This window comes from Rhineura floridana, chromosome 11 (genome assembly GCF_030035675.1).
Source record: "Rhineura floridana isolate rRhiFlo1 chromosome 11, rRhiFlo1.hap2, whole genome shotgun sequence".
Lineage (NCBI taxonomy): Eukaryota > Metazoa > Chordata > Lepidosauria > Squamata > Rhineuridae > Rhineura > Rhineura floridana.
Genome location: NC_084490.1, coordinates 23,215,548 through 23,354,999, shown reverse-complemented (window position 1 = coordinate 23,354,999; position 139,452 = coordinate 23,215,548). Strand labels below are relative to the sequence as shown.

The 139,452-nt window shown below is 43.7% G+C and overlaps 8 protein-coding genes across 23 annotated transcripts; 1 reads left to right on the top strand and 7 right to left on the bottom strand.

Annotated features, from left to right (window-relative positions):
• Positions 1-4,388: 4,388 nt before the first annotated feature.
• On the bottom strand, positions 4,389-12,420 carry LOC133367047 (sulfotransferase 1C2-like). The gene is made up of 8 exons (XM_061590702.1): positions 12,252-12,420; positions 11,952-12,126; positions 11,502-11,633; positions 11,313-11,410; positions 10,021-10,147; positions 9,537-9,631; positions 6,183-6,363; positions 4,389-4,690 (listed from the first exon to the last, which is right to left on the bottom strand). The coding sequence occupies exons 2-8, from the start codon at positions 12,121-12,123 to the stop codon at positions 4,578-4,580; spliced, it is 918 nt and encodes a 305-aa protein (XP_061446686.1). The 5' UTR covers positions 12,124-12,126; positions 12,252-12,420; the 3' UTR covers positions 4,389-4,577.
• A 9,340-nt stretch (positions 12,421-21,760) lies between these two features.
• Positions 21,761-31,131, bottom strand: LOC133366205 (sulfotransferase 1C2-like). 3 transcript variants are annotated; one of them, XM_061589061.1, is made up of 8 exons: positions 30,891-31,128; positions 30,604-30,781; positions 30,384-30,512; positions 30,204-30,301; positions 28,756-28,882; positions 26,888-26,982; positions 25,563-25,743; positions 21,761-22,378 (listed from the first exon to the last, which is right to left on the bottom strand). In XM_061589061.1, the coding sequence occupies exons 2-8, from the start codon at positions 30,773-30,775 to the stop codon at positions 22,266-22,268; spliced, it is 915 nt and encodes a 304-aa protein (XP_061445045.1). In that variant the 5' UTR covers positions 30,776-30,781; positions 30,891-31,128; the 3' UTR covers positions 21,761-22,265. The 3 variants fall into 3 exon arrangements, with proteins under 3 accessions (XP_061445045.1, XP_061445046.1, XP_061445047.1); XM_061589062.1 differs by having other exon boundaries at positions 30,604-30,778; XM_061589063.1 differs by having other exon boundaries at positions 22,316-22,378; positions 25,498-25,743; positions 30,891-31,131.
• A 5,407-nt stretch (positions 31,132-36,538) lies between these two features.
• On the bottom strand, positions 36,539-41,337 carry LOC133365992 (sulfotransferase 1C1-like). 3 transcript variants are annotated; one of them, XM_061588571.1, is made up of 7 exons: positions 41,166-41,337; positions 40,885-41,013; positions 40,694-40,791; positions 40,021-40,147; positions 39,501-39,595; positions 39,110-39,290; positions 36,539-36,833 (listed from the first exon to the last, which is right to left on the bottom strand). In XM_061588571.1, exons 1-7 carry the CDS (start codon positions 41,335-41,337, stop codon positions 36,721-36,723), a joined length of 915 nt encoding a protein of 304 aa, XP_061444555.1. In that variant the 3' UTR covers positions 36,539-36,720. The 3 variants fall into 3 exon arrangements, with proteins under 3 accessions (XP_061444555.1, XP_061444557.1, XP_061444556.1); XM_061588573.1 differs by having other exon boundaries at positions 36,745-36,833; positions 39,098-39,290; XM_061588572.1 differs by lacking the exon at positions 36,539-36,833 and adding an exon at positions 36,887-36,939.
• A 1,469-nt stretch (positions 41,338-42,806) lies between these two features.
• Positions 42,807-63,154, bottom strand: LOC133365990 (sulfotransferase 1C2-like). 10 transcript variants are annotated; one of them, XM_061588559.1, is made up of 12 exons: positions 63,059-63,154; positions 62,192-62,347; positions 59,766-59,948; positions 56,553-56,735; positions 53,458-53,632; positions 53,180-53,308; positions 53,000-53,097; positions 52,515-52,641; positions 51,708-51,802; positions 47,411-47,591; positions 46,504-46,721; positions 42,807-42,892 (listed from the first exon to the last, which is right to left on the bottom strand). In XM_061588559.1, exons 5-11 carry the CDS (start codon positions 53,627-53,629, stop codon positions 46,609-46,611), a joined length of 915 nt encoding a protein of 304 aa, XP_061444543.1. In that variant the 5' UTR covers positions 53,630-53,632; positions 56,553-56,735; positions 59,766-59,948; positions 62,192-62,347; positions 63,059-63,154; the 3' UTR covers positions 42,807-42,892; positions 46,504-46,608. The 10 variants fall into 10 exon arrangements, with proteins under 10 accessions (XP_061444543.1, XP_061444544.1, XP_061444545.1 ...); XM_061588560.1 differs by having other exon boundaries at positions 56,553-56,688; XM_061588561.1 differs by having other exon boundaries at positions 59,807-59,948.
• Positions 63,155-66,207: 3,053 nt separating this feature from the next.
• On the bottom strand, positions 66,208-78,329 carry LOC133365991 (sulfotransferase 1C2-like). 2 transcript variants are annotated; one of them, XM_061588569.1, is made up of 8 exons: positions 77,789-78,329; positions 77,545-77,667; positions 77,352-77,449; positions 70,085-70,211; positions 69,125-69,219; positions 68,736-68,910; positions 67,769-67,877; positions 66,208-66,422 (listed from the first exon to the last, which is right to left on the bottom strand). In XM_061588569.1, exons 1-8 carry the CDS (start codon positions 77,958-77,960, stop codon positions 66,329-66,331), a joined length of 993 nt encoding a protein of 330 aa, XP_061444553.1. In that variant the 5' UTR covers positions 77,961-78,329; the 3' UTR covers positions 66,208-66,328. The 2 variants fall into 2 exon arrangements, with proteins under 2 accessions (XP_061444553.1, XP_061444554.1); XM_061588570.1 differs by lacking the exon at positions 66,208-66,422 and having other exon boundaries at positions 67,667-67,877; positions 77,789-78,327.
• A 5,755-nt stretch (positions 78,330-84,084) lies between these two features.
• Positions 84,085-99,924, bottom strand: LOC133366401 (sulfotransferase 1C2-like). Its single transcript, XM_061589455.1, has 7 exons — positions 99,662-99,924; positions 99,420-99,542; positions 99,223-99,320; positions 90,874-91,000; positions 89,918-90,012; positions 89,526-89,700; positions 84,085-84,377 (listed from the first exon to the last, which is right to left on the bottom strand). The coding sequence occupies exons 1-7, from the start codon at positions 99,831-99,833 to the stop codon at positions 84,265-84,267; spliced, it is 903 nt and encodes a 300-aa protein (XP_061445439.1). The 5' UTR covers positions 99,834-99,924; the 3' UTR covers positions 84,085-84,264.
• Positions 99,925-103,499: 3,575 nt separating this feature from the next.
• On the bottom strand, positions 103,500-117,885 carry LOC133366580 (sulfotransferase 1B1-like). Of its 2 annotated transcripts, XM_061589829.1 has the most exons (7): positions 117,154-117,864; positions 114,382-114,510; positions 114,191-114,288; positions 113,967-114,093; positions 113,042-113,136; positions 107,427-107,607; positions 103,500-106,978 (listed from the first exon to the last, which is right to left on the bottom strand). In XM_061589829.1, the coding sequence occupies exons 1-7, from the start codon at positions 117,332-117,334 to the stop codon at positions 106,866-106,868; spliced, it is 924 nt and encodes a 307-aa protein (XP_061445813.1). In that variant the 5' UTR covers positions 117,335-117,864; the 3' UTR covers positions 103,500-106,865. The 2 variants fall into 2 exon arrangements, with proteins under 2 accessions (XP_061445813.1, XP_061445812.1); XM_061589828.1 differs by having other exon boundaries at positions 114,191-114,510; positions 117,154-117,885.
• Positions 117,886-122,499: 4,614 nt separating this feature from the next.
• Positions 122,500-138,321, top strand: LOC133366581 (phosphatidylinositol transfer protein beta isoform-like). The gene is made up of 12 exons (XM_061589831.1): positions 122,500-122,612; positions 124,454-124,484; positions 125,340-125,485; positions 125,557-125,648; positions 126,915-126,922; positions 127,218-127,292; positions 129,161-129,244; positions 130,185-130,262; positions 131,486-131,596; positions 131,887-132,009; positions 133,871-133,952; positions 137,272-138,321. Exons 1-11 carry the CDS (start codon positions 122,593-122,595, stop codon positions 133,916-133,918), a joined length of 816 nt encoding a protein of 271 aa, XP_061445815.1. The 5' UTR covers positions 122,500-122,592; the 3' UTR covers positions 133,919-133,952; positions 137,272-138,321.
• The last annotated feature ends 1,131 nt before the right edge of the window (positions 138,322-139,452 follow it).

Below are 139,452 nucleotides of genomic sequence, written 5' to 3'. Positions count from 1 at the left end.
ACGTTCATGTAAAAAGCACAGTAAGAGGAAATAGACACGAAAGTGAAAAACTCAAACCAGGCAAGCTCAAAAATTCTCTTTCGTTTCTTATTAAATGATGTTCTCTATCCCCGAAACTGGACAAGTTAAACGTATTTGGTGTGACGGGGCTACCTTTTAAAGGCTAATTGGTTGATAGAAATTAATCTGGTGCAGTTCTCCCCATCATTCAGTTGCAGCAGTAGGGAACGGTGCACCTGTTGAATTTGCATCTTTTCAATTGTGCACCTTTTCACAGCCTAATCCTATGCAGACGTAGACAAGCCTAAGTCAACTGGTTTGGTTTCAGTGGGTTTAGCTGCACCCAACTTTGCATAAGATCAGGCAGCTACATGACGACGAAGTTTCTCTTGCGGGAGTCCATCAAGGAATCTTTGCTGTAGAAGCATATTTTCAAAGAATTCTTGGTGGACTGTTGAACCTTAATTCTATTCATATGTATGTGCGCACGTGTGAATCTGTGTGTGGTCTGTGTGTGTGAGTGAGAGATAGATCCATCTATTACAAGGTACAAAACCTCTTCCAGGAAGGGTGACTTCGCTTGTGCCTGCTTTTGGGATGGGCTCCCGCCTCAAAAGAAGCTTATTCAGATATAAATCAGTCAGAACATTTTTTTTTTTGACTGATGAAATTTCTCCCGGGCAGGGAGAAACGTAGAGATCAACCTCAAAAGCCTGTTTTTGTTGGGAGGACTGGATTTCATTAATTTATGAGATAAGGTCCAGCCAACAATGCCGGACGGACTTCCGAACAAGCTCTATCTGTTTAAGCGATACGTTTATCTTTTCTTTAAAGAGAGAGCGGACTAACAGGCAAACACCCTTCTTTCTATTATTTTTTTTACTTGGTTTAAATTGTTGCAGCAAAAGGAGATTTGTCAGATTGATCGGCTTTGGACAACTTCTGGGTGAGCTATAACTCTTCTCTGTTATTCACGAAATTAACAGCTTATCTCTGTTTCTGTTGCAAAAAGCTGTCCTGGAAGTGCATTCTAAAGATATAAACAGAAGAGGGATTTCTATTCCTGATTTCTATTCCGAGGAATATTATATTGTCTGGGACTATTCTCTTTTTGGTCTATTTTATTTTGACGAATCTGCTTCTTCACGACGCCACTAACTGTTTTGATGCTGGGAACTAAATTTGTTTTGCATTCTTGAACATAGAGAGATAAGGCAGGTTGCTCTGTTTATACTGTGATGTCATCAAGCCTGGAATATTAACCCAATTGTTGCTGAAATAAGAAGTGGTTCTTCTTTATTTTTGTTTTGCTTTGTTTTCGTGGTTTTAAAAATGGCAATCAAGAAAGTGGCTGAGAATCTGGAAGTAACTATGTTTCAGAAAATAATGGATGAGATTGAGATAACGAAACAAACCCTACGACAGGGTAGTAAGGAGCTGAAAATTGAACTGAGCAAAATGACGCAGGAGCTTAAAGAAATAGGGGATCCTGTGAGAGAGGAGAATGAGATCAGAGATGAGAAAAGAAAAAATAAAGGGAAGATACAAGCCCTGGAGATTGGAACAAATGTGGAATTGGAAAAAGATCTGGAGTTTATGGATTTTAGAAATAAAATCTACTGTTTGGAATTTAACGTTATCTCTGGAGAAATTAATGAAGATATTAGAGATAAAGTTATCAATGGCTTGGATAATCTTCTGGACTGGAATGATGTGATGGAGCTTGATATAGAGAAAATCTATGGAATTAACTGCAGCCATGTGACAATGGAAAAACTCTTAAGAGATGAGCCAGTGCATTTTATAAAAAAGAAGAACACAGATATGACTTTACAACAGTATTTCAGCAACTTATTCAGAATGGATGGCAAGAAAATATTTGGGATAGAGGAAATTCCCATCAGACTCTTATTATATGACTATGGCCACAACAGCAAGATTATTATGGAATACTGATAATGGAAGATTAGACACTGAAATTACTGGACTCAACAGGACTATTGAAGAAGGAAGATGGAACTAATAGGGATAATGGAATAATGGCTATTGAAATTATTGGACCTAACAGATTCTGATGAGATGGATTAATCGAAATGTTTATTTGGACTATGGTTATGACAATAAGATTATTATAATTATTAACGAGATGGATTAACTGACATGTTTATTTGGAGAAAAATTGATAGATATATTTCTTAAAGAATTGAAACCTCTCTTTGACTTTTTGTGGAAAGAATAAAGTAATGTTTATGAGATTTGATGATTAATTAAGATAACTACTGGAGGAAAGTGATTTTATAATATGATTTAAGAGACAGGATTGTTATATATTGTAGACCTATAACTGATTTGATATGTGACAAATGGGAAGTCAACATTTTATTTTTTTTGTTTAATCATTTTTGTTTTGTTTTGTTTTTTGTCTTTGAATGTTTTATGATTTTGTTTTCTATGTTTTATGAAAATTTGAATAAAAATTATTGTAAAAAAAAAAGGTACAAAACCTCTGTTTCAGTTCTGACAGACTGCAGTTATCAGACATGCACCTGCTGTGTCTTAAAGATAAATATGATGGTGCCCGTTTTTCATTTTCTAGGCAAGGAATAGGATTCTGGTTTCAAAAGGAAAAAGGAGTCAAGCAGCTAGTCAGTGTGAGAAGGAAGGAGACAGCAGATATATTAAAAATTGGCATTCAATACAAGTACTGAACTTGTTTTGTTTATTAATAAAGAGTTATAACAGATATCTTCTTGGAATGTAAATGCTAGACAAGTAACAGGTAATGCTTCAAGATTTAGCCAGATCTTAACCACTTCTGTTTAGAAGCAAGCATATGTAAAGGGAAACCTTGAGGGTTGGTGAGGCACCATGGAAGATCCTATATGCTCCACTGCCCGTTTACCAACCATTAACATCCTTATATTCTGATTATCTGCCCCAGGTACAACACTGTTCCTTTTTTGTCTTTTGAAACAATTTAAGGGATACTTAAAAAAGAAAAGAGAGTTGCTATTCTTTGTGTTCAGTGCTTCTCCTGGATCGCTTTAAGCTAAATCTACAAGTAGGGAGTGGGTGCAGCTTGACTGTGGCCAATGTGATGCTCTCCAGATGTCATGGGCTTCAGCTCCCATCACCCCTGACCATTGGCCATGATGGCTGGGGCTGATGGCAGTTGGAGTCCAACAACACCTGGAGGGCACTCTGTCAGCTATCCCTCCTGCGATGCATAACTAATCTACTTCTTCCCCTCATAGAGTTCCCTGGCAAGAGGGATTGATTGTTAAAGCACTCTGGGAAATGTTGCTCTGTATGGAGAAAAGGAGACACACACACCCTCAGCACTCTTAAGAAACTTCAGTTCCCAGGATTCTCTGGAGGAAGCTATAACTAGGATTGCCAGGCTGAGGGCCAGAGAATGATTCTGTATCTTTAAGAGAAGAGGAAAATTCAGCCAAGTGCAGGTGTTCTTGCAACACCATAATGGGAAAAACCACAAGGTGATTCCCCCTGCACAACTTTTTGATACAGAAGACCTCTCGGAGGCTGGGCCTGGCAACCAAGAGGTCTTCTGTATCTTTAAAAGTTGTGCAGGGGGAAGGAACAATTCCACCTTGTGGTTTTTCCCATTACAGTGTTGCAAGAACACCTGCACTTAGGAAATAGGATAGGAAAATGCAATGAAAAATGTGAGATGAACAAGTGATTAACAGGATCAACCACCCTGCAAGCAAACTGGAAGAAATGCAAGACGAATGAGCATTGTCATATAACCTCCCTGCAAACAATTCAGAAGAAATGCTCAATAAAAACCGGCCATGGTGTAACCTCTATGTAAGCTTTATGCAAGCAAATCAGGATGAATGCTCAATAAATGGGTCATCTGGCAGAGCCCCAAGTGAGTCTTTCATTAGTTGGGTTGGCAGACACTCTGTATAAGTTGTTGGAGATCTCAGCTGCGTGCACCTCTCATCCTTACCTCTCCCATCTGTGTTCCAGACAGATCATAAATCCTCCACAACCCATGACATAGTCTCACCACAGCATCACTTCTTACTTTCTCTGATTTTCCTTTCTCGGAACAGCCTTCCAACTATTAAAATATCATTTTGTTACACTGGAAACGCTCTAATTTTGTCCCTTCATGACAATATGAAGTTACTGATGCTGTGCTCCTGTGCATTTTGGGGAGCATGCTAGCTTAAGAGCCAGCTCTACCAGACAGACAGCAGCCTGTCCCCTGGCACAATGGAGTCAGTGTCGCAGTAGGAAACAATTCTGCTAGCACATTTGAGATATAATTCCTCCAATCTTTTGTGTTCTGTAAGAGCTTATTCCTTGAACATGGAGAAGTAGTCTGCCGACATAGAAACACATGTCTGAAGCCTTCATGGTAACAAAGTGAACCCGTTGGTTTATTTACTTCGCAAATGAAAAGACACACACATAGTATGAAATGGAGTGGGGGCCATGAACATAGAATTCAGTTCTTCTCTGGCTTTGTGGCTTATTTTAGTAAAGTCAGCACTCCAGGCATGTTTTGGTGAAGGTCTTGATGAGGGGAATAGACAGAGGTGCACTTATAGTTGTGTGCGGAAGTTCAGGCCGCTGCCCTGTAGTAGCCGGGCACAGACATCATCTAGCTGTTCACTTTGAGCCACCGTGAAGTGCTCCTTCCAGTTTCCTACAATGCCTGCAAGTGGGAAAACAAATCAGACAGTCTGATTTTCTCAGCTACTTTCCTGGTAGTCTGACCCAGTGCGTTTCAAACTTTCTTTATGGGGTGATTGTCCAAATCAGTTTTTCTGGTCACTTCCCGGAACTTATGCCATGCTATCAAAGAGTATCTGGTGAGTGCTGAAAGGAACCCCAGCCTGCTGAGTCTTGCTGTTATCTTTCTACAACAAGTGGGGCAGCTAGATAATTTTAGACTCTGGTAATTTAATGGAGTTACGAGGTAGGGAGCAAATGTATTGCTTCAATTAACACAGAAATAACATTTCCCCAGGGCCGGTGCCAGGCATGCCGGGTCCTTGGGCACCAGCCTGCCCTGGGCCCCGGCACACGCACGCATGCATGCCCCACCTACCTTTCTCTTGCAGTGAATGCTGGCTGCGCTGTGCGCGCATGCCTGCCATCAACCAAGATGGTGACCAAGGCTTCCCTAACGGGCTGATGCCTCCATTGCCATCTTGGTTGATGGTGGCAGGGGCATTAGCCCCCTAGGGAAGCCTCAGCTTCCATCTTGGTTGATGGCAGGCATGTGCCTGCAGTGCAGCTAGCATTTACTTAAAGGGAAAGGTTGGTGAAGTGGGTGTTGGAGGCCTGCGCAGTATTTGGGGGGGGGGTGCCTGGAAGCTCTCTCTCTTCAATCTCGGCTGAGTCAGGAGATGACGCTGCACAAATCGCGGAAGGGAGCACTACCCACCCATTCTAAGCAGGGGCCCTCCAGGGGCCCTCGGCCAGTGCCTGACCGAGCTGCCCTCTGGTGCCGGCCTACCGTTCTTCCATCGCTACCATTACTTGCTTTACAACTGCTTCTACACTAGGGATGGAACGATCTGTCAATTTCAGTTCCCTCAAGTTTCTTATTTTTCCAATCTTAAATTCAGTTCTCCACATTTCTGCAGCAGTTTGCAATTTTTTTAAAAAAAATCCTCATGAAAATTCTCCAGCATTCTAGTGTGAATTTCTCCCAATAAACACATTTTTGTAGGCAGTTTTGACTAATGTACACATTTTTGCAAGCAACTTATCATATACAGCATTTTTGTGTGTTATTTTCACTCATATATGCATTTTGATGTACACTTTCCCCTAATGTATGCATTTTTGTAAACATTGGTTGGAGTACAGCATCGCCAAATTCAGATAAATGCAAATTTTGAAGGATGGCTGTGTTTCAGTTCTCATATTGTTTTGGAAAATGCAAATTTGATTGATTCGGCTTGAAATGCGAACTGAATCGAATTTCTCGCTCATCCCTATTCTACCCTTTTTATATGTTAGATCAACAAATCAAATAAAAACCAGTTGTAAACCCCAACAGAAAGCAATATCTGTTGAACTTCTTTGCTCTGTTTGGAATGTGGCCCTATCCTGCCAATTTGCACAATTGCTCCGAACAGTCCCACAAGGCCCATCCCCAGTCAGATGTGGGCTGGAACACCGCCTCTGGTGCCCACCTTTTCTCATGAAGGGTGACACAGATTGGTCCAGGATGGAGGATGGCAAGGTGCTGTAATTAGTCATGGGGTTTGCTTTCATGCTGTCAAACCTTGTGTGCTGCACAATCTGGTTCAGAACGGATTGCGGGAGTTCTAGCCCCATAAATTGGGCTACTTTTTGGATTTCCTTGGCTGGGTCCTAGGGAGAGAAAAAGACAGTGAGGGCTCTGGCTGTGATAGGGAGGTTGGCATAAGGCACCTCAGTGCATTTAGGGGAGCTGTATGTCCTATTTGCTCAAAATGCTCAGGGAGACCTGGAGATGAGATATGAAATTGAGGAAGCATCCAAACTAGGAAATGTGGTAGTAATGGGTGACTTCAACTACCTGGACATAGACTGGCCACACATGTGTTCCAGCCACGAGAAAGAAGCAAACTTTCTAGATATTCTAAATGACTATGCCCTAGACCACTTGGTCATGGAACCAACCAGAGGGACGGCAACCCTGGACTTAATCCTCAATGGGGACCGGGACCTGGTGAGAGATGTAAGTGTTGTTGAACCGATTGGGAGCAGTGACCATAGTGCTATTAAATTAAACATACATGTAAATGGCCAATTGCTAAGAAAATCCAACACGGTCACATTTGACTTCAAAAGAGGGAACTTCACAAAAATGAGGGGATCGGTAAAAAGAAAGCTGAAAAACAAAGTCCAGAGGGTCACATCACTTAAAAATGCTGGAAAGTTGTTTAAAAACACTATATTAGAAGCGCAACTGGAGTGCATACCGCAGATCAGAAAAGGTACCGCCACGGCCAAGAAGATGCCAGCATGGTTAACGAGCAAAGTCAAGGAAGCTCTCAGAGGCAAAAAGTCTTCCTTCAGAAAATGGAAGTCTTGTTCGAATGAGGAAAATAAAAAGGAACACAAACTCTGGCAAAAGAAATGCAAGAAGACAATAAGGGATGCTAAAAAAGAATTTGAGGAGCACATTGCTAAGAACATAAAAACCAACAACAAAAAATTCTATAAATACATTCAAAGCAGGAGACCTTCTCAGGAGGCGATTGGACCCTTGGATGATAAGGGAGTCAAAGGTGTACTAAAGAACGATAAGGAGATTGCAGAGAAGCTAAATTAATTTTTGCATCTGTCTTCACAGTGGAAGATATAGGGCAGATCCCTGAACCTGAACTAACATTTGCTGGAAGAGATTCTGAGGAACTGAGACAAATAGTGGTAACGAGAGAGGAAGTTCTAGGCTTAATAGACAATATAAAAACTGACATATCACCGGGCCCAGATGGCATCCACCCGAGAGTTCTCAAAGAACTCAAATTTGAAATTGTTGGTCTGCCAACTAAAATATGTAAGTTGTCCCTCAGGTCCTCCTCCGTGCCTGAGGACTGGAAAGTGGCAAATGTAACGCCAATCTTCAAAACGGGATCCAGGGGGGATCCCGGAAATTACAGGCCAGTTAGCTTAACTTCTGTCCCTGGAAAACTGGTAGAAAGTATTATTAAAGCTAGATTAACTAAGCACATAGAAGAACAAGCCTTGCTGAAGCAGAGCCAGCATGGCTTCTGCAAGGGAAAGTCCTGTCTCAGTAACCTATTAGAATTCTTTGAGAGTGTCAACAAGCATATAGATAGAGGTGATCCAGTGGACATAGTGTACTTAGACTTTCAAAAAGCGTTTGACAAGGTACCTCACCAAAGACTTCTGAGGAAGCTTAGCAGTCATGGAATAAGAGGAGAGGTCCTCTTGTGGATAAGGAATTGGTTACGAAGCAGAAAGCAGAAAGTAGGAATAAATGGACAGTTCTCCCAATGGAGGGCTGTAGAAAGTGGAGTCCCTCAAGGATTGGTATTGGGACCTGTACTTTTCAACTTGTTCATTAATGACTTAGAGTTAGGAGTGAGCAGTCAAGTGGCCAAGTTTGCTGAAGATACTAAATTGTTCAGGGTTGTTAAACAAAAAGGAATTGCGAAGAGCTCCAAAAAGACCTCTCCAAACTGAGTGAATGGGCGGGAAAATGGCAAATGCAATTCAATATAAACAAGTGTAAAATTATGCACATTGGAGCAAAAAGTCTTAATTTGACATATACGCTCATGGGGTCTGAACTGGCAGTGACCGACCAGGAGAGAGACCTCGGGGTTGTAGTGGACAGCATGATGAAAATGTCGACCCAGTGTGCGGCAGCTGTGAAAAAGGCAAATTCCATGCTAGGGATAATTAGGAAAGGAATTGAAAATAAAACAGCCGATATCATAATGCCGTTGTATAAATCTATGGTGCGGCCACATTTGGAATACTGTGTACAGTTCTGGTCGCCTCATCTCAAAAAGGATATTATAGAGATGGAAAAGGTTCAGAAGAGGGCAACCAGAATGATCAAGGGGATGGAGCGACTCCCTTACGAGGAAAGGTTGCAGCATTTGGGGCTTTTTAGTTTAGAGAAAAGGCGGGTCAGAGGAGACATGATAGAAGTGTATAAAATTATGCATAGCATTGAGAAAGTGGATAGAGAAAGTTTTTCTCCCTCTCTCATAATGCTAGAACTTGTGGGCATTCAAAGAAGCTGAATGTTGGAAGATTCAGGACAGACAAAAGGAAGTACTTCTTTACTCAGCACATAGTTAAACTATGGAATTTGCTCTCACAAGATGCAGTAATGGCCACCAGCTTGGATGGCTTTAAAAGAAGATTAGACAAATTCATGGAGGACAGGACTATCAATGGCTACTAGCCATGATGGCTGTGCTCTGCCACCCTAGTCAGAGGCAGCATGCTTCTGAAAACCAGTTGCCGGAAGCCTCAGGAGGGGAGAGTGTTCTTGCACTCGGGTCCTGCTTGTGGGCTTCCCCAGGCACCTGGTTGGCCACTGTGAGAACAGGATGCTGGACTAGATGGGCCACTGGCCTGATCCAGCAGGCTCTTCTTATGTTCTTATGTTCTTACTTTACAGTCCTCTAGTTGAAAGACTGTCCAATCCAATTCCAGATGAAAAATAAAGAACCATAAGAAAGGAGAGCAGAGGCTTTGAAGATGCCCATCAACAATACCTGGACAGCAGACAGAGCAAGTGCACAGGTCACCTGGTCACAGTCTTCACCACAATGGTGAAATGTATTGTGTTTCTATTTAAAGTATAGTCATTGTTTATATGGTTGCATCTGTACATATATATTAGCATATTCACATTGCATTGCAGATCTGTGTTCCCATTGTTCTCTTTTTTATGATGCATTTCCTCCTTTTTTGGTTATGTGTAAGGGGTCACCCTCAGGGGCAGATTGCTCAATTGGGGCATTGTTATCAGAAAGTACCACCTTGGAGATACAGTATGTGTGGGATCTTCTCACCTCTTTCATATCTTCATAGAAGAGGTAAAGAATTGGGTGGCGGTCCTTGGCCTCCCACCAATAACGAACGTGGTCAAACCAAGAGCCCCAGGCAACTGCAGAGAGATGCATCAGCAGAAAATGAACATGGCATCCCAGTTTTACCTCACATCTTCCTCCCTCTGTCCTCCTGATGTACAGACTATAGTTTATCAGGGTAGGTAAGAAAATAGTGAAAGGCTTTGTGAATTCACATGATTGTCTCCCTCCAAGGATTTTTTTTTTTTTACGTTTGTTTTGAAAATCTCAAAACTACCCTACATCCTAATGGATCCCAGCGTTGTGGTCCAATAACCACTACCCCATTGGTGTCTCAGTAGGCCTTATTCCTCTCACATCCCCAAAGACTGCGCCTAGGGATCCTGGCCTCTTCTCCTGGACTAAACAAATATCTTCATACAGTTTCTTCTTTCCTCCAACTTCCCACCCCTTTCCCTCCACTCACTCTTCCCAGCAATGAAATTCTCCAAAAACTCATCCCAGTTTCCAGGCTCTGGCATCAACTTGCTTATGTGGTGGAAGTAGTAATAGGAGACCACATTGTCCTTGGCATTCCTGGCCACATAAATAATCTGCAGAAAGAGTGAAAAGAGGAAGAGAAACCAGAAGTCCAAGCTCCAAGCCTTTTGCTCTCTACTACCCTACCTCACAAAGAAAGGCCAGCCCAAGCCACAAGACTCTTAAATAGGGTTTTGTTTGGGTTGAAAGGTATGTGTGTGTTCATTCCTTGGCTCAATTTTGGATACTGGAAGAAGGATATGCACATAGCTATCATCAATCCTTTTTTTGCTCTCAAAAACTAGGTTATTAAAATACTGATGCACCTTAATTAACGCTCACAGCCCACATCATGTGTGGTGTGTGCAACATTTTCCATTTGTGATTTCTGCCTGCACAGCAGACAGTACAGGGTGCACTAAAAAGAACCCCCCCCCCAGTGAAGGAAAGGGAAAATGGAGGCCATCACAAACGTTCTCCCTTCCTACCTTGTCAAAAGGGGAGAGCTTTCAATTAAGCAAAAGTGAGCAGGTGCAGATTGAGAAGTAGCATTAAAAATATGTTTAAATATGATTAAATTAATTATTAAATTAATATTAAATTAAATTAAATCATAATTAAATATGATTAAAAGAGGATCAAGCTTCCTTCTCCCAGATTCAGTCCCACCCACAAAGGTTAAAGGTTAAAGATGGGGACTGGGGAGGAAGGTGGGGGAAAGAATGCCAACCCAGATAAAAGCCACTCATCAACTAAATAAGAGTGCAAGGTGGGTTCATATGGAAATTCACAATAAATGAAAATGCTGTCATAAAACAAGTCTGAGAAGTCCCAGAATAAAAAGGCAAACATAGCAGAATATCTACAGGTTGGTGAATGTGGTGTGAAACTCACAAGCAAGCAAGAAGCAGCAGCAGTGCACCGAAAAATCCCAACAACACTCTAATGTGGCTTGGGCCAGTATATTAATTCCTTTACAGGGAAAAGGAAAAAAGGCTCCATCTGTCCAGAAGCACTAGTTCTCACTAGGCCAGCCTACTACTCAAAATATTGAAGGCGAGAGGTTGTAATCATTCAGTGATAAGGGAAAGGCACTCGGCTCATGCTCGGAGGCATCCTCTCCTTTTGTGAACATCTTACATGATCATGGCTTGAGCCAGCATATTCAAACAGTAGGTCCCAATGCTGTGGATGAAGCCCTGATTCCCCATTAACCTCACCCCAGTGAATTGCCCTAACCTTGCATTTCTGTTCCCAAAAGGAAGGCGGCAGGAGCTGAACTGGGAGATGGCTCTTGAGTATGCGTGGAGAGGGCATTTTGTCTGCCTGTTCAACACCTGAAATGACAGAGGGCAACTTTCAGGCTTATGATGATAAGCCTTTCACCCTACCCTCATCCCTAAAGTTGCAGCAGTACCTCCTACTCACCGGAAGGCAAAGGTTTTATTACAGGGGGCATCTCTATGAAGGGCATCCGCTCGTAGATGGGGCTGTGATTACATTTCTCTAGGTCACCTCCATGCTGGATCATGTCCACAATTTGCTGGATCCAGGTGGTCCCTGTCAGAGAGGAAAGCCAAAGAAGAGCTATGGGGACCCAAAAGATGCACCACTTTACCCTGGCCTTGAGAGAGAGAGAGAGATGTTGGGATCCACTCTTGTCTTGGGATTGTAATTTGTTTCAAACTGTTTTTAATGCTGTATTTTAAAAGATTGTGACCCACCTGGGGATCTTATGGTGAAGAGAAGGTAATAAATCAGATTGTAATAAATAATAATAATAATCCAGCCAGTGTCAAATAATTTCCCAAGTTCCATAGTTTCCAACCGGTATCAGCCCCTCTGCTGTGCCAGCTCTCCTTATTTCTACCCATTTACCTGCTTTGGGATAAGTGCAGATGAGAAGGTCATCAGGCCGGGCTTTAAAGCCCTGGAGGAGATCCCAGTGCTTCTGCAAGTCATGGGGGAAAGGGACTCCTTCAATCTCCTCCAATGTTGCACGCTTGAAAGACATGGGGTCGAAATCTCCTGGCCGTGATTCAAGATCCATCACCTGGCAGGAAGGCAGCAAAAGGGACTGTAGTCACATAGGATCCCCTGTCCCCTAAACAGCCAGTGCCCTTTTCCTACTCCTGGTGCCCCCTCCTGGCACGGTAATAAAACACTGTGCTCACTTACTAGCTCTGCTTTTCTCTCGGACAGCCGGGCTGCCTTCCTTTCCTCTGCCTGCCTCTTGCTTCCTGAAGTTAGCTCATGACCCAGGAATTGGGTAAGGGCTGGGAATGTGTTCCTGAGTGAGCAGGGGGCGTGGCTGACGCATGGGCATCCAGCCAGGCCCTTCCTTTGAAGGAACTATAATGATCTCCTAAAGGACTAAAACTGTGTGGAGTAACACACACACCCTCTCTCACTCACTCTGTATGGGATATTGTATCAAAGGCACTGCTAGGAAACCTCATTCTCCACCCCAGATCAACTGACCTCGTAAAGTGCACAGGGAGCAAACCCAGGTGTCCTGGATGGCCCAGGTTAACCTTTGCCCCACCATATCCCATGATGCCAGGGGAAGGGCCTTTGATGGGTGACCTTTGTTCATCTTAGGGCAAGCAATGCTGCAGCCCTAGGTCATCAAAGCTGACAAATCAGTACTTCCCTGTCTAAGTGGTGGCCCTACCGTAAGGCAGAGGGAGACAGTTGTCTCAGATGGCAGGTGCTGGGGATTTAGTTCCCCCATAACAGCCATTCCTGAGTCCCCACTCCCAGCCCCTTTCTCTGGAGGCAGTGCCCCAGCAGTAGCAATACTTGCTTCTTCCTGGGATGGACTGTCTGGCTGCCTCACCTGGGTGCCGTATCTCAGTGTGTTCCAGACTGTTGGAAAGGTCCCTGACCAAGCTAGCAGAGAGAGAGCCTCCCAGGGTAGGGCATATTGTTTTAGAAATGGCAAGTTAGGTAGGTTTCCCTTTAAATGCATACTGACATTTATCCCCCCTTCCAAATTATAGGGTATGAATTGGCATTGGATCAATTTTAGTCATAATATTTGGTTATGTAAAAAAGAAGAAGAAAGGTTTTAGCAGAAGATTTGGAAATGACAATTTACCTACTAACAGCAGTCCATACGAAACAATCTTGTTGCGTGCACCCCAATCTTTGAGCAGCACGAAATTTGCAGGTGTTCCTGTGCTTAGTCAGGGTTTGGTTCCTTGGAAAGAAAGTCAGTGGAGACTGTGGTGTCTTTAGGATATATGGTTTCATTTATACATATATTCACTAATAGGCAAAAAAACGGTTTAAGAATGTACCTATAGCCCACAGATATTTCTATCAAACTTTAAAAAGCAGGGAAATTGGGCAGCTATAGTGAATGCACCAGGGGAGTAGGAGACCTGACCTGAGATATTGGACTGCCCTACAAAGTTGTCAAAATGAAAACATAATTTGGGTTGGTCTTTCACAGTCCAATCCACGAAAATTGAGAGGGTTGTTAAGCAAGCATTTCTGAGTTCAGGACTATAAGTTTTGTAAGGTTTTGTTTTGAAATGAGCTTATGGGATGCATCAGAATGGCATGGAGGTATTTTCAATTTAACATTGTGGAATGTAAAAAATCCATGCTGACTATAGTATACAGCCACTCTTGTGGCTGTATAATATACAACCTGAGCATAAAATGGAAGAGTTCTTAGCATTAACACTCCAACAGGTCTTGCTTCCCCGTTAGGCTTCTAGGGGAGCCATTGCTTTGGATTTAGCACAGAGAGTGAGGCAAGCCTCTCTGGGTCTTTCCAGGTCCCAGCTCCACATCAGACTCAAAAACACACAGACATCTCTTGGTCGGGGGGGGGGCACTACCCCAGTTGTACCAATGGCAACACATCATCTCTTGACCAAGTCTTTAGACACGTAGATTGGGTGCTTGGCAGACCCATTAACTTAACAAAGAAATTGCCTTGACCAGTACAGCAGGTTTCTCTTCTAAAAATCCATCTGTACAGATCCATAATCATAGGCTGGAAGGGGACCCAAAGACACCATCCTGACCAACTCTCCAATCCTGTAACAATGTGCTATAATAGGAAGAAATCAAGGACACCCCATTAGAAGAGTGGATTCTTAGGAGTTTGGGACTTAATATACAGAGGCAGTTGGTGGCTCCATGTCAGTGAAGCAATGCAATCTACTCCAGGTTTAAAGTCCAAACTTTCAATGAAAACACTACTGTTAATGTTGTTGTTATGTGCCTTCAGGTTGACTATGACTTATGGCGACCCTATGAATCAGTGACCTCCAAGAGCATCTGTCATGAACCACCCTGTTCAGATCTTGTAAGTTCAGGTCTGTGGCTTCCTTTATGGAATCAATCCATCTCTTGTTTGGCCTTCCTCTTTTTCTGCTCCCTGCTGTTTTTCCAAGCATTATTGTCTTTTCTATTGTCTTCTCATTATGTGTCCAAAGTATGATAATCTCAGTTTCATCAACTTACCATGTTTCCATCAATTTACCATGTTAATACAACATGGTAAAATTGTACAGTAAGGAAAAATATTGAATAGTCTTCATGGAAAAATAGAAATTATTTGTTATATATTTATATAACAGAATTTGAAAGAATATTCAACCATATACTTTATATATTTATTACTAGGAACATTTTTAATATACAGGATGATACAGTATTGTTCAGTTTGCATATTTAAATAACTAGCATTGATTCAGTATTGGATTAAGTGATATATATTATTTTGTTTTTTGGTCTTTTGTGTAGGTGCATTTCTAATTTTACACTTTTTATTTTATTAATTTGTGAATTTCGCATGATTGTTAATTTGAAAAATATGGCATGATTATGTTATGAATGAGCACTAAGAAAAACATCTAAAATAAATTAGGAATAATGGAGAGTAAATAAGAGGAAACAAACCCATTCATTTCAATGAAATTCATTTGCAAATGCAAAATATATAAAAATGATTAATAATTAAAACGATAAAGACGAACACACACACACAATTTATTTTGGCTTCCCCTTCCTTGTGGCTTGTCAAACGCAAGGAAAATGGTCATTTCAAGTATATTTTGGTGAAGCGGAGAGGCACAGTGATACGCTTATAGCTGTGTGTGAAATGTCAGGCCACTGCCTGCCAATAACCGGGCACAGATGTCATCTACCCGTCCACTTTGAACCACTGTGAAATGCTCTTTCCAGTCTCCAATGATGCCTGTAAGTGGGGGAAACAAATCAAGGGGAGGAATTCAACAGTTTAAGCATGCCTACAATTTCCTGGATCTAAGTAGTGCCTGGCATGGAGGCGGTCAGAAGAGGCATGGGGATTGTGCCTAATGTTTGGCCAGCGGCCATCTGTCTTCTCATTTCAATACCTCCCTCTAACTGCTATTCCCTTCCCCCCAAAAAAGATTTATCCTCTAGCCCCCTTTACCTGCTTTGGGATAGGTGCAGATGAGAAGGTCATCAGGCCGAGCTTTAAATTCCCATATGGCCTCCCATTTCCCCATTGTGCCATTGAGCAAAGGGACTCCTTCAACCGCCACCAGCTTGGAGCGCTTGATGGACTTGGAGTCCAAACTTTTCAGCCCTGATTCCAGATCCATCATCTGGTGGTGCAAAAACTGTATGAACAGGAGAGTATTGCTCTGCCTCCTGCCTCTAAGGGCATGGACATATTAGTGGCTTGAGACGCAGCGAGGTCATTCCTCCCCCCCCCCGCTGCATTTCAAGTTGCATTTGCATGTTGTACACATCAGAGAGGAGGCAGGGATGTCTCCATCCAACACTCATCACCTGTTTGGTTTCCTGCCCCTGTGCCCCCCCCCCCGGAACTCCTGTTTATGAAACTGTCATCTGTGCATGTGCAAAGGCTGTTACAAATGTACACACCTGGCTTAACTGTGAAGTGACCGCAGCTTAAGTTTTCCAGTTGGAGTGAAGGTGGTTTGAGGAAAAATGCATCAAAGCAGTATTTCTCAAGATACTACAGGATCGATACAGATTGTGGCTAACATTGTGTATGCTGCTTCAAAACTAGCTGTGGGAGCACACACTGGAGGCAGAGTAAATGGTGATATGTACACAGACCAAGTTGCAGGTACCCTTGCTTTGCTTCCCCTGGTGCCATCTGCTGGCAGCATAGTTAAAGGGCATGCCCACTTAACAGTTCTCACTTCGCCCTAAAGGCCTGATGTCCTTTAGTTCCTCTGCTCCATCTCTCTCCCTTCTCTTGCATCTGACGTTAGATCATGAACCAGCTGGTTGGGTGTGTTTGTGGGAAAGCAGGAGGTATGCTCTCTTGGCTGCTCTTTCTTGCACACCACAATTGGGCATGCTGCCAGGACCTTTCCCCGAGTCCAATGTATGTGATTCTTCATGGCTTTAATCTTATATGGCAATATGTGTGTCTGTGTGGTGATTGTATTAAAGTGGATGGAAGATAAATTTCAGTTGCACATCAGTTAACCCCTTAAAGCACGTTTTTACAGAGAACCCAGTTCTGCCTGAGAGTTTGACCTTTACCCCAGCGTATACCAAGATAACAAGGGCTGGGCCTTTGATCAATGACCTTTATTCAGTTTAGACTAGAGCAAGCCTGTTTACTACTAGGGTGGAAGCATTCATGATTCTGCCACCAATACAGTATAACAGTGCAATCCTAAGCATGTTTACTGAGAAGCAAGTCCTGTGATCTCCAGTGAGGCTTCCTCGCTGGTAATGGGTTAGATCTAGACAAGTAAGTGTTGTGCATACCTATTTCCATTGAAATCAATAGGGCATGTGCTCAGTCATGATTAATTTGTTCCAGTGATGGAAATGGGAGCTACATGCAACTAAGGGTAGAAACACGCTAACTGTTCTGCCAGTTCCAGTGTGTCTCTACCTCTCTCTTCTGAAAACACAGTGCTAGTCAAACCCCGTCCCTTTTTACTGTAAAACCCGGTGAGAGCAGCTTGAGTGTTGTTGTTTTAAAATTCAGCTTCAAAGAGATTTCGCAACTGTTCCCCCTCCAGGTGTGGATAATGGAAACACTTTGATATGGCAACTAGTGTGTTTACAGCCTGGCTCCAACCCAGTGTGCTTAGGTTTGCAGCCTTAACGTTGTGTTCTTGGATATCGTACAAAGGTGAAAATACACACTGTAAGAATTTTATAACAATAATCTACACAGAGATCCAAATGAAGCTACCATTCCACATTAAGTATCTAACTGGCAACCAATACCATCTTTTTTCCTAACCAGGCTCCTGTGTCTTTAATGGAGCTGCCAACTTCTACTGGCTGCTGTTCCTTCTCTGCCTGTAACAACTGGTTCCTTATTTAAAAAGGGAAAAGAGGGTAGAAACAAGGGCTGTCAACTTTTTTTCTAACTAGGTTTCTGTGTCTTTAATGGAACTGCCAACTTTCTTTTTTTTTTAAACCGGGAAAGGTTAGAAGTAAGCGTTGCCAACTTTTTTCCTACAAGGTTCTGTGTTTTTAATGGGGTTACCAACTGATATTGGCAAGGCAAGCCCCCTTGCCAGTGAATGCACAGGGTCAAGGGTTCTTGCTTTCTCCTTTACTCCATGTCTACATAGAGTCCTTGTATGTCGAAGGTTAGTTCACCTACATTCATAGGTTATCAATAGCACTCGTCTAGTGTAGGCAGAGAATAGAGAAGACCCCACTCAAGAATTCTTGAGTCTGGGAAGGTACCAGAAATTTTCTATTTGGGAGTCAGACTTCATACAGCAGAACAGTCTTTATAATATATGCTATTTATTAATATCTTGCACTCTACAACTAATAAAATGCATTCTAGGTAGCCATCGTTGCAGAAACAGAAAAACAGAAATATATATCAGCATGAAAGAAATTTCTGGATATCCATTTAACATCAAAGTATAAGACTCTGAAGGCACATCTTAGTTAAAACAAGTTATAATAGATGGTCTGAATTAAACTCTAAGTCAAATTACAGAACCAAAGGTACAAAGTACATAAAATACATGTCATTATACATCACCTATCAGATGTCATGGATGGTTCTTCTGCTTTCTTTGATCCTCCACTCCAGCAGAGCTGAGAGGTAATGAGGGCTATAAAACCTGGCATTTTATACCTTTTCTTATCAAAGAGAAGACTTGTTCCCATGGCCTTATCTGCCCTTTTGCTACATCTCATTAGGCTCTCCACCAGGTTATTAACCAGACACTTCTAGTGAGTCTTCCTTTCTCAACTAGTTAGCTTAACTTTACCATATAAGGAACTTCCTCTTAATCCATGTTGGCAATTAACGCAACACATTGGCTGTCTGCCCAGACATTTTACATTTATGTCTGTTCCAGTTGTTTTCATAGGAAAATTACAGTTTTGGTCAGGAGATGGAGGAAAAGGGGGGCAGTTTTAAACTACTCCTTTTCTGATTATTTGGCTGTTATGCATGAAGTAGACTTTATAGGCTATTTCAGCCAATCTTAAGCATATTCTAAGCAATATAAGCAGATGCAAATAATTTGAGCATATTTTATGCATATTTTAAGCCATTATCTAGGCTGGCCAACTACACAACTTTCTCTGGCTGCCACTGCTTCTCTGCCTGTTAACACTTGGTTCATTGAGTGACATTGGCAGGGGATCATGTTGGTTCCCATGGCCTGCAACAATCACCCTGATTGATTTCTGCACCTTGTACAGATGTTAAAGGCACAGGAGCAGGTGTGGCTGGGAGTTTTCAGGGAACTTAGCAAATCTGGCTTTTGAAGGTTGCAATAGACAAAAGTAAATTCAGTAGTTAAGGCACACACAGAGACCCACAGTTGGAGCCTAAAACTTCCTCCTTTCTTTTTTTGTCCTAAAGTCGCTTGTGTGCCTGCAAAAGGTGCCCATCAGAAATGCAGGTGCTGGATACCCCAGAGTTATTTTTCCTTGCCCCCATGCCTCTCAAACTTTTTTCTATTGCAAACATGTTTCACAACTCTTTTGGCCTACTTGAACTATAAACCAAGATTGGCAGGCCTGGCCTATGAATATTTTTCATATCTTTCTCATCTCCTCCCCTCCCCTCTGTCCTTCTTCATCCCTTGCAGAGCCATCCTCTGTCATATTCCAGCTGACCCCTCTCCATCTGTCACTCACTCAGCATTCCATTCATCTCTCCCTTCAGGATGTAAACTTCTCTCACAACAGGTTCATTCTGAGCTTGTGTGGACTGCGGGGAGGGGGGGGACACCGTTATAAACCCCCACTGAATAACACTGGCCATAAAAATGCCTTCTTAAAAAAACTAGAAACATTCTTCACAACTCATAGGTAATGGTGCATATTACATGTTCCCCTTGACCAAACACAGCAATTTCCTAGAAGATTTATTTATTATTGTTTTATTTTATTTGTTAAATTTATTTGCTGCCCTTCCAGAGTAGCCCAGGGTGGCAAAAACACACACACTAAAAACTACTCTAAAACATCTTAAAAACAACAAACTTTAAAACTTATTAAAACAAAGCAACTTTAAAAACATATTAAAACAAAGTATGTTATATACTAAAAAGCTTTAAAAACATCTAAAAAAGTAATTCCAACACAGATGCAGACGGGGATAAGGTCTCTTCTTAGAAGGCTTGTTCAAAGAGGAAGTTCTTTAGTAGGCACCAAAAAGATATGGTGCCTGTCTAATATTTAAGGGGATGGAATTCCAAAGGGTAGGTGCCACAACACTAAAGTTCCGCTTCCTGTGTTGTGTGGAATGGACATCCTGACAAGATGGTATCTGCAGGACGCCTTAATGAGCAGAGTCAGTGATCGACTGGGTATATAAGGGGTAAGATGATCTTTCAGGTAAACCTGCTCTTTCAGAGGGAATACAACCCCATCCAAAACAGGCAATTGACCAATTATCCACACTCAGGAACCACCAACCCACAGAGGCTCCGTCTTGCTAGGATTCAGACTCAATTTATTGGCCCTCATCCAGCCCACCACTGAGTCCAGGCACTGGTCCAGGGCTTGCACAGCTTCTCCCGATTCAGATGTTACAAAGAAATAGAGCTGTACACATCAAGCTACAGTACACATAAAGAAATATTTTCTCAAAAACTGCTCCAGGAAAGTGTACAGAAGAGAAACACACACCACCTGCCATCTATCAACTCTCTAAACTCTTTTAACACATTCAAAATAGCCATCTTTTATTCTCTGTACACCAAATTTGGCATGGGCCACCCTAAATCTACCTCTCCCATTGTGCCAAGTATCAAACCAGTTGGCATTTTCTCACTATAAGCTGAAGAGCCCTTAAAACTGGAATGTTGCCAACCTTCCATTCTTGATACCTCATCCTGCAACCAACTTCAGAAGCTGCCAACACCAGAGGTGACCACTGAGAGTAGGGTTTGCTATGTTAGTTTTGCCCGGCATAGGATCAGTTGGACCAATATTCTGGTGCAGTGTTTTATTTTCATTTTGATTGGGCGTGCTTGCTGTTCCTCCCATTCCCCTTCTTTTAAATATTCCTCTTAAATAAACGGCTGAACTGGATTTTCTGGCTGTACTGGTTTCTGTACACACTCGAAGGGCTGGGTGTCCTCCCACATGGCTTAGACTGTTTGGGCTATGCTACTGGTTGATAAACTGCCTGGGGGAGGGAGTAGGAGGGAAGCCAGACTGAAGCTGTCAAGCAGGAGACTTGGAATTTAGCTGGCTGTTCCCCTACTCCTGAGTAGACTAATAGGAAACCTGTCCCTCTTGTCCTTGAGGTCATATAAGCTGGTAGTGACAAGCAGAGAGAGAAAGAGGACAGGTCACCCATTGCTAGGGAGTCGGTGCGGGAATAGGTGTGGCTGTCCGCCACAGTGCTGTCTTGGAAATGTCTCACTGCTCAAAGGAGAGGAGAACACACAATAAAAATTTGTGGCATGGGAAGTAAAGCCTGTCTCAAGCACAAGACGTGCATGACAATGCGGGATCCATGCTTTCAAATTTGCATCTGCCCCAGGTAAACCTAGAACAGAGTGTGGATACAATTTAAAACACCCAAAGGTCATGTGGGCAGGGAATGGGCACGGTAAGATCTGTCCATTTCGGTTCTCTCAGTTCCTCATTTTTCCAGTCTTAAATTTAGTTCTCCACATTGCTGCACCAATTTGAGATTTAAAAAAAAAATCCTCATGAAAATTCTCCATTAGTTTAGTGTCAATTTCTCCTAATAAACACATTTTTGTAAGCTGTTTTGACTGGTGTACACATTTTTGCAAGCTGTTTGTCATATAATGCATTTTTGCACGTTATTTTCACTCATATATTCATTTTTTTTGCACGCTTTCCCTTAGTGTATGCATTTTTCTAAGCATTGTTTGGTTGGTGAACTGCATCACAAAATTCAAATAACTGTGAATTTCCAAAGGATGCCTGTTTCAGTTCCCATGTTTCAGAAAATGTGAATTTGATAGATTCGGCTTGAAATGCAAACTGAATTGAAATTCTCACTCTTCCCTAGCAGGGAGTGATGAACCTTCCCCCTCCTTTGCTTGGCACTCCCTTCCCCCAGTAAGGTTCACTTCTAGCATCAGAGTCCAACTGATGAAGAAAGGACTTGATAGGACAATATTTTATTTATTTATTAAATTTATACCCCACCCTTCCTCTCAGAAGGAGACCATGTGGGAACGTCGCTCAGGGGAGAGGGATCAACACACATTCTTTTCATGATCCACTGATGTTTCAGTACTGCACCTCCCCACTTTAGATCCGATTAGGGTAAACCCCTAGCAGAAGTCATTGTCAAGGATCTGTTGACCTTTAGGTTTAATTTCAGCTTCAAGCCATTTTCAGATCTCTAAAGGCTATTAATTTTACCATCACAATCTAAGTTTGTTGAGTACATGTGAGGATAAAACGGGGATATATCCTACTTTATAGCAGTTTGAGATTCTTGGAAGAAGGGCACGGCCCATATGTTACAAGTAATGTTTGAACTAGCTCTCACCATAAAAAAAAGTGGGAGGGGGGAGTAATTGTTCAGAAACATATTATTTTCATTTCACTGTACATCATTTTCAAAGGAAAAAATAATTGAAACAATACATTATTTTTTAAAAGGTCCATCCTCGCAACATGTGCTTGGATGGGCACTGATTGCAAATACAGTTTATTGTTATTAGCGCAGGTGAAAAACGGATAATCTCAATATGAGCCACAGAGGTGTGCTTATAGCTGTGTGCGGAAGGTCAGGCCACTGCCTTGTAGTAGCCGGGCACAGGTGTCATCTTGTTGTTCACTTTGAGCCACGGTGAAGTGCTCCTTCCAATCTCCTACAGTGCCTGCAGGTAAGGAAAACAATCCAGGGGAGAAAAAACATTTAACAATCCTTCAACAATATTCCTATCCTCTTTTCCTGTTATTCTTCTTACTCGGCAGATTTCAAACTTTCTGTCTTTAGAGAATCCATTCCCAAATTAAGTTAGTCTGCTCAGGAACTCCTGCACGGTTGCTTTAGAGGATTCTGGGAAGTATTCTAGGACAAACCCTTGGTTGACGTGAGGCATTCTTGGCCTCAGTGTTTCTTCCTTTGAACTAAATGCAAACGTACTGCCTTCAAGTTGATTCCGACTTATGGCGACCCTATGAATAGTGTTTTCATGAGGCTGAGCGGCAGTGACTGGCCCAAGGTCACCCAGTGAGCTTCATGTCTATGTGGGGATTCGAACCCTGGTCTCCCAGGTCATAGTCCAACACCTTAGTTTTGGTTCTCTCCATTTTTCATTTTTCCAATCTTAAATTCGGTTCTCCACATTTCTGCAACAATTTGCATTTTTTAAAATCCTCATGAAAATTCTCCAGCATTTTAAAGCAAATTTCTCCTAATAAACACATTTTTGTAGACAGTTTTGACTCAGGTAAACATTTTTGCAAGCAATGTCTCATCATATAATACATTTTTGTCAGTTATTTTCACTCTTATATTCTTTTCTATGCATTTTCCCTTACATATGCATTTTTGTAAACATTGGCTGGCGAACAGCATTGCAAAATTCAACTAAGTGCACATTTTGAAGGATGGCTGTGTTTCAATTCTCATATAGCTTCGGAAAGTGCACGTTTGATAGATTCAGCTTGAAATGTGAACAGCATCTAATTTCTCGCCTATCCTTAGTTTGAACTGAAAGCCTCTCTCTTGCTGTACATTCCAGGAGAAGATTGATAAAGGTATGCAAACTGTTCTGCAAAACCTATCTCCTGTTATTGATCTCTCCACTGAACCTATTACAAACTTCTTAGCAACACAAGAGTCATCAACTCTAAGCTACATGTCCAGTGGGCAGGGATAGGAGTTGTAACCCAGCAACATCTAGAAAGTCTCAGGTTCTCCTCCCTGTTTTAACCAAACAGATTTTTGGAGTGAGTGTCATTCCCATCTCTGCCATGAATTCACTGTTTGGCCTTGAGCCTTTCACCATCTCTCCGCTTCAGTACCTTAACTGGAAAATAGGAGTGAAATACTGGCCTACCTTACAAAGTTGTTGTAGAGGCAAACACAGTCAAGATTTTGCAGCTTAAAAGCTGCATGTAGTCCTTGTCACTCACTTATACCTGGAAGCAAATTCCTGGCAATTCCTGCGTCAGGCAGATTGTGCATTCATGGGACAGAACGGTGGGTGATAGGAGAAAGCCAGCTCTGACCATTATGGACTGTTAAGCTAACGAAAAGATGGTCAGTGAGCCCTAAGCCTCAACATTTGTTTATCGCCACTGTTCATCTTCCCAAACAGATTTTGACAAAGCTGTGAAATCTGTTTAGCAGAACTGAAAAGTGAGAAGGGTGATCTTAAGAGGTCAAGTATGTTTTTCTTTTGCTGATGTACAGAGACAGAAATATTCATGTATGAACAGTGTCCATGTAAGAATGCAACATTACAGGACTTTTACTTTCAGATAGGAGAAAGCTGGGAATCTTTCAAGAGATTTGAGTAGGAGTGTAGTTGTCTAGGGTCTCAGGGGGTCTTAGACCCCTTACTTTTTTCAGAGCAGGGTCTCAGCAAGGTCATTATGTCTCCAGCATCCTGTGAGACAATCAGCATGAAAGGGAAGTGCTTTAGTCACTGAGAAGAGACTTCTAACATGCTTCTTTGTCCTTTCCTGCTGATTGGAGCCAATCAGAGTGAAAGGAGGTGAGTTAGCCACTGAGAAGACTCTTAGCAGCTAACACACTCCTCTTTCATGCCGATTGGCTCCTAGGGATGTCTGTTGTTGTGGGAGAAAGTTTTAAAAGGATGTCATTCTTAATCCAGCAGCAAAAAGGGGGGGCATGGCTGTGGCTAACATGAAGGGTCCCTGCACTTCTGAATTTGCCGCTACATTACTGTATTTGAAAGAAATATAATGCAGATCTAGATAAAATTAGGTGACATGTAGATACCCCAGCTAAGAGGAGGGGTGCAGGTATGTGTGTGTAAAACAGTCAAAGGCAGAGAGAGCTGTGAGTTGGTTGATAGCACTAGGGATATGGGGTGTGGTAGTGTCTCTTTATGGTGAACTGCTGTAGGATAGCACAACAGCCGCCTTATGGAGTGCTCACAGCTTGCTCCACATGTATATTATAAATAAAGCAAATGTTGAAAAATAATGCTATATAGCACCATCACGCTGACATCCAAAGGAAAACAAACAGAGGCAGGATTTGCACTGGCAGGGAGGTAATGAACATGCAACAATCCTGGCTTTCAACGGACTTGATAGTAAAACCCCTTGCAGGCAAGGGTCACCTCCACTATTTTGCGGGAGAGATTCAATTGCACACCAGCAAATGTAGGTTTGGGCAATTAGAATGGATTAAAGAGCTCTGGTGCTCTGGCACAACAAGTCCACTTTAAAAAAACCCAAACATTTTGCGGTAAGGACAGTGATGGAAAAATGCACTAGAAAGTATGGGATGATAATTGATTGACGGGAAGTCATATAACCTCCCCACCCTAGCCAATCAGGATGAATGCTCAATAAAGAGCAGACATTGCCTACCTTCACACAAGCTTTGTGCAAGCAAATCAAGGTGAATGTTCAAGAAACAGGTCCTCTGGAAGTTATCACAGTTGATCTGACCTCTGTACATTAATCACACCTATTTAGCACCCTTTCTTCCCATCTGCAGCAATTCTCCTCTTCTAAAGGAAACACAGATGGTGTAACACATAATGGCACCTCTGAGCATGTACAGAGAAACTCTTCTTCACCGGTGAGCAAGTGCAGCTTTCCCACATATGCTTAAAAGAGTTAAGGGTGTTTTGCAGGGCAGCATCACAGGTCCCTTTCCAGAAACGAAGCACAGCCCATTTCTCAATCCTCCAGACTCCCAAAGTGTCTAAAGGCCATAGCTTACAATAGTCCTTCCATAACACTGCTGAACTTTATGCCCCTATTCTGAATGGGATGGAGTACTGCTCACTTTCGCGACTGCTCCTAACAGTCCCACATGCCCTCTCCCCCATCAGATGGGGCATCGGTCCCCACCTTTCCTCATGAAGGGCGATATGGCATGGTCCAGGATGCCAGAAGGCACGGTGGTGTAATTAGCCATTGGGTTTGTTTTCATGTACTCAAAATTTGTGTGTTGCACAATCTGGTCGAGAACTGATTCCAGTAGCTCTATGTCCAGGAACTGGGCTACCTTCCGGATTTCCCGGGCCGGGTCCTGGGGAGAGAGACAAGAGTTTTGATGGGAAGTGTGGTAAATCAGGTTGTATGCATCCCATTCTATCTGGTCAGGGAAATTCCAGAAAGAGGAAAACCTTATTTCAAAATCGGTGGTGGACCATTCCCATTGGGACTGATAGGGTGGAAGGCAGGGAGACTAACAGTAGGTGGAGCCAGAGCCAATGGGAGGCACAGCCAACAAATTCTAGATTTGTCCCCATCCTCTTCCCTGCTGAGTTCTACAAGGGGCAACACTGAGATTAAGAGGAGGAAACTCACAGTCATTGGGCTAATTGTAAACAAGAAGGCAGACAGGTGGGGGATGGCTAAGGGCAGATCGAAGTTGGTGGGACAGAGCCCCCTTTGCCCTTATGGACCAGCCTCCACTGAGACAGAGATTGGCCCATGCGGCTTTGGTCTAAATCTCAATGAGAAGGGGATCTCCCTTTCCCCATCCTATTTTCTCCCTCACCTACTGTCTAAAGACTTGTCCATTCCTGCCAGGATGAAGATTTTTCAGCTAATCACCTCTGCTCGTTTAAACTGCACCTCATGGGATTATTGTTACTTCAGTTTCTTCCTCAGTTTTACTACAATTAAAAGACCCAGCTGCTGTGGCTAAAAACAGTTTAAAAGCAAACACCAAACAAGAGGTTTTTTTCATACACACCCCTTATCCCTTCTTCTAGTGTAGCATCAACAGGCACTTTCGGGTTAAGAAACCAAAACCCACACTGGTTAGATTTTTTTTCCTTTCTGTACCTCTGTCAGGGGTAAACTACAGTTCCCAGGATTTTGGGGGAGAAGCCATGTGCTTTAAATGTACTTTAAATGTATGGTGTGGGTGTAATCAACCAAGAGGCTGCTGGTTTTGTGTAGACTAGCTTCAAAGCCTAAACCAAGCACCAACCAGACATTTGCCAAAACCAATAAGCAATTGTGGGATGAAATTATATTTTACATCAGGGAGGATTCTTGCTTCGCAACATTGAGACTGTTAGAAGAAACCTCACTGCACATGTTTCTTGAGCTATTAGGGCACTGCTGCCGGAAGCCCACAGCACCAGAATAATTGTTCAGAGCATTTCTAATACACAGATCCTCCCTTAGTGGAAAGTGCAACATTGGTGAATGCCTCTTACCTCTTTCATGTCTTCATAAAAGAGGTACAGAATTGGGTGACGGTTCTTAGCCTTCCACCAACCAAGAACATGGTCGGCCCATGAGCCATAGGCAACTACAAAGAGATGCAGGGAACATCATCAGGTCAATGTACAAATATTGCAACAAGTGCAATAAGATCTGCACTGGCAGTTGGAACTCCCACCATCGCCCTCCCCAGCACTTTCCTTTGGTCTCCTCTGGGGGAGAGAAGAGGGAGTGCAGGACACGCAATAATGGGCTCAAGTTGCAGGAAGCCAGATTTCGACTGGACATCAGGAAAAACTTCCTAACAGAGCCATACGACAATGGAACCAATTACCTTGAGAGGTAGTGGGCTCTCCGACACTGGAGGCATTCAAGAGGCAGCTGGACAGCCATCTGTCGGGAATGCTTTGATTTGGATTCCTGCATTGAGCAGGAGGTTGGACTTGATGGCCTTATAGGCCCCTTCCAACTCTACTATTCTATGATTCTATGAGCCAGCAGTAGGTCACCTAGCCTGGCAAGAGGAACTCTCCTCTTGAACTGTGTTTAAGGCAGACTCCTAAGGCTCCTTGGAGTTCAGCAAGACAAGCACCTGGAACTCTATTGCCTGTTAGCTTTCTTTCATTTTTGTTGTTGTTGTGTACTTACGTGTTTAAATCTAGATTGCTTCTTTTGTAATACTGGATTGATTTTCTGTTTGTTAAATTGCTGGTTTTTGTCCCATTTGAATGTATTATGTTTTGTGAACTGATTTCTTTCCCCTACCCCAATGATATGCATTTTGAATGTTTGTGGTAAGCTGCTTTGGGCACAGCTTGCTATAGACAGGTGGCATATAAATAAACTCAACCAACCCACCCACCCAAGAGAGAGAAAGTGAAACATGGCACCCAGGTCTGTGTCTGCCACTTCTCCAAAGTGTGACTGACTTTTCCCTGGCTGGAATGAAAACAGTAAAGAACTTCAAAAGGTTCATGAGCATGCCTGTCCCCAATCTTCGTAGGATTTTGCTAACTCTCCATCCCTTGGGAATCTAATTTCCTTTCCCATATTAGACTTGGTGAAGGAGACTGTCATAAATTTAGGGGCCTGATCCACTCAGCGTTCACTCCCAACTGATACTGGGGTTACAACAGCCACTTGTGCAAAAATAATGGCAATTTACTGATGACAGTTGGAATTTTGATTCAGGATAATATATACAGTGTATCCAAAGAAAAGCTCACACGCCCCTCATTTGTTACCCTGCATCCCAAAAGTGTAACAGGAAGTTGCTCCTGGGACCTGTTCCTGACAGGTAAGCAGCTCAATTCTGCCTCCAGGGTGTGAACAGAGAAATGAGCCAGACTCCCTAGGATTGTAAAATGTCTCTCCCTCCTTTCTAGGAAACTCAGAAAATGGGCATTCCCTCCAAAATAAGGGGAGCCTCAGCTTCTCAAGGGAAGTGTTCATGAACTTAGCCTGATCCTGAAGTTAGCTCATCAAAGGGAAAGTAGTGCTAGACAACAGCAAGGATTGTTTATATTCTACCTGTCTATCTGCGCACTAGCTGAGTGCAAAAAGCAGGTATGAGACATGCAAAGGCCTACACTCAATGGTGGCTGGTGGTTCCATGTCATTGCGACAGTGGAATCCGCTCTGGGTTTTAGCCTGAACTTTCAGGGGCTGTCCAAGGTGCTGAAATCTCTTCCTACATTGTCTCCCTTACATGGAGCCATCAGCCACAGCCTCCTTTCTATACATTTTAAGCTACCATGTAAGTTGCTGTGAGGGTTCAGCTAGTTCCTTGCCATCTTCCAGCTGATTTCACTATAGAAACTCCCCTAGAAGAACAAGTAGGTACCCTCTAGCCTCCACTCACCCTTCCCGGCAATGAAATTCTCCAGAAACTCTTCCCACGTTCCAGCGTTCGGAAGAAGTCGGTTCATGCGGTGGAAGTGGAAGTAGGAAACTGCATTGTCCTTGGCATTCCTGGCCACATAAATGATCTGCAGATCAAGAAAGAGCCCAGGAGTCTTAGCCATAAGCCTTTCACTCTCCGCTGCTCCAGTGTGCAAGAATCATCTCATCCCTCTAAGATTTTTTGTAGTGCTTAATTGTTTTACCGAAGAATCCTATGCATTTTGACTCAGAAACAAGTCCCATGAATTCAGTGAGAATTACCCCGCCCAGTAAGTTTGCATAAAACTGCCACCAAGTTATCTTGAAGACACAAACTCTGACCCGATCACACCACAATGAGAGAGGTGTAGAAGCTGCAGTGACTATGGTCATATCCACACCATACATTTAAAGCACATGGCTTCCCCCAGAGAATCCTGGGGATTGTTGTTTGTTAAGGATGTTAGGAATTGTAGCTCTGTGAGGGATAATCTTCCGTTCCCAGGATTCTCTGGGGGAAGCCATAACTGTTAATGTGCTTGTAATGTATGGTGTAGTTGTGACCAAAGACAAAGCCTCTTTAGAAAGTCACTTGTATTAGTTCAGTTGTGAAGTACACAATGTTTCTCCCCATCATTAATGTTCCATGCTTCACAACTGCTTCTACATTCCTGATATGTTAGAACAAGCAAGCGAATAAAAACAGGTTGCCAACCCTGATTTTAAAAGGAGAAAATATCTGGGGATCTGCAGCTTTGTATTATAAAAACTCGCTTATAGTGCATCCTATACATGTATGCACAGACGCAAGCCCATTGAGCTCAATGAGATTTTCTTCCAGCCAACCGGCTATAAGACTGAAGTCTTAAATCATAGAACCACCAAGACTACAGGAAATAAATGAGTTTGTTTCTGTTGCCCTGATGTTAAACAAATTTACTTGAGATTAAGTAGTAATAATTTGGTTGTATATTTAAAGTAAAAATAATAACATGAGCATCTGTAACCAGCCATCATACCTGACCAGCTACTCTTGAGCTACAAAATAAAGTATTTTTAAAGATAAGAAAGAAAGGAAGGAAGGAAGGAAGGAAGGAAGGCTGCTGCAGTGACGCCCATACCAGCCTATCTGCTGCCTCCATCACCTGCTGCTCTCTAGGTGGTCCCTAACTGCATCATGGGTCCCAAGGGGAGGGGCTGTAGCTTGGTGGTAGAGCATCTGCTCTGTATGCATAAGGTACCAGTTCAGTCCCCGACATCTCCAGGTAGAGCTGGGAGACACCCCTTCCTGAAACCCTGGAGAGCCACTGCCTGTCACTTCCTATGTTCCTAAAATTTAGCCAAGAAATTTAAAGAGAATTTAAAGTACAGAATCTTGGCTCCTATTTAGCTGCGTTTTCCCATTGACCTCGCCCCACCGGTCCTGACCTTGCAGTTCTGTTCCCAGAAGGAAGGCGGCAAGAGTTGCACTGGGCAATGAGATTTGACCGTCCGTGGAGAGGCCATTGCCTCTGCTTCCTCAAAGCCTGCAACACCGGAGGGCAACATTCAGCAACTCTTCACCCCTCCCTCCCCTATCATCTCCCCGAATCAATCCCTGTTACTCACCTGAGGGTAAGGGTTTTGGGGGAAACAGCTCTATGTAGGGACACCGCTGGTGGATGGGGGCCCGAGCGCATTTCTGTGGGTCCCCTCCATGCTGGATCATGTCCACAATTTCCTGCATCCATGTGGTCCCTGCCAGAAGTGAGTGGGAAAGGGTATCGGAAATCCAGACTCCAACCAATGGCCCTCAGTCTCCCTTTTTCCATTCCCATATTGTACTTACCTGCTTTGGGGTAAGTGCAAATGAGAAGGTCATCAGGACGGGCACGAAAGCCTTTTATTCTACCCCAGTTCTCTGCAGTTTCATCGGGCAAAGGGATTCCCTCAATCTCCACTAGTGTCGGGCGCTTGATGGACTTCGGGTCAAAACCTTCTTGCTCAGATTCGAGACCCATCACCTGCTAGTGAAGCAACAGGAATAATATGGCGTCATGCCCCCTTGCCGTCCCCTAAGCAGCCACTCTGCCTGCAGCACCACTTGCCGACACTGGAAGAAAAGAACCTGCCCACCTGCCAGCTTCACTCCTGTTGCAGATTCTCAAGAGTTGCTCGCTTTCGTCCCTCTGCCTCTCTCCTGCTTCCTCAAGAATCTGCACAGCACAGAAACTCTCTGGGGCGTGTCCGTTTACGACAGAGCAGGGAGTGAGGGAGAGTGCTCCTGGCTGATGCTTCTCTCACGCTAGGACTGGGCATCCAGCCAGGAGAGTTGTGGATCACAGCCAGTGGGGCCACCAGAGCAGGACTTTGTGGCAAATGCCAAGGGCCCCCGCTCAGCAGAACAAGCAGGAGGGGCCCTCAAGTGCAAGAGGGCTGGCTTACCATATTTTAAAGTAAGTGATGTAATCTAAAAAGCTCCCCCCACCTCCCTGCCGGTAAAACTCTTCCGGTTGATGTTAACATTGTGTAGCTGCGCCAATGTGTGGGATAAAGGCCCTGTGTGAAAGGCACTATCAGAGAAATCTGATCTGCACCCTGCATCATCTGGATCCTTTCAGAGAACCCAAGTGTCTTTTGGGTGATGCGGTTTGATCTTTGCTTCACCAGCAATCCTGATGCCAAATTTAGAACAAGAAACACTACAGCCCTGACTCCTATTTGCTTCTGGTACACAAACATTTAGAAGCCAGTACTGCCTGCTGAATAAAGAAACTGATTGGGAGGCAAAGTCCCCTGTGCCGCTGACATAACATCTTCTCTTGGACACCTTCCGCAGCTCTGAGGAGGAATGGGCACAGAATGTCTTGCTATGCAGGGAGGGAGACACCTCCCCCACTGCTGCCTACCTTTGCTCCTATATTACATACAGACCTGTCTCAGGATGAAAAGCAAAGTTCCCACGTCTCAGGCATCTTTCCTGCTTTATTTGGAGCTCCACCTCCCCCCTGATCACCTGCATCCACACTTATGTGTCCACACTTTTGCCCAACTCAGCAGATGTTTCTTTTTGCAGTTTTCACGAGGGTGGTCTCAGATTTGATGCCGAGAGCCTCCTAGGCTTTTAAACCAGGAGGAGTTCAACATTAATGCAGAGGCTGCTCCAGAGGGGTATCTCAGGACTCCACTGCCACCACCATGACAACCAGAAGGTCATGGGGCAGTTTGGCACCTAGCAGGCCATTAGCTGGATTTGGGGCTCTGGACCAGGCAGAATGAGAAAGGTCAGGAAGTGCAGCATCAGGGTAGACATGAGGATCAGGGAAGGGGAGTTGCTGTGGTCTATAGGGATTCTATCTCCCTCTCCAGACTTCCTGTCCACTTGAGTGGGGATCTAGAGTGTTTTGTACTTGGTCTTGGGTTATTAGGATAGATTAGGGATTCTGCTGGTTTATTCACGTTTTGCTGCCCAGCAGTTCCCTTGCTTGAACTGACGGAGATGGTTTCAGAAGTGGTGTTGAAGACTCCCCAACAATGGGGCTGTCGCAACATGTCATTGGTCCGACACATGTGGTAGGCCTCACTCTGAATCTCATTTTCTCAGCTGGACAAGAAGAAGGTGAACTGAAAGTGGGGGATATTAACATAAGTTCCTTGTCATGGTCGAATTACCTCCTGCTCATATTTAGGCTTTCAGCACCTTTTCCCCCTGCAGAGGAGAGGGACCTATTAGGATTGTCCGCCCTTAGGGGCTTATGGATCCAGACAGTTCTGGGGGATTTTCCAGCTGATAGAACTGGCCCTCCAGCTGTGGTTGATTTGTGGAATATGTAGATGACCTGGCACAATCGTCCCTGAGTGCCCTCTCCTGCTGTGTGTCCTGGCCAAGTCTGTTGGAATCAGACTCACTCGCTGGTGTATTTTTCTCCGGTATGTTTAGTGAAAAACTTTAGTTTAGAGTGCTTCATGGAACAGCTTACAGGTCACACAAGGTTCTGCATCTCTACACAGCATAAATAGGCATGATTACTCAAAGCTAAGATGCTGTTGCAGCAATTAGATCAACAGACACAAGCGGGCCTTTTCCATGTATGTGAGGAAGGTGTCACAGAATGGGAACACGAGTGCATGTGAGCACTCCTCGTAGGTGGGCAACTGGGGGCCATCTGAGCCTGCCAGTGTTGTTGTCTTCAGGTCTGGCACCTCATTGAGATTCTCCTCCCCTAGAGGAGGTGTGCAGCAGCAGCTTGAGAGAAGGGGGGTGGAGGGGAGAAGAAGGGATGGCCCTGATCAGCCAGCATCTCTTCTGTGACTGGAGCTAAAGAGGAGGAGCTGTCAAAAGTACTAAACCTTACTGCTTGCTGGTTGCAAGTTGCTAGGACCCTCCCCTTGGTCCCATTCTGTAGCTTTGTCATCTTCATCAGCATCAGCATCACTCCAGGACCACTTCTCACAGCTCATGACACTGTGTGGAGTCTGTTCAGCTCCTTGGTGTACTGTACATCAGAGCTTAGGGCAATGAAACAAGTTGGGAGACAGCTTGAACACAAGTGGAGAAAAACTCCAGGTGAATGTAATCAAACACTGGAGAGTGCTCAGGATAGAGCCTGCTCAGTGGCAGCGAAGGCAGTAAAGAAAGCACACTTTGCTGTCTCCGTTATACCCTCATTATGCTATCCAGCAGAGCTTTTCCAGGTTGTTCGGAGCCTTTTACATTCTGGCCCAAAGGAGGTGGTAGAATCAACAATGACTCGCCATGGCCTGTTTGCAAAGCATATTGAGGGTAAAATCGCTTGCATCTGCCAGGACCTTGGGTCCACAGTTATAGCGGATGAGTCCCAAGGGGTGTCCAGAGCACTGTCTTGTCCTGTTGCTTTTGACAAGGTTCAGTTAGTAAGGCTTGAGGACGTGGACAAGGTGCTTGGTTCTGTCCTGGTGAACTCTTGCTCCTTGACCCTTGCTCCTCATGGCTGGTAAAAACTAGCAGCGGAGGGCAGCCAGCTAGGCCAGGGAAGTGTTTAATGTCTCCTTGCAAGAGGGGGTGGTCCTCACCTGTTTAAAGGAGGCAATAGTAAGACCACTCCTTAAGAAACCCTCCCTGGATTCAGAAAATCTAAGTAATTGTCAACCGATTACTAATTTCCCATTTGGGGCAAGGTTCTTGAGCGTGTGGTTGTGGGCCAGATACAAGCTCTCTTGGATGAAACTGATTTTTTGATCCATTTCAATTGGGGTTTAGGCCTGGTTTGGGCATGGAAACTGCCTTGGTTGCCTTGTATTGTCCTATGTCAGGAGAGAGTCAGAGGGAATATGTCCCTGTTAATTCTCCTTGATCTCTTCTGCAGCAGCGTCACTAGCGGGAGTGCAGGGGGGTGCGGACCTCTGGTGCGCGCCCTCCCAGGGGCATGGACGAGGTGGCTGGGCTTGCGTGCGCGCGCACTCGAGGCCAGCCACCCCGTCCATGCCCCTGGGAGGGCGCACGCCGGAGGGGCACCCAGCCGGAGAAGGCCTGGGAACGCCGGCGCGCCTCCCTCGCCCTGCCGACACTGCTCCCAGTCTCGCCCACCCGCCTCCGAGGAGGAGTTGGAGCAGCCTTGCCAGGCAACAGCGCGGGGCTGGGCGGCTCTGGGTGTCACCCCCCTCATGGTGACACCCGGGTACGGGTCGCACCCTCTGCACCCCGGTACTGATGCCCCTGCTCTTCTGGTATTCTCCTGCAGTGGCTGTCCAAGTTGGAGGTGGGCGGTACTGCTTTTCAGTGGTTCCAATCCTACTTGGATGGTCATCTTCAGAGGGTGATATTTGGGGAATGTTGTTCAGCCCAGTTTGATTTTATCCCCCATGCAATTTACTTCTTGTGAAACCTCTGAGTGAGATCATCCAGAGTCTTGGAAGTACTTTGTCAACAATATGCTGATGATGCACAGCTCTACTTCTCCTTTACATCTGCAGGTGTGGCAGTGGATGTGCCAGATTGGTGTCTTGCTTCGGGAATGAACTGGATGAGAGCCAGTAAACTGAAACTTAATCCAGATAAGACTGAGGCGCTGTTAGTGGGTGATTCCCTAGACCAAATGGATGGGATGTGGCCTGCTCTGGATGGGGTTACACTCCCTCTGAAGGAGCAGGTACATAGCTTGGAGGTACTCCTGGATCCATTACTGTCACTGGAGACTCAAGTTGCTTCTGTGCCTCAGAGTGCCTTCCATCAGCTTCAACTGGTGGCCCAGCTGTGCCCCTATCTGGACAGGGATAGCCTAACTGCTATTGTTTATGCTCTGGTAACCTCTAGGTTAGATTACTGCAATGTGTTGTACGTAGGACTGTCTTTGAAGACAGTTCAGAAACTGCAGCTGGTGCAGAATTCGGCAGCCAGATGGTTGACTGGGGTAAGTCGGTCTGAACACAAATTCTGGCATGACTGCATTGGCTACCAATTAATTTCCAGGCTCAATTCAAAATGCTAGTTTGGCCTACAAATCCTTATGCAGCTCAGGACCACAATACCCAAGGACCGCCTCTCTCCATATGAACCAACCTGGACACTGCAATCATCATCAGAGCCCCTTCTTCGTGTGCACCATCCCCAGGAGGATCAGAGGGTGGCAACCCAAAAAAGGGCCTTTTCAGTAGTGGCTCCCAGCTGTGGAATCGTTACCCACAGAGGCACGCTTCGCACCATCTTTACCCATCTTTAGGCACCAGGCAAAGACCTTTCTCTTTTCCTAGGGTGTTGGCCCTTGATGAATGGGGTGTTGGCTATTGATGATCTCTTCTACCTGCCCTTTATTTGTATTGATAGTGTTTGCTTTAATGGATTTGTAATTGTCAGAAGAGTTTTTAAGTTATGTTGATGTTGTGTTTAATTTGTTAATGTAAGTCGCTTTGGGTCATCTTGGTGAGAAAAGCAACTAACAAATATTCAGAGCAGACCCATTGAAGTTAACAGACATAACTAACTTAGATTCATTAATTCAGTGGGTCTACTTTAAGTAGGACTAACATTGAACACCACCCATTATCTGTCTCTCACTGGCTTGGTAACACACCTGTACACAGTTACTGGGTTATTGGTAAGTTAAATGTTCAGAAGGAATTAGTGAGACTGAATGGGGGCAGTGGTGCAGATTTAGGAGAGCCATTAGGAGTTGGGTTTTGTTATTGTAGAGTGCGTAAGAAAATACTCCCCTATCTTTCCCTCCAGGGTCTCATAAGGGCTTCCTTTTACATGCAAGAGTTTCCTTCCAGTGGAAGAGTTCCCACTGCTTTCCAGGTTTTTGAAAGTACTCTTTATAGGGGATTTCATCATTTCAGAAAAGCCTCTGAAAAAGATTTAGATTGGCCCTTCTATGGTGCTATCAGGGCAAGACTCAGTAGAAAAAACAGGATGGCCCCAAATGCAGCAGTGGCTTACCACATTCTGAAGCAGGTAAAATAAGACATATTACAGTCTAAAGAGGTGGCTCCTGTAAGAGTCTAAATTTACCTAATTGCTCCCTCCTCTCTAGAAAGGGATACATGGGTGGCAGATTCACACACAAGGATTCCCAATAGCCTCCCACTCCATTTAGAACACCAACTTAAACCACAGTCAGATATTCAGATATCATTTAAAAACTATTGGTTTTCTCTTCCATGTTCACAGAATTATTCTGATAGTAAAACCAGTAGATGATGATCCCACGAATGATCACCCGATCTCCTTGAAATCTTATTGAAAGAAATACTTTAAAGAACTGGGTTTTCCCCCCCTCATCATCAAAATGGGTATATAACTGAGTAAACACAGTTACTTAATTTTACTGAAATTCATTTGCAAAGGAAAAGGCCAATACAAAGATACATCCAATTTTAAAAGGCCCTTACACAAAATTTGGTTTGACTGGCTCTTGCTTGTGGTTTCAAGTAACATCAACAATTGAGGCATGGCTTGATGAACATCTTGATGTATAGAACAGAGGTGTGCTTATAATTCTGTCCGGAAGAACAGGCCACTTCCCTCCAGTTCCCGGGCACAGACGTCATCCATCTGTTCGCTTTGGGCCACTGTGAAATGTTCCTTCCAGTCTCCTACGGTCCCTGAAGGTGGGGAAAACAATCCAGAAAAAAATGTTCTGCTTTGCAATTTTGAAATGCTGCATTTATTATTATGTAGTGCAGTCTGTCCCAACCTGTGGGTTACGACCTGCAAGTGAATCACAAAGCCTGTGTAAGTGGATCGTGGGCTTCATATGTAAACCCAAATATTTATTGCATTTAATCCTTAACTGGCATGATGATACCTTTAACAACTTTTTGTTTTGTTGGTACATTGTACCGGTTGCATTCAGAAAGGCTCAAGTCTTGCATTTTAACACTTGGGAACTGCTCTCTGGTGGCAGATCTGGTGACGGTTTGCCCAAAGGTGTTCACATACAAAATTGCTTTGAGTGACTATCACAGCTCACCTGTGATGCGCAGGCACTGCCTTTGGTGCCTTGCACTTGAGAGGCAAGCTGTATCAGCCACGCAAAACAACACGCTGTATGAGCACCGTGTGGCAAACCATCCATAGACCTGCTACCAGGGTTAGTTAATCGTTTAGCCAAGGGTGATTTCAAGTTTGCTTAGTCATAATTTGTCCATTACTTGCCTGCTGAAGAAATAGAGAAGTTTGAATGGGTGTGAAACTCTTTTGCAACTGATGTCATAAAGTTGTACAAAAAGAACAGCAATTCATTGAAATGTCAGTGTCATGTGACCCTCAAAGATAAATGTTTGGAACTGAAGTTATCCAAATTTTGGCTTCACGTTATCAAAATTACTCAGTTACTACTGATTATTCTGAGCTTCCTGATGGAGCAATATCTGTGTGAGGCAGATTTTTCAGCAGTGACTGCTCTAAAGATGAAATACAGTTTTTATTTATTATTACTTATTTATTAAATTTATATCCCGCCCTTCCTCCCAGTAGCAGGCTCTGTATCAGTAATTATCTGAGAAAATGCCTGATAGCTATCAAAACCCACATTGAACTACTCATTAGCAAAATGCAAGCTTAGCCATTCCACTGATACTTGCCAAAATGGACTTTATTGTGAATCAAACTATTTAAAAAATGCATAGTTTGTTATATCTGTATTTATCAACAGTGATGCAAGGGAGGGCATGTACAGTGTGTATCACTGCCTGATTGGTTGCCTCCATGGTGGTCAGTCTAGCTGTGGATATTTCATGGTCTTTTTCTGATTGGATGTTCTGGGCAATGTTGCTATGGATGCCGTGAGTATGGCTGTGCTCTGCTTAGACTGTTTTCTTTTCCTGGGGATTCCTCCTCTCCCCCGGTGGCCAGAAGGGGTTAGGATGCAGCTGTTATTTGCATGGGAGAATTGCCAGCACATCTCCCCTCTGGCCTAGATAGGGTTGCTCTGTTAGACTTTAAGTAAAAGTATAGTTTGTTTTGAAAATATTTGGTCAGAGGCTTTGCTATTCCCCCCCCCCCATGCCTATGTGTCATGCCATTCTACCCAGTATAGAGAGTAGGCTGGGTCCGGTTAAAGGGCTGTCATGTGTGTATGTATTCACGTGGTGGCAGCAGTGAGCAGTTTAGAGGAAGGAGGGGTTTGTTTTGTTGGTGTACTTGCCTCCCTTCCCATCTGGCAGTGCATGCTATAGTGAGTGCCATCACAATAAGAAAAATACCTATAAGCATGTCCAGAGAGCCTTTCCCTCTCCCTTAAGCAACTGCAGCCTTTTCACATCAACACAGAATTAAGGCTGCCTTTCAAGGAGGATGGCAGGACATCACGGGTGTGAACCCCAGCCCTTCTTTTTCTAGAAATGAAGGCCTGCCTCTAACCTCCCTTAGAGTGACAATGTCTCCTATCTTACAGAGGGCAGTCCTCTATATGAAGGAGTCCTCTCTTTGAGGTGTTGCCCAGTCGAAGGCCAATTTAAAGAGACAGAACCCTAAGAAGGGAGAGTGGAAGGGGGCCTTGAAGTTGCCCATCGAGAGTTAGCACACACGGACATCACATGCAGGTTACTGCTCCCATAGTCTTCCCCATTATGGTGAAACGTATTTTTAATGGGGAAAGTAGTAATTATATTTCAGTTTGCATCTACACATACAAATTAGCACATGCAAATTTGATGCACATCTGTGTTCTCTCTTTTGTTTGTATTAGTTGCCACCTTTGACAACTTTCTCAGTCCAAAATGACTTTGGAAGTTCCTTAAGCATATAGCTTATTGTGGACATTGCATGAACTTTCTGCCAGTCCTCAGAAGTGAATATACCTTGCTTGCTCCCCACAGTCTCACACAAGCCCCCTCTCCTATCAGATGCATGAGTAGAACCTCACCTCAGTTCCCACCTTTTCTCATGAAGGGTGACACAGCGTGGTCCAGGAGGGAGGGAGGCATTGTGCTGTAATTAGCCATCGGGTTTGCTTTCATGTTCTCAAATTTTGTGTGCTGCACAATCTGGTTCAGAACTGCTTCTTGGATATCTATTTCTAGGAACTGGGCTATTTTCTGGATTTCGCCAGCTGGGTCCTGGGGAGAGGGAGAGAGAGAGGGAGAGAGAGGTTGATGGGAAGGATGAATTCTAGCCGTGTGTGATAAGGATGCTCATTTTGATTTACGTCTTGCTTGACTAGGGCATTGCTTTCAGAAGTTTAAGAGCTCCAGAACTATTCTTTGAGAAGCAGAGTTCCTCTATAGCTGAGCTAGAGAGATGTGTGTCTGTTTGTCTAATCTGCTTACCTCTTTCATGTCTTCATAAAATAGATATAGAATTGGGTGGCGGTCCTTGGCCTCCCACCAACCACGAACATGGTCAAACCAAGAGCCCCAGGCAACTGCAAAGACAGAGAAGAAGTGGGGAGCAAATTCCATGTTGTTCAACACAGGCCTTGACAAATTGTACTCAATAGTTTGCATTTTCACAGTTGGAAAGAAAAAAGTAAAGTGCTTTGCTATGATGCATCACTCTCATGGCTAGTCTAATACTAGGGCTGACCCTATCAGCCTCTTGGTAACCCAGTAGGCTTCATTTTCCTTCCATATATAGAGACTGGATCCTGACCTTCTCTTTAAACCAGGTATGGAAAACTGGTGCCTCCAGCCCCCATTGACCCCAGCTAGTATGACCAATGGTCAGGCATGATGGGAATTGTCCAGTATCATCTGGAGGGTCACAGCTCCCCACTCTTGACTTGGGCCAAGCAGGCGCATTGATGCAGTATGATTTGTCTCTTGTTTTGCAACTGTTGTCTTTACTCACTCTTTCCATTAAGGAAATTCTCTAAATACTGATCCCAGTTTCCTGGCTCAGGCATCAACTTGTTCATTCTGTGAAAGTGGAAATAGGAGACCGCATTGTCCTTGGCATTCCTGGCCACATATATGATCTGTGGAAAGAAGAGAGAACCCAGGAATGCTGCCTCCCAGCTCTTCAGCCTCCCCTCCTCACAAGATTTCTCATCTCCTTCTCCCCACCCCCACTTTCAAGTGAAAGGTGCCGGGGTTAAAATATGTCTAGAAGCCCCAAACGCTTTGATTACGCCATCCCACCCCTCAAATGAATCAGGATCAGGGCAGATGTTGCAATTACTCAGGAAAGTCCCTCAACTACTGGTAAGAAGCAATCACTCATATTATTTCCCAGAGGAAATATGTTGCATTTATTTGTTTACCCATAAGCCATCACTACAGTACTAAAATATCAATGTAAAATAAAGTCCCAAAACATTATTTTACATATTCATCAACAGAACCAGGGATCAAATAAAACCTTTTACTCTGGACATGCTCATATATGCTCTTGCCTTTCATTATCACTTCATGTCTGCCAGGCTGGAGCCAGGAAACTGAAGCAGGTCCCAAGAGAGATCCATGTTTTACATTAACTTCCTGCCTCCCAGTGACCTCGCCCAACTTGTCCCCCTCTGACTGACCTTGCAATTCTGTTCCCAGAAGGAAGGTGGAAGCAGCTGGATTTGGAGGTGAGATTTGAGGGTGCGAGGTGAGGGCATTGCCTCTGCTACTTCCAAGCCTGAAAACACCAGAAGGCAACATTGGTATGTTCTGAGGAACTCTTTACTTCTCCCTCAGCCATCATCTCCCTCAAGCAGTGCCAGTTACTCACCTGAAGGGAGTGGTTTTGGAAGGAACAGCTCTATAAGGGGAATTCGTTGGTAGATGGGAGCCCGAGCACATTTCTTTGGGTCTCCTCCATGCTGGAGCATGTCCACAATTTCCTGGGTCCAGGTTGTCCCTGGTGGGACAGGGTTGGAGAAGAGATCTGAAAGTTAGCTCATTCTGCCAGTGGCCATCTTGTCTCCCCTGCTGTCTCATCTCTTCCCTACTACTATCCAACTTCCCCTCATTTTTATGTACTCCTCCCCTCACACACACACCCCAATTTACCTGCTTTAGGATAAGTGCAAATGAGCAGGTCATCAGGCTGGGCTTTGAAGTCCCATACAAGCCCCCAGTTCTCCACAAGCTCAATGGGAAAATGAACTCCCTCAAGCTCCACCGTCTTAGAGCGCTCAATAGACAGGGGATCCAAACTTTCTAGCCCAGCTTGGAGAGCCATCACCTGTTGTGACAGGAAGTGACCATGATTTATATTTATATAGCTGATCATTAGCAAACATTCCCTGGGTGGTTTACCACAAAATAAATTGTATCAAATGCTAGTCCTGCTCAGAGAAGACCTATGGAAACTATTGGACATAGTTTCTGAATAGTCCTAGCAGTGGATACAATAGATACTAACAATTAATAAAAGAGAGCAAAAATCATTTTTGCACAGAGCCAGCATAACATACATTTACAGCCTGGATTTAAAACACAGTTAAAATGCCTGGCTGAATGAAAAGGTTTTCTCTTGGTGTGGAAAAGACCACAAAGAAGGTGGCTGATGAAACTCTCTGGGGAGGCTATTCCATAGCGGAGGGGGTCTGGAAAGAATGTGATAACCACCCATCTCACTTACTTGGCAGGGACACCCAGAACAGGGCTTCCAAATTGGACCTTCAGGTTTGGGTAGACATATGTTGGAGGAGACTATTTTCTGGCAACCTTGTCCTAACTGTTTAGTGCTTTGTAAGGTAAAACCAGCCCTTTCATTTGGGTCAAGAAACAAGACTGGGAGCCAATGCAATGGATAAACCATTGGCATAATGTGATCAAAACATCCAGTCCCAGTTAATAAGCTTGCAGCTCCATTTTGAACTGACTGCAGTTTCCAGACTGTTTATAAAGGCAGCCCCATGTATAATGGATTGCTGCAGTTTACAATGGAGGTTACTAGAACACAGTTTTAGTTTTCCTGTTGTTGTGGAAAGTGTGACTTTAACAGATTCAGCTTCAAATGCGAACTGAATTGAATTTCTCACCCATCCCTAACAGAACATGGGTAACTGTGGCTAAGCTATCCTCATCCATTCATAGCTGGTGTATCAGCTGAAGCTGATAAAAGGCACTTTGAGGCCACAGGAGATACCTGAGCTTCTAATATCTGAGGGAAGAACCTCAGACATTAGAAGTTGCCTTTTCCTTCTCAAAAACACCAGCTCTGCTCCTGGATCAAATCTGAGGGGAAGAGTGGTTCTGGGGAGGAAAAGGCAGCCAAAACTGCCACTGACATTGGCGAAGGAAGAAGAAGGTAACTCCATCAAGCCCCTTTCTGAGAGGGTTTGAACTGTCTGAGCAAAAAACTGTGTGGCGGGAATTGTCCTCCGGGCTGGAGTATTGTCACCAGCTCTGCATTAGCTGCAACTGCTTCTTGAGCTTGCTTCGCCCTCCTCTCTCCCATCCCTTTTTCCTCATGTGTCATCACGCCTTCTTAGACTGTGAGCCTGATGGCAGGGATGGTCTTTAAACAGATTTTCATAAGCCAGTCTGAGAGCCTTTTTGGGCAAAAGGGCAGAGGATGAATGCTGTAAATAAATAAATAATGGTAATGCTGACTCTGAAACTTTCCCAAATCATAAACGTGATCCTGCAGTCCCTCTGGCGCCAGTTACTGGCATGGAAGTAAAACAGTATAACTGCACCTACCAGCTCCCCTCTCCTCTCCAATGGCCTGACGATGTCTTTTCGTTCCTCTCTGTCTCACTCCATAAAGCCACTTCTGGCCAGAATGCCTGTGTTGGGGAGAGAGAGAGGGTGTTCTCTGACTCAAGTTTCTCAGCGGCTCCCTGCCTTAAGGGATTTCATACCGGCTTTAGCTTGTTTTGCGTGTTTGAACAGTTATATCATATGACATCTGCTAACAGAGAATCTTAATTTCACCTGCATCTCACCCTACTTCCTTAAAATCCCTAAATCAATGTTTCCCAGCCTGGTGCTCTCCAGATGTTTTGGACAACAACTCCCAATGTACCTAACCTTTGGCCATGCTGGCTGAGACACATGGGAGTTGAAGTCTAAAACATTTGGAAGGCTCCAGGTTTGGGAGGCTACCTTAAATCATTTTGTTGTGTGGGGAAGCGGGGTGTCCTGGCTAACTGTAGCAATACACTCTGAACTTTGCACCACCATTATCCTGTTCTGCTAGGGGAAGTGGTAATAATTATCTGAGCCTCTTCCGTTCAAGAAATGTGCTGACTGTCAATTAGCTGCTGAGCTAAGCTATAAGTGCTGGTACTGGTATATGAAGCTCTACATAGCTTGGACCAGGATACTTAAAATATCATCCCACCCTTTATATACTCAACCAATCACTGCACTCTCCAGGAGATGGCATCCTGCAGATGCCATCTTATCAGGAGGTCCATTCTGCATGATGTAGGAATCATGCAACACCCTATCCTTTGGAACTCTCTCCTGTTGCATGTCAGACAGACATCATCGCTCTTGCCTTTTTGGCTCCTGCTGAAGACTTTTGTTTTGCAACAAGCCTGAATTGTTTTGAATTGTTTTTATTGTTGATGTTTTTACTGTGAAATCACTTCAAGGTGTTTTATAGGAAGCAATTCATAAATGGAATCAAATAAATGGGTCAGGTCAAGTCAGGTCTGAAGCTAGGCAAGGGTCCTCTCAGTGGGCCCTGCTGGCAGTAGTTTGTTTATGTTATTGGATACACTGATTAATTTCCCTTCATCAAAGGTCCCAGGGCAAGTTACATAATAATAAAACAGTAAAATGCAAAAGATACAAGTAATGGATAGCTAAAACAACAGTGTAGCCAAGGGCTCCTCCAGACAACCTGTTTATTGAGCATTCATCCTGACTGGCTTGTCCAAAGCTTACACGGAGTTCAGATTATATCCTGTCTTTATTGAGCATTTGTTCTGATTTATGTGTAGGACAGTTATATAACAATGAGCATTTGTCCTGCATTCATCTTGATCGGCTTGTGGGGTGTTTAAATGTCTTCCCTTTAATCATTCATTCATCCCACACTCCAGTGCGTTTTCCAAACTGCTAAAAGTCTGTTCTTTTTCATTTAAAAAAGTGCATTTGTTGTGCAACAGTGACAGTGTACCTTGAATCCACTTTAGTTGCACATACTAAACATACGGTATGCGCTTGCATCCCTCCTACAAAATGGTGATGGTGTGGAGGCACCCAAACAATCATTAACAGATAGGAAGATGTTGTCTCAACCCTAAGGTTAGCAGGCCTTTCCCTTGCATTGAGTCTGCCCTCTTGGGAAAGCTGCAAGCGTATAAGAGACTCCCTTTGAATAGAGCTTGTCTGAGATCCTCACCACAAAGATAAAAATAACACAGGATTGACACTAGGGATGGAAAGATGTCAATTTCAGTGCTCTCAGTTTCTCATTTTTCCAATCTTAAATTCAGTTCTGCACATTTCTGCAGCAGTTTTGCATTTTTTTAAAAAAAAAAAACCATGAAAACTCTCCAGCATTTTAGTGTGGATTTCTCCTAATGAATACTTTTTGCAGGTAGTTTTGATTAATGTTCACATTTTTGCAAGCATTTTGTCATATAGTGCATTTTAATGTTATTTCCACTCATATTCATTTTTATGCACACTTTCCCCTAACATATGCATTTTTGGAAGCGCTGGTTGACTGCATTGAAAAATTTGAATAATTATGAATTTTGAAGGATGGCTGTGGTTCAGTTCTCACATAGTTTCAGAAAGTGCAAATTTGATAAATTCTGCTTTAAATGTAAACTGAATTGGATTTCTCATCCATCCCTATTTGACATACACACTGTACCTTTAAAGCACATTCAAAAGACATTCCCCTCCTCTAAAAAAAAAAATCTGGGAACTGTAGCTTATTCCTTCCTGAGGGGGAAATGTACTGTGAATGTGCTTTAAAAATAGTATGTATGGAGCCTGGACTATCTAGGGTTTACTGAGAGACTGAACATAGAAAAAACAAACAACTTGAAGATTAGGTGGTTGCCAGTATAATAGAACTAAACGCTTGTTCCCTTCTCTCGAGATTGTAGAGTTGTGTGGCCTTATATTAAAGGTGAGTCAGCTGAATAGCATTGCACCATTATAATGAGCTGGGGAAGTGCAGTAGATTCTACAGTCTATAGTTTAAAAATGGTTGAGCTGACTGATTTGAAAATTGATAGTGAAGAAGTATGGCTGAGGATGGTCCATGCTGAATTTGGGGTAGCAAGGATAAGAAATGGCTTATTTTGAATGAGTTCAACATGCAACTTTAGGAAGTTGAGAGATGGTATGCCTTTGTCCTCTGTAGACTTTTAGTGAAAGATTTCTGTTTGTGCTGCCTCTTTTGGGAAATCGTTTGTTGTGAGATCAAAGGAAACATGCAGTATGCACCATTACCTATGACTTGTGAAACATGTTTGCAGTTAGTTTGTTTTTTAAAGGCATTTTTGTAGTCAATGTTATTCTATGGGAGTTTATAAGGGTGTTCCCTGCACATGCTCAGAATAAACCTTTTGTGAGAGGAGGTTAAATTCCGAGGGTAGGGGTGAATGGGAATGCTGAGTGAGTGACAGGCAGAGAGGGATATATGGAATATGACAGTAGGCCACATTCATACCATACATTTATTCCACTATTATTCCACTTTAAACAGTTATGGCTTCCCCTAAAGAATCCTGGGAGCTGTAGTTTGTGAAGGATGCTGAGAGTTGTTAGGAGGCAGCAATTCCTCTCACAGAGCTACAATTCTCAGAGTTTTCTGGGAATGGGAAGAGGGACTGACTGATAAACCACTTTGTTGATTATAGTTCTGTGAGGAGAATAGGAGTCTTCTTCTAACAACTCTCAGCACCCTTCACAAACTACACTTCCCAGCATTCTTTGGGGGAAACCACAACCTTTTAAAGTGGAATAATAGTGGAATAAATGTATAGTGTGAATGTGGCGTGGTCTGCAAGGGACAGAAAAGGACAATGGGGAAGGAAGGAGATGAGAAAGGTATGAAAGAAAGCATTCGCTGACCAGACTGCTCAGACTTGTTTACCAGGAGGTTAGAAGTTACAGGCATGAAAGAAGACAGGGAGGGGGGAAATCACGGGAGATGGGTAAAAACACAGAGGCATAGGGATGGGTAAAATCTCTCTGAAGCGTACAATGTCTAGATTTCTGATAGGGAGCTTTTGAAGGCAAGTCTTTGGGGGGGGGAAGAGGGTAGGGAGATTTAGGGGCTAATGGTGTAGCTTTATGTGAGCTTTAGCTGCTGAATTTTCTTTTTTTAAATCAATGGACCCAAGTTAGTCATGTCTACTAATTTCAGTGAGTCTGCTCTGGGCAGAACAAACATTGGGTGCACAACCTAACTTTAGAGGCTTACTTGTTTTTTCCTTGTGGTTTTATGGCTTATTTTATTAAATGCAGGTAACATTAACACCCGAGGCATATTTGGGAGAAAATTTCAATGGGTACTACAGAGATGCGCTTATAGTTGCATGCGGAAAATCAGGCCGCTGCTCCCCAATAACCGTGCACAGACGTCATCTAGCCGTTCACTTTGAGCCACTGTGAAATGCTCCTTCCAGTCTCCTACAGTGCCTGTAGACAGGGGAAATAATCCAGAAAAAAATCTCAACCACCCAGTTTCTTATGCTCCTTTCCTGCTATTCTAATCTTGTGTGTTCCTATCTTCATGGAGCCCTCTTCCACATTAGCTTCTCTATCTTTTCCTCAACTTCTGCCACAGAATCCCAACTGCACTGTAAAGGATTCACAGGAAGTTTTCTAGGATAAACATTTTATATCAGGCATCTTCATTGTCCTCCTTAAACTGAGATTATGATCTATCTAGAGCAAACACTCAGCACTGTCCTGCAACATCACCCTGCATGAGAAACCTGGACTGCTTCTCCATCTCAGCACTGCTGAAGCATTACTTTCCTGCAGTCAGCTGGAAGCTGATTAAAAACAGATTTTTCATATCTCAATATAGAGCTATATTATCTGTCAATGTCCAACCATATGGCCAATATCCTACTGTGGGGAGTCCCATTTGAAAATATCCCCTGCAACTTTAATTAGAAGCTTCCTCACAACAGAGATGCGGCATTACTGAACTGACCCTTAATTATCCATTCTGAAGTGGAACTTCTATTGCACTGCTGCAATTTATGTGGGTATTCTGAATGCGATAGTACACTGCTTGCTTTCACCAATGCCATAGACAGTCCCACAAGCCCCCTCTCCTCCCAGACGTGAGCTGGAACTCAGCATCTTGTCTGTCCCACCTTTTCTCATGAAGGATGACACAGTTTGGTCAAAGATGAAAGTAGGTATGGAGCTGTAATTAGTTAATGGGTTTGCTTTCATGTTCTCAAACATTGTATGCTGCACAATCTGGTTCACAGCTGGATCCGGGAGTTTTAGGCCCAGAAATTGGACTACTTTCCTGATTTCCCGAGCTGGATCCTAGGGAGAAAGACAAAAATGGTTGGGGAAGATTCTGTCTGGGATTATGCTTCTTGGCTGAATGGGATTCTGCAGTCAGAAGCTGCTTAGAACATCAGACTCATTGGTGACAAACTCACATAACAATAAACCCTTCTGGCCTATTGTGGTTTACAGTGAATGAGCATCATGCTAGTGCATGTTCCTGATCCCTCACAGTTCCTTCCTTTCTGATGTGAGTGGGATAAAGAAACAAGGAAGCCTTGGCTTCCCATTACACCTGAACCAAGGAGCGTGGTTTGTTGCTCCCTAACAAACTATGATCAGCAATCCAACATTGTCTAGAGATCATGACTTGTTAGGGAGCATCAAACCATGGTCCCTGTCCTGGAAGTAATGGGAAGCCAATACTTCCTGTTTTATTTATCCCACTTGTACCAAGGGAGGAGCAAAGTGGGGAAGTGGCAAGGCAGCATGCAATAGCACACTGCTCATTCATGCTCAGCCATGATAAGCCAGGAAGCAAACGTGGCCACTGCTTGGAGCAGTTTAGCAGCAGAGTTCCTTCGTAGCTGAAAGTACTACATATCTTAGAGGCAATGCCCAAGCATCATGCCTAACTAGATGACCTCCAAAGTGCCTTTCAACTCTGAAATTCTATTATTGCCTCTCAGGGCCAGGTAGTAGCTAATCCCTCTCCATTCCCATCCTTCACTTACCCCCCCCCCCACAATTCCTTCTTGTTGTTTTTAAAATAGGATTGATTAGTATTCTTCAGTTCAGTAATTACCAGACTTTTTCCGCCATGGACCACTTGAAAATTGCTGATTTGCCTGTCGGTTGTAGCAATTGTATTGCATTGTGCTAGATGCTGTATGACTTTTAACTGTATTTTATTGCTTCTTTTTTTCTTATATATTGTATTTTATTGTGGTTTTGTAGTAATTTTATTGTAGTATAGTTTATTCAAACTATAATTTGAATTCCCTAGAATTGAGCTGCAATGCAATAATATACCATATAAGAAATAAAAGAAGCAATTAAATGCAATTAAAAATCAAGGTGAATATTGAATGTGATGGATGTGCCGTCTCCAGTTTTCAACCACAAATCCACAGACAGGCCACAGGTCACCTGAAAGAACCATGTGGACCACAGGTGGTCCGTGGACCACCGTTTGGAAACCCCTGCTTATTTTCTTTTAGTTTATGGAAGCTCTTTATGTTTCTGGCTGCCTGGTCTGTATTCTAGCCAGACATATATGTTAATTATACATTAGTGCCCTCACAAATGACTTTTAGACATTCCCTGGGAACTAGTGTTGGCTCTTCTTTGCCCTCTGGAGCCCAGGCCAACTTTGAAGCACATTGGGATCCAATTTCACAGAACTGTACAAGATCTGTAATAATAAAAACCGGGGCTGCTGAGTTCTCTGAGTGGGATGTGTGTGCATGTGCCGAACGTTCTGTAAATTAAGTCTTCATCAAATATCTCGGGATCCAATAGCGTTGCTGAGGGGAATCAAATCAGTCCTGACTCCTGAGCCTCTTCTTGTTTGTTTCCTCTTCAGTTTCCTGCAGCAGAAGGAAGTCCTGCTGCATGGAGCTATTGGAGATGGGGCGGGGGTGGGGGGAACAGCAGGAAGGTGCACATGGCCAGAAGCCCCCTTGCTGCCTTTTGCTTCCCCCCCCCAATCTCTCCAGTGTTGCAAGAGGCTCTTGAAGAGGTTTGAAAAAACAGTAAAAGAGGTTCAAGACTCTCAGCAACATGACTGGATCCCGAGGTGCTTTTAAGACATCAGATGAAGAAGGCTGGGAGAAGGGAAATATCTTAATTTACAAAAAGCTTAGCATCCCACCCTTTTAAAAACAAACAAACAAACAAGCAAATTGCAGTTTAATACTGCAAGCTAACTGTGGAAGAGAATGATTAAATTGAGAGACAACACAAGCATACCCAGGCTATTTTCTGTCAAGCGCCACCCAATGGTGTGGATGGCAAGCAGCAGAATTATACAGCCACAAGAGTGGCTGTATACTATAGCCAGCATGGATTTTTCACATTCCGCAATGTTAAATTGTAAATACCCCAATGCCATTCTGATGCTTCCCATAAGCTCATTTCAAAACAAAACCTTACAAAACATATTGTCCTGAACTCAGAAACACTTGCTTAACAACTCTCTCAATTTTCATGGTGATACACAAAACAGTCAGAGAGAATAGAGAGTTCAAAGTCTAAAAAGAGAGGAAAAAACCCCAGAGCCCTTTTGGACTTTTTTCTGTCAGTTCTCATAATCTGTTGAAATTCATTAAAAACCAGCCATGTTCACAGAGTACCTGTTAATGACCTTGCCCCGTACTCTGACCTTCATCTTCTACAGTTTAAAAGTTAAAAAAATGTCTGGCTGATTTTTAATTAATTTAAGAAATTTTGGCTGGAACCCAATTATAACATCGGGCATGCTCAGTAAGAACCAACTGTCAGTGTTCTAAAAGCCAGACTCACAGCTGCTTGGCTTGGCTAATCAGGGGGCCACACCAGACTTTGATTTCACTTGAGACAGTCATGGCTTCCCTCAGAGAATCCTGGGAAGTGTAGTTTGTGAAGGGTGCTGAGAGGAGACTCCTGTTCCCCTGACAGAGCTCCAGTGGCCAGAGTGGTTTAACAGTCAGCCACTCTGACTGAAGGTCTGTGACGAGAACAGGGCATCTCCTAGCAACTCTCAGCACTCTTCACTAACTACACTTCCCAGAATTCTTTGAGAGAAGCCATGAGTGTCCAAAGTGAAATAAAGGCCTGGTGTGGATATGGCCAGGGGCAGCTTTGGTTTAAATTTGGGTGGGAGGCTACATGTGCCTGCTGTAAAATAAAAAGGTGGGGGAAATGTTGAAAAGCAATGATACTATTCACAGTGTTTTCCTTTTGGAAAGGAAAGGGTCTTCCCTTCTGCCCAGTGTCCACCCACCCAATCTCCTCCCCTCCCCCTCCTTTCCCTGCCCCACCCCCGGGTCAGTGTTGGACTACAACCTGGGAGACCAGGGTTCAAATCCCCACACAGCCATGAAGCTCACTGGGTGACCTTGTGCCAGTCACTAACTCTCAGCCTCAGAGGAAGGCAATGGTAAAACCACCTCTGAATACCATTTACCAAGAAAACCCTATTCAAAGGGTTGCCATAAGTCCAGTTGACTTGAAGGCAGTCCATTTACATTTTCAAACGTGATTGCACAGCAATAAATCCCATTGAACTCAAAAAGTATACAAATTATCAAACCCACCCTCCCTTCCCCTCCCTCCTATCCCCTCCCTCTTGCCCCTCCCTACCCGTCACCCTCCAATTCTTCCAAGCTACACAGCAAGTGGATTGGACTGTGAAAGACCAACCCAAATTGTGTTTGCATTTTGACAAATTTGTAGGGCAGTACAATATCTCAGAGAGGAGGTCAGGTCTCTTGCTCCTCTGGTGCACTCACTATAGCTGTCCAATTTCCCTGCTTTTTAAAGTTTGCTAGAAATATCTGTGGGCTATAGGCACATTCTTAAACAGCAAGGTTTTTTGCCTATTAGTGAATAGCAATATGGTGGGTGTGGGTGAGTAAGGGTGTAGATCCTCATATGCAATATGCTAATACAGAAAAATCAGGTCTGAATGACCTGTTTGTGAGGTAATGCCCCAGCCTCACCGCAGCCTAAGTCTAGCTTCTCACTCTCCAGAATGCTGTTTGGCCTCTTCTAACTCTGGTTATGATTGGCTCCATCGAATTTCACAAGGTCTGACAAGATCTGAACATTCTATACAGAAACATAGCTATAGGGACAGAAGCTTGCATGGACATCCTCACGCACAATATAAAATTGCCACCCCTAACTTGGTGCCGTCCAGATGTTTTGGGTTACAACTTCCATCAGCCCCAGCCACCATGGCCACTGATAAGGGAAGGTGAGAACTGAAGTCCAAAACATCTGGACCATGCCAGGTTGGGGAAGACTAATCTGTAATTTACTGTCTATTCCTTTCCCCTTGATAATAAGCTTGCCAGGTCTCCTTTGATTCTTGGGCCCAGTAAAGTGTCCCTTTCCTGCCCCATCCCATGTTTGGGCCCTGACTGGAGAGCGTGTGTGCAAATTACGTACCTCCTTCATATCTTCATAAAAGAGGTACAGAATTGAGTGGCGATTCTTGGCTTCCCACCAGCCACGAACATGATCAAACCAAGAGCCCCAGGCAACTGCAAAGAGACACAACAGCAAGAAAAAACAATTGCCACTTACACATTGCCAAAAATAAGGGAATCCACTCCCCCCCTCCAAAGAGGATAAAGGAGGACCCAGATTTGCAAAAAAAAAACCCATATTCTAATTTATATGTATCAGTGTAAATTTAGAACAAATTATTTTAATTTAAACAGAAATACAATATATCTCACAGTGACAGGGAGGATTGGGTCCCCGTGGCCTGGGTGCCTGCTCAGTCTGCTGTCCAGGTGCCAGCCATTGACGAGAGCCTTGAAAGCCCCTCCTCCTCTCCCTTCTGATTTTTTTTATTTTTAAACCAGACAAGGGGCAGATAGCCCTTCAAATAGAGGATATTTTCAAACAGAGGACTGTCTTCTGTGCAATAGGACATATGGCCACCCTACATGAGCCAGTGTGGTGTAGTGGTTAAGGTGTTGGACTACGACCTGGGAGACCAGGGTTCAAATCCCCACACAGCCATGAAGCTCACTGGGTGACCTTGGGCCAGTCACTGCCAGTTGTCCCTCTTCTCATGGGATCCTGCTAATCCCCAACCCTTGTGGGGACCAGTTGGCTTCCTCTCTCTCAAACAGCTAGAGAGAGAAAGAGAGAGCATAAGATACTGGCCGTCTTCTCTAGACCCCAAAAGTGCTCTGACGAAGATGTTCTTTTCTTGGATTTCCTGTTAGACTAGTCTCCACTCACTCTGTCCTGCAAGGAAACTCTCCAGAAACTCATCCCAGTTTCCTGTCTCTGGCATTCCCTGGTTCATACGGTGGAAATGGAAGTAGGAGACTGCATTGTCCTTTGCATTTCTGGCCACATAAATGATCTGTGGAAAGAATATTTATTTATTTATTTATTTATTTCCTGCCCTTCCTCCTAGAAGGAGCCCAGGAGAACCCAGGAGTCCTAACGCCAACACTTTCACTCACACACCTTGCTCCACCTTACGAAATTTCTTTCCCCTCCTTTATTTCTAGCAGTGTGCTTCAAGGAAAAAGGGCCCACAACCTGTCTGAAAAGCCCAGACCTGGCCAGTCCAGAATATTGAGCTCCTCACTCATTACATGCTCATAGGCACCCTTTCCTTCCATTGTCTTTCACATGGTCTAGAACTGAGCTGGAAACTGAAAGAGGCCCCAGCCACGACTCTGTCCTCCCATTGACCTCACGCTGGTTGTCCTGACCTTGCAATTCTGTTCCCAGAAGGAAGGCGGCAGCAGCTGGACCGGGAGGTGAGATTTGAGTGTGCGAGGAGAGGGCATTGCCTCTGCTTCTTCCAAGCCTGAAAACACCAGAAGGCAGTGTTCAGCCTTGTGGTGAGCTCCCTCACCCATCATTTCCCTGAAGCAGTACCTGTTACTCACCTGAGGGGATGGGTTTTGGAAAGAACAGGTCTATGAAGGGAATCCGTTGGTGGATGGGGGCCTGATCACATTTTTGTGGGTCTCCTTCATGCTGGATTACGTCCACAATTTCCTGTATCCAGGTAGTTCCTGGTGGGACGGGTTGGAGAAGAGATATAAAGATTCAATAATTCAGCCATTGTGCCCCCAGTCTCCCAGGCTGTCTATCTTCTCCCACACTGATATCTCCTCACCACTATGACAACATCCCTGCTTTCTCCTCTTCTCTCCCCATTTACCTGCTTTGGGGTAAGTGCAAATGAGGAGGTCATCAGGACGAGCTTTAAAGGCCCATAAACGCTCCCAGTTGTCTGCAGTTTCAGCAGGGAAAGGGATTCCTTCAACTTCCACCAGCTTTGAGCGCTTGATGGGCATGCATTTCATACTTTCCCACCCAGTTTTGGGATCCATCACCTAGTGGAGCAAGAAAAGAAGCAGTATGCAACAAAATGTTGCGGAGTGGCATTCTCCTGTTCGTGTTTCCATGCATGCCCCTTTCCAGGAGACACCATTCCATTCCCCATCCCCCCCTTTTTGAAGTCAGTCAATGTTCTGTTGCCACTGAGCATGCTCAGACTTTACTGCACTGTTTTGGGTTTCCCTCCTTAGTCCCCCCCCCCCATGGGCAGGGGATGGACATCTGCCACCTTTGTGGTTCCCTGAATTCTGCAGATACCATGTTGGCACTTGGTGAATGAGTTTGCTAGTATATAGGATCATTGTGCTCCCCACCCCTACAGAGCCATGCCCCTGGGTAGCCATACATCATGCCCCTGCCCCATGTTCTCCAGTGCCATCTACCGATACCCGAGCAAAGTGAAAGTCAAAGGGCATGCCTACCCGTTACCTTCACTCCCCTCTTGGATTGTGAAGGTTCCTTTCTTCCTTCTGCCTCTCTCTTGCTTTTTGCACAGCCCAAGAGCTCGGTAGGGTGTGTATTTTTCCAAGAGAGCATAGGGGTGTGTGTTCCTAGCGGAGCTTCTTTGCACGCTAGGACTAGGCATTCTGCCAGGAGTGCCTCTGAGTTCCTTGTTTGGATTTCGTAAGGGTGTGGTAATACAAATGTGCTGGCGTGCGATTATTGGCAATGATATCGTGTTACATCTGCTGTCATAGAATCCAGTTTCCACCCTACATTCTTTAACCCTCGAAAGGATGTGCCCTTGCAGAGAATCCCGGTGCCTCCCTGTTAATATAGGCTGACTTTACGTTAAAGGAGGGCCTTTTTGGTGGCTCAGAGCAAGGGACCTTATCAATGTGTTGATAAGAACAAAGTTACCACCTAATAATATGCTGCAAAAGTGTACATTCCATTTTCCTTGCTTGCTGAATTATTAAAATGGTCTCTGGCCAGATCTCTTTTATGAACATATTCTTTCTTTCACCTCTGATCAAACAGGCTTTGCAGGTTTTTACTGTTCTTTCAAAAACATCCCAACCTTTTTGACCAGAGGGAGACATTGGGACTCAAGAAATGTTTGAGTACATCGTCAGTTAGCAAGCATAATTTGTCTGGTCTCTTTGTACAAAAATGTATCACACACAACTGGTTCCCTGAGCTCCACAGTCCCTTTTGAAAAAATCAACAATCTCTTTTGGAAAAAGCTAGAAGATTGCTGTACTTAACGTTGTTTCGCTCCCTTTGTCTGAGCTCCTTACATTTCTGGCTGGGAAACATAGATAACGCAAATGCCCTTTAGACATTGTTCCATGTCTTTGGGAACTAGTGTCAGTTGTACTATGTATTGTGGAGGCTAAATGCTGATCATATTTACTACTATGTATTCTGGGGGCCTGTGTTCCATACTAGCAGCACTAGTTCCAACAGTCCCCAGAATATCAATGTCCCTACTTATTATGACATGTGTCTCCCAAATACCACCAGACCCTGTTGGCATCTTGTGCCTGTGCCCAGGAAATGCTTGAAGAAACTAACGAATTCTGGCTCATATAGTTCTTGAGAAACCACGTCCCATAGGATGATACAATTCTCTCTGTTTCTTAAACAGCAAATCATAGAATTTCCCACATAAGCAGGGTGGTTAATGACATTTTGCTGTCTGAGGCAGAGCAGCAAATGGTCCTCCCTCACACATTACTGATTCAGATGGAATTCCTGTACATGCCCTGGGACTATGTGTGAGGTTTGGCTTCACTCTAAGCACTGACAGTATAATTGTGATGAACTAGAGGACGTTCCATGGCAACACAAGACATAGAGGCCATGCTTTCTGACTCCTCCAAAAGTAGTCTTCTTGGTCCTTTCAAGAAACAGTTTCGTTCCTTGATGGGAAAGTGCAGCAAGTTGTGGTCCAAGCAGAACCAGTCAGCCCAGATTGCTGAGTATATCCGTGCGCAATATGGTGTGTATCTGAAGGTACCGAATAAGACCAGGTGGAATTCCACCTTTGATGCGTTGAAGCAACTACATGAGCTCCTGTCAACTGTGCCACTAAAAATGCATGCCATATTGGACCGCTGCTCCTTGTCCAGGATCACAGCTGCTGAGATTGAAGCGGTACAGGAATACACAGAGATTATGGAGCCACTAGCCCAGTCCCTAGATATCCTGCAACGGGAGAACAGCATGTTCATGGGGTATTTGCTACCAACGCTCTGCAATCTGGACCGCAAGTTAGAAGGACTGGAAAACAAACCTGAGAGGTACACATACTGTTTTCAGCTGCTGAGAGGTGTGCACGAAGCCCTAAGAAAGCGGTTTGCAGCTATCTGGGAGGACAAGAGGCTTCTTCTGGCAGCCTGCCTACACCCTCGCTTCAAACTAGATTGGCTGGAACCGTGTCAGGCAACCACCCATACCAACAAGTAAGAACATTAGGGAAGCCCTTTGGGTGGATTACTCCAAGAGAAATGTTGTCTCAAGGGAGGCATCAGAGGGCTTAAGGTGGTAGGCAGGGGCTGGGCCTTTTCTTCCTGGGGCTCCTCATCACAACCTTGGGTTGCTGCAGGTAATCCTTAAGGGTCTGCTGTGCTGCCCCATGAGTGTGGTGACTTGGTCACCTTCCTACCTTCCATGTCATCATCCACAGGCTCAGGCTGGACCCTGAACCAGGGGACATGACAAGCATCAGGAAATGAAGAGCAGATGATGGTTTCCTAACATATATGTGTTAACATATCCTCTCTCTTTCTTAGATACACAATGGAAGCCTTGTTGAAAGCTGAAATAAAGATGGGTGTACTTAATGAGGACAGTGATCAGTCTTCAGATAAAGACCAGGAAGGAGATGACTTAGAAGATGACTTCTTTAACTTTCTGCCCCAGGGCAAGAAGTCAGCAGTAGACACTGCTGAGGAGGAACTGGTGAGGTACCTGAGGTCTCCCAGCAGGGAAGTGTCATCACTCCATGGCTTTCCACGTGTGCTGCTGTGTTTTTTGCAGCACAACACAGGCATGCCTTCAAGCGCCGCAGTAGAACGCCTGTTCAGTACTGGTGGCAACGTAATGACTGTAAAAAGACATTCCTTGTCTGACATGCTCTTTGAGCATCTTGTTCTTTTGAGACATAACAGAAACATATTATAAAAGCATTTCAAGTGTAAAATTTGATTTCAAGAGTTGGGGTATCTTCATTGCTTGGGGGGATGTGAGATTCTGTTATGTCATTATGTTAATCTTAAGGATAAATTTTTTATTCTACTACCCCCTGTGTGTGTGTGTTTATTTTTAATATTGTTTTAGGCTTCTTAGATGTGCAGCAGCCAAGGCCAGCACCTTGTAGGAGTTTTTTTAAAAAAGTAACTGAAATGTAATTGTAGTGATTACTTTTGAGAAAAAGTAAAGTAATCAGTTACTTTCAGAGCAATTGTAATTGTAACGGTAATTACTACTTTTTTGGGCCAAGTAATTGTAACTGTAATTTATTACTTTTAAAAAGTAATCTTCCAAGCTCTGCTTGCAAATATATGCACATTAGTCAAAACTGCCCACAAACATGTCTTTACTGTATTAGGAGAAATTCATTCTAAAATGTTGGAGAACTCTCATGAGGATTTTTTTGAAAATATTTTCCAAATTGCTGCAGAAATGTGGACAACTGAATTTAAGAGTGGAAAAATGAGAAACGGAGAGAACCGAAATGGATGGATATTTCCATCCCTATACTCCAATCAGTTCCCATGCTGGCTGGGGCTGATGGGACTTGTAGTTCAACAACATCTGGAGGATGCATGTTTAGCTACCTTTGCCCTAGAGACCTGCTCAAAGGTAAAATCTCACCCCCGCCCCCAGAGAAGTAAAGAATTGTGTCATGCGTCACAAGCAATGGACTGAAAAACTGCCTTGCAGACATGGTTGATTATTGTGTAGTTCCAGGCAGTTGTGTAGTTCCATTCTAATGTGTAGTTCCATTGGCACATTTGCAAACTGGAGAAACTGTGATGGGCACCACACAAGGATTGCCACTGCACAAGCACCACAACTACATACATACTTACTCACTGGTATCCAACCCATTCAGCAATTAGGTTTGGAAAAAGGGTTTTCACTTTTTTCAGGCTAATTGGGGTGGTGGTGAGCACCGCTTTCCTGGTCTTCCAGGAGAGTACAGGTGAGAAGGCAAGAGTTAACCTTCTCTCCCCAGCTGCAATCTCCAGTTCTTGTGGAAGAAAGAGGTGGTGGTGCCATCTTAGTGCTAAAGGAGCAAGTGTAGATGCTGCCAGCATCATCAGTCCCTGCCATCTGGCAGGGGCACCACTCTGCCCTCTCTGTCTCCATGAGCCCTAGAGGTAAGCGTGCCTTCTGCTGGTGTCTGAGGAAACACTGCCCAGCACTCCCTGAGGAGGCTGGGGTAGGTAGCTGTCTTCCCTGGGCATTGAGGGCATGATCTGTCCATTGTGCTGAGAGCATTTCTGCTCTCTTCTGCTACCAGTCGTGCTCCAGACTGAGTAAGCTGTGGTGAACATGCTTAGTGCCCTTTCACTGGAGACATGGGTGCTCTGGCAGCTCTTTGAGAGGCTTCCTGTCTCCAGGATGTTGGAATGACCCTGCCCAGGCCTGCAGGCAGCTCTCAATTGAAGATCACAGTCCAAACAATGATGATGTAGGGCCACTCATTGAATTCTTTCCCTAGCAGGTCTGAAGTTTTTTCTGTAACAAGAACAGGCCACAGAATCCCTCTTTAAAGACTTCCTATGCCTTCTGTCCTTACAACAATCTCTGTAACTAGGGCTACTTGGCCTGGGCCAATCATAAACCTGCTTGACTAATCTTATCTCTACTGCTGCCCAGACATAAAGAAAGATTTTACCTTCCCATGATTGGTTTAGATTCCCATACAGTTGCGCTGCAGGCCTAGCTAATGCTCCCTTCTAGCCTCTCAAGGATACATTTTACAACCAGTTTAAGCCTCAAAATAGCATCTATTCTGTTTCATACACAATTATGAAAAATATTTACTTCATCATGGCTGGAAAGAGGTCCCATTTTGTCATAGCTATATGTTGAGATTTGCTGTCATGTTATACTCTAATATACTATTCTTTTTATGAAAACTTTAAACAAAATATGAAAAATTCTGTATCTTTAAAAGTTGTGCAAGAGGAAGGGAGAATTCCACCTTGTGGTTTTTCCCACTACAGGGTTGCAAGAACACTTGCACTTGGCTGACTTTCTCTTCTCCTAAAGATACAGAATCAGTCTCAGGCCCTGAACCTGACAACCCTACTACAATTACATTTCAGTTACTTTTTTTAAAAAATGCCTACAAAGTGTTGGCCTTGGCTGCTGCACATCTAATTGGCCTAAAACAACATTAAAAATAAACACACACATACAGAGGTAGTAGAATAATTCTTTTTATCCATAAGATAGCAATGGTGGTCTTTCCGATGGTAAGGGAGTTGGGGAGGGAGGCTGAGGCCACTACTCAGATCTTTGCACGTCAAACCAAGTGCAATTCCCCCCCCCCCAGCCAGCAAGCATAATCTCTCTCACTTAACCACCTCCCGGACCCTGCCCTGCTACCAGCTAAGGGACACTCACCCAAGCAAACATTTCCCCGAGATGCAAAAAAGTTAAAATACTGCAAATGCAGCACGGTAGCCAGAGAGGGTGGTGGAGGCCAATTTGTGTGCCAAGTGCAAACACAGTATTCACACACGCACACACACACGTTATCCTCTTTCACCTCCACAGTTCTTTATCTCCATTCTACTGCTGCCTCCTTCTCCTCCTTAATCCATGTTCTTTCCCTCCGGCTCCTTTTTCCCTCCACTCCATTCTTCACCACCACCATCCATTTTTTTAAACAATTGTTTTCTCCACTCCACCCCATCTCACTCTCCACCTCCTTTCTCGTTGCCTCCTACCCACGCACAGAGCATGAGGGAAGAGCGATGCTGCATGGAAGCCCAGTTTGAGGCACATCCTTTTCATCCACAAATCAGAGGAGCAGAAGATTTTCCCTGCTTCCCTCCCCCCCCAAGTAATGCCCCAAAGTGATGCTGGAAACATTACAATTACTCCACAAAAGTAATAAAATTACTCCTAGTTCTATTGCAATCAAAATGTAAAGGGATTACCCACTTGTTCCTCAAAAAAGTAATGAATTACAAATAATTTGTTACTTGTAATGAATTATTTCCAAACTCTGCTCATGCTAAATTAACTCTATGGAGTAACCCAGATCTGAAGATAGAGAGGCAATCCTTTTTGTGGAAGAAATGGGTAGACTGTGGGATCCACATGCTAGACCAGCTGATAGGAACACTTAAACAAAAAGACAAAAGGGGAAAGAAAAAGAAAAAATTAAAATCCTAAAAGTTCCTATTAATCACTTAAATCCATTTTACTGAGATAATTGCAAAAAAAATTGGATCTACAAGTGCTTTCGCCATTTGTTCCATTCATTGTTCTGATGCACCCCAGTCATTTTTTACAAAAATATTAAGTTTGAATGGTATACTCCAATTATATTGAATGCCTACTGAATATAGTTTTTGTAGCCAAAACATCAGGATGGATATCGTTGAACACTTGAATTTCTGTACCTTCCACTATTAATTTATTTTTAGCCCATATATTTTGCAATATTGCCTCTTTAATTTTTAAAGTAATAAATGTAATTAGTACATCATAAGATTTATTCAATTTTTAAGTTGTTTTTGTTCCTATTCTGATTGCCATTTCAGTCCCCACTGCTGCAGGACTATCAAGTTTCAGATATTCCGCCTGAATTGTTGACAAAAAGCTACTAGATCTCCTTTTTCTATTTTTTCTGGCAGGCCCCTACATTTTAAATTATGTTTCCTCAAGGCATTTTTAAATAATAGTTGTGTGCCCAAATGAACACCCAGTTCTAGCTTTTGGACACCCAGTAGACACAAATTGTCACATAAAATTTAATTACTGAACCAAGGATACAAATTCAGATTAGAAGCCACTCAAACACTGACTAGAGGTATGACATTTTAGTGGAATTGAATAGAAACAGTAGAACATAGAGGCATATTACACAATAATTCTTAGGGTTCTTACCAATCACCAGTCTTTATGACTGTACACTGTAAAGTCCAGTTCTCTGTCCTTTTTTTCATAAGAATTCTGCTACAGCAAGATGTGAGATCATAAGCAGCAGTTCACTTCCTGTGCCATTCAGCAAAACAGAGTCTTGGATTCACAGATGTGGGTGGGCAGGCTACTAAGAATTCTACTAGGCTAGTAATTTGTGTAAATGCATTTGCAAGGCTTATTCATTCCCTGTTTTGCTTTGCTTTTTAATTTGAACCACTTTCACCTCAATCAATCCAAATGTCAGGGCCTGTACATGGTAGAGAGGCTTCCACATGCAATCCATTTGAATGAAGAAAATGGACACTCAGTAACAATTCCTTTAAAAATGCCCTTATTTTTTCCTGGTTTCAAATTGTAGCTCTTGCAATTTATCTTCAAACTTGTTTAAATCTGTTTTATATAGGATTCCTTTGCCTCTTAGATCTTTAATTTCTTTTGAAGTAGCTTCTGATATTCTTTGGACTGTTTCTTGTCTTTTTTGTATTCTATTATTTTATCTTGCTTTTCTAATTATTGTTCTAATATCTTCATTTGACCTGTTATCTGTCCCAAAATTGCTCCTCTTTTACCTCTTTCTTCACAGTAGTCTTTAAATGTGGAATCTCTTTCACTCAATATTTCTAGGAATTTCTCATCCCTTCATTCTATAATCTTACCTGTTCTTACTTCAGAATTTCTCTGCTCTTCCTTTAAGAACTTCTTTAACAATATTATCAAATGGTCCTTTCTTAGTTTTAATCTCTCAGTTCCTGTTAATGTATCCAATACATTTCCAATCACATGTACTCTCTTCTTTACTATTTTCCATTTCCTTAGAATAGTTAATTATGAGACAGTCTGTTCCTTTTCTGACTTCTTTTTTCTAACTCCAGTTTCTTGTTGTAACTCATTTATTTTTGGATCCTCGTGAGTTTTCTTTAAATCCATACTAATTAAACTTTGCTTAAGATCTCAGTTTTTTAATGTATCCCCCCCTTATTTAACAAAATCTCTGTTTAACTGTTTTAAACTTCCAATTTAATTATTCATCTAAAGTCTATATACATTCAAAACAATATTTTGACATTTCCTATTTCCACATGTGGATATTATAATCTCATCAGGATTTCAAGTTCAGTTAATCAGGTTATAAATCAGAATGTAAAAACTCCAAGCATATCACTATCTTTCTTAATCTATATAAATTAATCTGTTAGCATTATTTCTTCTGCTTTTCATGGTGGAATTTCATTCATAAATTTATTTCAGAAAAAAATCATTAAGTAATGGGCTCAGGAGAATCAGGTTATTAACTATATCTCCTTTGCATCAATCAAAAATATCAATTCATCCAGGACAGTAATAATATTTTACAATTTCATCTTATGTATTTATCTCCTCTTTGTTTTTCAGTCAGTAAGATCTCTCTTTCTCTCTCTCTCTCTCTAACAAGTACTTACCTTAATGTGGCTTGACAGATCAGGATTTAGTGGATCATCTTTGGTCTCTCTGGCTGCCTCTTAGAACAGCATCCTGGACCTGGGGCTGCCCGCACAGCTCTTGTGGGCTCTGCTGCTGAGGAGATGAGTTATTCTCCCTTCTTCTCCTCTTCCCCCCTGTGGAAGACAGGCAGGGCTTTTCTGCTCCAGGCAGAGATGACGACGTGCAGTGCAAGCCTCTTGTCATGTCTCCCACCTCTCAAGTTTCTTTATTCTTTCAACCAGCAGCCTTACCAGACTGTTCATTTATGCACTCCTGATGCAATATATACCAAACTCCAATAATCAAAATGCCCAGTCCTAGTTAATAATCTTGCAGCTCTATTTTGAACTGACTGCAGTTTCCAGATCGTTTTTAAAGGCAGACCATGTACACTACAATGCTGAAGTCTAAGCAGGAGTTTACCAGAGCATGGATAACTATGGCTAAGCTATCCTCATCCAGATGTAGCTGCAGCTGGTGCGTCAGCTGAAGCTCACAAAAGTCACTTTTGTCAGGGAAGAACTGTCTGGCAGTATGAGCTGCCTTCTCCTCCTGCTTTGGACACTGTCACCCGCTCTGCTCCCAGACTGGATCTGAGGGAAAGGGTGCTTCTGGGGAGATAAAGCTGACATTGGCAAGGGAGGAGGACATTAACTCCATCAAGCCTCTTCCTGGGAGGACTCGAATTGTCATGAGCAAAAAGCTGTGTGAAAATAGCTGTCTTGTCCTCCTAGCCTGCGTGTTGTCACCAGCTCTGCTCCTGGATCCGATTGGGAGGTGGGGGGAGTGCTTCAGGGGAGGGGGTGCTCTTTCTCAAGGGTAAGACAAACAGAATAACCACTTACATTGGCTGCAACTGATTCTTGAGCTTGCTTCTTCCTCCTCCCTCCCATCCGTTTTCCTCATGTGTCATGTCTTTTTAGATTGTGAGCTGATGGCAGGAATGGTCTTTGAACAGATTTCTGTAAGCCAATCTGAGAGCCTTTTAGGCAAAAGGGCTGGGGATACATGCTGTAAATAAATATTGGTCATGCTGGCTCTAAAGCATTCCCAAATCATGAACATGATCCTGCAGTCCCTCTGGCACCATTTACTGGCATGGAAGTAAAATAGTATAACCCCACCTATCATCTCCCCTCCCCTCTCCAATGGCTTGACAACGTCCTTTCGTTCCTCTCCGTCTCACTCCATAAGGCCACTTCTGGCCAGAATGCCTGTGTCTGAGAGAGGGCGAGGCCTGTTTTCTCTTAGTTCGTTTCTCATACGCTAGTGCTGGAGATTCTTCCAGGTGCTCCCTGACTTTGTTGTGTGGATTTTATATTGGCCTAATTTTTTGTGGAAGCTAATATATATTTGAGTAGCCATATCCTATGACATCTGCTAACAGAGAGTCCTTATTCCACCCACACCCCATCCTACTTACTCAAAATTCCTAAAATAATGTTCTCCAGCCTAGTATCCTTCAGATCAGTGGTTCCCAACCTTTATGAGTATGGGAGTCCCTCTGGAACCTCAAAAGATTTTGTGACCCCCACATGTTAATTGTTGCACCTCATGCTACTACTTTGGTCATCACCACGATTTGCATGCAGGTGGAGAAACAGAGGCAGAAGAGAGAGAAAACTGCCATGCAGGAAATTAAAGCCAAATAAATATTTAATTAATTTAAACACATGGTTCACGCAAGCCTATATGCAAAATCAAAATAGGAGCAAACTTGGGCGCCGGGGAGGCAGCGAGTATGAATGGGGAGAGAGAGAAGAAAAAGAGAGATAGACATAATGTGAAGGAAGGGGCAGGGTTAGAGAGAGGAAAGGCATGTCAGGTTGTGGGTGGGGGAGAGGTTTGGTGGGTTAAAAGAAGGTAGCAAGTGAAAGGTGGCAGTGGCTGAAAGTGAAGACAGCCATGTGGGAGGGAGGGCACTTGGGACATGAGGACAGGGAGGAGGAGGGACAATTGGAGTAAAATGGGCTGTGTGTCCATTGTAAGTGCTTCCTTTTTTGGAGTGACCTGTGGTGACAGTGAGACCACAAACAAATGCACATGGTCCCACTCCTCTTCTTTCACTCATTCCCCCTCTTGTCCCCTTACACCAAAGGGAGGATGTCCCGCAGGAGGGAGAAGAAAGAAGTAGACAGTGAATGAAAGGATGGAATCTTCCTCAATCACCACCTCTTTTTCGCCACCTCCTTCTCTCCCCCTGTTTCTGAGGCAAAGAGATGAGGAGCGTCCTCCCCTTCTTTTCTCTCCCTCACCCCCCCTCCCTCACCACCACCTTCCCCTTAGCCTGGTAATGGCCTGTGTGGGGCTACAGGAAAATGCACGGAGAGGGGAAAGTGTGCTGCCGCTGCTGCATGCCTCTTTCTGCATAATTCGCACTGCAGAAGTCTGGTGGGTTGTGGGAAAACATTGCGAGAAGGCCAGAGGACCCCCCCCCTACACATACACACACCCTCCCACTCAGTACATGTTCACTGCCATATCTGTGCTCTCCTTCTGCTATTGCTGCTGCCACTGGTCCCCACAGCCAGTAGCGTAACTAGCTTTTCATGTGCCCTGCACAAGGTTTTATTTTTGGGCCCCTTAATTTTTTGGGGGGAATAATAATAATAAAACGAATACGATATAACAATTGTTTATAAATAATTTTCATTTCAGCAAATCCATTTCAGGGGCCCCTTCGTCCTGGGCCCTGTGCCCCTGTTGCACCTGCCTAGTTACGGCACTGCCCACAGCATGCAAAGGCTGGGGCTACCCTTCTCCATAAGGGGTTAACGAGCTGGGAGCTCAGGAAGAACAATCGGCAGCTGGTGTCCTTGAGGGGCGGTGTGAGGAGCGGGAATGAAAGTAGCTCACACTTGCTGAGTTTACTTCAGCTGTCCTGAAGACTTTTTAAAAATAATAATAATAATAAATAATTCCTGTCTTGGCTTTTCATGGCCTCCCAGGATGACTCCTGGCCCCTCTGGGGGTCACGGACCCCAGGTTGGGAACCACTGCTCCAGATGTTTTGGACAACAGTTCTCATTGTCCGTAACCTTTGGCCATGCTGGCTGAGGCAGATGGGAGTTGAAGTCCAAAACATCTGAAGGACTCCCGGTTGGGGAAGACTGCCTTAAATCATGTTTATTGTTTGGAGTAGCCAGGTGGCCTGGTGATCTGTTGTGATACACTCTGAAGTTTGCACTGCTGTTATCCTGCCCTGTTGGGGAAAGTGCTAATGATTAACCAGAGGCTTTTCGGTTCAGGAATTGCCCTGGCTGCCAGTCAGCTACTGAGCTAAGTTGTAGGTGCCGGTGCTGGTGTACAAAGCCCTACACAGTTTGGGACCAAGGTACCTAAAAGATCATCTCACTCCTTATATACCCAACTAATCATTGCACTCTGCAGGAGAGGGTGTTCTGCAGACCCCATCTTATCAGGTGGTCCGTTCTGCATGATGTAGGAATCATGACTTTAGCATGGCAGCGCCTGCTCTTTGGAACCCTCTCCCATTGCATTTCAGACAGGCACCATCTCTATTGCCTTTTTGGTGCCCGCTGAAGATTTTTGTTTTTCAACAAGCCTTTTAAGTGGAGATTTTTATCCCAGCCTGTCTGTGTTGGATTTGAAATTGTTTTTACATATGGATGTTCAAAATTGTTTTTATATGTGGAATTGTTTTTAATTGTTTTTTGTTGATGTTTTTACTGTGAAATCACTTCAAGATATTTTATGAGAAGTGATTCATAAATGGGATCAAATAAATAAATAAATGGGTCAGGTCAGGGCAGGTCTAAGGCTAGGGAAGGCAGATGAGGATCCTGGGCAGCTCTCAGTGGGCCCTGCTAGTGGTATCAATGGATACATTGATTACCTGCCCTTCACCAAAGGTCCCAGGACAAGTTACATCATAATAAAACAGTGAAATGCAATATATAAATAACAGATTGGTAAAACAACAGTGTAGCCAAGGACTTCTCCAGATGACCTATTTATTGAGAATTCATCCTGATTGGCTTGTCCAAAGCATACATAGAGTTTGTTCTGATTTATTTGTGGGACAGTTATACAACAATGAGCATCTGTCCTGCATTTATCCTGAATTACTTTCTGTGTTCAAGGTATTACAGTTCTTACTCTCTCCTCATAGCTCTGAGCTCAGTCGTCAAGACTCCACCTTGTGTTTTCATATAAGGCAATCCTTCGCTTCGGTTTTCTCCCTTATCGCTGCAATGATAACTAAGGTTAATGGCCCAAGCAGTGTAAAATGAGCAGCCTGTGTAATGTGTAATCATTAACTTTTTCTACTGCTTATGCTTCTTCAGTGATGCTCCACGCCACTATGCCATTCTGTTTACATTTAAACCTTTTCTCTCCTTTTATACATAAAATTAGAATGGCAACAACGTTGTGGTTATTGCTAGGTCTTCAGAGCACACATACTGATGATGGGTCTCATGAGTCAGAACCAAATATCTCTTGGCCAAGCAAAGTTATCATGGTCAGTGCAATCTCATCTGTAGCATGCAGTTGCTTCCAGTAAAGATCCCAAGAGTCCTCTTGCTAATTGCTCAAATTAACCTTTGCTAGAATAGATGTGTAAGTTATGGGTTCATGAGCATGAGTGCAAAAGGATATTCACAGATCTTCACACACCCTTGACGAGGTACCCTCTTTCTTACTCTGTGAAAGGGTGGGAAGGACAGACATAGTTTGCCACTTTCCCCCTCCCTTGTTTTTTCTCCCTTCCCCCAGATGAAGCTGTGGAGAGAGGAGCAGTGGTGTCAGATGATAGCTACTACAGGAACCTGGCTGGGCTGTGATTGAACTTCAGTCCAACTTAGTAGCAGGTCCCTGGCAGTAAGTACAGTGATAGGGTTGGTGGATGAGTGAGTGGTGATTTGGCAGCAGTGGTAATCAGCCAGGGGGGGGGGGTTGGCAGCCAGGCAGCGGTGGATGGGAAGACAAACAGCAGCTGGACACTAGTGGCAAACAGGCAGGGCTCAATCTGCTGCCCCCAGTATCCACCTGAGGCGAGAGGCCCAGTTTGCCTACTGTAAAGGCAACACTTAATTGAGTACAAGAGCTCTGTTCTAGAGGGGACCTGGGCCAGAAGTTCACTGTTCAAAAACATTGCTAGTTCTGTGCTAACCCTGCTTCTCAATAACCCTTTCCAAAGGATGACTGGAGTTCCATACTGCCCCACTCAGACTCAGTCTAATCACAGAGATGTTGCAATGGTAAAAAGGGTAAATCCTAAATATGCCCCCCGCCGGGCTTAATTGCAGGAAGGATGGGATACAAATGTTAGAAATAATGTAAGACTGGTCGTTTTCTTCATCCTCAATCTGGAAACAATACCGAGCAAATACATTCATTTTATTTCACAAACAATTCATTCAGAAATTTAAACTATTCCTTCACAAATATAAAAAGAGAGAGGGAAAATAATAAACACACACATTGTGTGGTCCTTGTTTAAGGCTTCATGACTTATTTTATTTAGTGCAAGCCAAAGCTCCAGGCAATTTTTTAAATGAAAGTCTCAATGAGGGGCATAGAGGGATGCTTACAGATGTGTGCAGAAGTTCAAGCTGCTGCCCCCCAATAACTGGGCATAGGCATCATCTAGCCGTTCACTTTGAGCCACGGTGAAGTGCTCCTTCCAGTCTCCTACAGTGCCTGCAAGTGAGGAAAACAGTCCAGGGAAAAAAACCTCCAACAATCCATGCTCTTTCCCTTCTATTCTAACCTAGTAGGTGTCAACATTCAGGCCACCCTTTCCCGCAGAACTTTGTGTACCACTTCCCTGGCACATAATCCTGGTCTGTAAAGAAAGGATTCTGTTCTGTTTGTTTGCCCTGAATAACTGAGAAAGGCTGTTGTGGCCCTAGCATAGTACTTCAGTGCCCACTATGACCTTCGATGAACTAAGAGTACTACAGTAGTCAATTGGTAGAGGTAGACAAGCCATCCACCAGAAAACTTGTCTGCCATTACTGATCTTCCCACTGGCTTCTGGTTGGCCAGTGTGGGAACAGAATGCTAGATCAGATAAGCCTTTGGCCTGACCCATCCTTATGTTCTAACTTTATCACTGGAGAACACCTGATTAGCTTCCAAGGGACATCATTTTTCCCAGGAAAATAGTATGAAAACCTCTTTTCTAACCATTAGGAGCCAGCACTGTCCAAGAGGTTGAAATCCCCCTCTGCCATAGATTCACTGCTTGGCCTTGGGCACCTCACCATCTCTCAGTTTCAATAGCCTATCTTACAGGGTTGTTATGAAAGTAAACACAATAAAGACTTTGCAGTTTAAAAGTGCTGAATGGATGATAAACAGCTGTGAATATTGACTAGGGGCAAAACAGAGGAAATCCTGGTGTTTGCATTTCCTGTTTAAATGAGATCCACCAAAAGCTTACTAATATCTGCAGACCAGGCTGCTTCTAGAGGCACAGCACTAGGTAGAAAAACCACCTGTTGCCAAAATAGTCTGATAAACCCCCTCTCCTACCAGTGTCTTTTTGTCCCCTACCTTTCCTCATGAAGGCTGATACAGAGTGGTTGCAAGAAGGCAATGTGCTGTAATTAGTCAGTGGGTTTGCTTTCATGCTCTCGAAATCTGTGTGCTCCATGATCCGGTTCAAAACTGGTTCAGGAAGTTCTTGGTCCAGAAATTGGGCTACTTTCCGAATCTCTGAGGCTGGGTCCTAAAGAGAGAAAGAGAAGGCTATTGATCAAAAGGATTCTGGTGGTTTGTGACTGGGAGGCAGCCATAAGCTCACATTTGTTTCTCGCTTACTTGTGATACTGCTTTTCAGAAGCTCACTGCCTCAAGGTGGTTGATGTGAATATTTCTTGAAGACGAGTACCTTCCTAGCTGAAATTACTATAAGGGAGGAGAGTATGTTGTCAGCTGCTCACCTCTTTCATGTCTTCATAAAAGAGATAGAGAATCTGGTGAGAGTCCTTAGCCTCCCACCAACCGCGAACATGGTCAAACCAAGAGCCCCAGGCAACTGCAAAGAGAGACAAAGGTTGGAGAGTAAACCGTGATCTATCTCATATACACTGTTCCTGGGCAAAGTATAGTCCTTTGCCTCCCACTAACCACACACACAAACCAAAAAATTAAACGAAAATGCAAAGAAAGATAAAAGGTGGAGCATTAACTCTGGTTAAGCTTGCATATACAATCCCTGGGCAAAGTACAACCTGTAACATTTCAAGGTTCAAAGGTTCACAAAGATGTCCCCCTCTTTCCAATGTTCCATTGTGACCACTAACCATGATTTTGCTTGTCATGACCCCATCTTTGCGGGATGCAGGCGCTTCAGTGTGGAAGAGGGAATTGTGCTTAGAGTCAGCCACAGATATCCTTACTAATCCAGAAGCAATAGAAGCCCATTGTCCCAGTACCTTTCCGGTCCAAGGAGGTCACGTTACCTTGCCCTGAGTATACTCCAGCTCAGAATCCATAGTGGAACTCCTTTAAATGAAGAGGTGCCTCTCACTGACGATGAAGCAATAGCTAATCAGAGGTGCAGCTCCTATCCAAGGCTCAGTCTGAGCTTGACAGGTGATGAAACAGCATTTGAGGGCAGAATGGGGCTGGCCAGGGTGCCAAGGAATCCTCAACCCTTACCCCTTTTGGGCTTCTCTTTGCCCTGCCTTGCCTACTCAAACCTGAACTTTTTGTATGTGTAAGAAGAACCACCATAGTCCTGAGACTACTACTTGGAACAGGAGGACATTGATAGCACATAGCTGCATCCCTTTCCCATATCTAGAACTTGAGCATTAGGAGTGGGTCCCACTGCTCTCTTAGCTGCACAGATGTTCAACTGTGGTCTCTCCTTTATTTCATCTTTTGTCTCTACTCACGTTTCCCTGCAAGAAACTTCTCCAGAAACTGGTCCCATGTTCCCGGTTCTGGCATCTTAAAGTTCATGCGGTGGAAGTGGAAGTAGGAAACTGCATTGTCCTTGGCGTTCCTGGCCACATAAATGATCTTCAGAAATAGATCAGAAAGAAAGGTGAACCCAGGAGTCTCAACTCCATGCATTGTGGTTTTTTTGCTTGTTTATAGAAACATTTATGTACTGCTTTTCAGGCATCAGGGTTGAGACTGTGCTGGAATCATCAAGGGGCAAGCTTTTCCACCTGCCTTACCCTGCTCTTTCTGGAGGTTGTCTTTCATCAAGAAGATGAATGTATTTGTTTTGTTGTTGTTGTTGCTTTTTAAAAATGTTAAGATTTAGTACATGGGAGCATTTCTTCATAGGAAATATACTTCTTTTAGCTTCACTTTTCATTTGCATTGTCCAATCACTTTTTCCTATTCACATAAGCAAGCATTCCTCTGGGGAGGATCAGTCTCGCTTTTTCCTAGTGGCCCCACTCTCTAATTATACATTTCCACTCCCTCTGGTTGCTAGGTGACCAAGCATGCTCAGTCTGTTCTACCAGCTGCAGTGGGTTCCTTAAAAACAACAACAGAAGTGTGAATATCTGTGTTTTTCCTGATAGGATACAGGTGAAATACAAATCTTTGTTTGAGCAGTGTTATGCTTTTGCAAACAAGTTACAGGAAAAAGAAAGTAAAGGCACCAATTGCAGCAACATAAAAAAGGCCAGCAAAATGGAGGAGAGCAACTGGAACTTGCTTGTCAGCCTACAGGAAATAAAATGAACAAAGGGAGGAGGAGATAGTGGGCATGAAAAGGGGAATAATTGATACACCCACCTAAAAGCATTGGAGCAAAGCATCTGCAAGCAATAGAGAAAGGGAGTAAAGACTTTTTTCTTCCCTTTTTGTATTATCAGTGGATTCGGTTAGTACGTATTTACAGGGGAGGAAACTGCGCGATAGCTTCTGTCTGTTGGTAATATCATGTGAACCATGCAATTTTAAAGGAGATGTGAGTAGCACCAAACACAAAGTAAACCACTGTGTAGATGAGCCCTTAGTGGTCTTACATATTTATTAAATGTATTGTTCTATTCTTACTTCTATTTTGTATTTGTGTGTATTCTTTATGAACTGCATAGAAATAAGCCAGCATAGAAATAAACCGTAACATACCTTAACATGTGTAGCAGTGGTTTTCTCCAGCTGAAACTGAGCAAAGGCATTTCTAGCCACAGAGTACACCTGGGCATCCAGGGGCATGGCCAGATTGTAAACCCATCTTTCAAAGGGAATCCAACCCCAAGCAGGCAGCACAAGCTGTAGCCTCCAACCTGGATCAACTTGTCTACTGTTACTGTATCACCAGATGCAATTCAGAGGCCTATAATTCCACAACCAACTGGCAATCCAACTACTGAGATCATCAGCTTGGCTTCCTTAGCTGCCTGCCTGGGCATAACTACCAACCACAGAGACAGAGAGAGATGAAAGTGGAACTAAACTATGTTGTAGAAATCTGTGAATATGAATGTCTATTTATGTTTTGTGCTTTGGGGGGAAAATCTGTGACCACTGTTGATGTCAGAGTAATTGCTGAAGTTTGAGGCCTTGTGTGGTTTGGTTACATCCTTACAGGCCTGTTTACCAGTAGCTGGTTGGTGACAGGTTCTGAGTGAGAGAATCACTTTTTTATTTATATCCTGAATCAAGTCAATTCATTTTGGTTTGTCTGGAAACAACAGGCTCTGATTGGCTGTAGGTTATAGTCAGTGAAGAATTAGCAGTTAACTGTCAGGGGGGCAGTTGGGAACGGTCATTTAATGAGGGAGGTGTGAGGCAAGACCAGAATAAACTGAGGTGAAAGTGGATAGTTGAGTCCTTAGGAACTCATCAAGCACATGTAAGACCCGAGTGAAACCTCATTATTCCCTTATGTACAAAAATCCCATTAATCAACCATCTTAGTGAATAGTTCATTCTGTCTCTAGTGTTGTTGCGAACACGCCAAAGGCTGTTAAACCAAGCTACCAGGATGTTTTAAAAGCATTATAAAGGAATGGGTTGAATTGAGGAACGCTTGAGTTATACTAGCTGTCAGGGGTTCTGGACCCTGAAGTATAAAAATAAAGAAGCACAAATATCAAATGTATAAAAAGGAGGACAATGCCAAAATCACTAACAGCATATTAAGGGCACATCCCTAAATTCCAAAAACGTGAACAAGAAATATATATCACAATATAACAAGACCAAAGTTTGCCATGGTGGCCATGGAATCCTGAGATGCTACAGATGGAGGCAGAGTTGGGGGGGCACTGAGGTGTGAATTGCAGAAATCCTGCAGCACAATGTGGTGCTGCAGGATAGATCACTCCAGTTTTACTTCGCCACCCACCAGATCTTGGCTGTTTTTACACTTGGAAACCTGGTAGGTATAACTGGGTCAAATTACGTTCCTTCCCCCCCCCTTTCCCACCCAACCAGATTTCCTTTACACAAGACTGGTCAGCATGCTCATCTAGGATATAATCTTGGACAAGAAAGATTTTGCCAGTTACTGACCCGGCATTAAGCAGCAGCATTTTTTAAAAATCTAGTGGGTTACTAGAACAACCAGGAATCTGTCAGCTGGATGGATAAGCTGGAAGAAGGAAAGGAAGGGTGTGGTGTCCTTTCTTCTCCAGAAGCTCATTCCATCTCCATTGCCATACCCTCCCATGCCCATCACCTTTATTTCCTCCCAAGTCCCAACAAAACACAGGGCTGACCCCAAATATTCCCCAAGCAGTAACACAGAAAATAGAGCAATCTCTGTAACAATTACTTTACCCTCTCTCTGCCGCCTCCAGACTGGTAGCATTTTGTGGGAGTGATTCAATCATATCCCAGCCAGTTATGTTGGAGCAATTAATGTAAATTAAAGTATTCTATCACCCTAGCACAGGGGTAACCAACCCATTGCCTATGGGCACCATGTCACCTGCAAAGGTGTTCAGTGGTGCCCTCAGCAGGTAACCCAAAATCTGAATTTTCATTTTAAAAAAGTAATTCTTTATCCCTCTTAGAAGGAAAGTTACAGAGCAAAACATGCAGGTACTCTTCTAAGTGATTTATGTGAAATGAGCAGCCTGGCTGCTCCTGCCTGTCAGTGTTATTAGCCAAGGAGTGAAGTCAAAGCTGTGATTGATAAGTGAGTTGTTTGGACATCAGACAGTAGGAATCCCTCGAATCCTAAAGAGCTGTCATTTTGCCCTCTGTTTTAGTCCACTTTTCCTGCTTCTATTTTTCCCCAAGTCCTTGGAATCTCCACAGTTCCCTTGTTTTTTCCCTAGTTACCAGGATACATTGCGCTGGGTTCTTCTGAGATCAGAGAGTGCTTAGAAACTATTTTCTGCAAATACTACTACATAAAGAGTGGGTCAGAGTTAAAGAATCCCCCTTCCCACCCACCAAGGCAAGTGTGAAAACTTTGCAGAGAGGCTTAGACGTCCCTACAGCTTTGCAGGAACTAAAGACCAGGGCTTATTAAAAATTCACTGTATAGTTAGCATACAGTACAATGGTATACATGCCTACTCAGAAGTAAGTCTCTTTGTGTTTAATGGCCTTACTTCCAGGTAAATGGGTACATGATGGCAGCCAAGACTCTAGTTTAATAATAATAATAATAATAAAATTTTATTTAGCAGACGCCCATCTGTCCGACTGAACGGACACTCTGGGCGACTTACAATATAAAATACAATATAAAATACAGTCTACTCATATACATAATCATCACATTATTAATATCATAACATCTCATCTGAAGACCATCTTACATTAATACAGTGTAAAACCTAACCCACCCCAGAGATCCCATAGGCCTGCCTGAAGAGCCAGGTCTTCAAGGCTCGGCGAAAAGTCAGCAGGGAGGGGGCATGCCGAAGGTCAAAGGGAAGTAAGTTCCAGAGGGTGGGGGCCACGATCGAAAAGGCCCTCTCCCTGGTCCGCACCAACCTAGCTGTCTTAGTTGGTGGGACCGAGAGAAGGTCCTGTGAGGCTGATCTTGTTTGGCGGCATATTTGGTGATACTGGAGGTGCTCCTTCAGATAAACTGGGCCGGAACCGTATAGAGTTTTAAAGGTTAAAACCAACACCTTGAATTGGGCCCGGTATACAACTGGTAACCAGTGTAATTCAATCAACACTGGGGTGATATGATCGCGGCGGCGGGTCTGCTTTATTAAGCGTGCCGCCACGTTTTGTACCAGCTGGAGTTTCCGGACCGTCTTCAAGGGTAACCCCACGTAGAGCGCATTACAGTAGTCTAATCGAGAGGAGATCAGGGCATGTATCACTCGTGGGAGCAGATGTATGGGAAGATAGGGTCGCAGCCTCTGTACTAGATGAAGTTGGTACCAAGCTGCCCGGCTCACTGCAGAAACCTGAGCCTCCATAGACAGCTGGGAGTCCAAAATGACCCCGAGACTGCGGACCTGGTCCTTCAGGGGCAAACTCACCCCATTAAATATCAGGTCAAAATCACCCAACCTTCCCTTGTCCCCCACTAGTAATACCTCAGTCTTATCGGGGTTCAGCTTCAGCCTGTTCTCTCCCATCCATCCACTTATGGACTCCAGGCACTTGGACAAGGTATCCACAGCCAACTCTGGTGAAGATTTAAATGAGAGATAGAGCTGCGTGTCATCCGCATATTGGTGACACTGCAGCCCAAAACTCCTGATGATGGCTCCCAGCGGTTTCATATAAATGTTAAATAGCATGGGAGAGAGGATAGAACCCTGTGGCACACCACAGTTGAGGGGCCAAGGGTCTGAAACCTCATCCCCCAACACTACCCGCTGATATCTACCGGAGAGATAGGAACGGAACCACTGTAAAACAGTGCCTCCAATTCCCAGTCCCTCCAGGCGACTCAACAGGATACCGTGGTCGACGGTATCGAAAGCCGCTGAGAGGTCCAGGAGGACGAGGAAGGTATGTTCTCCCCTATCCAACGCCCTCCTCATATCATCCACCAGAGCGACCAAGGCTGTTTCAGTTCCGTGTCCGGTTCTGAAGCCCGACTGGAAAGGATCTAAATAATCTGCTTCCTCCAAGTGTGTCTGTAGCTGCTTTGCCACCACACGCTCAATTACCTTGCCCAAGAACGGTAAATTGGAGACTGGGCGAAAGTTGTTTAAATCTTGGGGATCCAAGGAGGGCTTTTTCAAAATAGGTCTTATCACTGCCTCCTTGAGGGGCAATGGCATTACACCCTCCTCCAAGGATGCATTTACCATTGCCTTGATCCCATTGCCCAGTATCTCTTTACAGCTCATAACGAGCCATGAAGGGCAAGGATCAAGTAAGCAAGTGGTTGGTTTTACAGTAGAGAGCACCTTGTCCACTTCATCAGAGAGAAGAGGCTGAAACCGATCCCAGCAGACCGGATTGCAACTGGCCGCCTCTGGACCCCTACTTGTAACCATGACGTACGGAATCTTGTCCTTTAGGTACTCGATTTTATCGGCAAAGTGTTTAAAATGTGTCACAGGAGGCTTTTGCTTGTTCCATAGGTTCCTGCGCTACTGGACCGACCAGGCTTCGGACCACTTGGAACAACCTCCTGGGACAGCACTCTGCCGACGCAATAGAGGCAGCAAAGAATTGCCTCTTTGCTGCCTTTGTTGCCCGCTGGTAGGCCGCTATTGCCGCTCTAACCAGTGTCCGATCACCTTCAGTGCACAATTTCCGCCATTGGCGCTCTAGTCGTCTCACTTCCTGCCTCAGACTGCATAACCGTGGTGTATACCAGGGTGCAGTCTGAGTTCTATTCAGGAGAAGAGGACGTTTCGGTGCCACCTGGTCTATTGCCCTAGTGATCTCCCTATTCCACTCCCTCACCAGGGCTTCGACCGGGTGGCCTTCAGTTAGCTCCAGATCACCCAGCGCATTTAGGAATCCAATAGGCTCCATCATGCGTCTGGGGCGGACCATCCTAATAGGTCCTTGTTCCCTGCGGAGGGTGTGCGGCACAGAGAGATCCAATTTCACCAGGTAGTGATCTGACCATGACACAGGGCTAGAAGAAACAGTCCCCATCTTCAGATCACTTTCCTTCTCTCCCGCAACAAATACAAGGTCAATGGTATGGCCGGCTACATGGGTGGGACCCATATTACTTAGGTGCAGTTCCCATGAAGTCATGGTTTAGCCTTGTCATTGGGGAAAACAGGGTTCTTGTGTCTTTAACAGCTTATGGCAGGCAGAAATTCAACAAGTCAAGCCTTTTCTAATATGGAAATACTATTATTATTATTATTTATTAAATTTATATCCTGCCCTTCCTCCTGGTAGGAGCCCAGGGCGGCAAACAAAAACACTAAAAACACTCTAAAACATCTTAAAATCAGACTATAAAATGTATTAAAACAAAACATCTTTTAAAACATACTAAAACAAAACATCTTTTAAAAAAGATTTTAAAACATCTTAAAAAGCAATTCCAACACAGACAGAGACTAGGATTATAGGAAAATTATGGGAAAAGCTTCACCATGACTACTCCCTAATTTTGTGTTATGCCGTGCCCCCCATTGCAGCCACTTTGTATTATGCCATCTTGCCCATGGTAGCCATTTTGCAACTGGTACCCCCAACCCTCTCAAAATTTTGAAATGTGCCCTCTGGTCCCAAAAGGTTGACAACTCTTGCCCTAGCACAACAAACTCATTTTTAACAAGAAATGGACTTTTTTTGGTTGGGAAAGTGATGCGAGGAAAAGTATGGAATAGACAAATGGTTAACACGAAGATATATAAACACCCTGCAGGTACCCTGCTCACTGTCGCATAAACTTCCCTCAAATAAGTCAGAGCAGATACTCAATAAAGATTGGATATAATCTAATCAAGATGAATGCTCAATAAACAGGTTGTCTAGAGAAGCCCTGATTCCCATCTGTAAGATTCCACCATCCATTTTTCTTCCAGTAACAGGCTGCAAAGTCTGACCTGGCTAGCCCACTACTCAAGAGTTAGGATTGCTTAGTTATGAAGGAAAGGCACCATGTCCCTCTGAGCACCCTCTCACTTGTCATTTCACTTATGTTCAGAGACACTCTAATCTTTTATTATGACTTCATATTTTCCAGGGTCAAATTAGAAAATAGAAACAGAATCCAGTGCTGAACCTTGGCTCAGATCAAACTCTGCCCTCTCAGCAACCTCACCAAAGTTTCTCCCCTTTACTGACCTTACAATTCTGTTCCCAGAAGGAAGGCGGCAGGAGCTGGACCGGGAGGTGGGATTTGAGTGTCCGTGGAGAGGGCATTACCTCTGCCTCTTCCAAGCCTGAAACACCCAAAAGAAACATGCAGCCTTGAGCTGACATAAACTCTTCACCCCATTTTCAGCGATCGTCTCCCTGAAGCAGTAACCCTTCTTACGTGAACATAAGGGAGAAAACATCTCTATGAAGGGCATCCGTTTGTAGATGGGGACTTGAGCACATTTCTCAGGGTCTCCTCCATGCTGGACCATATCTACAATTTCCTGCATCCAGGTGGTCCCTGGCACAAGACAGTGAGAGACAAGTCATGAAGATCTCATAATTCAGTCAATAACTCTCAACTTCTCAACTCTACCCTCCCCATTCTAATGCCTCCACTTTTCTCTTTTATTCCCATTTACCAGCTTTGGGGTATGTGCAAATTAGAAGGTCATCAGGCCGGGCTTTAAAGGTTGATACACGACTCCATCTTTCTGCGCAGCCACTGAGTAAAGGGACTCCATCGACCTCCACCAGCTCCAAGCGCTTGGAGGGCTTACGGCCTAAACCTTCCAGCTCAGATTCAAGATTCATCAGCTGGCAGCAGTGCAAGAACAGACAGTACTGTGCCTCTCAGCAGCCAATCCACTTTCTCACTACCTCTGCACCAGTAGCTGCCGGTCAGTTTCACTTCCCTCTCAGGATTCCCAGAGTTTCTTTCTTTTCTCTCTCTTGCTTCCTGAAATGGTTTTGGGCTCTTCCAGACAACCTGTTTATTGGGCATTCATCCTAGTTTGCTTGTGGAAAGCTCTTTCCTGAGCATTTGTTCGGATTTGCTTGCTAAGTGATTATACAACAAGCATTCGCAACAGAGCTCTCAGCGCAGCTGGCTATTAATCCTCCCTCTCAAGCTCAGCATTCAGAGCAAGCACCTGGAAGCAATGACAAAGAGACAGGGGAGACATGTGATACTGGATGGAATCAGTTGTGAAAGAACAGCAAACAAGAAGGCGAAAGGAAAACAGTAAATCAGACTTAACAACAGGGCCAAGTCACTCCCTGCGTTCTAATTCAGCACGAAACAAGTAAACACTAAAATAGAGAAAGGAAGTGAATATCAATTTATTATCCCTGTGTACCATAATGAATAGAGAGAAGAAAATAAAGACGTCCCAACAATTTTGTAAGGAAAGAGTGGGTCTGAAATTTTGAAATTAGCAATTAGATATCTTGATTTATGAGGGCATCAATGGAGCAAATGTAGAAACCCAAAGGGTAATTTTTTGAATTCCCCCTTGAATGTGCTTAAATTTACAAATATGCATTTAAACCTGAACTGTAATCCTAGAAGCAGAGAGTCTAGAAGTGGGAACAGACAACTGATGTTCTCATGTAGTTTTCCAATGAGGGAGTTAAAGGTAGGCTTTAGGAAACAAGCAGTAAGGAAATTTTTGTATGAGTTCACTTTCAACCAGTACTGCAGGACAAAGTTGGTTTTACTGAAGATAGAGATTATTGATTTAATGGTTCATAATATCAGCTATGGTGGACCTTAAAGTAATAACTTTAAATGTTAAAGGTATGGATGATCCAATTAAATGTAAAAGGATAACAAATTATATTCAGGAGATGGATCCTAATTTTACTTTTCTACAAGAAACACATAAAGCAAAGCAGAAGGAAATCTTACTTCATAATAAATGGTTTGGTTAATAATAATAATAATAATAAGAAATTTAATTTATGTGTCGCCTATCTGGCCAGTGGCCACTCTAGGCGATGTACATACAATAAATATGGCAGAATACAATATAAAAATACAGTGAAATATATAAATTATAAGAGCAAACAATACATAATAGGAGGCAGTTAAAACAGAAGAATATTAAGCCTCCCCAGAAGTCCCGAAAGCCTGCTGAAAAAGCCAGGTCTTTAAGGCCTTGCGGAACATATTCAGGGAAGAGATGTGCCGAAGATCTTGTGGGAGGGAGTTCCAGAGGGTGGGGGCCGCCACTGAAAAGGCCTTCTCTCTAGTGCCCGCCAACCTAGCTGCTTTGGTTGGCGGGACTGAGAGAAGGCCTTGTGTGGCCGATCTTGTCAGGTGGCATGATTGGTGGCGTTGTAGGCGCTCCTTTAGATAAACTGGGCCGAGACCGTGTAGGGATTTAAAGGTTAAAACCAACACCTTGAATTGGACCTGGAAAACAACTGGAAGCCAGTGTAGATCGAACAACACTGGCGTGATGTGGTCCCGGCGACGACTGTTTGTGAGTAATCGAGCCGCCGCATTTTGCATAAGTTGTAGTTTCCGGACCGTTTTCAAGGGTAACCCAACGTAGAGCGCATTACAGTAATCTAATCGAGAGGTGACCAGGGCATGTACTACCAGTGGGAGCTGATGAACAGGAAGGTAGGGTTGCAGCCTACGTATAAGGTGTAGCTGGTACCAAGCTGCCCGGCTCACAGCCGAAATCTGAGCCTCCATGGACAGCTTGGAATCAAGTACAACCCCGAGGCTGCGGACCTGGTCCTTTAGGGGTAAACTCACCCCATTGAACTTCAGGTCAACGGTTCCCAACCTTCTCTTGTCCCCCACGAGCAGTACCTCAGTCTTGTCGGGGTTCAGTTTCAGCCTATTCCTTCCCATCCATCCACTCACGGACTCCAGGCACTTGGACACGGTCTCCACAGCCAACTCTGGTGAGGATTTAAATGAGAGATAGAGCTGAGTGTCATCTGCATATTGGTGACACTGCAGCCCAAATCTCCTGATGATTGCCCCCAGCGGCTTCATAGATGTTAAATAGCATGGGAGAGAGGATAGAACCCTGTGGCACACCACAATTGAGAGGCCAAGGGTCTGAAACCTCCTCCCCCAATGCCACCTGTTGGTATCTATCAGAGAGAAAGGAGCGGAACCACCGTAATACAGTGCCTCCTATTCCCAATCCCTCTAGGCGATATAAAAGGATACTGTGGTCGACAGTATCAAAAGCCACTGAGAGATCGAGGAGGACAAGGAAGGTAAATTCTCCCCTATCTAATGCCCTCCTCATATCATCTACCAGAGCGACCAAGGCTGTTTCAGTTCCGTGACCAGTCCTGAAGCCCGATTGGTATGGATCTAAGTAATCCGTTTCATCCAAGTGTGTCGACAACTGATTGGCCACCACTCACTCAATGACCTTGCCCAAGAATGGTAAATTCGAAATTTACAATATGTAGCAAGTGGTTCCTCCAAATCTAGAGGAACTGCAATAATATTTGACACCAACCTTGATTTTATGGTTTCTAAAGTTTTGAAATATAAAAATGGGCATTTTATTTTTGTTCAGGGGATATTTAAAAAAAACTAGAATATTAACAGCAGGATCAGTCTATGGCCCTAATTCAAACCAATTGAAATTTATACGTACAATGCTGGGAAAATTATTTTCATTTGCACAGGAAGAAGTAATCTTAGGAAGGGATCTTAACTGGAATGTTGGTGGAAACTTAAAGGTTGAGAAAAGGCCAGATCTGGCAGATCACTACAGAAAGAGATGTGTAAACAATTTTAATTCCTTCGCGTATTAAAGGAATGGGGGTTACATGACGTATGGAGCAAATTCCACCCTTGGGATAAAAGTTATACATTTCATTCAACCTATTATAATTCAAAAACAAGGATAGATTATATCCCAGTTTCTTCTCATATCTTACAGTAAGTTACAAACTCTGATATAGGCCAGATAAGAATAACTGATCACGTGCCAGTAAAGGTAGGACTGCGATTGCGGAATCTGAATCCTACCTCATTTTCATGGGTCTTCCACTCAGCTTTGTTAATAAACCAATTGATTAAAGATAAAATTCATCCTCCACTTTTTGGTGCATTTCTCCATCGCTTTTCCAACCATAAAAACTCTGTTCTTTTTAAGGTGGATTTGCATGGGCAACAAAGCACTTTAATCCACTGTAATTGCCCAGATATGTTTCCCAGTATACACTCGAATCCCTCCAACAAAATGACCTGAGCAGTGAAGACAGCAAGGAATGGGTGTATTTGGCTGAGACTTCTCACACACTAGGGTGGGAGTTTCTGCCAGCACCTTCAGCTGGTCACTGTATGGCTTTTAAGCCTTTGTAAGGATATCAGTAGCATAGTGGCAAATTCAGAAGTGCAGGGTCCTTTCATGATAGGCATAGCCACACACCCTCCCCTCTTTTTTGCTGCTAGGTTGAGAATGAGATCTTTGTTAATGCCTTCTCCCACGACAACAGATGATACAGAGCAAATACTTTTTTCCTTCCCTTTTCATATTGGGTTAGTACAGATTTACAGGGGGGAAACTGTGTGATAGCTTCTGTTTGCCAGTAATGTCATGTGAACCATGCAAATTAAAAGGGGATGTGAGTAACACTAAACACACACTAAACCACCATGTAGACGAGTTCTGTTGTGATGTATTCACTGCTATTCAGAAGCTGCTAGAAATAATTTGGGGGAATGGTGCCTCCATGTGGCAGTATGTCCATTATCAAAAAAGAGCATCTGATACCTGGGATAACAACAGGGTGAGAAAGATTACATACCCGAGCAGGTTAAACAATGCTGTGTGGGAGAGGGAAGGCAGAGAAACTGGCATCATAAAAATATATGGACTACTAGTTCCTGAAATGAACAGATAGGAAAAGAATCTGGTCAGAACCCAAGGAATTTGGGGAGAGGAGTTGGCAATGGAAACATAGCTCCACACTGAGTGCATAAAGTTTGTTGGATGCTCTAATAACTTCTCTCCATATCATGTTTGCAATAGAAGGAACAATTAGAGAAGAAATGTCTAAATGTTTGATGATACTCTCCAGAAAATCCATAATTGTTGTTATTAAAATGCAATTGTGTTCTGCGTACTTGTCTTTGGGAATTGTGTTCTGCCTACCCATCTGTGTTTGCTTTAAAGCTCAAAGATTTCTTATGCCTGCTGTGTGCTGCAGACCCCAGAAAGTGGAGCACTTCCTGCAGGGTAGCTAAAAAGATACAGTACTGTACAATCATTAAAAACAAGAACAGTATCAAATACCAGGGCTTTATTTTGTGCTAATCTCTTTGTGTTCTGTAACCGACCTTCTTGTAAGAATTGTACTATAGAAGACTGTATCCAGCTGTATTGTGACATTTGCAGTTGCTCTAAGCATTTGCCAGAAGACCAACTGTTGAAAATCTGTGTTTCCAAATTTAGGATATTGTAAAGGAGGAGAGGATCTTTAGGAGGTGGACAAATGGCCAGTTCTGGATGGAGTTGCAGTCTCCTGGTAGGAGCAGGTTTGTAGCTTGAAGGTACTCCTGGATCCAACTTTGTAACTTGAGGCTCAGGTGGACTCAGTGGATAGGAGTGCCTATTTCCCAATCCTGGTTCGCTAGCTACGGCCCCTTTCGGAGAGAGATGAAGTCACGGTATTCCATGATCTGATAACTTGCAGACTGGATTATTGCAACATGCTCTATGGGGGGCTGCCCTTGAAAATGACTCAAAAACTCCAACTGATCTAAAATGCAGCAGCCAGATTACTGGCTGGGGTTCCTTTTAGATCTCCTATAACACCTGTTTTAAAACAGCTGCATTGGTTGCCAGTTCTTTTCTGGGCACAAGTAAAGGTGCTCATGCTAGTGTTCAAAGCTCAAAATGACGTAGGCTCTAAAAACTGAAAGACTGCCACCTTTCCTACAGATTGGCAGAAGGGGCCCTTTTGAAAGTTCTGCTGCCCTCAGAGGTTCAAGGGGTAGTGGGCTGGGAGAGGGCATTTTCTTTGCTGGCTCCTAGATTGTGGAAATCCCTCCCTGCAGGTGTGGCTAGCACCTTTATTATATAGTTTACTCCATATGCTGAGACACACCTCTTTACCTTGTCCTTTGACACCTGAGATGTGTTTATTCAGGACCCACCCTATTCTCTCATTTGTGTTAACTGTTTTTAATATTGAATTTTAAATGGTTGTAACCACCCTAGTGAGAACGGGTAATAAGCAGATTTGATGAGGATTTCACAGAGCAGACCCGGTTGCTTAATTTGCAAATATAAAAGCAAGCAACACACTTTTTCATAGGCTACCCAGATTGAATAAGAGCTTGATATGTACCTAAGGTTATGATCTAGAATGATGCTGAATGGATAGCCTGTGCAATATGAAATAATTAATTCTTTCTACTACTTTATTACTTCTGTTAGCTTTGTACACATTGCAACCAACAATTCTGAAGATTCCTTGGAATTACTTTCTGAGTTTCTGCAATTGTCTGCACTGTAGTGTCGTTCCATACTGTACCTCTATTCGGTTTACCTTTACATCTTTTTCATCCTTTTATAAATAAAGGTTTGAATTGCAACAATGTTGTGGTTATTGCTGGCCTCTCCTTCTTTGGCACTTTAAGTGGCAGCCCTCATCACCAGTAGCACTGCCCAACACACCCATTTTCTAAAAGGTCTGTCACTTTCAGGCTGTTGTTCAGGCTGCCTTAAGCCTTTCTTTCCAGCCTCTTGAGCACTCAGATCTGTTCCGGGCTCATTCTAATCTAATCACAGAGATAATGCAAGGATAAAATGGGTAAATCCAAAATATGCACTTCCCCAGGTTAATTGGAGGAAAGGTGGGGTACTAATACGAGAAAGACAAATGTTAGAAATAATATCCTTTTCTTGACTATCAGTGTGTTGATAATAATGGACAAACACATTAATTTTAATTCACAAACAATTCATTCACCAATGAAAACAAATGAGAAAATGATAAATGTTAAAAGACACACCCACACATCCCTCTTGTGTGGTCCTTGCTTGCGATTTCATGGTTTCTTTTATTTAATGCGGGCCAAAGCTCCAGGTATGTTTTTCTTAATGAAAGTCTTGATGAGGGGCACTTATAGTTGTGTGCGGAAGGTCAGGCCACTGTCCCCCAATAACTGGGCACAGATATCATCTAGCCGTTCACTTTGAGCTACTGTGAAGTGCGCCTTCCAGTCTCCTACGGCACCTGCAAGGAAAATAGCCCAGGAAAAAACCCTTCAACAATCTATGCCTTCTACTAATCCACACCATATATTTAAATCACCTTTATAGCACTTTAACAGCCATGGCTTCCCCCAAAGAATCCTGGATAGTTTACCCTTCACACAAACAACAATTTCCAGCAACCTTAACAAGTGACAGTTCCCAGAATTCTTTGAGAGAAGCCATGTATTTTAAATGTATATTGTGGGAGCAGGTGTCAGACTTTCTATATTCAGGCAACCCTTTACCAAGAAGCTTGTCACTTCCCTGCTACATAGTACATTGAGAAAGGATTCTGGGGGCTGTTCTGGACCAAATATTGGGGTGACACGCCCTGCAGTGTTCTTTGTGACCCCCCTTGAACTAAGAGTATTACAGGAGACAGTCGGTAGAAGTGGGCAAGCTGTCCATCAGAAAACCAATCTTCTCAATGGCACCTGGTTGGTCACTATGAGAACAGCATAGCAGGCCTTTGACCTGACGCAGCAGGGGTCTCTTTAGAATATAAGGACATAACTTTATCACTGGGGAACACCTGATCAGCTTCAGACAGACATCACTTTCCCCAGAAAAACAGTTTGAAAACTTCTCTTCTAACGCATTAGGGAGCCAACACTGTCCAAGAGGTTGAAATCCTACATTGGGGAAGGGCTGTAGCTCAGTGGTAGAGCATGTTTTGCATGCAGAAGGTCCCAGGTTCAATCCCTGGCTTCTCCGGGTAGGGCTGGGAGATAATCTTGTCTGAAATCCTGGAGAGACACTGCCAGTCAGTGTAGACAGTACTGAGCTAGATGGACCAATGGTCTGACTCAGTATATAACAACTTCCTATGTTCCATCTCTAGATGGATAGATTCACTACTTGGCTTTGGGCATCTCACCACCTCTCAGTTTCAGTGACCTACCTTACAGAGTTGTTGTGAAAGCAGCACAACAAAGACTTTGCAGTTTAAAAGTGTTGCGTGAATGATAAACAGCTATGAATATTGTGGTTGTTGTTATTGTTGATGTGTCTGCGATATTGCGTGAACAGCACAGTTGCACTTTAGAGTAAGTTGGTCAAGAAACTTCACAGAGGCAATAGATCATGTTAAGAGTCCTTTACTTAGACATTAAGGCTTTAAGCGTACAAGTAGCTTCATCCCCCCCTCAGGGTAGAACTGCTCACTTCAAAAGCAAAACTCAGAGAGAACACTAACAGAACACTGTTGAAACATTTCCCAGCTGATATCTCCCTGGTTACCATGACAACATGTCTGGCCTTGGCTGTCCGTTCCCAGGCTAGCACAGACTTTACAGCTGATAACACTCCTTCTTCCCCAGACTTCTTGAAATTTTCAGACTTGATGAAAAACAACCTGTGGCAGTACGGCCTAATGGGTGAACAGTTATGTGCCTTCAAGTCGATTACGACTTATGGCGACCCTATGAATCAGTGACCTCCAAGAGCATCTGTCATGAACCACCCTGTTCAGATCTTGTAAGTTCAGGTCTGTGGCTTCCTTTATGGAATCAATCCATCTATTGTTTGGCCTTCCTCTTTTTCTGCTTACTTCTGTTTTTCCCAGCATTATTGTCTTTTCTAGTGAAATGTCTTCTCATGATGTGTCCAAAGTATGATAACCTCAGTTTCATCATTTTAGCTTCTAGTGACAGTTCTGGTTTAATCTGTTCTGACACCCAATTATTTGCCTTTTTCGCAGTCCGTGGTATGCGCAAAGCTCTCCTCCAACACCACATTTCAAATGAGTTGATTTTTCTCTTATCTGCTTTTTTCACTGTCCAACTTTCACATCCATACATAGAGATCGGGAATACCATGGTCTGAATGATCCTGACTTTAGTGTTCAGTGATGCATCTTTGCATTTGAGGACCTTTTGTAGTTCTCTCATAGCTGCCCTCCCCAGTCCTAGTCTTCTTCTGATTTCTTGACTATTGTCTCCATTTTGGTTAATAGCTGTGCCAAGGTATTGATAATCCTTGATAAGTTCAATGTCCTCATTGTCAACTTTAAAGTTACATAAATCTTCTGTTGTCATTAATTTAGTCTTCTTGACATTCAGCTGTAGTCCTGCTTTTGTGCTTTCCTCTTTAACTTTCATCAGCAATAATTTCAAATCATTACTGATTTCTGCTAGTAGTATGGTATCGTCTGCATATCTTAAATTATTGATATTTCTCTCTCCAATTTTCACACCTCCTTCATCTTGGTCCAATCCCGTTTTCCGTATGATATATTCTGCGTACAGATTAAACAAATAGGGTGATAAAATACACCCCTGTCTCACACCCTTTCCGATGGGGAACCAATCGGTTTCTCCATATTCTGTCATTAACAGTAACCTCTTGTCCGGAGTGTAGGTTGTGCATCAGGACAATCAGATGCTGTGGCACCCCCATTTCTTTTAAAGCATTCCATAGTTTTTCATGATCTACACAGTCAAAGGTTTTGCTGTAATCTATAAAGCACAGGGTGATTTTCTTCTGAAATTCCTTGCTCCGTTCCATTATCCAACATATGTTTGCAATATGTTAGGTTTTTTATATTGTTGAGATTTTAATGTTTTAATGTATTTATATGTTTTTATTCTGTACGTCGCCCAGAGTGGCTCGACAACCAGCCAGATGGGCGACTAATAAATCTAATAAATAAATAAACAATATGATATCTAGTGCCTCTTCCCTTTCTAAATCCAGCTTGGACGTCCTGGCATTTCTCGCTCCATATACAGTAAGAGCCTTTGTTGTAATCTTGAGCATGACTTTACTTGCATGGGATATTAAGGCAATAGTTTGATAATTACTGCATTCTCTGGGATCCCTTTTCTTTGGAATTGGAATATATATTGAACGCTTCCAGTCTGTGGGCCATTGTTTAGTTTTCCATATTTCTTGACAAATTTTTATCAAAATTTGGACAGATTCAGTCTCAGTAGCTTGTAGCAATTCCATTGGTATGCCATCTGTTCCTCGTGATGTTTTTCTTCCAAGTACTTTAAGAGCAGCTTTTACCTCACATTCTAAAATTTCTGGTTCTTCATCATATGGTTCCTCCATGAATGAATCTGTCATCCTGGCATCTCTTTTATAGAGTTCTTCAGTCTGTTGCTTCCATCTTCCTTTTATTTCATCTCGGTCAGTCAGTGTATTCCCCTGTTGATTATTTAACATCCCTACTCTAAGTTTAAATTTCCCTTTCATTTCTCTAATCTTTTTGAATAGGGCTCTTGTTCTTCCCTTTTTGTTGTCCTCTTCTATTTCTATACAATAACTATTGTAATAGTATTCTTTGTCCCTATGTACTAGTCGCTGTATCGTTGCATTTAGGGTTCTGACCGTGTTTTTATCGCCTTTTGCTTTTGCTTTCCTTCTCTCTTTAACCATTTTAAAAGTTTATTCAGTCATCCATTGAGGTCTTTCTCTCTTTTTACCAGAGGTATTGTCTTTTTGCATTCTTCCCTGAAAATGTCTCTGACTTCAGTCCATAGTTCTTCTGGTTCTCTGTCAACTAAGTTTAAAGCCTCAAATCTGTTCCTTATTTGATCTTTATATTCTTCTGGGATGTTATGTAAATTGTATTTTGGCGTTATGATTGCTTTGTTGTTCTTCTTTAGCTTTACTCTGATTTTCGATACGACCAGTTCATGATCTGTACCACAGTCTGCTCCTGGTCTTGTTTTTGCAGAAAGTATGGAACTTCTCCATCTTCTGTTTCCAATTATATAATCAATTTGATTCCTATATTGACCATCTGGTGATGTCCATGTGTACAGTTGTCTTTTTGGTTGCTCAAAAAATGTGTTGGCAAGAAACAAATTATTGGCTTCACAGAATTCAATAAGTCTTTCTCCTGCTTCATTTCTGTCTCCTAAGCCCCATTTCCCCACAATTCCTAGTTCTTCTCTGTTCCATTCCAGTCCCCCATGATTATCAGAACATCTTGTTTTGGTGTGTGATCAATTTCCTCCTGTACTTCTGTGTAAAATCTCTCCAATTCTTCTTCTTCTGTGTTTGCCGTTGGAGCGTAGACTTGGATGATGGTTATGTTAATAGATTTCCCGTTTAATCTCATTGATATCACTCGCTCAGACCTTGCGTTGTAGCTCCTAATTGCTTTTGGTACATCACTTCTCACTATTAAAGCAACCCCGTTTCTTCTTGATTTCTCATTTCCTGCATAAAATATTTTGTAGTTGCCTGATTGAAAATGTCCCATTCCCATCCATTTTAATTCACTCACGCCAAGTATTGTAATGTTGATATGTTCCATTTCTTGCTTTCCCTGGTTCATGCTTCTCACGTTCCATTTCCTATTGTGTGTGTTGTACAACTCTGGACTCTCCTTTTGCATCTGTGCGCATCACCCTCTGGGCTTCATTTTGGCTTTGACCCAGCTGCATCATTAGTCACAGCGCTACCCGTGCTTGTCTGTTGTTCTTCCCCAGTAGCTTGGTGAGTGCTGGGGGTCTCATCTTCCAGCACTATCTCATGTTGCATTTTGGATACTCTGTTCATAGGATTTTCATGGTAAGAGGTATTCAGAGGTGGTTTACCACTGCCTTCCTCTACTAGGGGCAAAATAGGGGGAAGCTTGGCATTCTGGTTTAAATTAAATGCAGCTTTCTCTTTCAAATCCTCCGCATTTGGCCAGATCTTCCCACTGACCCACCCATTTGGCTATTTAGGGGGTCCTTGCAGAATATTTTTGCTGCTTGGGGTGGCTCATGTCATGGTATATCGGGCTAAGATGGCATCTAGGACTGAGGTGCCTCATCATTCAGACAGAAGTTATTGGGCGGCAATGAAAGGGAAGGGAGAGGCAAACAGAGAGGTTTAGAGAGGGCCTGCTGGGAAACCTAGCAGGCCTAATGTGGTTACAGTTGCCCACTGACCAGCAAAAAACTTGATTTCTTCCTGAGTGTTTAACACAAGGCTGATCTGCCAAAATCTACAGGTGAAGCTTTGAAAGGCATGGAGCTTAGCATAATCATCTGCTAATATCTGCATATCAAGCTGCTTCTAAAGGCACAATATTAGGCAGAAAAACCATATTGCAGGCACTGTTTGATCTTTGTTGTTGCCTAAAGAGTCCCAGAAACATGCCGTCAGAGCTTATCCTTTTGCCCCCTACCTTTTCTCATGAAGGCTGACAACAAGTGGTTATAACCAGGCATCGTGCTGTAATTAGCCAGTGGGTTTGCTTTCATGCTCTTGAATTCCGTGTGCTCCATGATCCGGTTCAAAACTGGTTCAGGAAGTTCTTGGTCCAGAAATTGGGCTACTTTCCGAATCTCTGAGGCTGGGTCCTAAAGAGAGAAAGAGAAGGCTATTGATCAAAAGGATTCTGGTGGTTTGTGACTGGGAGGCAGCCATAAGCTCACCACATTTGTTTCTCGCTTACTTGTGATACTGCTTTTCAGAAGCTCACTGCATCAGGGTGGTTGATGTGAATATTTATTGAATACGAGTACCTTCCTAGCTGAAATTACTATAAGGGAGGAGAGTACGTTGTCAGCTGCTCACCTCTTTCATGTCTTCATAAAAGAGATAGAGAATCTGGTGAGAGTCCTTAGCCTCCCACCAACCGCGAACATGGTCAAACCAAGAGCCCCAGGCAACTGCAAAGAGAGACAAAGGTTGGAGAGTAAACTGTGATCTATCTCATATACACTGTTCCTGGGCAAAGTATAGTCCTTTGCCTCCCACTAACCACACACACAAACCAAAAAAATACAGGCAAATGCAAAGATAAAAGGTGGAGCATTAACTCTGGTTAAGCTTGCATATACAATCCCTGGGCAAAGTACAACCCATAACATTTCAAGGTTCAAAGGTTCACAAAGATGTCCCCCTCTTTCCAATGTTCCATTGTGACCACTAACCATGATTTTGCTTGTCATGACCCCATCTTTGCAGGATGCAGGCGCTTCAGAGTGGAAGAGGGAATTGTGCTTAGAGTCAGCCACAGATATCCTTACTAATCCAGAAGCAATAGAAGCCCATTGTCCCAGTACCTTTCCGGTCCAAGGAGGTCACGTTACCTTGCCCTGAGTATACTCCAGCTCAGAATCCATAGTGGAACTCCTTTAAATGAAGAGGTGCCTCTCACTGACGATGAAGCAATAGCTAATCAGAGGTGCAGCTCCTATCTAAGGCTCAGTCTGAGGTTGACAGGTGATGAAACAGCATTTGAGGGCAGAATGGGGCTGGCCAGGGTGCCAAGGAATCCTCAACCCTTACCCCTTTTGGGCTTCTCTTTGTGCTGCCTTGCCTACTCAAACCTGAACTTTTTGTATGTGTAAGAAGAACCACCATAGTCCTGAGACTACTACTTAGAACAGGAGGACATTGATAGCACATAGCTACATCCCCTTCCCATATCTAGAACTTGAGCATTAGGAGTGGGTCCCACTACTCTCTTAGCTGCACAGATGTTCAAATGTGGTCTCTCCTTTATTTCATCTTTTGTCTCTACTCACATTTCCCTGCAAGGAACTTCTCCAGAAACTGGTCCCATGTTCCCGGTTCTGGCATCCTATTGTTCATGCGGTGGAAGTGGAAGTAGGAAACTGCATTGTCCTTGGCGTTCCTGGCCACATAAATGATCTTCAGAAATAGATCAGAAAGAAAGGTGAACTCAGGAGTCTCGACTCCATGCATTTTGTTTTGCTTGTTTATAGAAACATTTATGTACTGCCTTTCAGCACCAAAGGGCTGCCAAGGCAGTTCACAACAATAAAAATCCAGAACAGGAACAAAATAACTAAAATTTGACATGCTTACAATACATGTGAAAGCATGTTGCAACACTGCCGACCTCAACATTAAAGAAGGGGCCAGTCTAACCTCTCTTGGGAGAGAGTTCTATAAATGGGGTGCTACTACCTAACTGGGGTGCTGCTACAAGGAAGCTATCTTACACTCCTCATTGCAGCTCTCTTGGTTATTGTAACTCTCAAGATTATTGTAATTGACAGGCAGATTAATATGAGCAGAGATGCTTGAGATAATCTAGTCCTAACCTGTCTGGGGCTTTAAAGATAATTAGCAGCCTCATACCTGACAGTGCTCAGAAATTCTAAGAAACCAAAAAAATCAGTGCAATTCTGAAATCAGTGGTTGAAATCAGTACAGTTTTGTAAGATTCAGTCCACCGTCTTTATTCAAACTGGCATCACATTGTATCCAACCCTAGAAAAATACCAGCTCTTTGAACTCAGGAATCATCATGCAAAATTTGGTTATGATATCTTAAGAGGTGTCCAGATGCATAGTGAACAAACAACTTTCCAAAATGATAGAAGATAACTGGCATTTTGAACTGGGCCTAGAAGTAAACTCAAAGCAAGTGCTGTTGAAAATGTTGTAATAAGATCTGAAAAACAAACACCAGGAAGTATACTGGCTGTTGCATTTTCAACCAGCTGCAGTTTCCAAACCTCTTGAGGGGCAGCCCCATGCAGAGTGCTCTGCCATAATCTAATCTCAACGTGACTAAGGCATCAGGGTTGAGACTGTGCTGGGATCATCAAGTGGCAAGCTTTTCCACCTGCCTTGCCCTGCTCTTTCTGGAGGTTGTCTTTCATCAAGAAGATGAATGTATTTGTTTTGTTGTTGTTGTTGCTTTTTTAAAATGTTAAGATTTAGTACATGGGAGCATTTCTTCGTAGGAAATATGCTTCTTTTAGCTTCACTTTTCATTTGCATTGTCCAATCGCTTTCCCCCATTCACATAAGCAAGAATTCCTCTGGGGAGGATTAGTCTTCCTTTTTCATAGTGGCCCCACTCTCTAATTATACATTTCCACTCCCTCTGGTTGCTAGGTGACCAAGCATGCTCAGTCTGTTCTACCAGCTGCAGTGGGTTCCTTAAAAACAACAACAGAAGTGTGAATATCTGTGTTTTTCCTGATAGGATACAGGTGAAATACAAATCTTTGTTTGAGCAGTGTTATGCTTTTGCAAACAAGTTACAGGAAAAAGAAAGTAAAGGCACCAATTGCAGCAACATAAAAAAGGCCAGCAAAATGGAGGAGAGCAACTGGAACTTGCTTGTCAGCCTACAGGAAATAAAATGAACAAAGGAAGGAGGAGATAGTGGGCATGAAAAGGGGAATAATTGACACACCCACCTACAAGCATCGGAGCAAAGCATCTGCAAGCAATAGAGAAAGGGAGTAAAGACTCCCCCCCCCTTTTCATATTATCAGTGGATTTGGTTAGTACAGATTTATAGGGGAAGAAAGTGTGCGATAGCTTCGGTTTGCTGGTAACATCATGTGAACCATGCAATTTTAAAGGAGATGTGAGTAACACCAAACACAAAGTAAACCACTGTGTAGATGAGCCCTTAGTGGTCTTACATATTTATTAAATGTATTGTTCTATTCTTACTTCTATTTTGTATTTGTGTGTATTCTTTATGAACTGCGTAGAAATAAGGCAGCATAGAAATAAACCGTAACGTACCATAACATGTGTAGCAGTGGTTTTCTCCAGCTGAAACTGAGCAAAGGCATTTCTAGCCACAGAGTACACCTGGGCATCCAGGGGCATGGCCAGATTGTAAACCCATCCTTCAAAGGGAATCCAACCCCAAGCAGGCAGCACAAGCTGTAGCCTCCAACCTGGATCAACTTGTCTACTGTTACTGTATCACCAGATGCAATTCAGAGGCCTATAATTCCACAACCAACTGGCAGTCCAACTACTGAGATCATCAGCTAGGCTTCCTTAGCTGCCTGCCTGGGCATAACTACCAACCACAGAGACAGAGAGAGACAGAGAGAGATGAAAGTGGAACTAAACTATGTTGTAGAAATCTGTGAATATGAATGTCTATTTATGTTTTGTGCTTTGGGGGAAAAATCTGTGACCACTGTTGATGTCAGAGTAATTGCTGAAGTTTGAGGCCTTGTGTGGTTACATCCTTACAGGCCTGTTTACCAGTAGCTGGTTGGTGACAGGTTCTGAGAGAGAGAATTACTTTTTTATTTATATCCTGAATCAAGTCAATTCATTTTGATTGGTCTGGAAACAACAGGCTCCGGTTGGCTGTAGGTTATAGTCGGTGAAGAATTGGCAGTTAACTGTGGGAATTGGGAAAGGTCATTTGATGAGGGAGGTGTGAGGCAAGACCAGAATAAACTGAGGTGAAAGTGGATAGTTGAGTCCTTATGAACTCATCAAGCACATGAGAGACCATCTTACCTGTAAGATCCTCTCCCTGCTTGCTGGCCTCTTTCCACCTGGCCTGGAAAGGTGGGGCCTTGACTGATTGCAGCTACAAAAGGTATCACTACCTGAAGATGCCAGAGACCACCTTGACTGTGGGGTGTTGTTTAGGGGCTTGTTTTGTTGGCATGAGGCCTAGTAGTTTTCCATCAAGTCTGAAAGTTTTGAAAGTTAAGAGGAGTTATGTCTTTGCCCAGTCTGGGAAAGGACAGTGAAGGCCGTTGTTATGGTAACCATCAAGATATAGACTGGGAAAGTTCTAACAGAGTCTGTGAGTTGTGTCCTTCTGCATCATGCCTCTGACCTGAGAGGCTGTCTTACTTTTGCTTTCGGAGAGAAATGTGCTGTAGAGCTAGAGGGGGGGGGGGGAAAACTGCTGAAAAGCCTTAATGTCTTAATAAAAGACTCTTAACATGCTCTAATGCTCTGAAGAAGTTTCTTGCTCAACTTAACTCCAACATAATGTATGCTGTTTCATGCAACAACGCACACACGCCAACAGGGGTTATGGGCCCAGATCCACAGCGCATTACACGGGAGTAAGTTGCTGGTCTGAACGGCAGACGGAGTTCCAGAGAGGGCAGCTTGATTGATTGAACCAGACGGAGGTGAGCAACATGGCTGTAAACCTGTCTGGGGGAGGCTTGCCGATGGAACGGCTTAATGAAAAGAATTATGGCAGCTGGAAGCTGAGGATGCGGGCTTTGCTGATAACAGAGGATTTATGGGACATTATAGATGAACCACCCCCGGCGGTATTGACTGCGGCCTGGAAGCGCAGAGACCAGAGGGCGCAGGCATTTATAATCTTGGCTCTATCGGATTCTCAACTGATGTGTGTGAGAGATGAGCCGTCGGCAAAACAAATGTGGGACGCGTTGCAGGATTTGTCCCAGGAATGGCAGCGGAGACAGGAGGCGAAAAGAGCCGAGTCGATGGAAGCTGTCAGGAGGCAAGAGGTGAAAAATGCCGTGCCGAAGGATTATAAACAGGAGCAGCAACAAAGGCTGAAGGCTTGTTTTGTTTGCGGAGATCGACGGCATCTACAGCGGGAATGTCCAGTCAAGCGCAACTCCAGGGACGGAGGCTTGAAGCAAGGCAGTGTGAACTTTGTTTGTAAACAGAAGTCTCAAGATTTAGGACCTGTTAATTGGCTTCTTGACAGTGGGGCAAGCCATATATTAATCAAAGACAGAAGTTTGTTTTACACTTCAGAAAAAGTGCAGGATTTTGTGCAACTTGCTGATGGATCACATAAACGGGTGGAAGCCCGTGGACTGGTGAGATTTGATAAACTTGGGATAATGTCAGATTGTTTGTTTGTTCCGGATTTGGCTCATAATATTTTATCAGTGAGCAAACTGGTGAGTTGTAATTATTCAATTTTGTTCCACAAAGACCAATGTTATATAATGAGGGGAGATCAAGTGTGTTTGCAGGGAAGCCTTAATGATTCACAGTATGTAATAGAGAGCAGTCAAGCAGGGTGTGCTGTGTTAAATGCTGAGGCACAGGTACATCAGGGCTGCGTCCATGAATGGCATCAAAGGCTGGGGCATGCAAACCTTGACACGATAAAGAAAACCCCTTTGCACAGTGAAAACATGCGTTTAAAGGATTGTGGACAGTTAATGGATTGTGATGCATGTAATAAAGCTAAAATGACTATTGCACCAATAAACCGGGAGGCTGAGAGAACCACAACAGCTCCCTACCAGCTAGTTCATGTTGATTTATCAGGGCCAATAAATGCTTCACGAGGAGGTGCGAAATTCTTCATGGTACTGGTAGATGATTTTTCAAGATTTTGTCATGTTTTTCTGTTAAAGCATAAAAGTGGAGCTGAGCAGAAGCTGAAACTGTTCATTAAGAGAATCGAAACTCAACACGGCGTCACGGTGGGGGCTATACGCTCGGACCAAGGTGGGGAATTCACAAATAAGGCATTGAGTGACTTTCTGGAGAGTAAGGGAATAAACCAGAATTTCACTGCTCCATTTAGCCCATTTTCCAATGGAACTGCTGAGAGAAAAAATAGGGTGCTTGGGGAAGCAATGAGAGCCATGCTGATGGATTGCAGTTTAGGGAATTCTTTCTGGGCAGAAGCAATTCTTTATGCGAATTATATTCACAACAGGGTGTTACACAGTGCACTTGGAATGTCTCCTTATGAGAAACTTACTGGCAGAAAGCCTAAAATAGAACACATTCAAAAATTCGGGGCAAGGTGCTGGATCCACATTCCACAGGGAAAAAGGAGGGGCAAGCTTGCGCCCAGAGCACAGCAAGGTTTTGTTTTGGGATTTCAGAATGCATATTTCAGAGTTTGGTGTCCAGAAACACAGCAGTTACTTCTGAGCAGAAGCATTAAAGTCTCAGAAAAGCCTTGGGCTCAAAGGCAGACAGTCATTCTTACAGGAACAAATGACACACAAACACGAACACAATCACAGACATTTAAGCCAAATTTTGACATTAAAGTGGAAGGTACACAAATACCTCTCAGAGATGCTTTGAATGAGCTCATTTGTGGGAAACGCAGTAGAAAGAAGAAACGCAAGGCTGAGGAAATGAAATTGGCTGATCAGGCTGTACCAAGTACAAGCAGCTCAGATGGAGGAGCTGAGAGGGCAGAAGTTCCAGCTTTAAGACGCTCTACAAGAGCAAATTTAGGCAAGCCGCCTGAAAGATTTACCGTGGGATTAATAACAAGTCCTGGAATGAATAAAGTTGTAGATATGGATGCTGAGACACTTTATTTGACATGTGTTCAACCAAAGTTTGAGTGAATAAAGTTTTGAACTGTACTGAGATGTAATTTTGAACTGTACTGAGATGTAATTTTGAACTGTACTGAACTGAAAATGTATGATGCAATGTACTGAAATGTATTGCAAGAGGTATTGTAGAAATGTATTACTGTATGACTATGTATTGTTGAGATTTCTTTGTAATTGACAGACATGATGAGAAAAAGGGGGGCTTGTTGGCATGAGGCCTAGTAGTTTTCCATCAAGTCTGAAAGTTTTGAAAGTTAAGAGGAGTTATGTCTTTGCCCAGTCTGGGAACGGACAGTGAAGGCCGTTGTTATGGTAACCATCAAGATATAGACTGGGAAAGTTCTAATAGAGTCTGTGAGTTGTGTCCTTCTGCATCATGCCTCTGACCTGAGAGTCTGTCTTACTTTTGCTTTCGGAGAGAAATGTGCTGTAGAGCTAGAGGGGGGGGAAACTGCTGAAAAGCCTTAATGTCTTAATAAAAGACTCTTAACATGCTCTAATGCGCTGAAGAAGTTTCTTGCTCAACTCCAACGTAATGTATGCTGTTTCATGCAACAACGCACACACGCCAACATGTTTTGGGGTAAAAGTTTAATTTCTGATGGTTGGTTTTTTGTTTTGCTGTTATTGGGATTATGCTTCTGTATTTTATTGCTGAATTTTGTTAGGAATTATATCAATTTATTGTATGTTTTTGTTAACCTATTGACCATTTGCATTTATTTCTTAGAGTGACTTGTGTAACCTTTCTTCTGTTCATGTTGTGAGCTGCCGTGTGCATAAATTGTTATGGAAAGGTGGAATAGAAATAAACAGTGACGATGATGAGAGCAATTTCTGTAACAATTACTTTACCCTCTCTCTGCCGCCTCCAGACTGGTAGCATTTTGCAGGAGTGATTCAATCATATCCCAGCCAATTATTTTGGAGCAATTAATGTAGATTAAAGTATTCTATCACCCTAGCACAGGGGTAACCAACCCATTGCCCATGGGCACTATGGCACCTGCAAAAGTGTTCAATGGTGGCCCCAGCAGGTAACCCAGAATCTGAAGTTTCATTTAAAAAAAAGTAAATCTTTATCCCTCTTAGAAAGAAAGTTACAGAGCAAAACATGCAGGTATTCTTCTAAGTGATTTATGTGAAATGGGTAGCTGGCTGCTCCTGCCTGTCAGTGTTATTAACCAAGGAATGGTCAAAGTTGTGATTGATAAGCGAGTTGTCTGGACATCAGACAGTAGGAATCCCTCGAATCCTAAAGAGCTGTCATTTTGCCCTCTGTTTTAGTCCACTTTTCCTGCTTCTATTTTTCCCCAAGTCCTTGGAATCTCCACAGTTCCCTTGTTTTTTCCCTAGTTACCAGGATACATTGCGCTGGGTTCTTCTGAGATCAGGTAGTGCTTAGAAACTATTTTCTGCAAATACTACTACATAAAGAGTGGGTCAAAGTTAAAGAATCCCCCTTCCCACCCACCAAGGCAAGTGTGAAAACTTTGCAAAGAGGCTTAAACATGCCTACAGCTTTGCAGGAACTAAAGACCAGGGCTTATTAAAAATTCACTGTATAGTTAGCATACAGTACAATGGTATACATGCCTACTCAGAAGTAAGTCTCTTTGTGTTTAATGGCCTTACTTCCAGGTAAATGGGCACATGATGGCAGCCAAGACTCTAGTTTAGCCTTGTCATTGGGGAAAACAGGGTTCTTGTGTCTTTAACAGCTTATGGCAGGCAGAAATTCAACAAGTCAAGCCTTTTCTAATATGGAAATACTATTATTATTATTATTTATTAAATTTATATCCTGCCCTTCCTCCTGTTAGGAGCCCAGGGCAGCAAACAAAAACACTCTAAAACATCTTAAAAGACTATAAAATGTATTAAAACAAAACATCTTTTAAAACATACTACAACAAAACATCTTTAAAAAAAGATTTTAAAACATCTTAAAAAGCAATTCCAACACAGACAGAGACTAGGATTATAGGAAAATTATGGGAAAAGCTTCACCATGACTACTCTCTGATTTTGTCTTATGCCATGCTCCCCATTGCAGCCACTTTGTATTATGCCATCTCGCCCATGGTAGCCATTTTGCGACTGGTACCCCCAACCCTCTCAAAATTTTGAAATGTGCCCTCTGGTCCCAAAAGGTTGACAACCCTTGGCCTAGCTGCGACACAACAAATCCATTTTTAACAAGAAATGGACTTTTTTTGGTTGGGAAAGTGATGCGTGGAAAAGTATGGAATAGACGAATGGTTAACAGGAAGATATATAAATACGCTGCAGGTACCCTGCTCATTGTCATATAAACTCCCCTCAAATAAATCAGAGCAGATACTCAATAAAGATTGGATGTAATGTAACCTCTGTGTAAATTCTGTGTGCACAAATCAAGATGAATGCTCAGTAAATAAGTTGTCTAAAGAAGCCCTGATTCCCACCTGTAAGATCCCACTATCAAATTTTCTTCCAGTAACAGGCTGCAAAGTCTGACCTGGCTAGCTCACTACTCAAGAGTTAGGATTGCTTAGTTATGAAGGAAAGGCACCCTGTCCCTCTGAGCACCCTCTCACGTCATTTTACTTACGCCAGAGCACAACTCTGGCACTGCAAGCAAGTTCCAAGGCTGAGTCCACTCAGAGCCACTCTCATCTTTTCTTATGTTCAGAGCCACTCTCATCTTTTATTATGACTTCATATATTCCAGGGTCAAATCAGGAAATAGAAACAGGATCCAGTGCTGGATCTTGGCTCAGATCAAACTCTGCCCTCTCAGCAATCTCACTGAAATTTCTCCCCTTTACTGACCTTACAATTCTGTTCCCAGAAGGAAGGTGGCAGGAGCTGGACCGGGAGGTGGGATTTGAGTGTCCGTGGAGAGGGCATTGCCTCTGCCTCTTCCAAGCCTGAAACACCCGAAAGAAACATTCAGCCTTGAGCTGACATAAACTCTTCACCCCATTTTCAGCCATCGTCACCTTGAGACAGTACCCCTTCTTACTCACATGAGAATAAGGGAGAAAACATCTCTATGAAGGGCATCCGTTTGTAGATGGGGACTTGAGCACATTTCTCAGGGTCTCCTCCATGCTGGATCATATCTACAATTTCCTGCATCCAGGTGGTCCCTGGCACAATATAGTAAGAGACAAGTCGTGGAGATCTCATAATTCAGGCAATAACCTTCAACTTCCCAACTCTACCCTCCCCATTCTAATGCCTCCACTTTTCTCTTATTCCCATTTACCGGCTTTGGGGTATGTGCAAATTAGAAGGTCATCAGGCCGGGCTTTAAAGGTTGATATGCGACTCCATCTTTCTGCACAGCCACTGAGTAAAGGGACTCCATCGACCTCCACCAGCTCCAAGCGCTTGGAGGGCTTACGGCCTAAACCTTCCAGCTCAGATTCAAGATTCATCAGCTGGCAGCAGTGCAAGAACAGACAGTATTGTGCCTCTCAGCAGCCAATCCACTTTCTCACTACCTCTGCTGCCTGTGGCTGCTAGTCAGTTTCGCTTCCTGAAATGGTTTTGGGCTCTTCCAGACAACCTGTTTATTGAGCATTCATCCTAGTTTACTTGTAGAAAGTTTATGCAACGGATAGACTATGTCCTGTCTTTACTGAGCATTTGTTCGGATTTGCTTGCAAGGTGATTATACAACAAGCATTTCTTTGCAGGGTATTTATAAGTCTTCCCATTAATCATTTGTTCATCCTGCACTTTCCATTGCATTTCTCCATCGCATTTCCAACTACAAAATCTTGTTCTTTTTAAGGTAGATTTGTTTTGCATGGGCAACAAAGCGCTTTAATCCACTGTAATTGCCCAGACTTCTTTCCCAGTATACACTTGAATCCCTCCAGCAAAAATGACCTGGGCAGTAGATTGAGTGTCTCGTGTGTGGAGAGAGCAGGGTGTGGGTGTATTTGGCTGAGACTTCTCACACACTAGAGTTGGGGTTTCTGGTCCCTGTATGGCCTTTAAGCCTTTGTAAGGATATCAGTAGCATAGTGGGAAATTCAGAAGTGCAGGGTCGCTTCATGATAGGCATAGCCACCCCCTCTCACTTTTTTGCTACTAGGTTGAGAATGAGATCCTTCTTTGTTATTATAATTGCTTTTATATGTATTGATGACTGTCCAGTATTTTATCTATTGTTATTAATGTGATTACATCTGTTATTATTGTATTTTATCTCTTTTAATGTATGTCGCCTAGAGTGGCTAATTGCCAGATAGGCGACAAACAAATTAAATATTATTATTATTATTATTATTATTATTAATGCCTTCTCCCACAACAACAGATGTCCCTAGGAGCTAATCAGCATGAAAGGGGAGAGAGTTAGATACTGAGAGGAGTCTTCTCAGTAACTGACTCACCTCCTTTCACTCCAATTGGCTCCAATGAGCAGGATAAGACAAGGAAGCATGTTAGAATTCTCTTCTTAGTTGCTAACACACTCCCCTTTCATGCTGATGGGCTCATAGGATACTGGAGGTTCAGAGACCTTGCTGGGACCCTGCTCCCAAAAAAGTAAGGGTTTTAAGACCTACCTGAGACCCCAGATGACTATACCCCTGGAGGATATACATAGCAATGTTGTTACGACAACCGTTCTTATTTCTATCCCACTTGCTTTAAACTCCCACATTAGGGATGGGCAGAAGGTAGATCACAATCTACTGATTAATCTCTGTAATTTGCAGTAGTTCTGCAAAGGTTTCTGGTTCCCAAATGGGCAATAAAATGACTCTTCCCCATGCACCTAAATTAGGGTGCTAGATTAGGAAGCTAACTAGGAGTTGACTTTTGTGTGAAAGGACAGTGAGCTCAGTTCAGTTATGTTATTAAAACAAATTCCTAGGATCAGAATGTTCTCAAAGGCACTCTTGTTCTTTAATTCTCTAGGGTCACTTGCAGTCCAGTTGACTGTTTTTATCAAGATTTGTTAGTGGGGAAGTTGTACAATGTGGACCGTTTATTGAGGTTTCATTCTGATTTGTTTGTGGGGGAATATTATACATCACAATTGTTATCCTGATTTTCCCATCACTTTCCTAACTGCAAAAAGTCCAGTTTTTGTTGTTGAAAGAGGCTTGTTGCACAAGAACAACAAACCCACTTTCATTGTGCAACCTAAATTTGCTGGTATGCTCTTGAATCTCACTCATAAAATAGTGATAGTCTGGAAATGCCCTAACTGTATGCCTTTGCATCTGGCTCTAGTTGGTAGATCATGGAGTTCTGATAAAACACACATAGAGTATATCTAAGTAAGGGATAAGCAACCTGTGGCCCTCCAAATGTTCTTGAGCTCCAATTCCCATCAAGCCCCAGTCAGCATGGCCAATGGTCAGAGATGATGGGTTTTGTGGTCCAGCAACATCTGGAGGGCCAGAGGTTCTCAATGATTGATCTAGGTAGATCCAACAAGCCTGAAGTTTGGCCACCCCTGCCCTAAAGCATGTACCTTGGTAAAGAGTCATGACACAGTTTGATCTTTGCCTTACTATGCAGTAATGACGCAAAGTATGTCTCCCATGTTCAGTGTCCTGTGGTGGTTCAGATCACAACAACAAACTCTATACTCCTGGGTACTTTCACTGGAACTTATCCAGCCATGTAATTATTTAACACAATAAAAGAATGAAAAGAAATCAGTAACTAAAGACTCAGGCTTCCCTCCCCACTTCAAGGAGCCAGAAAGAGACATGGGGAGAGGCTACCAGCTGGGTTCAATAGGAAGCAGTAGGCTAAGGCTCCCAGTAATAAACTTTTGCTTGAAGCTGCCAGGTGCCTTTTGCTGAACGGACCTTACTTGTAATTAGAGAAGGATCTTGGCCAAGAGGAAGGCACTGCTAGTTAATATCATACTATGTTAATACCTGGCTGGAAGTTCCATTTTAATTCTGCTTCTATATAATTATAGGAAAGCAATGCTTCAGCTATACTGAGGAAGCCCACTACAAATATTTTGTAGGCCTTGTGCTCTACTGAATAGGACAAAAAACACTGGGATCCCATTCTTAGGGCCCATCCATACCTAACAGCAAAGTCCGCGTTTTCCATAGTTGGTTGATTGCCTCGAGATCCATACGTATCCAGTTTCTGGTTGGATTATCGTGACAACGTGATCATCGAGCATCCATACATGTGGGCTTTTTGGGGGGGGGTTCATTGGCCGCTCCCCTGAGTCTACCCCTTTTCAGTGATTGGTCCATAACGGTCATTAGATTTTCACGCACTTTTTTGGAAAAGCGCAGAAATGTATATCTTGTTTTTAATTCCCAAGTATGCACAGGTTTGTGAATGTGCAAAAGGGCAATGTTAATGCCCCCCCAGGTGCAAGTAAAATAAACATCTGGGTTGTTACATGTAACATAATGTACACTAAGGATGGCAGCTGCTGATTGCTCCCATTTCCACATTTTTAAAGTTTCAGGCTGGGAGGAAAAGAACACAACTTATAGTGCGTGCACTCACTCACGCACACACACACACACAGAGAGAGATCTGACTGCCTGGAGGGAGATAAGCTGATCTCCCCTTCCTTGGCAGATCCCATCCCTCCTCCTGCCCCCTTGCGGGGAGGGGGGCTCCAGGAGGGGACCAGCGACTGGACGGCCATGGCCCCCGTCAGGAGCATTTCCACTGTGGCAGTGCCACCCTCGTACGGCGGCAGGTGTTACAGCCACCAGGCAGCAGCTCTCACCGCATCCCAGGGTCGAGGGAGATGACCGCTGCCCCTTCCTCCCCTTGCCAGCTCTCCGCCCCTCCCCCTCATGTGGGCAGGTGCCATGGGGGCCACCACCCCTTGTTCCTGGTGCAACTGTCAACCAGGGCAGACTGTCCTTAGTGCATCCTGACTGAATCACGCCACAGGACAGGGAGGCACCACAATGGGCACCCAGGCTCCATGGCGATGTTGGCTGCCCACCTGACCCATCTTGAAACACAGACCCCTCCTTTCCCCCCATTCCCCCTATCAGCCCAAGGAAGCTCAGTTAAAAACCTTCTCTAAACTCCGTGTTTTCAATGAATTGGCTGTGTAATACCGCAAAATAGCTTTTGTGGAAATATTATTCATTAAACATTTGATTTTACTTTTGACCACAAAATAGATTTTGTTTAAAAACCAATGCGATACAGTTACAGAAGCCGGAAGGAGGAAGTACTGTAAGGAAGAAGGAGAAGGTGTGGGCAGAGGGTGGGGGGAAGGAGAAGGGTCTTGGCATATGACGGAGGAACGCCTATGGACTGCCTATTGCAGGAAAGTCCACAGCAGTCCACAGCATTGCATCCAAGCCCACGGACGTTAATGCGACTGATTATCAGTTTAGGAAAGCTTATCGGTTTTTCGGGATTATTTCTAATACTACTAGTCTGCAACGTCATATCGATGACGGTGAATTAATGAGGACATAAAGCAATTACATTACAGATTATACAGTCGTATGGACGAGCCCTTAATCTGCCACAGACGTATTGTATGAACTTGGTCAAATTACTCAGTCCGATCCATTGTGATGTATTGGCTGCTATTCAGGAGCTGCTAGAAATAATTTGGGGAAACGGTGCCTCCGTGTGGCAGTATATCCACCGTTGAAAATGAACATCTGGTCTCTGGGATAACAAGGGGAGGGAATACCAGAGCTTGGAAAAGTTACTTTTTTGAACCACAACTCCCATCAGCCCAATCCAGTGGCCATGCTGGCTGGGGCTGATGGGAGTTGTAGTTTAAAAAAGTAACTTTTCCAAGCTCTGTTAAATACATTAGGAGGTTTTTAAAAAATCTCTGTGTGTGTGTGTGTGTGTGTGTGTGTGTGTGTGTGTGTGTGTGAGAGAGAGAGAGAGAGAGAGAGATCAGGGCCATAACATATGAACTGCAATAGTTCCTGAAACGGACAGATAATAATGTGATCAGAATGTGATCGTCTGATGAGGGGCACTTGCAACAATAGCCTTGCAGCAGTGCTGCCACTTACCAGAAGGCACATGCAAACACAGATGCAGACTGGGATAAGGTCTCTCCTTAAAAGGCTTGTTGAAAGAGGAAGACCTTCAGTAGGCACTGAAAAGACGTCAGGCACCTTTCTAATATTTAAGGGGAGGGAATTCCAAAGGGCAGGTGCCACAACACTAAAGGTTTGCTTCCTATGTTGTGCAGAACAGGCCTCCTGATGAGGTGGTATCTGCAGGAGGCCCTCACCTGCAGAGCTCAGTGAATGACTAGGTATATAAGGGGTAAGGTGATATTTCAGGCTTCACAGTGCATTTTAAGGGGAAAAATCCATACTACTGAATACTACTGGAACTTTAAAGAACATGTCTTGGTTGTGTATCATAATTGTGTTCACTTTCCTTTTATCCTGTAAAACTGGATGTGTATGACTACATTTGGACACAATGCTGAAGAATGGCTTAGAGAATACGTGAATAGGCCTAGATTCCTGGGCTCACATCCTCCTCCTTCCTCCTCCTGCATGGCCTAGAGGAGACTTTTGGAAGATTTTCCTTTAGGTTTTTGTTAACTGCAGCTACTTATTTCTTCTGAACTGGAGATCATGGTTAACACTAATCATGGTTAGCGTAAAAAAGTTTGAAAACACCTTGTTTTGAAACTGGCCAGAGTTAACATTACATCGCAATCCCCTGTTCAGACAAAACAAGAAGCCATAGTTAATACAAAATAGGAAAAGAAAGTGTCTGAAAGCCTCTTCCTTGCCATGCTAGAGGAAGAGAAGGGAGGGGGGAATGTGTGAACCCAGAAGGAGGCCAGGCTCATTCATGTTGCGCTAAGCAGCCATTGTTTAGCAATATGTCCAAAAACGGCCAGTGTATAACTTTACAGCAGGGTGCAACTTTAATGAAATTTTGGCAGCTGCTAGAGATCCACCTATTTACCCAGGAGTTTGCTGGCTGTTACTACCAAGCTTATGGTTGAAATTCTGCTTGTTACAGTAGCTGAAGTTTATTGTGTTTTATGTATTTTAATATGAAGATCTGATAACCTTACTGACTGACTGATTCTTTTTTGTTTATACATTTGGATTGTCTAAGGTAAAGAAGAGTCTGATGTCAGTTTGCAAATCATACTGAGATTCGACAGCAACAAGTTTAGATCTGGAATTGTCTATATTCTTCTTCTTCTTTTTCTTTCCCCTTTGCACTATGTTTAGGGTTGGCAATCAACGAGAAAAAACATCCCAGCTTAAATTGCTCCTGTCCCTTTAACAGCAGCTTGATCTTCAGAAATTAGCAAGTGAATAATGTCTGCAGACCAGGCTGCTCTGAAAGGCATTGGAACAGGTCCTGTAAAGAAATTTAGGGTGCAATCCTATACTCAAGACAAAAGCTACAGGTTCTAGGGCGAGGGATGAGGGAGAAATTTGATTCAGTTTGCATTTAAAGGCAAATCTCTCAAAGTCACACTTTCTGAAACAATATGAGAACGGAAACACAGCCATCCTTCGAAATGTGCACTTTTCTGAATTTTGCAATGTACCTCTGCAACCAAATAGTGATTATAAAATGCCCCTATTAGGGGAAAGTATGCATCAGAATGTACTTGTGAAAATAACAACCAAAAATGCATGATATTAGGAGAAATTGCTTGCAAAAATGCATGCATTAGTCAAAACTGCATAAAATGTGATCATTAGGAAAGTTTCACACTACATTCCGATGAATTTTCATGAGGAACTGTTTTGTTTTACAAATTGCAAATTGCTGTGGAAATGTGGACAACTGAACTGAACTGAGAGAGGAAAAAATGAGAAATGGAAAGAGCCGAAATTGACAGATCCTTCCATCCCTGTCTAGGGCTTTAGGATTTGATGGAAGCCCCACTACTCTGGCAGAACTTGAGATCTGCCCCTAATATTTATTCATTTATTGAATGTATATCCCACCTTCCTCCCAAAGGAGCCAAGGGTAGCGTAAAAGATATGCATATCTGTCTTCTCCATCCCCCTTGCCTCTGCCATTGGGCTGATGGAGTGCAGGCACTGTGGCGTTATCTTGCATGTGATGCAGCGGAAGGTACTGGGGGCATGTCCCTTTTCTGTTTCCAGGGATGGCCCGAGCAGTGTTAGGGTTCTGACCCAAGGCAAAAGTTCAGCTTCAGGCAACCCTTCTCCTTTATAGAGGCCTACCCTGCTTTCAACGTTGTTGGCTGTAATGGAGTAGGAGGGACTACAGTCCCACTAGCACAGGGATGTGGAACCTATGGCCCTCCATTTGTTACTGAGCTATGATAATTTTTGACCATTGGTTATGCTGGCTGGGGCTGATGGGTTATGGGGTCCAACAACTCATCTCAGGACTGATTACACATGCAGTCATGCACACAGCATCCACAACATTGTCAACAGTGCCTACACTTATTATAAAAAGATGTGGTGTGCCTCGACAGAAAAATTCCCAAGGGGGCCCAATTTCTGAGTCTATAATATATCCCGGAAATGCAGGGTTGTTCCTTCCATCTTCCGCTGGTAATCTGCATCAAACTCCTCCCTCTGAGCCACGGTGAAATAATTCTTCCAGTCGCCAACTTCACCTGAGGAAATGCAGAAGGAAAAACAGAAGATTCCCTTATCAAGAAGACCCTTGCTCTGTGGTTGCAAGCTTCACTATGTTACCACTTGGGAAGAGGGGATACTCTCTCATAACTTAGGTTCTGAGATGACTCCCCATTCCTTTCTTTTTCTTTCTTTTTACAAAAGAAAGTCCTCCTTTGCTCTCTGTCGCCAGCATCCTCTAGGATAAGAGTAGGGAACCTTAGATCCTGGTAGCCAAGTGCAATCCTCCAGGCCTCTCTGTCTGGCCCTACGACAGCCCTCAGGGTCCCTCCCCTCCCCAGGGTTTGTCAAAACCTCTGACTTTTACATAATTGAATGTAGTCTCCAGCTCAAGGGTAAAAGTGACATCCATTGCTCCCCCCATTTTTTGCCCCTAGCCCCACCCACTATTGGCATGTGACCCCCAGATCAACATCACTTATTCACCTTTCCTCATAAAATTGCCTTTTGTCTTGTCAAAGATGTTGCTGGGTATGGTCTCGTAATTCGCCATTGGATTGTTCTTCATGGTCTGGAATGATGTGTGATGGACAATCTTCTCAACAATGTCCTCAGGCAGGTCAACCTCCAGGAAATCCTTCACACGGTGGACTTCACGGGCCAAGTCCTGGTGGAGACATACAGGTGGGCATGGGTGAGAGAGAGGGCACACAACTTAGCAGTTCTGGAGTGTAATCTGCCTGGAATTTCTCCTGTGCAATTTCTCCATGATGTTTATGAGTTTCCTGAGAGAGTGCAGGAACCCGTGGGTGGCTGGTTCTACACCAGGAAATGAAACTAGATGGCCTTTGAGTCGCTTCTACATTTCTGTACTTGTGTCCACATCTCTTAAAATTCCTTTGAATCACATGCAGTTCTCTCTTGAATTTATGTTTTTCAAGTTGTCTATTACACAGCCTTGGCCTGGAGGCAGCAGCATTTAATTTCAGATCTGAAGGCAACCTCTGCGAGGAATATGTACTCTGCACATGCTGAGAGACTCATATTATTTCTATTGATGGGAGAGAAATTGGTTCAGTTCTTATTATAATGCACATCTACCTAATGTGCACTTTCTGAAACAATAAGCAAACTGATATGCAGCTATCCTTTGTAATGCACATTTCTCTGAATTTTTCAGTATGCACATTTAAAGCACATGGCTTCCCCCCCCCCAAAGAATCCTGGGAATAGAGCTGCAGTTCCCAGCACACTTAACAAACTACATTTCCCAGGATTCCTGGGGGAGGGGAGTCATGTGCTTTCACTGTATGCTGTGCATGCTCACCCTAGATCCTGAAGAAGGATGAATCTAGCAACTTGCAGTAAAAAAAGTATCAACAACTCACCCACAAAAGGCAAAAAATAGGGTCAATGACTGACCAGGAACAGATACCAGCAGTAGAGACTATCCTGATAAATAGGGAAAGGTGAAGCATATAGTTTTTCAGTCCTCCTAGCACTATCTTAAGTACATACTGTTGTCATTGTGCAATACAGAAATATTGTCTATCTACTGGGGGAGGGGTGGAAACATCTGATTAGAACTACCAGGAAATGTTTAAAATTATTATTAAGTATGTATTTATTCAGTTTAGTCCCAGACTATGGTCTGAAGGCACATGACGCCACCACCTTGCTGAAGCTAAGCAGGTTTGGGTCTGGTCAGTGCCTGGATGGGAGACCACCTGAGAACCACATGTATGGGTTCCATGATGAAAGAAAGGCGGGTGCCGGGGATAAATGTAACAATCAATCAATCATGTCCCACCCCTCCTACCAAAGGAGCCCAGGGTGGCAAATACATCAAAAAATGAATTAATAAAAACATTCTAAAAATAGTCAAAAGATTCTAAAAACAGTTACAAACATTATCTCAACCACTGATCTCAGGGTTGCCAAGAACAGTGTCTTTCAGCCATGAAATGCCTGGGTAAACAAACATTTTGTGGGCCTATATTCTTGCACAAACTGTCCCCCCTCCCCCCCGCTGAGCCAGCACATTCCATTGTTGCCTGTGTAAATAATAGCTAGTTTCCACATGGAAAAAGAGCAGTACACAACAAGAAAAGCTCTGCTTTGCTCCAAGAGGCACAGCCACACATCAAACTGTGCACCGATATTGTGAATTCTAGACAGGGAAGGGAAAGGCAATGTTGGATTGCTGGATTTTAAAAAAGAAACTGCAACTCAGTACTCAGAGAGTGCACATTACAAAGATGCACCCTGCTAATTATGTACTGCGTGACTTTTCTGTTGCTGCTATGAAGGACAGGAGAATATATTTGTCCTCATTTTAATAATGTGACCAATGTAAGGATTAGGGATTGTGTTATACACACATACACGTTGCAGAAATTAAAAACGCACATAGGATATGTTCACCGGGCCCGGATGGCATCCACCCGAGAGTTCTCAAAGAACTCAAAGGTGAAATTGCTGATCTGCTAACTAAAATATGTAACTTGTCCCTTGGGTCCTCCTCCGTGCCTGAGGACTGGAAAGTGGCAAATGTAACGCCAATCTTCAAAAAGGGATCCAGAGGGGATCCCGGAAATTACAGGCCAGTTAGCTTAACTTCTGTCCCTGGAAAACTGGTAGAAAGTATTATTAAAGCTAGATTAACTAAGCACATAGAAGAACAAGCCTTGCTGAAGCAGAGCCAGCATGGCTTCTGCAAGGGAAAGTCCTGTCTCAGTAACCTATTAGAATTTTTTGAGAGTGTCAACAAGCATATAGATAGAGGTGATCCAGTGGACATAGTGTACTTAGACTTTCAAAAAGCATTTGACAAGGTACCTCACCAAAGGCTTCTGAGGAAGCTTAGCAGTCATGGAATAGGAGGAGAGGTCCTCTTGTGGATAAGAAATTGGTTAAGAAGCAGAAAGCAGAGAGTAGGAATCAACGGACAGTTCTCCCAATGGAGGGCTGTAGAAAGTGGAGTCCCTCAAGGATCGGTATTGGGACCTGTACTTTTCAACTTGTTCATTAATGACCTAGAATTAGGAGTCAGCAGTGAAGTGGCCAAGTTTGCTGACGACACTAAATTGTTCAGGGTTGTTAAAACAAAAAGGGATTGCGAAGAGCTCCAAAAAGACCTCTCCAGACTGAGTAAATGGGCAGAAAAATGGCAAATGCAATTCAATATAAACAAGTGTAAAATTATGCATATTGGAGCAAAAAATCTTAATTTCACATACACGCTCATGGGGTCTGAACTGGCGGTGACCGACCAGGAGAGAGACCTCGGGGTTGTAGTGGACAGCACGATGAAAATGTCGACCCAGTGTGCGGCAGCTGTGAAAAAGGCAAATTCCATGCTAGCGATAATTAGGAAAGGTATTGAAAATAAAACAGCCAATATCATAATGCCGTTGTATAAATCTATGGTGCGGCCGCATTTGGAATACTGTGTACAGTTCTGGTCGCCTCATCTCAAAAAGGATATTATAGAGATGGAAAAGGTTCAGAAGAGGGCAACCAGAATGATCAAGGGGATGGAGCGACTCCCTTACGAGGAAAGGTTGCAGCATTTGGGGCTTTTTAGTTTAGAGAAAAGGCGGGTCAGAGGAGACATGATAGAAGTGTATAAAATTATGCATGGCATTGAGAAAGTGGATAGAGAAAAGTTCTTCTCCCTCTCTCATAATACTAGAACTCGTGGACATTCAAAGAAGCTGAATGTTGGAAGATTCAGGACAGACAAAAGGAAGTACTTCTTTACTCAGCGCATAGTTAAACTATGGAATTTGCTCCCACAAGATGCAGTAATGGCCACCAGCTTGGACGGCTTTAAAAGAAGATTAGACAAATTCATGGAGGACAGGGCTATCAATGGCTACTAGCCATGATGGCTGTGCTGTGCCACCCTAGTCAGAGGCAGCATGCTTCTGAAAACCAGTTGCCGGAAGCCCCAGGAGGGGAGAGTGTTCTTGCACTCGGGTCCTGCTTGCGGGCTTCCCCCAGGCACCTGGTTGGCCACTGTGAGAACAGGATGCTGGATTAGATGGGCCACTGGCCTGATCCAGCAGGCTCTTCTTACGTTCTTATGTTCTTATGATAGGATCATGTCACTCTATCTGTGTCATGATGTTTGGGATGTACTTTAGCAAATGAGAGTAATCGATTATATTTTATTTATTTCCAAGGTATAGTCCCCACCTTTCAGTTGACCACTCTTCAAAGCTGTGTACAACAAATTACAACAGGGGGGTGTCAAATAAGGCTTTAAGTTCCCAAATGAATTTTTATTGAATAAAATATTTATATTCCACCCACCTTTTTGTCTTAAGAAGACCTCACATGGGGGCTAACAGTTCATTTTAAAACACTAATGATCATTCGTACAGCAGGGCCCTCGAAGCCAGCAAACATAACAACTGGATATAGAACTACCATCACCAAACAAGACCCCCACAAATGTTGTGCCAGAGAGACTCCTGGTTTGGGGTACTTCTAGAAAGAACTTATTATAACAAACAAGTTGTTCAGACATCACAAATGACAACATTAAAAAAAGGATTTGCCCCAGCAAAAATCAAGTCTTTATTAAATAAGGGGAAAATATGGGCTGGTATTTTGATTGCAATGGCACTGTGACGCAGTGAAAGCTTTGCATGAATGAGGAAGACTGATCATCACACAATCATCACCTGTCTGGAAGTGTCATTGCCCACTTAGTGGGGCCAGTCTGGCTTCCCTCAAAGCATCACAGTTGCGATGCTGCTACCAAGAAATAATGAGGTCACATCCACAGATTCCACACCATATATTTAAAGCACATGGTGTCCCCCAAAGAATCCTGGGAACTGGGGTTTGTTAAGAGTGCTGGAACTTGTAGCTTTGTGAGAGGTAAACTACAGTTCCTAGACTTCTTTGGAGGAAGCCATGTGCTTTAAATGTGCTTTATATATATGGTTTGGATGTGACCTGATCCTGCCTGCTGTCCCTTGAGGATAAGGGCTCCAATGTCAATCCAAATACTCAGATAGGTATATATGGGTGGAAACAGTTTGGAAGATATCCTGCCCCAAATCTGGTTAGGGCCTTAAAGACCACAACATTTGAATGGGGCCTGAAAAGAAACTGAAGCTCAAAGTAATATGCTCCAAAAGACTCGCCCAAGTTATTACTTTACCTGCTGCATTTTGAATGACGTTTCAATGTTTTTTCAAAGCTAGCCCCACACAACATGCAATTTTCTGCAGACCAATAAGGATGTTGTTGACAGTGGCCAGGCCTGTCTTTTAAGTGTGAAATAAAGGAGGAGGGCAGAATTTGTGTTGCTGGACTACAATCAGTGTTGCTGGACTACAGTCAGTGGAGGCTAGTGGCTCCGATGTCAATGGGGCAGTGAATCCAGTCTGTGTTTTAGTCTGAACGTTGAAGGACTTTCAAGAATTTGGATGTTTGGACTAAAACCTGGACCGGATTCACTGCCCCACTGACATCGGACATCCACTGACTATGACTACCATCATCTCTGACCATTGGCCATGCCAGCTAGGACTAGTGAGAGTTGGGGTCCAACAGGATCTGTACAGCCCAAAGCTTTTCCACCCCAGAAATCAAGGTCAAACATACAGACTAGCATCTCTTCATATTTCTCCTCACATTGCCTCTTTCCATTCTTTCACACTTTCCTCTGTTATTTTGCCTCCTGTAGAAATTGAGATTATATCCTCCTCGGGGCAGGGACCTGCCTTTTTGCTTACATTATTCTGTACAAGATGCACCAAGGAGAATGAAAAATGGAAATAGACTGCCTTCAAGTCGATTCCGGCTTATGGCGACCGTATGAATAGGGTTTTCATGGTAAGTGGTATTCAGAGGTGGTTTACCATTGCCTTCCTAAGGGGCTGAGAGGCAGTGACTGGCCCAAGGCCACCCAGTGAGTTTCATGGCTGTGTGGGGATTTGAACCCTGGTCTCCCAGGTCGGAGTCCAACACCTTAACCACTACACCACATTGGCTCTCTCTACACCACATTGGGTAAAGTGAGACATTCATTTCTGGACAGTCCCTAAGGCACTGCAACAGTAGGGATTCCCCACCCAACCCACCTCTTTCATGTCCTCATAGAAGAGATACAGGATACGATGATTTCCTCTCTCATCCCAGTAACGCCGGACATGGTCATACCAAGAGCCCCAGGCAACTAAGGGATAAGTGAGATAAGATGGAACAAGAATGCCGTTGCCTGGCTAAAGGAAACTGTTAATCAAATGCAATCCTACAGTGCAATCCTATGCATGTTTACATAGAAGAAAGAACCCCCCCTGTGGACAATGGGGCTTTTTTCCAGGTAAGTGTATATAGCAGGGTTGGAGAACCTGTGGCCCTTCAGATGTTGTTGGACTCCAGCTCCCATCAGCCCCAGCCAGCATGGCCAATGGTCAGAGATGAGGGAAGCTGTAGCTCAGCAGCATTTGGAGAATGTTCCCTGTCCGTGGTGTATAGAATTGGAGTCTTAATTGATTAAATCTGCCTAAACACACAGATGATATTAATAGTTTTGAAGAGGAAAAAAACTGCCTTTTTTAAAAAAAAGAAAAGACGGCTGATGTTATGTTGCAGCAAGTAGCATCTTAGAAGAGGCATTATTGTGTGCGAGTGAAGGGGAATGCCTCTTCCAAAAACTGCCATCTGCAGGTTTTCTATAATTTGTTCCCCACTTAATCAGAGATGCTTTTTTCTTGAATCCTGCCTCATGAACCTACAAAATCTAGGAATTCCTGCATACTTTCCCTCTAACTTGACTGGTGAGTCAGGCCCCACAGGTGGATCATTGCAACACCCTGATAACAAGTGGATCGCAGTAGTGTTGAGGTTCAGGATAGATCTCAGAATATCTGAAGGCTGCTGTTCTAACTCATTAGACAGCCCCCCACCATGGACAGAGAATCCTGATTCCTGGCATCTTCTGTATCTACCCCAGTGCCCAACAAGGATTGGCTAGTCAAGATGAGGCCATGTCCTAGAACTGACCTTTGCCCTCCATGAATTTCTTAACGTAAGCATCCCATGGCCCTGGTTCTGGCTGTGTCAAATTGAACTGGTCAAAGAAGAAATAGGAGACTAGGTTGTCCTTGGCATTTCGGGCAACATAGATCACCTGTAAGAGGCCAAAAGAGAGAATGATATGAGGCTGTGGGTCAGGACTGAAGAGTAGGACAGGGATGGGAGAAAGGGATGGGGCAGGCACCACGCACTTTGCAATTCTTCTCCCAAAAACTTTTAGGAACAAGCTGGAAGGGCAGGTGGGTTTTGATCACACGAGGAGACGGGGCATCTACCAGCATATCAACCCCTAAGGAAGAATCAGAGAAGGGGATAAAATAATTAGTCCAGCACCTGTGGGGTTGTACAAGTGGAGCTGGGTGCCTGGGCTCTCTCTGCTCACCTGAAGGCACAGGGGGTGGAGAGCAGATTTCTAGAAATGGGATCCGGATGTACGTGGGGGCTCGCTGAGCTTTTTCCACATCGCCGCAGGCACGGATCAGGTCAACAATCTCTTGAACCCATGTGGTACCTGAAAGCTCAGAGGAAGAGAGACCAGATATAGCCAACAATTGAGGCGGCCACCTTTTCACCTAGCAAACTGGCCACAGTCCAATTAGGAACACAGGAACATTGGAAGATGCCTTACACTGAGTCAAACCATTGGTCCGTTTAGCTCAATAATGTCAGCAATGGCTTGCAATGACCCAAACCTTCTGGGGTTTCAGACAGGGAGACTTTCCCAGTCCTACCTGGAGATGCCAGGAATTGAACTGGAGACCTCTTGCATCCATATCAAATGCTCTGCCACTGAGCTATGGCACTTTGAACTGCCATCATTCCCAGTGGCAACCATGCTCAGTGCTAGCCCAAGGCATTCTGCTGACTGAGGTGTCGCAGCAAATGACACCCCTTGCCCCAAGTGAAAGCAAATCGTACCCAAGGTCAGCCAAATTATTTTGTCACCGACAGTGCAAAGATAAATGCATCCTATAAGCACCTCCATCCCCCCTCCCTAATACTAAAAATTCAATAATAATAAATTAAATAACTAACAATGGGCTATTCCTTCGTGACACCCCAAATTAGCTTACTGGGGTGGCTTGCCTAATGGTAAGACTGGCCCGGCTGAGTTAAAATACATGTCAAAGTATTTGCTCACATTTCCTCTCCCTCTCTTTCGCTATGCCTGTCCACAGCACTAACCATTGGCCCTGCTGGCCTGATCCAATTCAAGTAAGGGTCCAGCGACATCTGGAGGGCCACAGCCTAGGTTCCCCATCCGTGTCATGGCCCCCCATGACTCTCCTTTGTTTTTTGTGTTTTTTTGAACAAGTACAACTAAGAGCCCCTAAAGATGTTATTTTTATTGCACACTCATCACGATTTCTGCTCCTGATACTACCAGTATGATCATACAGGATCCGGCTTTTGATACTGTTTGTGCCTGCAAATGTTTTGGGGCAGTCATTCTGCTTCATTTCCAATCAGTTCACATCCCATAACTTCCTGCTGAAACCCTGTAACTTTTTATACCACAAATGTTCTGGTTTATTTTTGTCCCGCTTTTGTTGCGCTATAGCCCCTTCAGACAGCAATAATGCGGTAGCCCTGGGGAAGCATCACAGAACAAATGAAAGCGGAATAAATCCACTCCTAATGCACAATTATTGTGTCAAGAACATGTTCCTGGTTCCCTCAATTAGAGTGGCTAAACTAGCCGGCACTAGGTCTAAAGCTTTTTCTATTGCGGCTCCCCTACTTTGGAATACCCTGCCAGTGGCCATTCGCCTAGCTCCATCACTTTTGTGTTTTCGGAAGCAGCTGAAAACCTGGCTTTTTGATTAAGTTGGTGGGGATATTCTGTTATAGCCATTCAGTGTAGGCTGTGGACTGGCTGTCATAATTTCATTCTGATTTTTATGTTGTTTTTGTTTTACTTATATGCTGTAATTTGTTTTAGTATGCTGTAATTTGTATTTCGATATGTATTTTATTGTACGTCGCCTAGAGTGACAGGTCTTACCTGCCAGATAGGCATCTAATAAATTTTAGATAATAATAATAATGTTGAAGAATATACCCGCAATAAAACACCAGTCTGGAGAGGCTCAAAATAACAACAATCCTGTTATTCATTTGTTCAAGATATTTAATATCCTTCCTTTGAGCTCTGAGGGCTCCTAAGGCCCTAACGGCTTACAGTGAGTCAAAACAAACAAAAAACATGGACAATGAAAAGAGTTTTTTTGGGGGGGGGAGGGACTATGAACTAAAGCTATTTCCTCTGCCAAAACACGTATTTATGAAACTCTGTAAGGCTGGCTGTAGCTAACCCACAATTCTGTCTTTTCAAAAACAGAGGCGCAAGCTAGTAAGTTTTCTACCAAGCTCCAGAAATATTCACACACATTTGCAAACGACTAAACAACCCTACAGCAAACCAAACAAACCCAACCAACCTAAGGGGACATACCTCAAATACTGCTGGAGAAAATTCTACCCTCCCTCTGTCCCAGTTTCCTAATATGCCCAGAGTGTTTTGAGAACAATACACACTTTGTTAGAGACAGCAGTCATTAGGGATGTTGGAGAAATTCAATTTCGTTTACATTTTAATGAGAAACTATATAACGCATACTTCTCAACCCAATATGCAAACTGAAACACAGCTGTCCTTCAAAACTCAGACTTCTCCAAATTTTACAATGCAGTCCTCCAACCAATGTGTGCAAACATGCAAATATTGGGGGGAGTGTGCATACAAATGCATCTGTTATTGAAAATAACATGCAAAAATGCATTTGATTAGGGAAAATTCCTAAATACACAAAAATGTGTATACTAGGAGAAATGATCACAAAAACACAAACAATTTTTCATGAATTTTTTTTTTAATTGCAAATTGCTGTGGAAATGTGGAGAACTGAATTTCAGATTGGAAAAACGAGAAAGTGAGAGAACCAAAACGGACAGATTTGTCCATCTCTACATCAGCCGTTTCTTGTTTCCTTTTGGGGGAGATTCCACACCTTTAGAGGTTTGTCCCCTTATTTCAGGAGGGGGGTGAGGAGAGAGTCTGAGATTGGTGTGGCTTCCCCCTTCTTTTCTGCTTTTCTTCCTGCAGCCCAACAGTACCAATTCCCTACAGCCCCCCCCCCCGCTGGTGTCTCACCTGCTTTGGGGTAAGTTGATATGAGCAAGTCATCTGGTCGCGCTTGGAAATTTTCAACAGGAGCCCATTGTTGAGCAATGGGTTCCATCAGAGGGATCCCATGGACCAGCCTCAACGGGAACCTCTGAAAGACCCCCGGGTTTTTGTGCAGGGCTTCGGTGTAGTCCGTTTGATTAGCCATGAAGATCACCTTTCAAGGCTGAGCTCCAAGGGTCGTGTGGTCCTTTCCAAAGAAAGCAGTGGCTGCCTGGAGTATTGTCTGGAGTTATTCTCAAAGAGGACTCTCTCTCTCTCTCTCTCTCTCTGCTTCCAGAGACACAGTTGCTTCACAGCCCCTTTGATGTCATTGCTCTCCCTTATGCAACCTCCCGGTGACAATCAGCTTCATGAGATCTCTTTCCTCAGGTCCATCCCCGGAAAACAGCCTTGACTTTTGTTTTTTTCAGGCCAGCCCATCATCGTTTACCAGCCAGAGGAACAGCACTGGGGGAAAGTACAGCCAGACCGGAGATTATGCTCTCTCTCCGGAAGCGCCAAGAATCCCTCGTTGATTTATTTGGCTTGCCATTTGCTTCGATATCAAGATTCCTTCACGAGTAATCCACGAATCTGGGCTTCTTCTACCCTTGGCTGAAAAGGCCTCTATTGCACAAATAGGAAATCCAAACCTTGCACAAGTTTTTCTCTAAATAACTAAAATCTTCCCAGTGTCTGCCAGAGGGATTTAATCTGAGCCATGGCTCACCTGCATTCAAATTCCTTGGCTCAGCAGTAGCATGTGTGAATGAATAACAAAGGGGTAATAGCAATAAATAGCTTAAGTGAGATACCGTGTAAGCCCCTCAGACTGAATGCATAAAAAGCAAATATATCCATGTTTGTCCTTGAGGAAAAACTCCAAAACCCACAGTTGGGCAATACCTTTATAGGGACGAGAGATGGGGGAGAAATTCAATTCAGTTCGCATTTAAAGCTGAATCCATGCACTGACTATACTGGAGAGGCAGTGTGGTATAATGGTTACAGTGTCAGACTAGGATCACAGAGACCCAGGTTCAAATCTCCACTCAGCCATGAAGTTCAGTGGGAAATCTTGGGCTAGTCACTATCTCTCAGCCTAACCTACCTCACAGGATTGTTGTGAGGATAAAATGGCGGGGATGGGGGTAGACCATGTACACCACCCTGAGCTCCTTGGAGGGAGGGTGAAATAGAAATGCAGTGTATAAAAAGAAACACTCAGACCCACTTCACTTCAGCAGAGTTGCAGCATCATGTGCCTTCAGACCACCTTTGGGACCTGCCCTCCAACAAAGAAGAGAGGTGCATGAAACAGCACCTGCTGAGAATGAAGCTCTTCCTGTCTTATCTTCTCTAGGCCCTCCTGACCTGGGCAAAAAAATCCCCCAGAGTCACTTAGCATTTATTATTATCAGGGTGATTATTATTATTGTCATTTCTGTACTGCTTTATATTTTTTGGGGGGGGGAAACGTAAAGCAGTTTACAACCTAGACGAAAGCATCAAACAAAACATCACAAAATATTTTAAAAAAACATTACAAAAGTCAACTATAAAAGACACATTCAAAGCAGCATAATTAGCAGAAAAATAAAGTGTTCTCTTAAACAAACATTATGGATAAAAATAAATATATATGTAACAAACGCCACAAAACAGCATTGGTAGTAACTAAAAATAACTGAGATAGAAGCTACACACACACATTCCCACCAACCCTAACTAATCTCCAGCCAACCAATGATTAAGGAGCAAATGTCTGGTCTACAAAAATACATAGCAGCATCAAACATAAGGTACAACTCCTTCACCCACTTGGGCAATCTAATGTCATACGAACAGCACGTCACCGCTCCCTCCCCATCTCCCACCTAAGTAGGGCCATCCTTTATACTGGCACACCGAGTGGTATATTGGGTAACTTTAAAACACAAAAAAACATGGCAACCCAGACTCTCACTCTCTGCCTAGCAAAAGCACACACTCGCTTTCTCCTATACAATACATTCAACGGCACAAAATTAATGAAGGTGATGCCCTCACGGAGACCCCGAAAGGTCTGCACTGCGGCAACCTTCTTAGCTGATTTGTGGGCTGGATGCAAGTCAGTTAGCCATGGAGGTTTCTAATCTCCTCCTCTGGAATTAGCAACAGAGTCCTGGCTAGCTAGGAGGTGGGTGGGCAAACAGATGAAATGGCCTCTTTCCTGTCCCAGAACCCCTCGCCAGCAGCAACAGGAGAGAAGGAAAGCAGATCAGCATCTTTTTTTGGTGACAGTACCAGCACCTCTTTTTTTCAACCAAAAATAGCACAGATTATTATTTATTAAATGTATATCCCTGTATATCCAGCAGAAATCTGATTTGTTTAATTTATTATGTTTTAAAATAAGCTTGTTTTAACATGTTGGTTTTTCCTTGAAACGTAGGGATTATTCTATTTAGTCTATTATGTATATTAATTTTTTTCTTGTATTTCTTGTACTTAGTTTTATATGCAATGTTTATATTATGTTGATAGTAAAGAGGATGTTTTGTTCAGTTAACTGTTTTTGTTTTTTTTTGTAGTTGTTGTTTTAAGATGTTTGGATTTATTGTACACCGCTTAGAGTTTTATTTAAATATAAGTGGTATATAAATGGACTAAATAAATAAATATCCCACCCTTCCTCCCAAGAGGAGCCCAGGCAGCAAACAAACACTGAAGCACCAAAAACATCTGAGAAGCAAAACCTCTTCAAAAACACCTAGAAAAATAATTCCAGCACAGATGTTGTTGTGCTGTTATGTGCCTCCGAGTCGACTGTGACTTATGGCGACCCTATGAATCAGCGACATCAAAGCACAAGGGTGTAACGAAACCTAACAGAGTTGAGGTTTGAAGCAGGGCTACAACATAAGCAGACTACCATGCCGTAACAGGATGTGTAGAACTAACACAGGCTCTCGCCAAGAATGCAGTTCTTGGCTGCAAACTGAAGGGTGAAATGTGCTTGGCACAAGGAGAACAAATGTCTGAAGATTAGGTGGGTTAATATAGAGGCATCATGGCTTAGGGGCAAACGTGGGGGACCTTTGGCCTTCCAAGTGTTGCTGAACTACAACTCCATCAGCCCCAGCAAGCATAGCCAATGGGACTTGTAGTTCAGCAACATCTGGAGGGCCAAAGATTCCTCACATCTAGTTTAGGAGGTGTCCTATCCTGCTGTGGGGATGATGAAGAAGATTACGCTGTCCCTGTATGAAGTGTTTTATATAAGCAAAAATGTAATATTTTATGTGGCTTACTTGGCTCAGCAATACGTCATGTGAGTAAGATCGTGGAATTGTCACTGATCACAAGCTGAACATGACCTAAAAATACGATGTGGCTGCAAAAAAGGCAAATGCTATTTTAGGCTGCATTAACAGAAGTATAGTTTTCAAATCATGTGAAGTATTAGTTCCCCTCTATTCAGCACTGGTTAGGCCTCATCTTGAGTACTGCATCCAGTTCTGGTCTCCACACTTCAAGAAGGATGCAGACAAACTAGACCAGGTTCAGAGGAGGGCAATGAGGATGGTCAGGGGACTGGAAACAAAGCCCTATGAGGAGAGACTGAAAGAACTGGGCATGTTTAGCCTGGAGAAGAGAAGACTGAGGGGAGATATGATAGCACTCTTCAAGTACATGAAAGGTTGTCACATAGAGGAGGGCCAGGATCTCTTCTTGATCATCCCAGAGTTCAGGACACGGAATAATGGGCTCAAGTTGCAGGAAGCCAGATTTCAACTGGACATCAGGAAAAACTTCTTAACTGTTAGAGCCATATGACAATGCCAGTGGGCTGTCCGACACTGGAGGCCTTCAAGAGGCAGCTGGACAGCCATCTGTTGGGAATGCTTTGATTTGGATTCCTGCATTGAGCAGGGGGTTGGACTTGATGGCCTTAGAGGCCCCTTTCAACTCTACTATGCTATGATTCTATGTGGTTGTGTGATTATTTTTAGTTCTCCGTTAAAATAATAAATGACCACAAGCATTAATAATCATTATAATTTTGAATCTGGTAACTCCCAAGAGATATTGTACACAAGATCCATCATAAACTTCCAACTTTCCCTGTCCTACAATTTAAAAATATTTAAATTGACATTGTGGTCAGTAAGAGAAGCAAGCAACAGACTGTAATTCATTTTGACCAATACATTGCTTGAACTACCAGTTGCTTGGTATTGATAATCTCCTAATCCCCTAATAAATAATCATCATGAGATTACACAACTTTTATTGGGCTTGTTTCATCTCCATGCTGATCCTGGTCTTGGAAATAGATTAAGAAACAGAACAAATTGCTCAATCAGACCTTGAGGAGTCCTCATACGTTTCCACTCATGTTTTTCTGACAAGGATCCTGTTCATTGCAGGCAGAAAGCCAACAGCTCCACCTGCATCTTCAAGCTGAGAAATATCTTCCTTCTCAAAATTCCTGTGTCAACAAGACAAGAGACTCGCCAGAAGAGAAAAATTGGCAACCTCATTTCCAAAACACTCAAGACTCACCGATCCCCTACTCTAAAGTCCAAGAAAGTTGCAATTCTGTGCACGATTAGTTGGGAATAAACCTTATTGAACTCTGTGGGATTTACTTCTAAATAAGGATGTGGCGGATCAGGCAGTACATTTCCCTAGAGCTCTTAAAAATCAAAAGAATTCTGAGGATACACTAGAATGAGGAGTATGTTTCCCTCTATTTGGGTTATGTAGTAAAATGTAGTGAATTATTTCGAAACAAAAGTGACAGGTCTTAGTGTTGCCTGGGAGCCATGTACTTCTCTTAATTCCAAGGCATGAAAATCAGGAGGTGTCTGATCTTTCCCTTTTTCAAAGGCGAGTGAAAGACACTCTGCACGTGCCTCAGAAGCACTCTCTAACAGAGCAGATCCTTAACGCCGAAAACCGATTCGAGAGCGGCCCCTAGTGGACTTTCATGTCCAATCCTACCCTTTGTGTTCTATAATTCCGGTGCTGTCAATCAAGATAAGCAAATGCTGGCTCTGAACATCTCGCCCTCGGTCTGCTCCTCCCCAATGTAGCAGGCCATTCCTATGGCAGCTTCTGTGGGCAAAGCCCCTAGTGGACTTTCATGTCCAATCCTACCCTTTGTGTTCTATAATTCCGGTGCTGTCAATCAAGATAAGCAAACGCTGGCTCTGAACATCTCGCCCTCGGTCTGCTCCTCCCCAATGTAGCAGGCCATTCCTATGGCAGCTTCTGTGGGCAAAGCCCAGGAGAGGGCGGAAGTGGCGTCGTCGGGGGCAGGCCCGGGCGAGAGGACGCTAGAGTGAGGGCGGAAGTGGCGTCAATGGCCGTGGTGGGGGGAAAGAGGAAAAGAAGGGTTGGTGCTTTTGGCGTGCGGGGCGCTGGAGGGACGGGAGGATGGTGCTGATCAAAGAGTTGTGAGTACTGGGAGGGGTAGGGTGTGCCAGCGTGGGTGATGGAGGGCATGGGAAGGGTTAACTAGAAGGTGGGGAGGGGGCTCTCCTAAAAAGGGGTGGGCGATAGAGAGAGAGGATCCGTATACATATGGCTGCCCCTTTCTCCTCTTCTCCCTTCCCTGTTTCCTTGGTGTTTTTTAGAGCGCTTAACAGTGTAGGCTGGGTAATATATAATCCCCTCTGTTGTTTTGGATGTGGCTGTTTGCTGTGGTGGTGAAGGAGCCCTCTGCTTCTGGAGCATTGGAGGCAGCGCTTCCTTCTGTTCTCTACAGAAGCTTTTTCGCACACCCAGCTCTGGTATCCAGCTGGGGCCTCTGACCCTACCCGTTTTCCTGACAGATTGCACACAGGCGTGGCTTGCATGTTACCGTTATTCTCTCTTTTGATGTACTAGTTCTGGGGCCAAAAAAAACCCGGGAAATAATCAGTAGGGCAGGGGAGAGAATTAGAAGTGGCACGATCAGATCCTGACTGTGCCATACTCTTTGTGCCCAAGCTTTGCAATCCCCTGCATGCTTTCTTTAGGATAAGGCCTGTTGAATTCCGTGGAACTTATTTCTGAGTCACCGTGAGTGTGGTGCCAGAGTGTTACACAAACCATGTTTGGGCACTATTTCCAGGGTATATCGCAGCAACAGATTTTATCTTTGTGAAGCAGGCTGGGGTATGTGGTGGGAGAGAATTAGAAAAGGCACAGCGACAGGGAAGACAGCAAATATTATTATCTGGCACAGATAATATTGCTAGAAAGGCCATTTACACAGTTCCAGGGAGAAAGTCTTATTTAATTCAGTGGGACTTACTTCTAAGTAGACATGTGTGGGATTGTTTCATAACCTGTAAAGCCTTACACAGCTCAGGATCCCAATACCAGATGGAACACCCCCAGTCTGAGCATAACTAGATTCTCAGGTCATCATCAGAAGCGCTTGCAGGTTCTCTCTCCAGAGAGGTTCTGAGGGAGGCAAAAAGGGAGAGGGCCTTTTTGCTTCTATCCCTACCCATACCCCGTCTATGGAATGCTCATCCTAGGAAGGCCCACTTGGTGCCAATGTTCATATCTCTTTGGGGATAGGTAAAGACTTTCTACTACTCCCAAGCATTTCATGAGCTTGCTTATTAAGCCAATGTTGTTTTAAATTGTGGCGTGTTTGTGTTTTAAATTTTTGTATGCTTTTATTTTATTGTTATATTGTAAGTTGCTTTGAGACCATTTATAGTAAAATGCATCTAGAAATGTAATGAATTGTAGTACTTCAGATAGGACAGTTGTGTTTCATAAGTGGCATTGGTTGAGCTATTCATTAAATGCATTCCAGGATGACTATGGCCACATTCACACCAGACATTTATTCTACTATTATTCCACTTTAAATATTCATGGCTTCCTCAAAGGATCCTGGGAAGTGTGGTTGTGAAGAGGGCTGAGAGTTGTTAGGAAGCTCCTATTTTCCTCAGAGAGCTACAATTCCTTGAGTGGTTTACCAATCAATCCATCTTCCCAAGGGACTCTGGGAATTGTAGCTTTGTGAGGGGATTAGGAGTCTCCTAACAACTCTCAGCACCCTTCACAATCTACATTTCCCAGCATTCTCTGGGGGAAGTCATGACTGTCTAAAGTGGAATAATAGTGGAATAAATGTACAGTGTGAATGCAGCCTAATTTGTACATGTGCTTTTAATCTTGTACATGCCGGAGTGGGATTGGTGGGCTTCAACACTGGGGGAACCACTCTAACTCTTGTTTTCCCCCTCTCTTTTTCTCCACCCTGCTACTTCTTTCCCCTGTCCCACAAAACCAGCCGGGTAGTGTTGCCTTGCTCTGTGGAGGAGGTAAGTTCCTGCGGACAGGAAGTCTGCAGCCTTGCTGTGACACCCTTGGCTAATTGTCGATTGTGGATAACAGTGAGTTGCCACAAATGCAGCAGAAAGTTAAGGGGGGTTCTAATCCCCTTTGTTCACCATACATCAGAGATGGGCAACCTCTTCTATATGGAGGGAAATCTGTCAGTGGGGGAGAGCATGCCTACTGTGGGCCAGGGCCAGAACCAAAAGTGGGTGGGAGTTCCCCTTTTCTGTCTCTCTTTCTGACACCCTCCCCACCCAGCAGGCTGCTGGGGTGGAGAGGGGGCATACAGTTCTCGCCAGGTCATTGCTTGCAAAGAGCTTTTGAATTTAGGCCAAGGTCTACAGAAAACTTTACTGAGGCAGAGTGACCTGCCACACAGGAATGGAAGAAACCCTTTGTGGCTTGCCCCTTCCCCAAGGCTTGTGTCCTATTCCCCATCCTTCTTTCCCAGTGTTTGGAATGAACTAGTTTGGCTTAACGAGGTTCCCTGAATTAGTTTAGTCTCTGAACTACACCTGCAAGTTGTTCCCATAATTGTCAAGTGAACGTGAACTAAGTTCATTTTGGGCTAGAACTCTGAATGACTTCTAGTTCATCTTCACAGTCAGTCTCTTACATATGCTGTTTTATACATCAGCAAAGCAGCTTCGAACATTCTGAATGCTGAAAAGAAATGGCCGAGAATCGTTTGGATAAACTTGAATTGAACAATGAACTGAACTAGTTCATTTTGTAGTGGGATAAACACGAACTGAAATGAGTTCCTTTTTGGACAACTCACACTAGAACTGGTTCTTTTTAAAAATGAACTTTTCAAGCTCTGCTTTTTCCCTCTTCAGTATCAGGTGGGGCAGTTATTCTCTGTGGCTGAAGCCAGCAAGAACAACACTGGTGGTGGTGAAGGCATCGAGGTGCTCAAAAATGAACCCTACGAGCGTGAGGGGGAGCGGGGGCAGTTCACCCACAAGATCTATCATCTCCAGAGGTAAGGGCTGCCCTGGGCATGGGCGTCCAAAGGCATGGGCCTGCTCTGATGCCTGCTTCTCTCTCTTGCAGCAAAGTTCCTGGATTCATTAAGATGTTTGCCCCTGAGGGGTCCCTAGTTGTTCATGAGAGAGCCTGGAACGCCTATCCCTATTGTCGAACGGGTGAGCCCGGGAGAGGGACCAGTGGGGGGCAGGGAGGAGGATTCCCTAAGCAGGAGTAGTAGTTTTCTGGAGTGTTGTTTTCCCCCCAAAACTCTTTACCTTAAAGGAGCCTTTTGCACATCGCCAGGGGCACCTCTGAATTTCTGCCACAGAATCCCAGTGGCAAAAATCCAGGGATTCTTTCCCAGAGATTCCATTCCATTAATGTAACCTAGAAACTCACCTCGCACTCTCCTACACAGTTACACATGGCAAGGGGAGCTTGGTAGCGGCTTGCAAGCAATCTGTCTGGAAAGCTTATCTGCCGTTCCTGTTCTTCTCACTGAGGGAATCTTGGGCTTTCATGGAACATAGTTTGAAAAACCCCTTGTTTTAGTATAGGGGAAGCTTTTTCAGGGCAGATCCACACCATGCATTTAAAGCACATTCAGCGTGCATTTAAAGCACATGACTTCCCCCAAAGAATCATGGGAACTGTAGTTTGTTAAGGGTGCTGGCTGTGTGAGGGGGAATCCACAGCTCCCAGGATTGTTCGGGGGACATTTTTAAGTATGTGTTGGATGTGATTTAATGAGGTCTGCATTCTGTTAGGGGCAACCTTGCAGAGATTGTATGTCAGTGGTGGGTGGGGCTGAAGGCAAAGGGGGCAGAGCAACAGATGTGCCGCTTGTTTGTGTACAGTAGGCTACATATTCACCACTGTTGAAGGTTTCTACACATGCAGTGCCCCTGTGCCCTGGCAAGTAAAAGCCATTATGACAGCTCAGGGACACATTCCAGCCAGGTAAAAGCACTCAAGGAAGGCACGGAGCAGGTCTGGTGTGGATCAAGTAGAAAGACCTGGAGGGCCAAATTTGGCTTCTAGGCCTGAAGTTCCTCACCCCTCATTTAAAGGGTAGAAGGGAATGAAACCTCTCAGAGAGGGGAATGAGGTCTGCTTATCTATTTTTTACAAATGGTTTCATCATAAATACAATCTAACCCAGATGCGGGGAACCTTTGACCTCCAGATGTTGCTGAATTACAGCTCCCATAATCCCTGGCCATTGGCCATGCTTGCTGGGGCTGATGGGATTTGTAGTTCACACCTGGGCTAACCTTTTGGATATATTGGGTCAAAATTGTACTGTGTGATTTGGGCTAAACACATGGCAACTGGAAGCTATGGCTAGAGCAGCTTTCTTTCAAGCTGATTAGGAAAGGTTTTCAGTTTCACTATCCTGTACTAATCCTGTCTTTCTCTTCTTTTGGTCCCATCTGCTGCAGTTATTACGGTGAGTGACTTGGGAAGGGGCACCTGTGGGTGGGCAGACAATGCTTCTCGGTTATCCTTATTCACCCTAAGATTTTTTTACCTCCTGGGCACATTTGTGCCCTTGCCTGTCTCCATTAAGCTACAGCGTATCCCACCCCATGAAGTTCACTTCTCATGAGTCACCCGTGGGAATTTCCCCAGAGCATACTGGGTAATGTGTCTGTACAAGTCATGTGTGGCCTTAGGATTTGTGTGTACTGTTGTTACCACAAGGCATTCTGGGTAACTTTCCCCCCTCCTTTTTTGATGAACAGAATGAATACATGAAGGACGATTTCTTCATCAAAATTGAAACATGGCACAAACCAGATTTAGGTGACCAAGACAATGTAAGTGAGGGGAATGAATATGTGTGTTCAGTCACATTACTTTTTGTCCACAAAACCTGGGTGTCGAAGTCCTGCTGAATTTTACCTCTTATTAAGAGCAATACACAGATGCAGTTGTATTATTAAAAAATAAAATGGAATTTCATTAATTTGCATAATTTTTTTCTACACAGAGGTGATATTGAGTATAATGTATAGGTAAGGTTATATTGCATATACAATGAGGAATAAAGCCTATATCGTTGCAAAGATCTTCAAAGCACTTTGGAGGATATTGTATAGAAGAGAACCACATTTTATATTTCAATATTGGACACACTTTGGGGTTACAGAAATCATAATGACCCATAACATGAAGCTTGTTGAATACTTGCATTATTTCTTTTGTTTTAAGTATTATTCTCAACATAATTCTTTACCTCTGCAAAGCAAAAATGTCCCCAGGTTCTTGGAATTTTCTCTTTCAAATGCCTGAAATATTAGGGAATATTGAAATATTGAGGAATGCTAGTTACTAAATTTCCTGTGATATTTATTGTGGTGGTCTTTGGGTTAGATATGTTACAAAGAGTTGGAAAGCTGACAGCATGACTTTAAAGCCATGCGGAGTTGAAGTTATTGTACGAGCAAGATACAAATTGCCCCGTTTTGTATCTTTGTCTGTTTCGGCATTTTGAGATATCCTAACCTTATTTCGTAAGAGCAGCATTAGCAATATTTTCATTTCTTTAACAACAATTATATCCCAACTTTATAACTAAGCATTTTCAAGGTGCCTTACAAGAACGCACTCAGAAGAATAGTAAAAACACCTAACACTAAAAATGCAGTCCTTCAAACCAACAGACAAAATGGCAATAAGAATAATGCATCCGTACATTAGCATCAACAATACTAATAATTAAAAGCCTGGGCAAATGAAAAGGCTTTAGCCTGCTGTCTAGAATTCAGACAAAAGAGAGAAGGGGAGACAAGGGGATGGCAGAAAGAAAAAAGCAGTGGCCTTGCCCACCTTTGGCTTGGAATTACTTGGGCCTCATGCATTCTTTGTATGTGACCGCTGAGATTATCTGTGAGGGAAGGCAGGCCTCAACATTAAAAAAAATGCTCCACTGGAGGCCAGGAGACCAGCCCTGGAGCGAACATCTCAAAGTTGGGGTGACACCACAGAGAAGACCTTTTCCCCAGTTGAACCTACCCGACCTCTGAAGACCTACGGAAGAGCCCCCCATCCCCAGCAGAAAGGCAGGTTCACGTGAGAGCAGGTGACCTCTTGTTGGTGTGTCTAAAGCACAGTGGGGAACCATTTTTAGCCTGAGGGTCACACAGTCTTGGGCAACCTTCCAATTGTGGATGTGGCAAAAGTGGGTGTGACTACACACATGCCATTCTCCATACAGGCAAACGAGGGGTATTATCAGAGTTGATACATTCCAGCCAGGTAAACTCACAGGAGGACAGTGCAGACAAGGGCCAGTGAAAGACGTGGCCTGAAGAGGGGACCTGGCCTGTGCAGAATTCCTAGAGCTGGATAGATAGATGCCTGAAGAGCCACATTTGGCCCCTGGGCCTGAGGTTCCGCATCTGTGGAGTAAAATACACAGGCTGAAAGATGAGTTCAAGGATTGCTAAGAGTTTGGCCAAAATATTTTCGCGTAAATCTTGTATGTCTTGTGTCGCAGAGAATGTTGTAGTTATTAATTAAACTTGTTGATCGCTGAATACTGGTTGTCTCTAGGCTAGTACAAAGCATGTATCATAATAAAAAGGCATATAAAAATGCAGCCCACTAAAATGCATGCTCTTCTGGTGACCTCATTTTTGTTTCAGGTGAGGACGTAAACTCTCTTCCCCTCTTTCCTCCGCAGGTCCACAGTCTCGATGCCGAAACCTGGAAAGATGTTGAGGTTGTCCGTATAGACATTGGTGATCGGACGCAAGTGTCAGATGACGTAAGATGCAACCTTGGTTCTTGGCATTTGGGAGAGTGTTTGGCAAAGGGTTAACCTAAAACAGAAGGCAGGGGAATTCTGAAGTGATCATGGTTTACCGTCACATGTAATGGCTGTTCCATATTGTTGTACCTTGGAACAAGCCACCACCCATGCGAAATCTGAAGTGGTACAGAAAGGCCAGAGGGCTGCACCACAGCATTTTCTTAAACCCCTGAATTCGTTCTTATGTAAAGTCTCTGGAGGATATCCCATTTTTCCTGTCCGCCTATTCTTTGGTTTTTTTTGGGGGGGGATTCTTCCTCCCCCCATTCTCAATGGTGGTTTGAATAGAAAAAAATATCTCACAGTGTTTATTCCAATCTGTGAATCCCACAAATGAAAACTCTTGCCCAAACCACATAGAGAACGGGCTTCACTTGTGTCAAGGTGCATCTGAGAAATCTGTTTCATTACTAAGACTGAGTTCTGAAATATTTTAAGAGATGCCTCTGAGCATATGCAGAGTGTTTTCCCCTCACTACCAAGTGACTGCAGCCCATCCCCCTCTTTGTAGCCTTGGAGCAAAGGTAATGGCAGTGGTGGGTTCAGCTTATACTAACTCAAACCATACTGTTGCTCAACTTTTTGCACTGCTATTTTGCGTTCAGGGTTAGTTCTTGGATTTTAAGTGCCATCTTCCTCCCCCCCCCCCAACCCTGTAGTTGGAGAAGTTTGATTTCTGTTCAAGTTACATTAGGAAACTTGGCAGCATGTTCCTGGGAGTCAGGTCCTGATTTTTGCATCAAGAGGATTTAGAGTTTACCTGACTCCTTTCCTACCTGCTGAAGAAAGATCCTCATGATCTGTATCCACCTCCACCTCCCAGTTTCTTCTTACTTGCTGGGGCCCCCTCTGCCTCACACTGCAGTCATTGTCATCTCTGCTCTCTGCCTTTCAGGATTACAAGCCAGATGAAGATCCAGCTCTTTTCAAATCACTAAAGACAGGCAGAGGGCCCCTTGGCCCTGATTGGAAGGTACGTCCAATCAGTTGTATTGTAAATTGCTTTAGGATGCCTCACAGGAAGCAATTAAGAATGTAATAATGGTGAAATTGATAATAGCAAACTGAAGAACCAACCCTTAGGTATGTTCTGCTTCCTCCTGTCTGTGTCTTTTAGGCCCCTAGAGTTGCTTCAGCGTTCTGAAGAAAAGCTTCGTTGGTGGTAGTATAACCAGGCCTTTGCAAATTGTGACTGGCCTTCTTAGCAAAGCAAACATTTGTGCTTGTGGTGGCCTGTCACCCAAGAGATGGAGTCTTCTCCATAACCTTTGAGTCGGGGGCAATTCCCCTCCCTGTTCCTCCAACTCCGGGCTTTGGGCTGGGAAGGGGGCGAAGGGGCAAGCAATTGTGCAGTGCCTCTGCAGGAGCACCGACAAAGAAACCCAGCATTCTACTCTGATTTCTGGCTGGAAGGTGGAAGGTTGTTCTGTTACTTTGTTCCCAGGGCACTTGGAGCACCTGGGCAACGCAGCAACAAAACCAGCCTCTGTCCTCCTCCCAAGTTCGGAAATTGAGAGAGAGGAAGGATTCCCACCTCTTCCCCAGCTCTGAGATTGGGAAGAAGGCTAGAGTTTATCCTGTGGGCCAGAGGGCACCAGACCACTTGTCACAGTGAGAGGACTGGTGGGCCACTGAATGTAGCACATGACTCGATCTCCAGTAGTAACTACCTGAAGCTTCTGGGGGCAGCCTGTGCAGTTCAAAAGAGCTGTTGTTATCCAATATAGTGCAGCAATTGGAGCAGCCTTTGCCAACTTGGTGGTGTAGTCCAGGTTGGTGAAGGCTGGGGTAGAAAGTCAGACTAGGGAGACCCAGGCATGAGTTGATGCCCCTCCCCTGCCATGAAGGAGTCACCTCACGTTGCCTCAGTGATTTCCTTCTAAGAGTCGTCGTGGGGGCAAAAGTTCTTTCAAAGCACACTGCATATTAAAAAGCACCAGAAGTAGGTTAAAAGCATGTGATGTGAGCTGGAGCTTCTGGGTTATCCGGGGAAGAGAGGAAGCAAGAGTTGCAGTGTTCCCTGGGTGCTCAAAACCCCCTGTGGGAATGTGTTTTGCTGGGTCTTACCAAATCTCTTTTGCTTCCCTCAAAATCCCCCCCCTCAGATGTTTTACCCAGGAGAAACTTCAGCAGCAACTGTAGGCCTAATCCTTGGGGTTTCTTTTTCCCCCCCTGTCCCCACTTCTCTTCTGTTAGAGAGAACTAGCCAATAATGAAGATTGCCCCCACATGTGTGCCTACAAACTTGTGACTGTGAAGTTCCGCTGGTGGGGCCTTCAGGGTCGAGTGGAAAAATTTATCCAGAAGGTAAGGTCAGGCTGAGCTTGCTGGCTTTAATCTGAGAAGTATCTGGCTTGGATAGTAACAGTTGGGAGAGCAATATTAGGCAAACGGGATTTGAAGCTTTCTCCAATTTTTTGTGGTGGGGGGGGAAGGGAGTGGTTAAAACCCAGGCTTATCTTATTCTGAGGGCTTTGTGGAGTGAGACACAGGGACTTATCCCCTCCAAGAAAGAATGCAGAGTTGTATTTCTTGCTTCTGGTCCTCTTGTTTCCCGGTGTTCTGTTTTCTTGAAGCCTGTCGTTTTTTCTTTACAGCAAGAAAGACGCCTCTTTACCAACTTCCACAGGCAGCTATTTTGCTGGTTGGATAAGTGGGTGGATTTAAGCATGGCTGACATCCGACGGATGGAGGAAGAGACACAGAGGGAGCTTGATGAGGTATTCTAGGGTAGAGGGGCAAGTCGGGGGTGTGCCATATACATCGTTTGGAAGCGGCTGGAAGGTAGAAATGCAGCTTTCCCTATCACTGTGCCCCAAAGAATGCCTTTGCTCATACAAACCCTTGCTCAGAGATCATTTGAAGGAGGCCTGCTTTAAATGCCATTGTTCTTGGAGACTTAAGACTGATGGGGCCAAGCAGCAAGGCCTTTTCTGTGGTGGCTTCCTAAATGTGAAACTCACTTCCCAAAGAGGCCTGCCAGGCACCGCTCAATTTTCACTTCTAGGGGTTAGGCAAAACTTCTATTTTTTCATTTGGCTTTTGGGGCATGAGACTTTGTTGATTTAAATGAGCTGGTTTTTTCCTTTGCAGGTCTGCCAGACAGGATTTTTTAAAGTTGCTGCCACTGTTCTGTTGTGTGCAGTTTAAGCTGTTGGTACATCTGTTTCTACTACTGTTTTATGTTTGCTGCCCCAAAGGCGCTTCTTGAGAGCTGTTTTGGTGGAATATAAATCTTACCTTAAAAAAAAGCCACACCTATTCAATTTCTATCACACACCTGTTGTAGGTGCCAACTGGAGCCACCACTCTAATTTAATCAATGTAGTTTTTAACCAACTAGAAGTGGGAAACCCAGATTCAAATTGCTAAATACATTTTAAATATGAAAAGTGCAGGTGACAGACACCATCTTCGAAAGAGTATTCCCACTTCAGTCTCTCACAAGAGGGGAATGCCTCTTCTAAGAGGCACATATTGCAACCTATATACATGCGATCTAAAAACAGGTTGCTTTTCCCCCCAAAAAAGCATTGTTTTAGTCAGTATGCAAACTTACGCAGATTTAATCCATTTAAAACTCATTTGATCGACTGAGATTTGCAGAATCGGGTGATAGCCTTACATAATATGTGAAGAAAGATATTTTGATAGGCATGAGTCTTTCACTGCTGTATGATGAGGTATACTGCAAAATCCCCCCTATTTAAAAATCTCTTATTTGTAAAATATATTAAAACTTGTAGGGATTTTGTATTTTTGAAAATGTATACCTTCTACTTTTTTATAATGAATCTCTTCCATTCAACGATTACAAAAATATATAGTTCTGCCCCTTCTTTGCACCTATTCCCCCTTAAAAGAAAAGGAGAAAAAGTAGTATAGGCAAGGGGTGAAGTTGTCCAGGGTCTTGGGGGGTCTTAGACCCCTTACTTTTTGGGGAGCAGGATTCCAGCAGGGTCCCTATGTCTCCAGCATCCTACGAACCAATCAGTATGAAAGGGGAATGTGTTAGCCACTGAGAAGTCTTCTAACATGCTTCCTTGACCTTTCCTGCTTACTGGAGCCAATGAGAGTGAAAGGAGGTGAGTCAGCCACTGAGAAGCCTCTTCTCAGTAGATAACACTTTCCCCTTCCATGCTTATTGGCTCCTAGGGATATCTGTTGTTGTGAGAGAAAGCCTTAACAAGGATCTCATTTTCAACCCAGCAGCAATAAAGGGGGGGAGGGGGTATGGCTGTGACTTATCATGAAGGGACCCTGCACTTCTGAATTTGCCACTACTGAGTATAGGGAAGTGTTTTATTTTCTTACTATAAGTAGACCCCATTTTGACGTTTGGGATGAAAGGTGGGTCCTGGATCTAAAAAGTCCTGCCCAGAATATTAATGCTTTGTAACCTCAAAAGGACACCTATAATGAAAGTTTGATAATATGCAGTGTTATTTAAGTACAATTGTAATTGATTATCTTTTATAAAAAAGTAATATATGAGTCTATGTGGAAATGAACAGTGTCAGTACAAGCAGCAGGTCAGGCTCAAATAGTATGCAGCTGTTGAAGGATGTTGTTTTGTTGCAGATACGCCAGAAGGGCACTGTGAGAGGAATGACTGCCGGAGATGAATGAGCAACCCCTTCTGCCTGGGCCAAGAAGTAACAAGGTAGAAGAAACTGGAGAATGGAAAGAATGGCATAAGATAGTTTGGAACTTTGGATGGAGGTGGGAGGAAACAGTGAGCCGGTTCATGCAATAATATCTTGGCCTTGTTAAGCCAAGATATACAGGAGCCTTTAGCCCAGCCACACGGCCCTTTTGCAGCATTAGCAAACAGGCCTCTTATTAACCATGGTTTCCTGTTTTGTTAAAACTGGGGAGCTATATGGTTACCAGTTTTAGAACATGCAAGTACAGGAATACCCCGCATTAACGTATGCAGCGGGTCCAGAGCGAGTACCTAAACCGAAAATGTACTTAAAGTGAAGCACTACCTTTTTTCACTTGTGCCGCCACTGTGCCACCTCTCCTTCACGCGGCGCCTCAAAGCCCTGTGCTAAAGCCTCTGCTGCTGTGCTGAGGCGCCTCTGCTGCTGTGCCGCTGTGCCTACCAGCTAATCGCGATCGCGCCTCCCAGCTGATTCGTGGTCACGCGATCGCGTCTCTTTCCACCCCCCCACGCACAGAAAGAACAGGTCACAACCAAAGGTTAAGTGTCCGTTCTTGCGAAGTGAGCGTACGTAAACAGGGGAATGGTGCTATTGTAAGTATGTCCGTACTCACGAGTGTCCTTAAAGTGAAGGTCCGTATAGCGGGGTATTCCTGTATATTAAGCCAATATACATTCATTGGCGATCACTCGTGGCTGAGTAAGATTGTCTTCCAAGATAAGATGATTGGAAGATGTCTGTGCGTGAATTTGTTTTATGTGGGGAGATTGGCGCATGACGATCAACACATAATCTTGACAGAAAAAGGCTTTGATCCAATGGCATGGGATACCACGACGACTGGAATCTGTCTTTTATCTGCTGCAGTCTTCATTCGCCTTCACAGCCGTTGTAATGTACACATTGTTATCCTCCACCTGTTCTGCCGTTGAGGACTTTCTTGGATCGTTCTTTGTCTGGTTCCTCTCCCTTGACCTTACCGCCATGGGTGACCCTGCTGGGAATACATGACTCCTGACGGCATTGCTCACAGGGTTCATTGGATCACGCAAGCCCACTCACCACTGCAAGGTGATGATCCAGCTTGTTTTGAAGCTGGTAACCATAGTTCACTTGTTCAGATGAAACCAGAAACGATGGTTAACTAAAGATTTTCTGGTTTGTTTGCTCCTGCCATATAGGGAGGGAGGGAGGGGCTGTGTGTGCAGACAAAAAGACTTGTCCATATTAAACCGAGATGTGTGTAACTTGTTACTGTCACTTTAAATACCAACTGTTTATATTCAGCTACTAATGTTAAACTAAGATGGCTCTAAGGAAGCAAGCAGCTATCCTTTAGTCAAATTGCCCTTTTATCTTCTCCACCCCACCAACACTATAACTGAGGACTCTGCTGGAAGCCTCTTTTTCCAACCCTTTACTGACCTATTGAAGCGCAGGCCTGTCTTGCTGCACTGCCTAGAAATTCTTCCCTCTGGCATTCCTACCAGCCGCGACAAACAGTCCTTCCAAGCTGCTTCTCGCTGATGCTGCAGACAGGTCCTTCCCTTGCCTCATCAGCCTAAGCCAAGTGATTCAGCTACCCCCAGCAACTCTTTGGCCACCAAGCCACTCCACCTGCCTCTCAGGTCTTCCTCCTTCTCCCCTGATCCTCTTTCTCTGCTGTTGTCCTCTTCTGGCTGATTCCACCAAGCAGTAACAACTGTCTCCAACTAACTCACTCTGTTGACCAGTATCTGATATACACTTCTTCTGGCCCCTCTAATCCAGCCCCAACCAATTATGCTGTGTAACTGAAATTTCTAAACTTGCCCTCACCAGTCAAAATACACGTACCTTCTATCCTTTTGAATACTGAGGATTCTAATTCATAACTGTCAGTTAACACAACAGTTAAACTAATTTTCATTGGACCAGACAGAAAACTTCCCACATCAAATACATTGCAATTTACAATACACATGTCAGAACACATTACGCAATACTCATTAAAACTAAATACAAATAGAGGATTTCTTCACATGGGCCTACAAGTCTTATAATAATTATTAAATACAGATATAATAATTTAAATGCAGATAAAAGTATGGGGTTAGAGGAGTTATCAACAAGGCTTTTTAAAAGTTTTAAATTTGTTTCCCTGCCAAATTTAGTGTATGTATGTGTTTGTTAAATCTAGCAGTCTCACTTTTAATTAACTGAGGTAGCTCATTAATCTATATTATATCAGTAGATTCAGATTACAAATCCATCAGAAACTAACACAAAGATGCAAAACAAAAGCCAGCCCACAGTAAAGATTTTTTTGTTTTAAGCACTAAAGCATTCAGGCCCAAACACTGCTGTATAGAGCCAGGGTTAACTAGGCACTCGAAGGACCAAAGTGTTGGGGCCTGATGGCTCTCCTGAGAAGATGGTGCCATAGTTGAAAAGGCCCTGCTCCATTTATTTCAGTTATTTACACCTCGCCTCTCAGGAAACAAACCCTTCCAGGGTGGCTTTCAAGTAACATTAAACTACATTTAAAAAGCACCACCATAAGCGATATTGACATATAAAAAGTCAAGTTCTTTCCCACAGGACCATTGGTGGCAGAGGGCTCTAGACAGAAGGAAGAAGGAAAGTCCAGCTGGAATAGGCTTTAGGTAGTCATCATCTGGTGCCTCCTGTTTTAGGGGTGGGGAAGTTCCAGCCCATGGGCCAGTCTTGGCCTGCCATGCCTGAAACCATGCCCACCTGTCAGTCAGGTGATGTCACCTTGACGGGCAGGTTCAATGAGCACAGTTGATCCCAGTTCAGTCCTGCTTAGTTCAACAGCCCGCACCTGTTTCCTGTGGGGAACTGACACTGGCAAACAGGTCCTGCACCAAACAGAAATGAACCCCTTATGGGTGCGGACATCAGTCCTTCTTGATCACTGTCACTCCCCACTCTTGCAGGCCAACTTTGACAGGAAGGTGAGGCCACCCACTCTCAAAAGTTGACCTGTGGCGACTGGGGGGACATAAAGATTTGGCCCAATGGGTCAACAAGGTTGCCTACCCCGCTCTGTCTCCTGGAGTCCTTACCACAGGACAGCTGATGGTAGATGGCCCTGTGGTGAGAACACAGATCAAGGCCTCTGATGTAGAACAGAGCATGCAAGGGGTGGCAGTGCAGGTCTTGATTTCAGATCAAATATGAACATTTAAAATGTCATTGAAATACGGCCAGCTTTCCTTCTTTAAAAAAAGGAATAAGGCAAAAGTCTGCTTCTTTTATAGAGGAAGATGCTACTTCTGCTAATCCCTTCTTTTTGTCTTCTTTCTACCCCAGGTGCAGTGCCCTTTCTGACCTGAGATTGGACCTGTCTTTGTGGGACTCTGCTTTCTCTCCCCTTCCCACCTTGGGGGGGGGGAGATGGGTTCCCATTCTTTTCCATCCTCTTGGTCTGAAAATATTCAAAACTGCCCCTGCTTTGGCCGGCCATGGGGTACCCCAGGAAACTGCCGCTTGCTTCTTACTGATCATGGATTAATAGGCGCCTGCACCGCACAACGAGTGGGGCCTAAAAGGGGGAGGCAAGGACCTTCCCGGGGTGGGGTGGGGGGAGTCTCTCTTCTTTTCACCCTGCAGGGGCAGGGGTGCATGTCTATTAATAACATTAATATTAATATTATTTGGAATTGTATTTTGGTTGGGGGTGGGGGGGTTTCTATAGGCAGGAGCAATGGAAGATCAGGAATATCGTATTGGGGGACGGGGGCAGAAGAGAGAGAACAAGTAAAACTTTTCATTTTAGGACTATAATTTGGCCTTCACTGTGGAGCTGGAATTATCTTTTGAAGAGGCACGTGAAAACTTTGCTTCACTACCAAAACCGCATGCATCTTCTGGGATCCTAGAAGGCCATGACAGTACCAGTTTCATTCTTGGTTCCTCCTGTGCCGTATATAGTACGGTTAAAACGTGCCACTAAACTGACTCATCATTATAGGCAGCAAAATTCCCTTGCCCTATTTCCAGCGATGGCTTGAAATATATGGCTAACATTTTAGGGCCTCTTTCCTCACCCTTCTTTTTTTCCTTTTTAAACAGCACTGGACTCCTCTACTCCTAGGGGTTTGTTTTTGTTTTTTTAAAAAAATCTTTTCCCTGCCCCCTCATATCCTAGTCGTGGGCTGGTGGGAGGGCAGGTAGTTTTCCCCATTTGGGAGAGTCGCTCAGAAACATTTCAGCCACCCTTGGGGACTTAGGTTGAGCAGGAGGGCAGGGATATTAAGGCCCAATAGTGCATTACTAAGAATCTGAACAGTATTTTTTTTAAACAAGAAAAAAACAAATCTTTTTTTAAAAAAGTAAAACAATAAATAAACTTGAAGTTGAGTTCTCTCGTTTCCTGTTGCTGGGGGGGGGGAGAGAGAGACAAGGAGTGTTAGTGGCTGCTGTGTCTAATTTGGGTTATTTATGAGGCACCAGACATTTGGAAGAGACCTCAGAAGGTAATCTTGTCCAACCCCATGTCAGTGGAAATTTGCTGTTACAGGTAAGGTGCACACCTAGCCTTTGCTTAATAAACGCAAAAACACCTCTAGTGATGGAGAGGCTGCCACCTTCTAAGGCAGTCTGTTCCATTGTGAAACAGTTCATATCATCAGGAAGTTCTTCCTAACGCTTAGCTGAAAACCCCTTTTGTAGTGTTTGAATCGACTGGGTCAAGTCCTTCCCTTTGGAATGATAGCAAATCAGCCCTTCAATATTTGAAGAAAGGGACTATCTTATCCCCCTTCTCCCGCTCCTTCAACCTTTCCTTATAGGATTTGGTCTCCTATTTCACCCTCTTCTGCCCCAGCAGGGGGCAGTATAAGATGATTTGAGAGGCAGGGGGTGTCTGCAATGCAGACATTTCTAGAACAAACTTCAATCTTTCTCCATCCTCTTTCCTTACCTCTTTCCCTGTATGGAAAGGCAAGAGTTGACTTAATACTGCTGCTTCTCCAGTAGGATGGAGGAAAAGCTCCACCGCCTAACCACACCCCAAAGCATATAGGATGGGAAACATTGTACCAAAAGGTCCTGTCAAGTTCGCACACTGGCTTGTGGCTGTTCCTATCAGCTCAGAGCACACCAGTGAGAAACTGAAACAGTTGAAGCAGCAATAGAGCTCATTCATGGTTTTATAATTGGTTTTAACTTGGGCCATTGTCTGATTAAAGAAATCTTGGTCCATAAATCAAATGGGTTTGAATCGATTGATCAAATCTGCACAGATCTGCATATAACTAAAACAATTTTTAAGGGGGAAATACTATGTTTTGAGATGATGTGTGTGCGTGTATACACACACACACATATATATATGCCAGTGCCATTTTTATGCAGCCACATGAGTGGCTGTATACTATAGCCAGTGTGGATTTGTCGCATTCCACAATGTTAAATTGAAAATACCTGCCATGCCATTCTGCTGCTTCCCATAAGCTCATTTCAAAATAAAACCTTACAAATTTGCTTAAC

Coding starts and splice junctions, on each gene's coding strand:
- LOC133367047 (XM_061590702.1), bottom strand. CDS start 12,123: ATGGATCTTGAATCACGGCCAGGAGATTTCGACCCCATGTCTTTCAAG. Junction 10,148..11,312: donor TTTGGGAACAGAAATGCAAG/GTTAGGGCAATT, acceptor CTCTTTCTGCAG/ATTATTTATGTGGCCAGGAA. Junction 4,691..6,182: donor GTCACCCTTCATGAGAAAAG/GTGGGCACCAGA, acceptor TCCCACTTGCAG/GCATTGTAGGAAACTGGAAG.
- LOC133366205 (XM_061589061.1), bottom strand. CDS start 30,775: ATGGGTCTCGAATCTGAGCAAGAAGGTTTTGACCCGAAGTCCATCAAG. Junction 30,302..30,383: donor CCCAAAACCCTTACCCTCAG/GTGAGTAACAGG, acceptor CCGGTGTTGCAG/GCTTTGAGGAAGCAGAGGCA. Junction 25,744..26,887: donor TTTATGAAGACATGAAAGAG/GTAAGAGGCATT, acceptor CTCTCTCCCCAG/GACCCGGCCCGGGAAATCCG.
- LOC133365992 (XM_061588571.1), bottom strand. CDS start 41,337: ATGGCTCTCCAAGCTGGGCTAGAAAGTTTGGATCCCCTGTCTATTGAG. Junction 40,148..40,693: donor TCTGGGAACAGAATTGCAAG/GTCAGTCAGAGG, acceptor TTCTTTCCACAG/ATCATATATGTGGCCAGGAA. Junction 39,291..39,500: donor TTTATGAAGACATGAAAGAG/GTAAGCAGATTA, acceptor CCCTCTCCCCAG/GACCCAGCTGGCGAAATCCA.
- LOC133365990 (XM_061588558.1), bottom strand. CDS start 54,173: ATGCTCTCTTGGAAAAATACACACCCTACCGAGCTCTTGGGCTGTGCA. Junction 53,633..54,065: donor AATCCAAGAGGGGAGTGAAG/GTAACGGGTAGG, acceptor TTGCTCCACTAG/GTGATGGATCCCAAAACTGG. Junction 47,592..51,707: donor TTTATGAAGATATGAAGGAG/GTACGTAATTTG, acceptor CTTTCTCCCTAG/GATCCAGCTCGGGAAATCAG.
- LOC133365991 (XM_061588569.1), bottom strand. CDS start 77,960: ATGAATCTTGAATCTGAGCTGGAAGGTTTAGGCCGTAAGCCCTCCAAG. Junction 69,220..70,084: donor GAAGTTTCTTGCAGGGAAAC/GTGAGTAGAGAC, acceptor CTCTCTTTGCAG/TTGCCTGGGGCTCTTGGTTT. Junction 68,911..69,124: donor TTTATGAAGACATGAAAGAG/GTGAGCAGCTGA, acceptor TTCTCTCTTTAG/GACCCAGCCTCAGAGATTCG.
- LOC133366401 (XM_061589455.1), bottom strand. CDS start 99,833: ATGAATCTTGAATCTGAGCTGGAAGGTTTAGGCCGTAAGCCCTCCAAG. Junction 99,543..99,661: donor TTGCACATACCCCAAAGCCG/GTAAATGGGAAT, acceptor ATATTGTGCCAG/GGACCACCTGGATGCAGGAA. Junction 89,701..89,917: donor TTTATGAAGACATGAAAGAG/GTGAGCAGCTGA, acceptor TTCTCTCTTTAG/GACCCAGCCTCAGAGATTCG.
- LOC133366580 (XM_061589828.1), bottom strand. CDS start 117,334: ATGGCTAATCAAACGGACTACACCGAAGCCCTGCACAAAAACCCGGGG. Junction 114,094..114,190: donor TTTGGGAGAAGAATTGCAAA/GTGCGTGGTGCC, acceptor GGCCTCTTACAG/GTGATCTATGTTGCCCGAAA. Junction 106,979..107,426: donor AGGCAATTTTATGAGGAAAG/GTGAATAAGTGA, acceptor GCATTTCCTCAG/GTGAAGTTGGCGACTGGAAG.
- LOC133366581 (XM_061589831.1), top strand. CDS start 122,593: ATGGTGCTGATCAAAGAGTT. Junction 122,613..124,453: donor ATGGTGCTGATCAAAGAGTT/GTGAGTACTGGG, acceptor CCACAAAACCAG/CCGGGTAGTGTTGCCTTGCT. Junction 130,263..131,485: donor CCCTTGGCCCTGATTGGAAG/GTACGTCCAATC, acceptor CTCTTCTGTTAG/AGAGAACTAGCCAATAATGA.